Source organism: Cornus florida, unplaced genomic scaffold, assembly GCF_030987335.1.
Source record: "Cornus florida cultivar Cherokee Brave unplaced genomic scaffold, ASM3098733v1 CherokeeBrave_3.0.0_Hap2_Chr10, whole genome shotgun sequence".
In the NCBI taxonomy this organism is placed as follows: Eukaryota; Viridiplantae; Streptophyta; class Magnoliopsida; order Cornales; family Cornaceae; genus Cornus; species Cornus florida.
This window is the reverse complement of record NW_026775580.1, coordinates 77,230,174-77,358,963: the sequence shown is the minus strand read 5'-3', so window position 1 is coordinate 77,358,963 and position 128,790 is coordinate 77,230,174. Positions and strand designations below refer to the sequence as shown.

General features: G+C 32.8%; 6 protein-coding genes across 12 annotated transcripts; 3 read left to right on the top strand and 3 right to left on the bottom strand.

Annotated features, from left to right (window-relative positions):
- Positions 1-2,652: 2,652 nt before the first annotated feature.
- LOC132276962 (probable serine/threonine-protein kinase PBL21) lies at positions 2,653-8,933 on the top strand. 2 transcript variants are annotated; one of them, XR_009470964.1, is made up of 6 exons: positions 2,653-3,438; positions 3,673-3,857; positions 4,055-4,244; positions 6,901-7,292; positions 7,864-8,306; positions 8,677-8,933. XR_009470964.1 is itself a non-coding variant. In XM_059778629.1 (5 exons), exons 1-5 carry the CDS (start codon positions 3,360-3,362, stop codon positions 8,137-8,139), a joined length of 1,122 nt encoding a protein of 373 aa, XP_059634612.1. In that variant the 5' UTR covers positions 2,653-3,359; the 3' UTR covers positions 8,140-8,604. The 2 variants fall into 2 exon arrangements, 1 of the variants encoding a protein (XP_059634612.1); XM_059778629.1 differs by lacking the exon at positions 8,677-8,933 and having other exon boundaries at positions 7,864-8,604.
- Positions 8,934-23,021: 14,088 nt separating this feature from the next.
- Positions 23,022-27,260, top strand: LOC132278942 (probable serine/threonine-protein kinase PIX13). Its single transcript, XM_059780847.1, has 6 exons — positions 23,022-23,312; positions 23,491-23,873; positions 24,977-25,112; positions 25,324-25,460; positions 25,777-25,900; positions 26,403-27,260. Exons 1-6 carry the CDS (start codon positions 23,240-23,242, stop codon positions 26,900-26,902), a joined length of 1,353 nt encoding a protein of 450 aa, XP_059636830.1. The 5' UTR covers positions 23,022-23,239; the 3' UTR covers positions 26,903-27,260.
- A 14,266-nt stretch (positions 27,261-41,526) lies between these two features.
- On the top strand, positions 41,527-76,096 carry LOC132276909 (uncharacterized). The gene is made up of 39 exons (XM_059778550.1): positions 41,527-41,764; positions 42,596-42,672; positions 43,298-43,397; positions 43,749-43,856; positions 46,343-46,459; positions 47,553-47,703; positions 48,255-48,502; positions 48,715-48,900; positions 50,144-50,220; positions 50,300-50,417; positions 51,362-51,445; positions 53,104-53,199; positions 53,427-53,528; positions 55,076-55,144; positions 55,984-56,079; positions 56,153-56,260; positions 57,176-57,289; positions 57,498-57,581; positions 58,403-58,531; positions 61,074-61,272; positions 61,430-61,573; positions 61,669-61,712; positions 63,194-63,277; positions 63,408-63,476; positions 63,573-63,649; positions 64,765-64,834; positions 69,451-69,600; positions 70,128-70,193; positions 70,431-70,575; positions 70,706-70,770; positions 70,866-70,931; positions 71,895-71,988; positions 72,950-72,986; positions 73,103-73,160; positions 73,298-73,408; positions 74,042-74,109; positions 75,010-75,076; positions 75,159-75,227; positions 75,840-76,096. The coding sequence occupies exons 1-39, from the start codon at positions 41,696-41,698 to the stop codon at positions 75,924-75,926; spliced, it is 3,903 nt and encodes a 1,300-aa protein (XP_059634533.1). The 5' UTR covers positions 41,527-41,695; the 3' UTR covers positions 75,927-76,096.
- A 661-nt stretch (positions 76,097-76,757) lies between these two features.
- Positions 76,758-87,408, bottom strand: LOC132276910 (protein NLP4-like). Of its 2 annotated transcripts, none has more exons than XM_059778552.1 (5): positions 87,157-87,408; positions 83,704-84,727; positions 79,874-79,921; positions 78,782-79,754; positions 76,758-78,442 (listed from the first exon to the last, which is right to left on the bottom strand). In XM_059778552.1, exons 2-5 carry the CDS (start codon positions 84,616-84,618, stop codon positions 77,550-77,552), a joined length of 2,829 nt encoding a protein of 942 aa, XP_059634535.1. In that variant the 5' UTR covers positions 84,619-84,727; positions 87,157-87,408; the 3' UTR covers positions 76,758-77,549. The 2 variants fall into 2 exon arrangements, with proteins under 2 accessions (XP_059634535.1, XP_059634534.1); XM_059778551.1 differs by lacking the exon at positions 87,157-87,408 and adding an exon at positions 85,135-85,625.
- A 1,755-nt stretch (positions 87,409-89,163) lies between these two features.
- Positions 89,164-94,519, bottom strand: LOC132276862 (catalase isozyme 3-like). Its single transcript, XM_059778488.1, has 8 exons — positions 94,368-94,519; positions 93,584-93,680; positions 92,435-92,712; positions 90,767-91,543; positions 90,478-90,567; positions 89,745-89,812; positions 89,543-89,636; positions 89,164-89,430 (listed from the first exon to the last, which is right to left on the bottom strand). The coding sequence occupies exons 1-8, from the start codon at positions 94,509-94,511 to the stop codon at positions 89,371-89,373; spliced, it is 1,608 nt and encodes a 535-aa protein (XP_059634471.1). The 5' UTR covers positions 94,512-94,519; the 3' UTR covers positions 89,164-89,370.
- A 5,901-nt stretch (positions 94,520-100,420) lies between these two features.
- On the bottom strand, positions 100,421-106,630 carry LOC132278901 (uncharacterized). Of its 5 annotated transcripts, none has more exons than XM_059780802.1 (5): positions 106,524-106,630; positions 105,837-105,897; positions 103,864-105,003; positions 103,686-103,769; positions 100,421-102,084 (listed from the first exon to the last, which is right to left on the bottom strand). In XM_059780802.1, the coding sequence occupies exons 3-5, from the start codon at positions 104,561-104,563 to the stop codon at positions 101,984-101,986; spliced, it is 885 nt and encodes a 294-aa protein (XP_059636785.1). In that variant the 5' UTR covers positions 104,564-105,003; positions 105,837-105,897; positions 106,524-106,630; the 3' UTR covers positions 100,421-101,983. The 5 variants fall into 5 exon arrangements, with proteins under 5 accessions (XP_059636785.1, XP_059636789.1, XP_059636786.1 ...); XM_059780806.1 differs by having other exon boundaries at positions 103,864-104,601; XM_059780803.1 differs by lacking the exon at positions 105,837-105,897.
- Positions 106,631-128,790: the final 22,160 nt, after the last annotated feature.

Genomic DNA, 128,790 nt, shown 5'->3' with positions numbered 1-128,790 from the left:
GGAAAGACTGTTTCGATAGTGAATCCTTGACATTCAGATCATAATGAAACAACTTTACAATTTCATTCCTCCAAGGCCCTCGTTTAATGATACGTCCATTTCTCTCATAGAAAGATTAAGGGTTCAAGTGTTCAACTCTAGTAAAATGGAAATATGGATACGTAAGTAAATATTTCTCCGGAAAAGAGAAAGAAGGGTTTGAAAGGAATTTTTTTTTTCCTTTCAAAAAACACATCTGCCACGTAACGTCCAGAGTTGGGCTCAAATTTATTTCTTAAATTGATGTTTCTGGGGGTAAATTTAGAAAAAGAAAAGAGTATTAGGGCATTAAAATCAAATGGAATAAATGTGTGGTGTACGTTTGTTTGTTTTGCAGTACAGTAATTATAAGAATCGATTACAATGAATGAAGAAATGAGATTTTGTTTTTACTGTGAATGTATTAAATGCATCCAGTTATGTATATACGCGTTTGTTTGTTTGTTTGTTTGAGTGATTGAAGAAAAGACTGTGCAGAGAAGAATAGCCCTAGAAAAATTAGTTGAGATAGAGAGAAAAATTAGAAGCGAGATTGTCGTTCTTCTATGGAGTGAGTGGAATACATTTGGTAATCATTTGACATGTGTAATCCTCTAATTTTGAAATAAAAAAATTAAGAAATAAATCTTGTTTTTATTTATTCATATTTCTAATAAATATATTTATTTTGAATTTAGCTTATGACAAATAAAATAAAATAAAATCAGAAGCTAGGCAATCTGTTTCAGATTTGAGTATGAATGCTATTGCTTCATGCATATATATATATATATATGTGTGTGTGTGTGTGTGTGTGTGTCGACCTTTTCTCCTACAGGACAGCGTCTCATGTTTTGTAGCCGTCAAACGAGTTGTTTCCATCCAAAAGTCGGTCATTTGCATGAGACCTATTTTCAAACTGCCAACATTTCAGCACAGTTAAAAGTCATACGTATGTGAAGTACCAAAAACTCAATTGACTTTTCTCATAGATTTAAGAACATAACCAGCTTTTCACAACTTCTCATTACATGTCTTTTCACCAGATTGACTATTTTTTATTTTTATTTTTATTTTTTGGTCTTAATAATAATATTTAAAGTTTTAGACAGATACTCCTAATTCTGACTTATTTGCCGAGTCTCATATTACTGGTTTGCATTATTATTATTATTATTATTTTTTGAGGTCCCAAATTAGTTGTTGCATTTAAAAAGTCAAACCAAATAAATACGGTCCTTAAAATGACAACTTAGTGATATTAAGTGAGAATAATATATTTTTTTAAAGAATTATATTATAAAATTGAACAATTAAAATAGAATATACAGTGAGTATTTGTTTAATCTGAGAGGTTATTCTATTCATTTGATGTAGTCTAAGGAGTACGGATGCTTCTCTGTAGGTGCTGTGGCGGTATCGGATACTCGAACATTTTTCCGGATACGTGGATTTAGCTCGGATAAGTGTCAAATATGATTAGAAGTATTTTGAAAAATCAATATTTTATTTTCTAGTCGGATACGGCCGGGACAAAACAATAATATGTTTTGTACACTTCTGGAATAAAGCGGAGTGATTTTGTAATTATTTTAAAAATAATAATAGAATTCAATACAATTTAAAATATATTATGAGTTAATTAAAAAATAATATAGAATTTTACTGAATATTTTATGATTATATGAATAAAATGGCAAAAATACATTATATATATATATATAAATATATAAAATAATAATAATAATAATAATAATAATATTTATTACATTATTATTATTTTTATATATCCAGGCCGTAGTCATATCTTATATTATTTTTTTTTTAGATTTGTCGTCAATGAGCCCAATTATGTGGGTTTCATTCACCACATTAAATAAATAGAACCTTTAAATCTGACAAATAAATTTGAAAAATTGGTTTAAGAATCAATTTTTTTTTATTTCTTTTTTTCAATCACATAGTGATATAATGACTAACAACATGAGAGTTCCCTCAGGGATGGTTGAAATAATTTTTAAAATCTGTAAAAGTGAAAAAAAAAAAATTTAGTAATTTTTTTAATTCAATAATTAATAAGAAGATATAATAGATATGTATTAGGTCGAAGTAAATTCAATTCGATATTCATATTTTATTATTTGAGTCTATTCAGAATTAAAACCTATAAAATAAATAAAGAATATAAAATTCAGATCCAATATCCAAACCAAACATTAAATAGAATATCTAGTTTAACTCCATTCCTTTTTCTTTTTTTTTTGCTTACATAGATCTATGACCAATCAGATTTTGTAAAGAATATTCGTATCTATATTCTAAAGTCTAAATCGTATTTAATTCATATTTAAAATTCTAATCCAGACCATACGTAACACTAACGTAAAATAATGCAAAAAAATTTGGATGTCACGTGAACGCGTTTCGCCGACCGGAGCAAATTTAACGTTACATTTGTCGCCATTCATGTCGGTGGAAGTGAAGGAGTTGGAAAAGTCGAAACTGTCCACGACAAACACCGTCTAATCAATCCGAGGGGCAACAAAGTAATTTCAAACCACCACCCCCTGACCGAAACGTTTAAATGCAGAGAGAGGAGAGAAAGCAAATGGTTGTGGGGGAGAGTTAGAGGGACGGAGAGCGACCTGCACAATCATCAAAACGTCCCTTTAATGCAAATGCCATTTCTAGAGAGAGAAACAATTACAGCAAGCACACAGCCAGGCCCACATCACAAACGCCATTTCTAGAGAGAGAAAGTGAGGATGAGTTTTCTAGAGTGAGAAAAATAAAAAATAAAAATATTATAGTGTGTTACCCGCGCCATAAGCGGAGGGCTAAAAAGTTCAGCTAAATTTAGCTGAAACCCCGTAATTTGTTGTTTTCTCCTCCAATGTACACCGCTAACCAAACCCAACCCCATCATAAAAATCCAGCGATTTAGGGCTTGTTTCTTTTTAATTCTTTCAAATTTATATCTGGGTTTGGGTTTATATACGTATTGATAAATTTATTGTACTATTGTTTCTATTTGGTTGGCTTTTTTTGTTTTTTTGTTTTTATATTTTGGGGCAATTTGTTGTTCATATAGATCTATGTTAGAGTTAGATTTCCCTAGGGTTTGTGTTTCTCGAACTCTCCGTTTTGGAGAGGAGAGAGCTGAGCTTTCATGTCACATTAGGGTTTGTGTTTCAATTTGATGTGTTCTTTTGTAAAATATCAGATTGTTATGAAATTGATTTGCAGAAATTAACGCGGTCTATGGTTTCTCTCTCTCTATCTCTCTAAATTTCTTCCTCTGTGTTACTCTCTGCCTTTGCGAGTTTTCTGTGCATATACAGATGAGTTGCTTTCCTTGCATCCGAAAGGATGTTAGGAATTATGACGAAGATATGGCGGATCAATCAGTTCAGTCTTCAGGTTTGTCTATCTTCAAACCCATTTTCTTATATATAACCATTTAGCATTTGGGTACAATTTGCTCTCTTTTTTTTTTGGTTAATTAATTGGTTGGATTTGCAGTTGTAAGTTCATTAAATTCTGATGCATGAAATAGATGCTCTGCTACAGCTCTTAAATTTGATGATTTATTTATTTTTTTACTTTTCTTTTTTGGGTTTTCAATTTCATGTTGAATTATGTATTAACGAGCAGAAAATGGGAGCCGAATTGGATCTTCGAATGGGAAAGGGAAGGTAGTCTCTGGTGTAAAGGGCAATGTGGCACGCAGCTTCACATTCCGTGACCTTGCAACCGCAACAAAAAACTTTAGGGAAGTTAATTTGATTGGAGAAGGGGGTTTTGGAAGGGTTTACAAGGGTCGCTTGGAATCAGGGGAGGCAAGTTATGCAATTCCAACCTTTCTGGAATCTCTAAATTTTAATTTTGTAATACATTTGGAACTTAAAAGCAATAGATTGTGCATGTTATCTTGCTAGCTTATCATAAAATAGCAATTTCTTTTATTGGGCATGCTTGGACTACATGTTCTTTGTTGATCCTTCCTAGTTACTGATCATTTGATTTTTATGAGCAGATTGTTGCAATCAAACAACTTAATCTCGAAGGCCTTCAAGGAAACCAGGAATTTATTGTAGAGGTTCTTATGTTAAGTTTGCTGCACCATCCCAACCTTGTCACATTGATCGGTTATTGCACTGATGGAGATCAGAGACTATTGGTTTACGAGTATATGCCGAGGGGTAGCTTAGAAGATCACCTTTTTGGTAATTATTGACCATTAGATGCAATCATATATCTATCATTTGCTTGAATTCCAATGCATTCATTTTTCTATCAATTTGCCATTCATGTTTCTCTGAATATACGTATTAGTATTTAGATTTTAAATGACAAATGGAATCATATATCTATTGTCATCTTATGAAAGTCAACTGATTTCATTTTTAAATCACATCTGTTCTCTATTTTTCTTTTAAAAATAAAGTTCTCCTTTGAAGTTTCAAGATGCCTTAGTCGTCTAGAGGTCTCCATACTGCGTAATGCATTTGATTAATTGCTTTCATGTTTGATTCTTGGCATCAGTCTGTTTGACTTCAATTTTACGCTGGATATCATTTGAGGTTCAGTATGGGCGTTTCTAGGCCTCTTATTTCTAATGTAATAAAAAAATAATAATAATAAAAAATAAAAAAAAAAGATATCATTACAAATTGTAACTACTTATTTGATATATAATTTGTTAAGTAATAACTTAGGGAAGAAACACATTGATACTGTCCAGTAACCCTGATGGCCACCCAGACATCACCTAGTTGCTGTTGCCAAGGTGGCTGTCCAGGCATCTATAAACCTGGGTGGCTGCTTGCATCATGCCCATATAAGCCAGGGTCATCTTTGCATTTTAAACAACTTCCATGATCTGTGCATTCACCCTGCCCAGCAAATCACCCATAACAGCTATTGGTTGCACAACATCTTGTGCAACTTTTGCAATTTTGAGATACTGTGGTTTAAGTGCATATACAAGAGTTGTAACGCTGATTGTCAAGCAGCGCTTTCAGCAAGTGATATTCTTTCCATAGTCTGTTGAAGCCATAATGTGTGTGCCAACAATAAAATAGAAGTTACATGCATCACAAGTAAGTTTTTCCATTTTCTTCTTAATATCATGTATGAGAGCTGAATTCCATTGTAACAAGGTGCAATGTCTTCTGGTAGTCTGTGCAGATATAAGATTATATGAACTAAAAAATAATAATAATAATAATTTGGTTACCATTAATTTGTTTGCAGATTTTTTTTTTAATTTTTATAGTTATTTACTGTTTTTCATGTTTAAAATGCTTTAATTGTACTGCACTTTCGTTGTTTTGTTCATGAATCAGTCGATCTGAAAATATTTTTTTTTGGATATATAACTCCTTCAAGAATTTAAAAATATTGTAAAGAAAGACTTTTTGACTGTTACCCTTAAAAAAATATGTGCCTGGCCCATGACGGATTAAATTTAATAAATACCAAATTTATCCTTTATTGATTCTGAACAAAATCATCAAATTCCAGACAGTTTCACAATTCCCACTTAGTTAGGAAACCAGTTTAAACAAAATCATTAAATTCCATGAATAACTTCTAGGAAGAAAAAGGCAAATATAATGAGCACTATATGAAAATCGAATTCAAAATTTTCCCTGAAAAATCCTCTACTTTCCTTCTGACCAAAAGGACAACATAATATTAACGAACCTGAAGCAGAATTAAAAACTGATTGAATCCGAACATGACTAGATTTTTTTTCAATCAAAAAAAGGAACTTCAGATCGACTGATTCGTGAACAAAAGACTAACGAAAGTGCACTACAATTAAAGCATTTTAAACATGAAAAACAGTAAATAACTATAAAAAAAAAAAAAAAATTCTGCAAACAAATTAATGGTAACCAAATAAAATATCTGCAAGGTACTTTAAGAGACAAAAGCATGCAGATTGATTAGAAGTTGCACATGAAATTTTATAATTAAAATAATTTACTTATTTTCCTGCTTTAAAAATCTTCCTCGGAAATGCTCCTTGCTTTCAGTGGTAAGCATGTAATCATTCTATCCGCAACATCCCATAGCACTAAGGGTATAAAGTGTAGGCAATCCAACAAAATAATCAAATTGTTGTAAATAATAGTCATGTTACTTAAAATCCCATCATCGATGTAATAGCAACTCTTTTAGCATATTGTTCTCTTCATTACAATAAGAACGTTGTTCTCCCGTTATAATTGAATCTTGCAAATTATGTGAAACCATAGGCTTTCAATATCTGGATTGTTTCAGCGGATGTGAAACTTTTTTGACAATTTTTATGAATTGACTTTGTGGTTCATTGGTTTTAAAGGATCGTAAATTGAGCAATATATTGTACTGTAACTTCCTATATTTGAAACACGGGGGAAATTTGCCTCCAATATAGCTTATTTATTAGGATAGAAAATACAATGACAATGAAGATGTTTGGATGGCTTTTTAATTTTCTTCAATTATTCCAAGAGCCATTTGTTTGCTGTTGGAGTGCTGACGTAGTGCAATTGTAGGTATACTGCTAAATACATTTATAATCCTGTGACATTAATCACTTGTTTCTTTCCTTTTCTTTTAAAAGAAATTTTTTTGAAGGATTGGTTCAAATAGTTCTTCATGGAAACTAAATATAAGTGTTATTTTGAGTGGTAACTTTGGGGCTGAGGCTTGCTTTAAGAACCCATTGAGAGAAAAAGGGAAAAGGAATATGTTTACATGCATTATGTACTGTTATCCACTCGGATTCTGTTTTGCTATTAAGCAAAAAAAAATTCCTTTTTTTTTTTTGGCAACAATTTTGTCACTCATCATTGTTAACTGGACACATATGGTACTCCCTGTTCTCAGATATTGACACTGATAAAGAGCCATTGGGTTGGAGTACACGAATAAAGATTGCTGTTGGTGCAGCTCGAGGCCTTGAGTATCTCCATTGTAAAGCAAATCCACCTGTCATTTACCGTGACTTGAAATCGGCAAATATATTGTTGGACAATGACTTCAATGCCAAGCTCTCAGATTTTGGACTTGCTAAACTGGGACCTGTTGGTGACAATACTCATGTTTCGACAAGAGTAATGGGAACGTATGGGTACTGCGCCCCAGAGTATGCCATGACTGGCAAACTAAATCTAAAATCTGACATCTATAGCTTTGGTGTGGTTCTGTTGGAGCTTATCACCGGGCGCAAGGCAATTGACGGTACTAAAAAGCCGGGAGAGCAAAACTTGGTTGCTTGGGTGAGTTATATTGTGCTTTGATATATTTTCTAAAAACAATGAAGGTTTGGCCAGATTCTTGTCCATATTTGAATTTAATAGCTGTATTTGTAAGTAGTACTGGTCCCCTTCTTACCTGGATTTATGTTCTCATGGAAATTGAATATATTCTTACAGGCATTCAAACTCTTTTGATCTACTCTTCTTTGATGTAAAAGAATTTCATTGGTTAGATAGATTTGAACTGGTAGCTCCTACTATTTCTTGGATGCTTTTGACCTGCATTTTTATTATCATGGAAATTGAATGTATTCCTACTGGCATTAGTACTCTTTTGATCTACTCTTTGGTTTATATAGAATTTCAATGGTTAAATAGATTTGATCTGGCAGCTCTTACTATTTCTTGGATTCTTTTAGTTAATTCTTGGACTTTCTTATACACGAGATTATTTTCTTCCCTAGTAAAGTGATGCACTTCTAAACCATTACTTCCATCAAAGAGCAACTTTTTGGCATCTAGGCATGATAAAAGTCTGCTTCTAAATTTGGCTAAAACTTTTTTTGTTTCCTCTTCTTTATCTTCATTGCAGTCTCGCCCTTTTCTAAGTGACCGAAAGAAGTTTGTCCAGTTGGTTGATCCAGTGCTGAAAGGACGTTTCCCACTCCGCTCTTTGCACCATGCAGTTGCCATTACAGCAATGTGTCTTCAGGAGCAAGCAAATTTCCGCCCCCTCATTGGTGACATTGTTGTGGCACTTGAGTATTTATCCTCTAAAACAGAGAGCTCAGAATCCCGTAGGGGTGCGCCCCGCTCTCCCCCACCACCATCATCACCTTCACAAAAGGACAGAAACATTTATTCCTGAGATCGAGATTTGCAGAACATTTCTGCTTCAGTTTGATGGATGTTGGGCTTAAGCTTCTGGAACACTGATAAATATACGACGCCAACCTAGATTCGGTTTCAGAAGGCTTAGTACAATAAGAGGGAATCAAAGAAAAGTCGATTTTCTTGCTTTTGTAGAAGCATGAGGTAAGTTCTCCCGGATTCATCTTGCTTACACAGTTTCCAATTGACATTTAAGAGAAGATGGCAATAGGTGCAACCATGGTCACATTAATTTCTAATATCACGAATGTCGATTCCCCAAGTGCTGGTTGTTATGCTCTGTATAGAATGGCTGTGTTATGTTGCAACCGCTGTAATTTATTCCTTCATCATTTTTTTTTTTACCCCTTCTGTACAGTGGGAAGTAATATATAATTCAACAGATGTTCTGATATTCTTCTTCCAAAAAGAAAAAGAAAAGAGAGAATGTTTTTGTGTTCTAGATAGGATTTCTGTTAAAATCTGGAAGAAAATTGGAGCAGTACGTACACTAACTGTTTGTGCTTGATCCCAGTGTCTTCGCAGGTTTTTTGCTTCATCGGAGAAGATAGCAGAACACTGATTATTTCATATATCTGTATAATGAATGTGCATCCAAAGATTGTGTGTGTGTGTGTGTGTGTGAGTATTTATGAGTTTGGAGGTATGGCATTTCTTTGTGAAACTATGAGTAAGCTTCCTGTTGGCTGGACTCTCCTACCATGAGTGGACCAGAACTGTGCATTATAATACCCAATTGTTACTAAAGTTTAAACTGTTAATAGTTAACGATATACGAATGTGTCTGGTCAAATATTTTGGACTTTTTATTTTGAAAGGTAAGAAAGTATCATTAAACTATATGTTGGTGCAACATTTATAATTATCAAATGATATTATTGAAATTCTGAGTGTACAACCTTTCAGCCCCCAGCATTTTAACACTCTTTGGTTATCATAGAGAAATTATTGTTGAATTGGGAAGCAAGTGATTAACCGTTAGAAGGCATTCTACTCTTGGGTACACTTGTTTGGTTGCAATGTTGCATCTAGGGTTCATGTGAAATGGAAAACAATCTAGTTTTTAGTTTTGGAGCATTGAGACAATACCAAATTCTAGAGGAATTTTTTTTTTACATGAATAGTCAATTTTTGCAGTTACTGTTCTTTTTTCTGATTTTTTGCAGTTGCCAAAATTTTGAATTTTCATATCATTGTTACGTAGGACATGTTTGGTTCGCATTTTGTTTTTGTTTTAACTTGAAACAAAATAAGTATTTTGTTGTATGGTGTTTTGAATAGTAATGGAAAACATGTTTGTTAGCAAAATTTTTGGAAGTAAAAACATGTGGTAAAAATGTTTTGTAAGTTTTAAAAATATAATGGCTAGGTTAAAAAGGTTATTTTAGAGTTTTTATTTTTTATTTTTTATTATTAAAAAAATTGGGTATTGTTCTTTGCTACAGTACGAAAATGTGTAAAAATACCAAATTAATGATGTTAGGATTCTAAACCTAAAGTGATCTGTTGATTGGAGATCACCCACCAATAATATTTTGAATTGGAGATTCCAAAGTTCTAAACCTTTCTTTATTCAGTACCCTAATTTTATTACAATAGCATGCTTATATAAGAAAAATAAGGAAATAAATAAAGAAATAAATTAACTAAATAATAATAACCTAATATACTTGTAATACTAATTGGTATTGATTTCCTAACTTTCCACGCCCCTTGAATCACGGCTTGTGGACTCCACAATCTTCAGAAGTAGGGAAGCGATTCTTAACATAACTTTATTGAGTGCGCGAATCAACCCAATTATGCCATCAACCTTCTGTCATGGTCATCGTCGGTGGCATGGGCTCCATCAACTTCATTCAGATTTGGGTCTTCTGCATCAACTACCACAACTCTTGGTTCATTGCTGTTTGGAACGCCTTTGGCTAGTGCATTTTCATCTTTGTTTGTTAATGCTACTCTCGTTGAATCTGCTTCTTCTTTCTGATCATCGTCATTGTCACGGTGTAAAGGGCAATTAAGATTGACGCCAATTAGGAGAACACAATCTTCACGTTGAGGAAGATCAAGAATAGGTTATGGCTTTTGTCTATATTGCGACATCTGTTGAATTTGTGAAGAATGACATTGATGGTTTGTCTATCACACATGAACTCTTCGAAATTGCCAGACAACACGTACCCTAGTAATAAGAGCGTCAACCCTAGTAGTTAGAGTGGCCGTTATATTGAGAACACTAATAGAATCAAAGATAAAAAAGAAGAATAATGGAGGGAAAAAAAAAAATTAAGGGTATAAAATCCAATCACGAAACACTTTTGGTATTGTACAAAACAAAATATTTTTTATCAAGAGCGTGGTTTTACTATTCACAACTACAATAGCTGACAAAAACCAAACAGGCTCTTAGGTAATTGCTCAAATTTGGTCAGTGTTTTCAATCCAACAACTATGGGTAAGGATCAATTTATTATTATTTGTTTGGAAGCAATTTTTATATAAGCCAAATTTGCTATCATTCTTCTGTTTTCCAATAGCCAAAAAATATGAAGAAAACTATTGGTCCTGTACAATTATATTATGTAAAAACAAAAGAAAGAAAGAAAAAAAGAAAAAAGAAGGAAAGGTTAAGAGAAAATGTATCTTTCTAACTTGAGTTTTATTTGAGAAAAAAAAAAAAAAAAAAAAAAAAAAAAACAATTTAATTAAACTTTTTTTTTTTTTAATTATACAAAGTGGGAGTACAAAAATAATAAAATTTAAATCTTAGCAACACCCATTTAAAAGAATTATTGTTCGACTCCGCTATCTTTAACCTTCCCTTGGTTTTTCCATTTCTATGACCTTTTCAATTTCTATACAGCTGCCTAACCTAATTGACTTGCGTGAATGTCTGTCTGGCATCGCGTATATGAAAAGGAGTGTTCATATCTGAGAAAACTACTGTAGAATGTAGTCAATTGATTTCATTTTTAACACAAAAAAAAGTCTTGTATTGGACTCAATCAAATACCAATTCTTATTTCAAGCTCAATACCTATTCAAAGCTTTTTTAATACACGGCTCTAGAACTTTTACAATTATCATCCATGAAAAATGTCTCAAATTTTTAACTTGATGACCTATTCAGAGCTTTTTATACAAGGCACTATAGCTTATCATCATCCATGAAAAATGATATATAGTAATATGTATAACTTTGATGACATATCATTATTCTCTGTGAAACTCAAAAGGTAAAAAAATTTCTACATCCACTTTTCTTACTCTGTGACTTTTCTAACGCCATCTTCAACCGAAAAAGAGCAGTCTCAATACTTTTGACTATCAAATGCTTTCCTTTGACATATAATGTACCATCAAATCTGTTATCAATATTTTCTCAAGGATAAATGATTACAAATTCATACATAGTACATATGGTTTCAATCAATTGCCCATTTAGTATATTTACCCCTAATGTATCTCTGTCGTTTTTTACTAACAATTAAAGGTAAAATGAATTTGAATTGATCTTAAACGGGTTTGAATTGTAAATGGATCGACACGATTAACTTATTTAATTCATCGTGTCGTATTTGAATTGAGGTGATTCAACCCGTATAACCTGAATATACTCGTTTAACTATATGCGTCATAAACAAATATATATTTGAGTTCCAAAATAACTAGAAATTATTTAGTAATTTGGTTGAAATGAATATAATATTTTATTATTATTTATTATTTGATTGAGTATTATTAATAATTAGCATAATATAATTTTTTTTGTTTTAGTAGATATGTCATTAAACATGTTTCATATGTAACCCGCTTAATAAACAGGTCGGATTAGTGTTGTGGCTTCCTCACACGAATATTAAACGGATTATGTTCGAGTGGATCGACCTATTTAATAAAATACCTTTTAAGTCGACGCGACACGATTATAACCCACTAACACAAATTATCATCCCTATTTTAACTTAGAATTTCTCTTAGTTTCATAATTGCATTTACTTTCTATAAGGTTGTGGTTTACATAACATATTTCCTCCGTCGTTAAGGTACTTCATGAAAACAAACAGAATCGGCTAATGTCAGAAACAGAAAATAGATAGAATGTCAATTTTGCCCTTTTAATCTCTGAAATGACACAAACATTTCATGCGTAACCAAATTGGACGTCCGACATGGATGGTATGTGAAATTAATAAATTAAAAAAAGATTTCTGCAGGATATTGACAAACTTCAAAGGAGGTATGTAAAATTTATTTCAAAAAAATCTTCTAGAAAGTAAATATATTAGATTAAAAATGGAGAAGAACTTGTCAAAAGTAAAATTTAGCATTTCGTAAATAAATACAAACATAGATAAAGATGATGTTAAATATATATATATATCTACACCGACCAGCTGGAGCAAATTCTGAGTTACACAAGTCAACTTCACTAGGCAAAACGTGATCACCTCCCCTAAGCGCGGACTTAAGTAGGGCTTTTGAAATGTTCTTTATTTTTTCTTTTTTAGATAATATTAATTTATGGACTTTTTGTTCGAATTGTTCACTACAAGTAATGGGACCCTTGTGCATTTCCATGTTTTTTCCATCTTACCATGTTTAATGGACAATGCTTCCGTTATGGCTGGTCAGGATGAATCATAATGATGTAAATCGATAATTTATGTACACGTCCTCTTTAATAAAATGGTGTATATATTTTTATTGGCGAAATTATGCTTCAATTTGACAAAGGACGTTTTGTATTCAAGCTAAACTCCAAGAAAATATATATATATATCTATATATATGAGTTTTTTTTTTTTAATCTAATAGTAATGTAATTAATATTTTGGATTCCTTTTTAATGTTCTTCTTTAGTGTAAGATCGAAGTTGAGTGTTTGAATCTTAACGGAGACATAATATATATGGCAAGTATATATATTTGCTTAAACTTTGGAAATATATATATTATAGTTTGAATTGGACAACAAGATTAGATGGGTATGATTGAGTTAATTTTATTGAGTAATGATATTATGAGGTCTCTCCACACTTTTTACAAACTCTTTTTTAAATTTGCATAAAATAATGCACAAATTATATCATCATATTGCCAATATTGGAGTAATTTCAATGTAAAAAAAAAAAAAAAAAAAAGTCAAAATACCGAAATTATATAATACAGTCAAAGTTAATATTGTAATTTGGTGAAAAGAAAATGCGTAAAATTTTAACAGATTTGTGTGATCTAATGTAAGTAAATTTTGGTACAAAATTTTGACTATATAATCATAATACAATGTAAAAAAAAAAAAAAAGTCAAAATACCGAAATTATATAATACAGTCATAGTTAATATTGTAATTTGGTGAAAAGAAAATGTGTAAAATGTTAACAGATTTGTGTGATCTAATGTAAATAAATTTTGGTACAAAATTTTGACTATATAATCATAATACGATCTTTTTTTTAACGACTAGCCTCAAAATTTGTAAATATCATATAACAAAAAAACAGAGTATGGTGAGGTTTAAGTCTCATGTAGCATTACTTTGTTTAAGAGTTTTTTTGTTTATTCTAATAAATACGGAGTAATTATTGTTCGAGTTGTACTTGTAGGCTCGAACTTAAAGAGAATTGTTCTGCATGGCCTAAATGGGGTAAAGTGAAAGAAATAAAAAACTTGAATTATGTTTGAATTTGTAAATATCTCCCTTAAAGTATATTTTGTATATAATATTTTTTGAACTATCACGTTTTGTTGAAAATACCCCAATGCCTAAACTTCATTTCATTAAAATATCATAATGTCCTTTCTTATTGAATTACACTTAATCTATTTTTCTTATTAAAATAAATTATTAAAAAAATTATACTAATTTGATAACATATTCCTCATTAAATTTGCATAAATTTACCTTTAATTTTTAAAATTAATTGTTTAAATAAAAATCTTAAGTAGAAAATTTTAAAATAATTTAATTAATTTCTTAATTTTTCATGAATATATTATTTTTCATGGAAAGGAAGGTATTTTTTTATTCAAATAATTTATTATTTTTCATCAATATATTGTATGAAAAAAAAAATGTATTTTTTCATGGTAAAAAAGTTTAAATCGAGTATTATAAGTTTAATTATGAATAATAAAGTTTTTTAATAATAAGTTAATCATCATAGAATATGATTGTTACAAATCTTTTTATTTTCTTTCATTTTTATGATAAATTGATACTAATAATAAAATTAAGATAAATAGTATAATTAATATTTAGATAAGAGAAAAGATAATAAAAATAATTTAATGAGAAATAAAAATTTTAATGAGAAATGGTAAAATGGTTTTTTGCAATGAGTTTGTTTTTAATTGCAACAAATCAATTATTCAAAGAAACAATTTTATAAAATATATATATATATAAAAGGGCAATAATTTAAGAGATTTTTTTTACACTTTAAAAGAAGACATAATACTCGTTATGAACCAATAAATAAAGTTCCATTTTCCACATCTATGAATATAAATATTTATTTAAGATTCTATATATGTATAGTAGCATAAAAGAGGAAGTGGGGTTGATAAAAAAGGGTCCATCAGTCATTATCACATTTATCTTCACATTAGCTCTCAATTAGAGCTAGCACTCTTTATACGTTTGAATCCACTTGCCGTGGGTGGACTCTTGGGCTTGTGAAAGCTCAAGTTCTTAGCTGCCCCCTCTATTCCATTTAATAAATTGACCATTAAATCAAACTCGTCACATTCACACACACATATGATCGACGGACCCTCTTGACCATTAAATCAACTCGTCACATTCACACACACATATGGTTGACGGACCCTCTGGTTTTGCAGTGACTTGGTAAAAAAAACCAAACCTTTCATGCTCCAGAAATATCAATGTACATCATTTTTCTATCCCTTACTTGACGTTTCACACTCTTTCGGGGAAAAGTTTGATGACACTCATGCACTACGCATGTATGAATATTTTCTAATGGTGTACATGTATTTAAAGAAAAATCGTGAGTGCGAAGATGAGTGTTTGTAGAGCGGATAATATGTGTGTGAGTATGAAATCAAAACCATCTCTTGATCGAAAATGAAGAACATGCACAAGCCGCGATTTTCATACTTTGTTTCAGTTTTTGGTTGCATATCATGAACAAGAATCACACGCTCAAGTATCACGCATAACCAGTTGGGATTGACATTTTCTCGTTTCTTTGGAAGTTGACCTGAAATTGGGCTCTGTTTCTATACTTGTAGACAATAGACTCAACTCGTTTATTTTTTGGGTTAGCTAAATTTGAATAAAACCACTTTCAATATTGATGGTGTGTCTATCATGTGACTCATGTTATTCGAATGAGCTTGTTCCAACAAAAATTCTTCTATAACCAGACACTTGTATTGTTTCAACAGTGCGTGCGAGTATATATATATATATATATATATTACAGCGTCTTAAAATTTTGTTGATATCCACCTACCCAGTCGCAAGTCAAGTGTTATTGTCTTGTTTCTTTTTTCTTTTGTTCTTTTTCTCTTGCCTTTTATTTTCTTGTTTAGTAAATAAATTAAAATGGAAGTCAATGTCTTACTTCCTAAGAAAAAATAAAAATAAAAAATTATGTTTTTTAAAAATATCTTCGTGTTCCAAGTTCAAAAATCACTAGCACCGCCAAACGGCTACCGTTCACCACCACAGCTGACTCCATCTATCTTCCACTACCTTCTGCATTTCCTACACCAATATTTCCTTCCACCATTGCCACCACCGTATAACCTTCCATTACCCCCACCGTGGCCTTCCACAAGCGCCACCACCTACGCTACTACCATTTTTTTTTTAAGAAATGTTATTTTGTGTAACAACAAATACAACGAACTAAGAATAAATTACAAATCACGGCAAAAAAATAAACACGCCACACATAAAGAACAAAAAGATTTGTGTGGTTCGACACAAGTTGTGCCTACATCCATATATAGTGAAGATCCGGCAAAAGATTTTACTAATAAAAAATTAGGAGAATACAAATTTCAACCCCGAAACCCTCGCTCTTACTCTCACACACCTTTTTTTTTTTTTTGGTGGCTTCCCGTGCCTGCATGTCATTGTCCCACCCTAATTAAACACCCTTAGATATATAAATATCAACTTATAAGAGAGTACTAAATAAGGTATATAAATTACTTTTTGGATCGCAACGGACACAACCCAAAACAAAATTCAGACCATAATATCGCATTTTGTTAATTTAGTATATTAATTTGTCACTAAAATGAATATTTCAGAAAATTCAATTTGAAATTCATTATGTTTTAGGTTTTCAATTGGTTCAATTTAATATTAGAAAGTTGATGATCATTTCATATTTGTAACCAAAGTGACTAAAAGTATTAAATTAAATTGTTAATTTTTTTATTTTAATATAGTGACTAAAAGTGTTAAATCAAATTGTGAATAAGTTTACTTAAATTGTAGCCTCATTTTTCAACAAGTTATACACACTTTCTTTTAATCGTCTCGTATATTTTTTTATGACAACGTAATAATATAATTTGTGCATAATATTTTTTACTCAAGTATACTAATTTAAAAGAGAATTTATAAGAAGTAGCTACTACTCGCAATAAAGAACCTGCCTATATATCATTATTTTTTAGAGAAAAAAAAGAAAAAAAAAGAAAAAGAAAAAAGAAACGCAAATAGTTTACTTATCCGAATCTTTTCCTCATCTCCGACAAACTAAGTAAACTTTTGATGTTAACGACCTCATGTTAGATGATTGCAGCCGTCATTACAATATTATATATATATATATATTGATATTTCTCCAACTTCTAGAACAGATTTTGTTTTTTTCCACCTATAGAATATATTTGGGCATCTCTCTTCTTTGCAAATGATCTGTTCATGCTGACTAAGGCAAACATATACTTATAAGTGAAGTATTTCAGTGTTTCAATATTTTAGTATTTATTTATTTATATGAAAAAATATTTATTAATTGATATAAAAATAGTTTTTGTAAAAATAGTTACTATAAAACTGTAAATTTATCTAATAAAATCAATCACATCCTATATAAAACTCTTATTTTTAGTTATTTTTTATGGATAATTATAGTTTCTATAAAACTCTAAAAATTACCTAATAAAATCAATCACAATATATATAAAACTCTTATTTTTAGTTATTTTTTATGAATAACTATCCTAATATAACCGGCCCGGCCCAATTATGATTATGTCATTATCAGAAAAGGACACATGTCATCATCCTATTCATCCAAGAAGTTTATAAATAGAGGCGTGGATCAAAGAGGAAGGGGTACAGAAATTGAGAATTCTAGAAATCTAGAATTTCAGAATAAAATACAGAAGCTTTGCCAAAGAGTTTCAGTATTTATTTATTTATATAAAAAAATATTTATTAATTGATATAAAAAGAGTTGAATTCCAGAGTAAAATACAGAAGCTCGAAGCATATTTTGGTTCTTTAACCCTTTATCAACGGAGGAGCCGCTTGTAGCACCAAGATTTTGATTTTGGTCAAACTATATGCTACCTCTTTGGTGTACCAGAAACAGAAAGAAATTGGTGGGACAGGTGGTGAACTTAAATTAGATGTTAAAATTTTTTATTTATTTTATAAGTTATAATTTTATAAGTTATAAAATATTTTATTATTAGATGTGCAAATTAAATTTTAAATTTTATTTTTTTATTTTGTATTTTTTTATATAAAAAAATATTTATTAATTGATATAAATCTATACTATTATTAGATATGTAAAGAGTTTCATTATTTATTTATATAAAAAAAACTATTTATTAAATGATATGAAAAAAGTTTTTACAAAAAACTCTATAAAACAGTAAAATCAATATAATAAAATTTAAATTAACCTATTTATCTATTTATTATTATCCATTTTTAATTAAATAAAATCTAATTAGACAAGATTTATTAATATAAAAAATAATTATTAATTGATATATAAAATAAAATAATTTTTATAAAACTCTACCACAAATTAGCTTTTATTATGAATATCTTAATAAAATTAAATTTAATTAGACAAGTATATATTTAAAGAAAATAAAATAATTTCAAGAAAACTCTATTACAAATTACCTATTTTATTACCAATAAAACTCTATCAATAAAGATATATTTAAAGAGTTTCTATAAAACTCTAACACAAATTATTAATTTATCAATTTATTATGAGTTTTTTAATAAAAGGAAACCTAATTAGACAAGTATTATTAATATAAAAAATTATTTATTAACTGATACAAAAAGAGGTTTTTTAAGAGTTTTTAAAACACAAATTACCTATTTCTCTATTTATTTTGAGTTTTTTAATAAAAGTAAATCTAATTAGACAAGAATTATTAAAATAAAAAATATTTCTTAATTAATATAAAAAGAGTTTTTAAAAGAGTTTATATTAAACTCTAACACAAATTACCTATTTATTTATTTATTACAAATTTTTTAATAAAAGAAAATCTAATTTACCTAATAAAACCAATCACGTTTTATATAAAAACTCTTATTTTTTGTTATTTTTTTATAGATAATTATAGTTTTTATAAAAATCTAAAAATTACCTAATAAAATCACTCATATTATATATAAAACTCTTATTTTTAGTTATTTTTTATGCATAATTATCACAATATAACCGGCTCAGCCTAGTTATGATTATGTCATTATCAGAAAAGGACATATGTAATCATCATATTCATCCAAGAAACCTATAAATAGAGATATGGAGGAAGGAAGAAGGGATACAGAAATTGAGAATTCTAGGAATCTAGAATTCCAAAGTAAAATACAAAAGCTCAGCCAAACAGTTTCAGTGTTTATTTATTTATATAAGAAAAATATTTATTAATTGATATAAAAAGAGTTGAATTCCAGAGTAAAATACAGAAACTTTGTCAAAAAGTTTTAGTATTTCAATATTTATTTATTTATATAAAAAAATATTTATTAATTGATATAAAAAGAGTTGAATTCCTCTCTCAAAGAGTTTTAGTATTTCAATATTTATTTATTTATATAAAAAAATATTTATTAATTGATATAAAATGAGTTTTATCTATACTATTATTAGATATGTAAAGAGTTTCAGTATTTATTTATTTATGTAAAAAAATATTTATTAAATGATATCATAAAACACTAAAATCTATATAATAATATTTTAATTAACCTATTTATCTATTTATTATTATCAATTTTTTAATAAAATAAATCTAATTAGGCAAGAATTATTAATACAAAAAATATTTATTAATTGATATATAAAATAAATTAATTTTTATATAACTCTACTATGAGTTTCTTAATAAAATTAAATCTCATTAGACAAGTATATATTTAAAGACAGTAAAATAATTTCTATAAAACTCTATTACAAATTACCTATTTTATTTTCAATAAAACTCTATCAACAAAGTTTGATAAAATTCTAACACAAATTATCTATTTATTATGAATTTTTTAATAAAAAGAAACCTAATTAGACAAGCATTATTAATATAAAAAATAAATTATTAACTCCTACAAACAGAGGTTTTAAAAGAGTTTTTAAAAAACTCTATCAAAAATTACCTATTTATCTATTTATTATGAGTTTTTTTAATGACACTAAATCTAATTAGACAATAATTATTAAAATAAGAAATATTTATTAATTGATATAATAAGAGTTTTAAAAGAGTTTATATTAAACTCTAACACAAATTACCTATTTATTTATTATAAGTTTAAAAAAAAAAAAAAAATCTAAGTAGACAAGAATTATTAATATAAAAAATATTTTTAATTGATATAAAAAATAAAATAATTTTTCTAAAATTTTATCACAAATTACCTTTTATTATGAGTTTTTTTTTTTTAATAAAAGCTAATCTAATTAGATAGGAATTATTAAAATATAAAAATACTTATTAATTCATATAAAAAGAGTTTAAAAATATTTTCTATAATATTTTAACACGTATTACATATTACAATTTTTTAATAAAAGAAAATCTAATTTTCAAAATAAAATAAAGAAGCTTTACCAAACTGTTTCAGTATTTATTTAATTATATAAAAAAAATATTTATTAATTGATATAAAAAAGTTTTATCTATACTACTATTAAATGTGCAAAGAGTTTCAGTATTTAAAAATCTATTTATATAAAAATATATTTATTAATTGATATGAAAAGTGTTTTTTTTTTTAAAAAAAAAAAAAAGAAAAAATAAAACTTCTATCAAACTCCAAAATCTATCTAATGAAATTTAAATTAACCTATTTATCTATTTATTAGTATGAATTTTTTAATAAATGAAAATTGAATTAGACAAGAATTATTATTATAAAAAACATGTATTAATTCATATATAAAATAAAATTATTTTTCTAAAACTTTATCACAAATTAACTTTTATTATGAGTTTCTTAATAAAATTAAATTTAATTAGACAATGATATATTTAAAAAAAAATAAAATATTAAATGTGCAAAGAGTTTCAGAATTTCAGTATTTATTTATTTATATAAAAAAATATTTATTAATTGATACGAAAAGAGTTTTTTTTTTAAATAAAAAAATAAAAGAAAAAAAACTCTATAAAACTCTAAAATCTATCTAAGAAAAATCAAATTAACTTATTTATCTATTTATTGTAATGAATTTTTTAATAAAATTAAATCTAAAGTTTCAGTATTTATTTATTTATTTAAAAAATATTTATTTAATGTGGAAAGAGTTTCAGTATTTCAATATTTATTAATTTATATATAAAAATATTTATTAATTAATATGAAAAGAGTTTTTATAGAAAAAAAGAACTTCTATAAAACTCTAAAATTTACCTAATAAAATTCAAATTAACCTATTTATTATTATGAATTTTTTAATAAAAGAAAATCTAATTTTCAGAGTAAAATACAGAAGCTCTGCCAAGGTGTTTAAGTATTTATTTATTTATATAAAATAATATTTATTTTAAAATATATATATATATATATATATTTTATAACTTATAAAAAAATATTAACACAAAAAACTGAAAAATTCACCACCTGAAATTTTTTATAAAGAGTTTGACTATTTCAATATTTATTTATTTATATAAAAAAATATTTATTAATTGATATAAAAAGTGTTTTTATCAATACTATTATTAGATGTGTAAAGAGTTTTAGTATTTATTTATTTATGTAAAAAAATATTTATTAAATAATATGATAAAACACTAAAATCTACATAATAAAATTTAAATTTACCTATTTATCAATTTATTAATAAAATAAATCTAATTGGATAAGAATTATTAATATAAAAAATATTTATTAATTGATATATAAAGGAAAATAATTTTTATATAACTCTAGTATGAGTTTCTTAATAAAATTAAATCTAATTAGATGAGTATATATTTAAAGAAAATAAAATAATTTCTATAAAACTATATTACAAATTACTTATTTTATTTTCCATAAAACTCTATCAACAGAGTTTCAATAAAACTCTAACACAAATTACCTGTTTATCTATTTATTATGAGTTTTTTTAAAAAAAAAAGAAACCTAATTAAACAAGTATTATTAATATAAAAAATTATTTATTAACTAATACAAAAAGAGGTTTTAAAAGAGTTTTTAAAAAACTCTAACACAAATTACCTATTTATCTATTTACTATTAGTTTTTTAACGAAACTAAAAGTAATGAGACAATAATTATTAAAATAAAAAATATTTATTAATTGATATAAATAGAGTTTTTAAAAGAGTTTATATTAAACTCTAACACAAATTACCTATTTATTTATTATAATTTTTTTAATAAAAGAAAATCTAAGTAGACAAGAATTATTAATATAAAAAATATTTTTACTTGATATAACAAATAAAATAATTTTTCTAAAATTCTACCACAAATTACCTTTTATTATGAGTTTTTTTTTTTTAATAAAAGCTAATATATTTAGATAGGAATTATTAAAATATAAAAATATTTATTAATTCATATAAAAAGAGTTTAAAAATATTTTTTATAATACTCTAACACGTATTACAAATTATAATTTTTTAATAAAAGAATATCTAAATTTCAGTGTAAAATACAGAAGTTCTACCAAAGTGTTTCAGTATTTATTTAATTATATAAGAAAATAATTATTAATTAATATAAAAAAGATTTTATCTTTACGACTATTAAATGTGCAAAGAGTTTCAGTATTTAATTATCTATTTATAAAAAAATATATTTATTAAATATCCTTAGATCAAATAAGGTTAAATGGGTTAGGGGTACAACGTACCCATATGAGAAATCCAATTTTTATCTCAAACCATCATACACCCAGACCGGCTCCAAAGATCTGGCCGGCCACAACATTCACCACCTAGATATATATATATATATATATATATATATATATATATATATATATATATATAAAGGTGTAATGAGTGTATAAGAGTAAAAGCCTCATTTAAGAGTTTTAATATTTTATAATTTAAATTAATAAAACATTAAAGGATAGTATTGACTTTTTATAATTTTTAAGGGGTTGTCTAGATTTAATTTTTGATAAGGGGTGCTATTGTTCAAAAATAAATCAACTTATGTCTACTTGTCCTTATATCAAACTTTGGGAATGTCATTATACTTTACCCTCTATTTATTTATAAAAATTCTTTCATATTTCTCAATATATTTCTTTCTTTCTTTTTGTATTACTAGGAATTTAAATTAAAAAGGGGTTGTCAGTATTGAAGGCATGATAGTAATAGTCAATGCCCGAGACCTTTTAGAGAGAGAGAGAGAGAGAGCATTTACAAGAAAGAAAAAGTCCAAGAAAGAAAAAGAGAGAAGCCAATCAAGCCCTACTATTTATCATCTGCACTTGCTCACCTCTTTCCTCTGGTCCTTCTTCTCTCCTTCCTGGAACCAGCCACGCCAATATCTCCATCTAAATATAGACCTACCCAACAACATAAACACATATAGAGAGCTAGAGAGAGAAAATCTAGAGAGAGAGAGAGTGAGAACTAAAGATGGGGAACTGCTGGCCAACTCCACCGGTAGATCATAGTTCTAGCCCAGACACCTCCAAAGATTCAAGCCCATGTACGTCTATATACCCACACAAACCCATGCATCTAATCAGTTTCCCATATCCAAAAATCAGTTTTTTCAATCATTTCATATCTATATATATATATATATATATATATATATATATATATATATATTGATCATATTTAGGACTTGTCTAACAACTCTTTGTTTACTTTTTGTGTTTCAGCAACTACTAATGGAGACAAGTCAAAGAGGACAAAACCCAACACTCACAGCGGCGAAACCAGCTTGTCCATGGTGTCTGCCCGAAGCACAAACGGAAGTGTGTCCACGACGACGTCTGCCGGAAGTAAAAGTTCTGCGGTCCAGGAGGTGCCTGCCAGTGGCCAAATCATGACACCCAACTTGAAAATGTTCCGGTTCGCCGAACTCAAGAGCGCAACTAGGAATTTTAGACCGGACACGGTGCTGGGGGAGGGAGGCTTTGGAAGGGTTTTCAAAGGCTGGATCGACCACAAAACCTATGCACCGTCCAAAGTCGGAGTCGGAATCGCCGTCGCCGTCAAAAAGTCCAGTCCAGACAGCGAGCAAGGCCTCAAAGAGTGGCAGGTTAGTTCTACTAGCATTCATTGTTAAATTAGTTTAAGAAGTTACAATATTAGGTTTGATTAATATAATATCTTTAGATTCTTTACTATGTTCACTACTATAATGTTTTCTCATCAATTATTCACTATATAGGGCACAGTTATATGTATATATGTATACATATATGCATACATGTGGACTAATATGGATTCCTCCAAAGAGACCATTCACACCATTTTCTCACATTTATATATCCTAACATGAAAATGGCTTCAACAATCATTTAACTAAGAAGTTATAATACATATATATATTTTTTTGAAAGTTCAAACAGATATATATACGCATTACAATATTACTTCTACTACGATTTGAACACTCAATTTGCTTATATAGATACATTCAGAAAACCTACGTTTAAACAATGTTAAGTAGGGTTCAAACACTCAACTCGCTTATATAGATACATTCGTATTAAGACGAGAGAGCAAGGTTTAGAGCTATTTTTACTTGTATCAAATAATGTTGTAACAAATTAAATACATAATTTTTTGTTTGTGTAATTCAATGTCTATTTATTGGTGCCGGCCATATATGTTTCTGGGAAGTGAGAATGAATCAACTTAGTCCATTGGTTTTGAAAAGTCAAACAGTACTCCATATATATATATATATATATATATATATATATATCTATGTATGTATGTGTGAAAGCCCTTTTACTTTATGAGTTTACTAGTATGAACACAAGAATAATTTGTTCCAGCGCTTTGACCGGCGTTTATAATATCTTTTCAATTCCTCAATTAAATATTATATATATATATATATTTATATATATGTATGTATATATTGAATTAATTATCACATGGAAGACTTATTCTGTAAGTGCAGAAGCATCCACTACTTTTCTTTTCTTAACTTTATTAAATATTGTTTCACTCGCCAATGTTAATTTTGTTATTATTCGGACTTTAATCTTGTGGTAGTCCATCCAAGTTATCCAACCCATTATATGTCACATTTAAAAGCAATATATACGTAGTCTTGATCCCTTTTGATTATATTTAATTATAATTGATTAAATATACTTATTTATGCATATATGTATATTTTTAATGCAGGCGGAAGTGAAATTCTTGGGAAAATTTAGCCATCCCAATCTTGTTAGGCTGTTGGGGTACTGTTGGGAAGACAGAGAATTCCTCCTCGTCTACGAATACATGCAGAGGGGGAGCTTAGAGAGCCACCTTTTTAAAAGTATGAATGTTTTCTAATATGGATACTCCTTTCGTTCTAATAATAAGTGTCACGTATTAAGAATCGTAACTCGCAACTTATTGTAGGACGGAGGGAGAAATTAACATTTAATTACAGATTGTTTTAATTTTTTTTTTTTATAAAAGAAATTAAATAAAAGTGAAAGGTAGCATTAATTAATTATTATTTTATTGTGCATGAATATGTGCAGAGGCTGCAGAACCTCTTACATGGGAAACAAGGCTTAAGATAGCCATAGGAGCAGCGAAAGGACTTGATTTTTTGCACACAACTGAGAAGTGCGTCATATATCGAGACTTCAAGGCATCTAACATATTGCTGGATTGGGTAAATTAAATCAACCTGTTTGTTTGTTTGTTGTTTTTTTTTTTTTTTTTTTTTTTTTTTTTGTATAATTAGAAAATTCAAAACTTTGCGGGTGTCTCACCTAGCTAGTGGGGGCCCACTTGCTATGATGGGAATCTTTCACACTATGTGAGATACCCGATTGCAATGTCTTTCGTATAAACTCTCAACACTACGACTCTTTGACATCAGATTGGAGTCGTCGTTTGTATGAGGGTTATATATACAATATCTGTGTGTATATATAGTTAGTTCGTACTAATTAATTTTGTTAAATGATTTTCAATTTTATATATAGGATTTCAACGCAAAGCTTTCGGATTTTGGGCTAGCAAAGTTAGGTCCATCAAATGGCGACTCTCACGTAACAACGGGAATTGTGGGCACTTATGGTTATGCGGCTCCCGAGTACATAGCCACCGGTAATACTTACACACACTCTAAAATCTCTATATATATTATATAATAACACTTGACTACATGTTTATATGGTCTATATATTAATAATACCATAATTTTCGATGTAATTAAATCAAGGATGCAACAATACACAACAATAACAAATCGAGAATGCAACACTATTAAACCAATGGCGCAACAATTATGTAAAGTTGTTGCAATTCTTGATTTAATGGGGTTGCCATTTTGAATCATTAAAGTAAGTAAATGTGTTGCATGAACATTTACATTGTCGTTGCACCTTCAAAGTGTAGCATGTTTTCGATTTAAAATGCCTAGAAAGGCTTTGATACTATTTTAATAAATGGTACATGGTTATTTTGGAAAAAGTATTAAATATGAGAAAGTATTAAATATTCCGAAATATGATCCTCAATACTTTCTCGTTATTTTGGGCTTCTTTATGCCTCATTATAAAGCTGAATTGAATATGGCAATACTTAATTAGGCCCTTGAATTTGTCAGGTCATTTATACGTGAAGAGTGATGTGTACGGTTTTGGAGTGGTGCTTCTCGAAATTATAACAGGAGAACGGGTGCTGGATCTTGATCGGCCCAATGGGCGGCACAATTTGGTGGAGTGGACCAGGCCTTTCCTAGTTGATAAAAAGAGGGTTAGGAGAATAATGGACCCAAATTTGGAGAACCAGTACCCTCCGAAAGCCGCAATCCAAGCAGCTGAACTTATTCTAAATTGTCTCGAATCAGACCCAAAGAACCGGCCCTCCATGGAAGAAGTTCTACAGAGTTTGGAGGAGATCAATGCCATCAAGATGAAACCAAAAGACTCCAAGTCCAATGCTAGACATCCTTCGGCCCAACGACGTGAACAGCCCGTGAATTACCGACATCACGATCACCACCGGTCTCCGCTTCAACACCACCATGGTGGCACCGGGGCTGGGGCTGGGGCTGGAGCCGGAGTTCGGGCCCATCAACGCTCACCCATGACTAGGCCTCACTGAAACAATTTCCCACTTTTTACTGAGATGGAATGATACAAGTCCAATGTGATGGTGCTGAAAAACCCAATTCAACAGCCCAATTAGGTGGATCCACAATCCGCGTCTTTTTGTCCAACGAGTTGCTGCTGATCTGGTCAAGATATCACTTTTTCTCTCTCTAGGAAAGAAGTCAAACCCTTGTAATATTGACTTTGGGCGATGGTTTTTTTTAGTGTTCAATTGCTGCGAGACCCGTCAACGTGTCTTTTAGATATGTTTAATTATTTGAAAATAGAGTACCATAAATAATCACATTTCTTCCTAGTTCATGTAAAATACCAAATTAAAACTTATAACTAAGAAAAATTATTCATTACAATAGTTGTAACCAATGACTATAAATATTTTATCAAAGCACATATATCAATTTTTTTATTTTATTTTAAGATTATTTTGAAGTTTTTATATCCTTATACCACAGAATCGTTACAACGGTTACAATGAATAATTTCTCTACAATTATAAGGTACAAAAGGATGTAATGTACTCATTTACCATAAGTAGAAGGTACAAATAGGTGTGATTCTATAATTAGAAGTTTGAATAATAAGTATATTTTAATTTTGATTGTTGAATTGAACCTACTAATTAAAGTTGGCATTCCTAAAAATTCATTTTTGATAAGAAAATTCTATATATCATATATTAATAGAATTATGTATTCACATTTATCAGAGCTCCTTTGTATTAATATAAGAAGTAAGAAATAGGATAACCAACCAAGAAAGCCAAGCAATTTAAACATTACTGAATTGTTTGAAAATTTTAGATGTAGATGTCATTGGCAACTATGCACAAGTTCATTGAATTGTTTGAAAATTTAGACTTAATTGGAGGGAAGAGTTTTACAGAAATTATATGCATCTATATCTCACCTGTATGTACAACTAAATTGTTAATATTTCTGTTACAATGTTCGATTAGTTGTTTTTGTAGCAATTTTAATATATGTCAGTAATAAATATAATGACATGAATAGAATGAAATTCTAGACTCTTCCAAAAATTTTGTGGAGGTTATCCACTATCGAGTGTGGTAGAGATAGAAAAAATTCTAAAATATTGGAGTGGAAGAGTTGTGTAGAATGTAGATACGTAGGACATTTATGTTGAGAGTTTTAGAGGGCATGTATGATGCATATAAATAAGTGGGAGGTCCTTTGTTGTAATTTAACAATTTTCAAGTAAAAGTAACATACTCCAAATATGAATGATAATAAATATGTCAATAAAAAGAAATATATGCATTTACACTCTTGAATAATAATTTGTTAATTTACAAAGTATTCCATTACTATTGAAAAGAGAAAAAAATATAATTTCTATCAACAATTGAGAGTTTTGTATGGAGAAAAAAATCCCACATCAAAATGGTAATAAAACCCTTAATAATTTCAAAAACACCCATCCTAACAAATGAAAAGAAAATTTCTCAATAGAATCAGTCATATTCAAGCATTCATTGAGTCAAAAGCAAACAAATGCGTGAATATATGTATTCTGTGTATAGATGAACAAATTTTGATAGACAAATTTTTAAAAAAACTTTAATTCACATTCAATTGATTGCAATTATGACGCTTAAAATTGGATGCTAGATATATATTTTTTTTTGATACCTAGCTTTAGCTCATCTTCTAGCATACTAATCCAATAAATCAGTCACTCAATTAGAAATAGACCTATGTTTGTGAGACGAACCTACCAAATGTGATCATGCTCAAGATAACTATATGGGGCTCCCTAGCTTAATTCCATTTTTGACCCTAATGTTCTGAATATTTTCCACCAAGTGTATGGAAGATTATTCTATAGCCCCCAACTATATGATTCGGATCACATAAGTTTTTTTTTTTTTTTTTTTTTTTGTAACTTTTTACTTATAAGATCGCATGTGATTGAGTGAGATCGTATAGTCCCGAACCATGGGCTTCTATGGTGATACTTTTGGTAGCTGTGAATATTTTTCTGTTTTTTAGCTAACTTTTGGATTTCTTAGGGTTTAGGCCTTTTTAGGCCCGGTTCTGGCCCAATTTTTTTTTAGAAAAATTATATATAAATGGAGTCAAAGTTTTATATTTACTTAGAGACTGAGTCAAAGTTCCATATTTCTCTAAAATGGATTGATGAGGTCGCACATGGTTTTTTACTGTTTAAAAAATTGTGGTGCCTAAAATGCCCTTCCCTAATAAAAAAGTAATACCTTCAGTTCAAAAAAGTAGTACCTTCGGAGAAAAAGTAGTACCTTCGCGAGTGTTTAAAAAACATGGTACCTGGACGCCAAAAAGTAGTATCTTCAGTTCAAAAAAGTAGTACCTTCGAAGAAAAAGTAGTACCTTCGCGGAAGGGTATTTTAGGCATCACAATTTCTAAACAGTAAAAAACCATGTGCCACCTCAGCAATCCATTTTAGAGAAATATGGAACTTTAACTCAGCCTCTAAGTAAATATGAAACTTTAACTTCATTTATATGTAATTTTCCTTTTTTTTTTTCCATCTCCCCCTTGTACGGTTTTTCATTTTATTTCAAATTTACTTGCATTACCCAAGGAGAGAGAGAGAGAGAGAGAGAGAGAGAGAGAGAGAGAGAGAGAGAGAGTTGAAGAGATATTAAATAATTAAGAATTATAATACCAAACATGATATACCACCATGTGAATAATATTATCATAATCTAAATTTGATTTTATTAATTTGATCAATTATCATATTAAAAATTCTAATTCATTTTCAAGTTCTCGGAATATATTTAAATCAAGTTCCATCCTTAACATGCCTAAACAGGTTTGCAAGTGACCTGCTTACAATTTTAACCGAAAAAAAAAAAAAATTGATCTGCTAACAACACAATGACAAAATTCACATGCAATCACTTCAATCATAAGTATGTTTTAGCATTTCCTTGGCCAAAAAAGTGTGGACAATGGACTTAATTTGTGTGTTTTACCAAAGGGCACACCAATTTCCACATATTAATTTCACCATCCCATTATTAAGTTGGACGCATGCATTAACATGGAATAACAAAAGTCACACACACACACACACACATATATATGTATGTATATGATATATTCGCCTTTGATAATACCAATGAATCTTTGCACCACATTTGCATGTAATGAGAGCATGATTAAGCCCCAAATCCCTATGTGGTGTCACAATAATTATGGGCGCAGACACGCAATGTGGTCCAGAAACTAAACCCTAATTTAAAGAGAATTAGGCCTGCATATAGGCTGGTATTATTTTTGTTAAAAGTTTGCATAGTTGATTCACTTTTGAACCATCTAATCCTTAATTAAATTACATAATCCTTATTTTATTTCATTAAGAAAACATCTGGCACCTAAGTAAAGTATGTATTAGCATCGCTTAGCATAGAATGAAGCCCATGCTCGTGCATGTGAAAGCTCAAATTGCCAGTATATATATAACATAACATGTAGTACGTACATTAATATATATATATATATGTATGTATCTATCTATCTATCTATCGGTTGGTAAAATTAATTAAGATCTAATAATCACGATTTAAGAATATGATTTCACATGCTGCACGCTTTCCACTGCTGACCATACTTTATATGATGCCTATTTCAATTTAATTAAATTTAGTATGTTATGATGGATTCTATAGTACTGAGGTGGCTGATTTCCATTGTCGTCGAGCGTGAACGGAAAACTGCCAATCTGCATTAATTTCGAATTAATCATGGTGTGATGATGATTATGATTGATGATGAATCGAGGGTTTGATGCTCTTTGAATTCATGTATTATATCTTTCTCAGCCTTCTGGCTAAGATTAGCATAGAAGTTGAGCTTAATATTCATGCAATAATGTAAAAACAATGTGTTATAAAACGTTGGAACAAAGTTTGTTTTCGTAGTTGTATATTACTTTGGTAAATTGCTAATACATACATACATATATATATATATATATATATATACCTTGAATATGTAAAGAACTGTCCATCTCAAGTGAATGATTCAACTTGTACTTGATTGTAGGTGCATGCTTATACACAATCATAGTGTTTCTGGTAATGGAAAAGAACAAACCAATACAGTATATATAATTATATATGGTAACATTTAAACTGAAAAATATAGCATCTATTGAGCATTTCTGACATAAAAAGTATATCGCAGTCTTGTCACACACATTTGTTATTGTCCTTTGTTCACTTAGTTTAGCAATGTCCTTTCCATATTTTGAAAAATACGAACTAATTAAACTAGTAAATTATTAACGTTAATCAGCTGAAAAATAAGAATACTTGGGATCTCAAAATCATTGATGTTGTGCATGCTGCAGTGAACCTCATCAGACTATTGAGAGCTGACAATTGAAATACAGAACCGACTAGGCAATGTGACTATTAAGTGAATTCTACGAAAATATATTTATTAGTTAGTTCGAATTTGCATCGTTTAAATATAATGTGTATAACATGCTCGAGTATAGTACAATTACGATTGTAACACATTAAAAATTCATTAATTATATACGCGACCATGCTTAGCACATCTCCTCGAAACAACTAGCTTTGAGGTTCGATAGGCTCGTGATCCTAGACTTATTGGTCGTTGGTTCAATGTGAAGTGCACACAGAATCAGACCTTGCAAAATTAGGACCACAAAATTGTAAAGCAGCATGGTTACAGAGGGAACTAGTCTTAAGTCTAAAAGAATGCTGCTTATAATAATTGCCAACTATGTGTATGTACTGTGTGTCAGAGTGAAGGAAGAAAAGGTCTTTGGTTGAGCCCAGCACTAACTGATCAACGAAAACTACTTGTTCGAGTACTCTGACTCAATTTTTATTCATCATTTGCTTTTGGTCAAACTTTGCCTTAAATTATTCCATAAATGATCTATGGACCCCCTCCTCCTTTAGCCTCTCAATTACTTCAAGTCCAGTCACATATACATACATATATATATATATATACATACATATATCGCCTCAGTCTTTCTAGTAGAGTCACTTCTAAAACTGTAAAGAATAAAGTCGTTTACCTTCAAAAAAAGTGTTACACTCCATGTTCTTAAAACTTGCAACATTTCTGGACTGGGAGAAAAAAAATAGTAGGGTTCCTATTTTGAAGTCCGAATTTGAAAAGTGAGAAATTATTATATGGTTTTGGTCCCTTTGACATTTGGTAGTCCAATTCAATTCAGATTGTTGTTAAATTTTTTTTATAATATATTAATACTTTTTTGAGGATCATTTTTTTAATCGAAGAGTCTGAATTGAATTAGTTCATCAAATATCAATACATCAAAACAATTTAATAATTTCTCGGCAGTGGTGGTACCACCTCCCTCTCTCATATTCTGAATTTGGAATTTGAAGAAACAAACCTATTCCCCTGATTTACAAATAAATCATACTAAATAAAAAAAATCTGGTAACTGGATTAAATAATTGGGGATTGTGAGTTTATTATGTTGTGACAAGCATCCTTGTCGGCTAAGAATTAATGGGCCCATTTGTTCATATAAAGGGATTTTTGCATTTGATTTTGTGGGCTGGAACACATCGAAATGAGGCATCAAAATCTGGAAATGCTTATTCATAATCATTGGCGAAGATTAATTTTTTCTATTATGCATTGACTCTTTCTTATCACAAATAGTTGTTCAACGCATTGTCAAGTCCTTCAAATCATCACTATTTTCATATAAATGGTTTTGGTTATGGAATGATTGCATACAGTAGAGACTCATTTAAATTTATTAAATTTAATCATGTAAATTAGCTTTAAAAATATTTCAAATTTGGCAGACTCTAAAGTGTTTTTCGATTCTTTTATATGAATACATTTTCATAAATAAAAAATAAAAATAAAAAAAAAAAGAAAAGAGAGAGAGAACAACTTTTTATTATTTTCCAAAAAAAAAAACCAATTAAACAAATTTTATTAGTTTTTGTTAGTTTTTTGTCGGAATCCATAGGTTTTGTTTGGTTTAGTTTCTGCGAACAACTTTTTTTTTCAAAGATCTGAAAATTAAAAAAGTAATAATACAGGAATTTGTTTGTTTAATAGCTTTCTGATATTTATTTAATGAAAAAGGTTTATTTTCAGAGAATCACATTTAATAAATTTTTGTCATTTTTTAGTTCTTAGGAAATTGTTTTCATTAAATTGGGCCAGACCAGCCCATGGTTTTTGGCTAGTAAATTGTTTGCTGGTTTTTGGCTAGTAAATTGTTCTTTAACAAACGTGATAAAATCAATAAGTGCCAATAAAATTTTGCAGTTTTTGGGAGAACGTTTTGTATTTATTAGTAATGTGCAAAAACATAATCGAATAAAGAGAGGGAAGTAGGTCCATAATATAATCTTGCACTTTCTCGGGAAAATTTTAACCTTTTTCCACGATCCAAAGACCAGAAAAGGTGTAACGTAACAGAATGGAAGCTTATGTAACGTGCTCGTTTTTTTCTTTGCGTTCGCATTTCATGTGAACTCCAGTTGGCGTCATAGCCGCTCACATAATCAACGTGGACTCATTTAGCTGCAGAATAAATACACATAGAAAGCATGAGAGAGAGTGTGTGTATATATATATGCATATATATATATATATATATATATAAAGGCCCACCTGGCAAAGCTCCACTTTTAACTTTAGATAACAGTGTGAAAGCTTTTGAGTAGTTAAAACTTTTCTTTCCAAGACCGTAGAAATCATGAGAGAGAGTGTGTAATATTCCGGGAAAAAAAAAAAGAAAAAAAGTGTGTATTACATATTATATAAATATAAAGTACAAAAACACATGAGTTATAAGCATCATGGTTTAGGGCATGTTTGGTCCGTGTATGTTTGGTATTATGGTACTAGAGCCCGCCGCCCGGATCCTCTGTACAGCGCTTGGCTGCTGCAGTGTTTTTCAAGGCACTTGCATCTATTTTTTATCAATGCATTTCATCTATATTTTAACACTTTTTTTTTTATTTTGATAATTGAGGTGTCCGAAATTTTGTCACGACTAATTCACAAGATCTGTATACGACATATTTCAACACATTTTCAACATAGTTAAACACAATATAATATGTTTAAAGTGGATATAATTTTATTGAATCAATAAACTTTCAACGCTTTTTACAATTATTTCGTGTTTTCACTGCATTGAAATGTGTTGAAAAGATATGTAAGCGCGTTAGAAAATGCGGAGGACCATGGCGCTACAACAAAGAATTCGAGTTCTATAGTCTAAATCATAGTCAGAATCCTTTGCTACAACGGATCTCTACTAAGAAGTGTTATATATCGAGTTTTTTAATATACTTGAATCGTATTTCAACACATTTATTTTAGATTTTGACATCTAGTTAAAATTAATGTGTTATCACAAAGTAATGCATTGAAACTAAAAACAATGATGTTGAAAAAAAAAAATCAACACAATCATTTATAATCCGTTTGATAGGAAAGAAATAAGGAAGATCGGTGAAGGAAATATGAAAAGAAAAAAATAAAATTCCTTTGTTTAGTAAAGGAAAAGCAACTAGGTAAGGAAAAAGTGATCTCCTCTTTTTTTTTCACAAATTTTCATTATACCAAATATGGACATAAAAGAGAGAGTAAGAGAAGAAAGTCTTTTATAAAAAATTTAAATTATAATATTACTATTCAATTTCTTTTTTTTTTTTTTTATCTTCTAACAAAAGTATAACGTTCTATTACCTCCGTACCAAAATAATTGTTCATATTAGAAATTGTGACTCACAAATGCAGACAATTATTTTGAGATGAACCCAACAAAATGAGAAAAGACATGCAAAATCTCTTCAAATGTCCTATTCATTTATTATTCTCTTTTAACACATTAAATTTTTTTCTATTCAAATATAGAATAAATATTTTACAACACAATTTAAAATTTTCTATAACACGCTACACAGGAGCTAAATTTAAGTCACAAATTTTATAAATATCGTCTCTCACATTCAATGTGGCTCAAATTTTACAGTGCACACACTCTCTCTTCTCTGTGTAAGGAGAATTTTTTTTTTAATTTTTTTTTCCCGTCACATTCAATCGTTTATTATTACATGTACAAATACGTATTATTTCCGTCCCATTTATCCACCTCAAAAACTTTGACTTATAATTTTTTGAATTAAAGTTACCGAATTAGATATTTAATATAAAATATATATAAAAGAAATAGGATTAAAAATAATCTCAAATAACTCAAAAATAAAAAATAATAATGAATTAATGTGAGACAGAAATAATGATAATTAATATGAGACAGAAGTAATAGACACAAATTAAATACGTTAACACGATAAAAAAAGTACAAAGACGGAGGTAGAAATAGAGACGGAGACACGTAGAAGTATGGGGGTAGAGTTTGAATTTGGATAAAATCGAGGCGTGGCGCGAGGAGTGATGATAACATGAGATGATGAGTGGCAATGATGAGTGTGAATGGGGGGAGTCTTCAAATCCCGCGGGTGTGTTGCTCTCTCTCTCTCTCTCATCAGTGGGGAGTGTTTGGGTTGGCCCCCACATCTAGAATCTTTCTCCAATGCTCCCAATGACCGACTTGGTCCCACCATCGCAACCATCATCATTACTCCCACTTATTACACCACCATTTTTAATACTACTATTTTCTTATGGACAAATTCCCTTCTTTTTCCGTGTATTTTTTACCATGTTTATAAAAAAATAAAAAAAAAACTATATTATATGGAGAAAAAAAAAAAAAAAAAACTATATAAGAATATCATGTTAGTAAAGTAGTATTGTTGTTGTTTTAGATAGGATAACAAAACAGTCTTGTAATTCTTTAAATTGGTTTAAGTAAGGTGGGTGTACGTGGATGAGAAAGTAGAGTCTTGGTATCTTGTTTAAGGAAGAACGAACGATTGGGTCACCAATCACCATCTTTTGACAAGAGATAAATATTTGTAACATTTTTTATACACTCAACTTCAATTTTCATATCACTGTAATTTAAAGACATCAATACTACATTTGGGTAGTTTTTCCTTAAATCTGTGTATAGAATCACACCTTTTTGAATTCATCATCATCGTTGGTTGTTAACTTGTTATAAGAGATATTTGTTCGACGTCGAATTTAGATAAAAAGTGAAAGAGGTATAAATAAGTAGATATGAAGAACTATCCAATAATTTAAATTTTTAAGTCAATAGACAAACGTTCGTCCGTTATACTAGTCCACTGCCCACACCTAATTTGTACACATAGAGCTTAGCTTGTGTGATATTCCTGTACCATAGTGAATAATTTAATTTTATTTCTTTTTAATTTTCTGTTTTTAAGATGTTGCTCTGAACAAAACGTTCGCCCGTTATACTAGTCCACTGCCCACACCTAATTTGTACACATAGAGCTTAGCTTGAGTGATATTCCTGTACCAAAGTGAATAATTTAATTTTATTTCTTTTTAATTTTCCGTTTTTAAGATGTTGCTATGAACAAAGAGTAACATCTTAAATGGGATGCCCACTTGGTAAGAAAAAACAGTCTGTTGATTAAAGTCAACAAAACGGATGTGAACACAAGTGAGTGTAAGTGACAAAGACTGGTCAAGCTTGGTTCTCAACTACCGCAATAAACCGCCATTTTCATTTTCTATCTCTTTAATGGGAATATCCCATTTGGAATTAGTAGATGTTAAATTTAGGTATTTGTTTAATTGTTTCTCAACCACCCATCACGACCAAGAGATTACCAATCCCCTGCACAAGGCCAACCTCGTGAGGATTTAAATGAAACACACAGAAAATTCAATGCGCCAACCTCTATTATTATTGCCTAATTTAAAAAGAATATATTCAGTCAAGTGAAAAAATTAATCAAACTAAATAATTTTTTCAAAATGGAGGACTCAAAAAAAAATTTATTATCTTTTTTCTTAGAATATATATATTTACTCTACAATATATACATTATTTAAGTCAAAAATACTATTTAAAAATGATTTTAAGAACTTACGTTCCAAAATCTTTACCAACGCCTCACTACCTTAAAAGCATCCTATTATCATTACTCATGGAGTAATCATCCTAAGCATCGTAAAAAAAACTTAGTGGTGAGTGGAAATTTGTGTTTGTCCATTAATAACAAACAGCCAACAATAGAACTTTCCAAGTGCTATATATTCTAATAATTTGTAACCACGCGTATGGTGGTGATTAGCAGCCGAAAAAGGAGCACTCATCACCCTGCATGCTGTATAAACACCTCTCTCTCTCATATGTAATCCATTCTTTTGCTAATCATTTTTTTAGAGATAAACCCCAATTTGAGAATTGGACACCGAAGTCATAATGTGGAAAAAGATTGCATATTGTATTTCTATCACAATCTCTCTATTCCATTTGGGTCCCATTTGATATGAGGATATTTTTATTTATTCTTAAAATAAGTTACCATTAATTATAATTATTATTATTATTATTATTTTGTAAAATTAATTATAAAGGATAAAACAAGTAATGTGTAAAGGTATTTTCATTCTCACGTCACCTATGTGTACGCACATGAATATATTAACATCAAAATTTTAACTTCCTCCCCATCAATGCTGTAAGGAACTATTCGACATGTCTTGTTTTTTGGTTGTGGAAATATTTTAGGAAAAAAATTGGAATCATGTTTTAGACGTTTTCCTTTTGACTCGTGTTGCGCTACTGTTATGATTTTGGGTCACAAATAGTTATTAAAATAAGAAAAAATAACTTTTAGGTATTTTAATTTTGGACCACTGTTCACAAAGTGTTTTAATACTGTATAAAACAAAATAAAGTCTCACCAAATATACTTTTGTTACTAAAATCGACACTGTAATAATCCAAAAATAAAAACAGCATAGACAAAACGCATGTCAAACAATGCCAAATAACCAATTTAACACGACAGTTCAATCACTTTAACAACATAATTCAAACTTCCACCAAGAGAGTAATTTGTAAGTTTTGACTATTTGAGAGTGGTTGTTGCTAAAAAAAGAAATAAATAGTAGAAGGGGTATTTTGTTTTTTTTATTTTTTATTTTATTTATTGTGCAGGGAGTTTAGTGTAGTTTGGCTTTTTAAATATATATATATATATATAAATAAAATTTGAACAAAATATTTTGTCAACGAGTGTGTTTAATGTACAGTTTGTTGGAAATTAAGTCCGGGGACTTCCTAAGAATATATTATGTCAGTTAGTTTTTTTTCTTTTTTAAGTTCTTTCAAGTATGTCCTTTAATGAGCTAATATTTCACAAGGCTCTTTGGTCGTGGTATCTCTAACAGTGATGGTGAGAATTTGATTTTCTAAATGAGTAAAGTGAGTGTATAAATTTTTTTGTCAATGATAAAAAAAGATTAAAAATTAAAAGTGCTAATATTTCAAAATTATTATAAAGCCTTGCCCTAACATTTAAAGCTCCAATTTACACTATAGATTTAAATACCGCAAAAACGTGTCATAAAAGCTTATAAAGTATAATATTTTCTTTGTCTCAAAAGAAGTGTCTCTCTTTGAGAAACTGTGACTCTTATTGTGAGTACAATGAGACCACTAATACACTTGTTGAGAAAAATAAATATTATTTTCACTCTATATTTTCTTTTTTTTTTTAAATAAAAAACACAATTGTCCTCCAAAAAGCACTTTCATGCTCCAAAAATATTTTTTAAAATTACCCTTTCACTAGACTTTTGATAAATAAATGTGTCATTTCTCTTTATTAAATGAAAAAATCAAATGAAGTATCACATCATAAACCATATATTTATTACGACCCTTGTACGAGTAGTTTAAATAATTTAAATCAATTAATGAACTCTTACATAGTTTAAATATAATAGTAAAAAGAAAAAATATATATATAGTTACATTAGCAGGGTCGGTTATGAGATTTTTAAAATTTTAAGAGGGCTGAGGCAAAATTTCAAATGCAAGGCCCTTTATAAGGTTTCATACGCAAAAAAATAAATAAATAAATAAAAATTATATACAAGTGCAAATATTTCATTAAAATACAATCATAAACACATAAAATATATTAATGTTGAAAACACATAAAACACCCGATCTTGATGCTTTATAAAGAGCACGATACAGTTTATATTAAAAAATTAAAATAAATATTCAATACAACTTAGTCACAAAAATAAAAATTCAATTTCGTATCAAATTAAATGTGATTGTCTTACATTTTGAGTTGCAAATTTATAAATTTCTCCAACATATCTTTTTTAATAGGTTTCATAACCAATCAATTCAATATATCTTATGACAGAGTCAACCGTAGGTAAAATTTGATCAAATTTAACTTTGAAAAACTTCTCTTGGGATTTTACAAAATCAAATACTTCATTTGTCTCTTTTGTTCCTCTTGGTAAAGTTTCTCTTAAAAACTTGTACCTGAAAATAACCATATCCCATCAATATCAGAAACCATATCATATTTTAAGAGATTTTAAAATTTTGGTTGCTTAGACGGGGCTTAATGGAGCTGGTCATGCATGCACATAAGCCTAAAAATAATATAATAATAAAATAAACAAATTTATGAGTTTAAATATTAAAAAAAAAAAAAATTTATTTTGAAGGAGGGTATAGAAACAAATAATTGTATAATATATATGCATTGATATTATAAGTATATGTGTTTATTGTCACACACATATATATTTATAATTACTTATTGTCAAAAATTTACATGATATATATATATATATATATATATATATATATATATATATGTATATATTGTCTTTTAATTATTAAAATTATGACTTGAATGTCAGACCCTTCCAAATGGGAGGCCCTAGGCCCTTGTCGCCTTGCTCAAGCCCTGTACATTAGTCTTAATTAAATGGTAAAAAATGAAATTTATTAAGCTGTTTTAATTATGGCTTATCAAATGTCACCGCGACATTCTTTAGCATAAACTGGTGTATTGTTCTGTTGGCAATGGCTTATGAGATATTATAAAAAATATATATACAGTTAAAAATACCTTAGTTTCCGAATTTTATTCTGCTTGAAAACTATATATATATATATAATTTAAAAGTTAATGAAAACTGTTTTAATAGACTTCAATGAACAAGTCCTAAGACATTATTATAGTCCTAATTATAAAGTTGACCTTATTGGCAAATTTCTTTTACAATTTTTATAATGCTTTGGACAATTATAATGTTTCTCAAACCTGTCATTTTTACTTCTGATGTAGGTTTTCATTTTTTTTTTTTTTACTTCTAAAAATTAAAATAAATATTGGGTGTTGAGAATGAACTTTGACCAAAGGCACAATCTTGGCTCAATTTACATTAGGGCATGAGATTAGAAGACTATAATAAATCTAATTTCTGACTTTATTGTATAATAAAGATTACAACAAGGTATGCTTAAACACTCAACTTTTTAAACTTCGTCATTTCAAATTTAAAATTCAATACACATACATAATTCATAAACTAGAATAATCCGAAAATTACACTGTCAAAATTTCATATCAAAATTCATTTAGAGGGGATCACATGTTCCAAAGTAATTTTATATTACTATTATTCTTATTATTATTTTTAATTTGGCCAAACTAAAGCTTCTTTATCAATTACTTTTTAACAACACCATTTTAATACAAGAAACATGATCACTCAAAGTCAATGTAACAATTATGAAATGTATCTCATAACGACTTTATTGTTACTTGCAAGCAGTATGAATGCTCTCTTCTCAAATTTATATAATCCTAAATTTTGCAATATTACAACTTTTATTACACAAACACCTAAACAAATATTCAATCTATCTCAAAAGGAAAGAAAACAAGTCTTTTTGAACCCTAATTTTTTTTTTAAAGAGAAGATATAGAGTACATTGTCAATATTGGTTTTTTTTTATTTAAAAAAAACCCTAACAATAATTTGAGAAAGTTATGACATTATAAAATAAAAAATAGAAAACTGTAAAAAAAAAATTCTGCTTAATTCAATTTTTTGAAAACTCAGCTATAAAAAGGTTGTTTTGAGATAACTGTCTTTTATTATTATCTTAAAACTGTTTTATATTTTTTAAATTATTGAAACCTATTTTTAGAGTTACAAAATCAAACAAGTTCTATAATTTTTACCTATTATTTTCTAGAAGCAACGTTTAATTTAATTAGAAAATTTATTTTTTTCCTAATTAAATTAAAAAAATTAGAACAATCAATTCATAGGGACTGAAGATTGCGTGTTTGTTGTGATTTTCCCGATACCATCGCCAATCACTTCCGTGTCTATATTATCCGAGGAAAGTTCTCAAATCACATTCTCACATTACTTACCATACCATATACTAAACCATCATTCGTCAAAATTACTGAAACATCCTCATTCCCCCACGCGCACACGACAACCTAGAAGCGGTGATTTGCTGCTCCGCTTTTGAGAATTTATCTACCCGACAAAGTAACCGAAAGTAAGGGTATTCTTGTAAATTTACAAGACAAGCTTTTTACTTATCTAGGTTGATTCATTTTGCCCCTCTTAAAAATCGTGATGTTACTAGCAGAGTGACAGAGTCTACAGCGTAGTGTGACTAGTGACTACTTGCCGAGAAATAACTACTACCATACAGTATACAGTACTATAAATACCTACGTCTCTCCCACTCTCTCTCTCTATATCTATATCTCTATATATATACACAGAACCACTATCAGCGTCTTGCTTCTCTCTCTGTATCGTGGACGGAGAAATGGAGTTCTCACACAGAAGAAGAATGGGGCCTCACCTAGGGTTTCGAGCGGCGGTTTATTTGTTTCAGGCAAGACTCATTTCCGTGCGGTCTTTGTTTGATCTCCAGCTTTTGTGTTTTGGTACAGATACAGAGGCATTCTTGTGAACATGGCAGCGACGTCGTATCTGGAACTTCGCTTTCTTTTTCATATTTCAATCCTTTTTTTTTTCTTGTTCACTTCCAATCCAATGTGTTCTTTTTTATTTTTTATTTTTTATTTTTAATCTGAATGGTTAACCATTTAGAGTGATTTAAGTGATTCTTATGAATTTCAAGTTTTCAACTACTTTTATAAATCTTGAAATTCTTCTGAATTTTGATGGTTTTTGGTGAAGTGAATTTGCGGGGACTGTTTCGCAATTTGCAGAGTAATGGACGGCGGAGTCTCAGCAAAATCAATTTCCTTTATTTTCTTGTTTTTTCTACTGGAAAATTATTGTTTCACAAAATTTATAATGTGTAACTTTTGATCCGGTTTAACTGAATTTATGATTGTGAATGGGTGTTTATGATGATTTGCTTTTGAAATTTCATTCTGATATACTAAAAACACAGAATTTCTCTGTAGTCTTGTAGTTATTTATTTCTGTTTGGCTCAAGAATTGTCTGTTTCGGGATTGATTAATTTAGAGAATTTTGGGCTGACTTAAAATTTAATTGAGCTCTAAACTACATCTTATTTGAATATCGTTTCATTAAGATACAAAGTAGACCGCCGAGACAAACACCAATCTCTCTTGTTCTTGGTCACATGGCATGCTAAGTGTTGTGTCACATCTTTGAGTAGGCCTTTGTATTTCAAGTCACAGGTGGCGAATTTAGTGATTTTTTTCACTTAATTGCGAATTGCAATTGCAGGTGTTATTTCTTGTATCTGTAGCCAGCGCAGAAAGGTCAAATACAAGATATCTTTTGACGTCAAACACCTCATGGGGGTAAGTTCTCACCCTACAGGCAAAATGCAGTTCTTCTTTTGTTGGTTACAAACACAGTTTTTATTTTTTTAAATATATATTTTTATTTATTTTAACAATTCATCATACCATACTATTAATTACATGTAAAGAATCATGTTTGGTAAACAGTTTGTGTGTTGAAATATTATCCATTAGCTTTTACTTGTATGGACATAAGAATGTCTTTCCGGGTTATTTTCTTCTTTTATTTTATTTTATTTTATTTATTTATTTTGGGTATGTTGTTAGGCAGCGCTTGTCCTTTTCCTGAAATTTTTATTCAAGTTTTTGTATTGTGGGGAAGTGCTATTGTTTTTTTATTGGGTGTTGTCTGTGCTAATATAGCATTTGGTTTTATCAATCTCAAATTCAGATAATGGATTACATCATGCATGTTAGTGTTTTTAATTTACAAATAGGTATTCAACCCTTGTTCTTGGATGTCCATGTTTTTATTTTTTTGTCAAGCCAGAAATAGCTGCAATAATATAGTTATTCTTGTATATCTCTTATTTCCACATGGATGCAATATTTTACAAAGTTGAATTTATTATATTATTCTATAAAGTTGAGGTATCACTATAATTATTTTTCTGCTGGTTAGGCAAAGACATTCTGAAGAGTATTGTGCTATGTATGAAATTTGTGGAGGGCGCACTGATAAGAAAGTACTGAACTGTCCTTTTGGTTCCCCATCTGTGAAGGTAATTCTCATATGTAAGGATAATGCAATAGTGGAATTTAAAGTAGAACATGACGTTTTGTATGGTTTATATGTCTTGAAATTTGACTTATGATACTCTCCACTCGATTTTCTCTTTTTTTATTATTTTATTATTTTTTATTTTTTAAAAATGGGTTCACCCCAATTTATCTTTTCCACTCAGTTGAGTATTTATCAGAAGTTATATTTTTGGTTCTGGGTTTGGGCTCTGTTTTAGTAAGTAGGACTAATAGAACCTGTATTGCTTTTGGCTTCTGATACTAATTGCATTGCACTGCTTATTAGATTGTTATTATCTAGTTATGGAAATGTTATTTTTTGTGTTTTCCAGCCAGATTATTTGTTGTCATCAAAGATCCAGAGTTTGTGTCCAACAATCACTGGCAATGTCTGTTGTACAGAGGCTCAATTTGATACTTTGAGGACGCAAGTCCAGCAAGTAAGATATTTCATTTTATCTATTAATGATACCGTGTGTCATTATTTTAAAGCAATTTTACTGTTTTTTTATGATCTACCAACTTCTGCCATTGTCAATGCAGTATATACTTTTAGTATCATCAACTTATTACTTGAAATGGGTCATACTGTTACTCTCATAAGTCATCAACTTACTACTTGAAATGGATCATACTGTTTCTTACTTATTGGGATATGAAAGCCCTTTCAGTTGTTTTCCTTTATACAATGCACCATCTGAGGAATGAGACATAATTGAAGAGACACCCAAATTCATTTTCCTCACAAATGTTGTCTTGTAGAAGTGCTCACGTGTGTAGGTTTCGGCCATTGAAATTACCAAGACGGCTGGCATCAGTTTCCAACTTTATGATTTCTTCTTCTTCTACTGGTAATTATGCTAAAAATGCATTTAAATAAAAAATATACTATATACCATGGAAATAAAATCTTCCTTCATTAATTATATAGGAAGTAATCGTATTTTTGTTGGAATTGCTTCCAAATAGTGGTAGTATACGGCCAATTTGAGCAGATAAGAGGATTCACGTCTTTGTTGGAACATGAATGGCGTTTTTCATCAGGATATAGGAATCCAACCTTACCTTGTTGTACTCTTCCTCCACCTGCATGTTTGGAATTTATTTCTCTTGTTTTTTTGAGGGAACAACCACAATGTAACACCTAAGGCTGCAATTGAACCGAGCTGAGCCGAGCTTTAGGGTGTTCGGGCTCGGCTTGCTAAATTAAGAGGGGTGTTCAAGCTAGGCTCGTGTTTGGGCGAGCTTGGATTAGAGGACCTGAATATTCTAAAATGTATAATGGGCTGTTAATATTAATATAAAACTTATTGTGGACCTTAAAATTATAAATATACTATATAAATAAAAGTAAATGAGCCTGTTCACAAGCCGAGCTCAACGGTGTTCAAGCTCGGTTCGTTTATCAAACGAGCCTAATAAATGTGCTCAAGCTCGGCTTGTTTACTTAATGTATGATCCTGAGCCGATCCCGAGCTGTTCATGAACAACTCGAACAGCTCGATTCATTTGCAGCCCTAGTAACACCTCAAATAATAACTATTTTATGAATGAACGACTCTTCAAATGCAGAAGATAGGCACCGTTTATTGAGATTGATCCAATCATTGTTCTGAGAACATGTGTAGAAAAAACAGAATTCAGTGGGAGAGGATTTGCTACTTACGAATGGTTTTTGTTAACACACTTTTCCAGCCCATATCTTCCCACATCAGGTCAAATGAGATTCTAAGGGCAGCCTTGTTAGCCTTTAGCTCTACCAGTTGGCACCTATTGCTCCTGCTGGTCCAATTCCCTCTAGTTGCCCTCTTGGTTGACCTCAGCAGCTTATATATCAAATAATAGAGAAAAAGTCATTTCATTGGTTATTTTATTTCTCTCATTGTTTCAATGGAGAAGCCAGCAGCTCCACGCAATACCTCTCGTTGCCTAAATACATTAAAATATGATATAAGGGTTATAATATGTATGAATAAAAATGCCACATGTAGTCATCTTGACTAGTGAAGATGTTGCATGGGAAATGGGCCAAAAGTCTTCTATTTACTGGTGAATATGGGTGTCCATTATATAGTGATTGAGGTCCCGAAATAAATATTAGAACTTTTAACATCCAATTGAAATGCAACATATTCTCTGCTTATAAAGTTTCATTCACTATTCACCTGCGTGGTGATTATTAACATGATTTTGCAGCTTGTCACACGAGCTTCTAAAAATGGCCTTGTTAGCTTAGCGCCTTCCGTTACCACAAGTTGTTCCTGCTACTCGAACTACCTCCACTCATACTATTTGTTCATCTCGGCAAGCTGATTACTAACTATATTTTTGTAACAAAAAGAAGTTTAACCTTCGTGATTTATATAATTACTGCATTCTATCCTTGATCACATGATTTTTCTATCTCAGTTAACATTTTAGGTCTCACGTGTTCATGGAAGCAAATAAAGCAATAATGGGATAATTAGATCACGAATTCTTACATATGTTGTCAAGGAATTCAGTTTGATGCTTGTTATAGATATACTATCTGTCAAGATAGTAGTTTCTTTTTCACTTGTCCGTATTTTTGAGGTTCATTCCTTGGATGATGGATCAGCTCATTCAAGTGGTAATGCCTATCATTTTCCCATTAAACTCTATTCCGGAGGATAAGAGACGTGCACACAAATAAATCATTTTTTATATTTCTCAGTACTCTAGTGGTCTGACGTCAAACTTTGCTGTTTTCTGGTCAACGTTCTGGGGGAAATTCTCCTTTTTGTATTTGCTGTTATTATTTTTACATGTCATAGGTGTAGGTGCAAATATATATTTACTGTTTCTATCTAAGGGTTAACTGAAGTATGGCTGTCTTCCGTGCTAGTAAGTTGTGCTACGTCCCATAAAATAATGTCACTTTTCTACTTCTATGTTCTTCTTGCAGGCAATTCCTTTTCTTGTAGGCTGTCCAGCATGCTTGAGAAATTTTTTGAATCTTTTCTGTGAGCTAACCTGCTCCCCAAACCAGAGCCTCTTTATCAATGTGACTTCTGTTTCCAAGGTCAGAAACTCCTATTAATGATTTCCAGTGCCACTATAAATAAATATTTGTATAGAACTATTGGTTTTCTGACTCTTTGGGATATCTCTTTTATTCTCATGCCTTCCTCTTTATTTTGACTAACCAATCTTGTTCTCTTTAAACTCTAAGGAGACTAACCTGTATTTGAAATTTCATTTAAAAGATTGGTTGGCAACAAATCCATTTATTTTCTTTTGAATTTGAGTGGTGACAGTGACATATATATTTGTTTGTAAAATCATTTGGATTTAGAATGCACTTTCCTTGACACCGTCATATAGCTTATGGTTACTGTTCTCCTTGTACAGTCACATATGTATATTTATTTATAAATCAGGTGGAACTCATAAATGTTAGTAACATATTTGGCCATATTCTAGCCCATAGTTTCCCTTTTTATCCTATTTGAGAAAATGAGCGTGCGAGAGAGGAAATAGAAAGGGACAAGCAAGCATCATTCTATGCATTAATTCATCCAAAATGTCCCGGGAACATTTAACCAAGATAGGGTACAACTGAATTTGATTAAACAAAACCCTGATTAAAATTAAATCTTGGCCCTTGGATCAACTCAAATGTAAAACTTCCATACTGAAATAATAAAAGACAAATTTTCTCATCAATGACTGATATGGTGGCATGAACAATGGCAGTATAGCAAATGCTACAGCAGTATGAACTGCTATGGTGCGGTAATGAATTACATCATAATAATGTGAACAGCTGTACTAATAAATTAATAAAAGAATAAAACTCCAAAAAAGACTCCTTGCTCCCTGTTGGTCCGATTTTCCATAAATTGAAGTGCTATGCATATAAGGCCTGCATCAAATTTTTTCTTTGCATTTTTGAGTTTATTGGTCAATTGAAAATTTTAAATTGCTGAAGCCAATAATATAATCTCTTTGCATGTTTGAATTTATCTACAAAACATCAGTCATTTTTCATAACAGTGGTCTGTCAATAGATCTTTTTCATAACAGTAACAGTGGTCCGTCAATAGTATGTTTATGTAGGAGTGTGTAATTTTGGACAATGTATCTCATTCTTCTTTTGTATATACTTCTTCCAGGTTAATAGCAATTTGACTGTGGATGGGATTGAATATTATATAACTGACACTTTTGGGGAAGGGTTATTTGAATCTTGCAAGGATGTAAAGTTTGGTACCATGAATACTCGAGCCATAGAATTTATTGGTGCTGGGGCTAAAAATTTTAAAGGTAAGCTCTCTTTCTCTTTCTATTATACACACATATGCATGATCATATAGAAGTGGGGAACAATAATAAGACAGCTGGATGAAAATAAGGCTCAGAAAAGAAGGGGCCAAAAACCAGGTGACGATTTTGGTGGCAAATAAGATATCTGCACTGCAATAGAGTAGTGTGCCTAACCTAAGCATGCTCAATTCTCATCTGTTAAATTTTTTTTTTTTTTTTGGTTTTGTTTTGTTTTGTTTTGTGTTGTGTTCGTGTTTTTTTCCCCCTTCTGTTTTAATATCCCTATCAAGCACAAGGCTTTTGTGTGGCTTAGCGGAAATTTTGAGATTGAGGTAAAACAGAATTCTTCATTTATTCTTGACTATTATTAGATCTTTTTGAGCAATTTGGTCATCTTAAATTACATTCTTTTGCATTTAAGTTTCACTGATAAGGATTATGGTAGTGTTCATCATTTGAGTTACTGAATTCTCTTCAAGAAGATGTTGATGATTATGCTTCTAAGCTTCTCTGACTTTTAGTGCTTATTGGAACTTGGTGTTTTTTGGCAGAGTGGTTTGCTTTTATTGGTAGACGAGCAGGCCTTGGTGTGCCAGGTTCACCATATGCAATTACTTTCAAGCCTACTGCTCCTGAGTCATCTGGAATGAAACCTATGAACGTATCTACTTATTCATGTGGTGATACTTCGCTAGGCTGTTCCTGTGGCGATTGCCCTCTGTCTGCTGTCTGCTCTAATACAGCTTCTCCTCCACCTCACAAAAAGGGTTCCTGCTCAGTACGAATTGGGTCTCTTAAGGTGAGAGAGGACTCAATACGGTATTGATCCAATTTATGTCTGGTGCATCGATTAATTTCATGGAACAGACTTTTAGGCCCATAAATGCATTTTACTCTTAAGGCTCATGACGAAGTAGTGTTATGAAAGATTTTGTTCTGCTGCATGGCATTACCTGATTTTATAATTTATATACCATTTGCCGACTTGATTTTTCTTTTTGATGACTGCAGGCAAGATGTATTGAATTTGTTGTAGCAATTCTGTATATCATATTGGTTTCTGTTTTTCTTGGATGGGGCTTGTTTCATCGAACAAGGGAAAGGATCCCAGCTTCTAGAACGAAACCGTTTCTAAATGTCATGGATGGCCGTGAAATCGATTCCATCAAGCAAAAAGAGGAGAACTTCCCCATACAGGTGCGTGCCCATCTGCCATATAGCACCAATGATTTGTTTGTTTCAGCATGCTATTATAAATCCATTTTTTGATGCATATTTATCTTACATTCATGAATTTCCGTTCTTCACCAAATGAAGAGTGCCTATGGTTTCTACCTTTCTAATTTTCATTCTTCACCAAATGATTTATTGTCATGATGGAAATAGTCGCCAAATTTCCAAATATATATTTGATGGCAAATCCTCTATTGTTCCTGTCATTTTGAATAACTTGAAAATTTCCCAGATCATATTTTGTCCTTATTCTGGTTGCTTGAATGACTTCCAAAATAATTCTTTTTTGTTCCTAACTAAAAGATGTATCTATATTTGAAAGCTAAAACCATCCAGTGTTTATGCCTTAGTATAATTCAGACTGAGAAGTGCTTGAACTAGATAATATTTATTTCCTTTTTTTTTTAGTATCAGAAGCACTTCAAAGGATTTCATTTGTAGAGGTGGTTTTGATACTTCCTTACTCTAAGCCTTACTTGATAGTAGGTGGGTGGCACAACCAGTTGTCGTTGAGTGTAGCTAAGAGAGCCGATGGTAGAGGTGTTACTCAAGTTGGGTGGTTGATTTAGAGGATGGCCAAATTCAGATTGGTCCCACTAATATGGGGTGCTGGGAAGGGGACAGTACATGCTAACCTAATATTTGGCACCATTTACACAAAACTGCCCTTAGAATTGACTGCCCTTGTAATGGTCCTTGCAGTTGGGTTAGAGGATGGTCTGTAATTTTCTCTTTTCTACTATAAGTAAAATTGAGACGATTGTTTTTGTTGGATATGTAGATTACACGCTTATTTTCATACCTAGGGTCCTGTATGCCAATGCTTATCTATCAGATTCTCATTGTATATGCATTACTTTTTAGTTCCTATGTTTAAATAATATTTGCCTAATTCATCAACTATAGAAAGAAAAAAGACATGCATTAGAAGAATGAATTGTCTTTGCACCTTGATATCCTTCATATGGGGGCTTTGCTCTCCAGAAAATTATTTCTTCTTCTATTGGTGGCTCTTATCTTTTTGCCATTAATTTCTTTAGGTGCATTTTCACTATTTAAATGTTTTGAATTTGATTTCAACATTAACGTTCTTTACTCCAAGTCAATTCAATTATCATCTCTTTCTTGTTTTTTTGTTTTTTAATATTTTTTCTTCCGGATGAGACTACCATATAATGCATTTCTTTACTGCATTGTTGATTATCAGATGCGTGAGGATGTTCCCCAAACTGCGAAAGGGGTTCAACTTTCAATCGTGCAAGGATATATGTTGAAATTTTACAGGTTACTGTCAATGCCATTAATTCTTATATCAGTCTACAGAGAATGATTTTTAATCATGAAGTCACTTTATCTTGTTCAGGAGATATGGAACTTGGGTTGCCAGAAATCCAATCCTTGTGTTATGTTCGTCACTGTCTGTTGTTCTTCTACTTTGTCTAGGCTTAATCCGTTTTAAGGTGGAGACAAGGCCTGAGAAGGTATGATATGGCGTCTAAGTCTCTTTTACTATGCTATAGGGATAAAACTTTTTTCAGTTTCCAAATCAGTGCATTCTTATAAATACCTTTTGTTGCCTGTGGTGCACATCATTGTCAAATGTGCCTGATTTTGCTTCCGTGGGTAGTTCCTTTTGGGTCTGCGATTTTCTTATGTAGTTGAATTCTGATTTTGATCCTCACTCTGACTGAAGATGTACCTAACTAATGGAATTTGTGCTGTGTGGTGAGCTGTGCTTGTTTTAAATGGTTCATATATCCACAAATGCTATTGGAAATCCCATTTGTCCTATTGTGGTAAAACTGCTTTGCTACTTGGCAGTACAGAAAAGAAGGGTTCATTCATGACATGCTCAAATCATTTTTTTTGGTGGAAGCTTGACTAAATTGACTACTGTAGTGCAGTATTCATATTTTTTCCTTAAAACACATGATAAGAGTGGTCCTAGTTCTTGTGTATACTGTGTCCTATATTCATTTGTTGATTAAATGGGAAGTATTTCAGCTTCAAAAATACATTTTCTGTTCTTGTTGATGATTAACTTCTTGGACAATTGTTCAGATGAAGGGGTTTTATACTCATTAAAGGGCAACAACATTGTCATTGTCTAGTTATCACAACTTCCTAAATAAAGGAATAATTTTTGCGCTTTTGAGGAACCTGAAACCCTGCATAGCATTCCACACACTGAATTTCTTATTGGATGGAAACAAGGCTTCTAATGCTTTGTTGATGAGATTTTATGTGCTTGTGTGTTTTGAGGGGTGAGTGGTTGCGGGGAGTGTAGGTTTTCTTGGATCCTGTAAGCAGTGTATCTAAATAGGCTTCTAGTTTTAACAAGTTTATTTTCATCACAATATTATTTTTATTCTTATGCCGATATACTCCTAATATCTATCAAATTTTAACATCTGTATAATTTCAGCTATGGGTGGGACCCGGGAGTGAAGCTGCAGTAGAGAAACAATTTTTTGACAGCCACCTTGCCCCTTTTTACAGAATTGAGCAGGTTTTGTATCATTATATAGTGTACGCATCTTTGTTATTGCATGTTTTCTTGTACTTATATCTGGAAATTTAGTCAGTATTACATACTATTCAATATCTCCTCTTGTCATTTTTTTGTGCAGACAGTATGGTGAAATCCTATATGCAGCTTTTTTGGTTGTTTCTCTTTCTATGCATCTACAGGAGAAATTCTAATTTTATGAAACGATCTTTTGTAGTAGAGTTTTATATTTAATCATGCTTTTATGTTTACAGTTTGCTGATACAGTTTAGTTAGATACAGTTGACTCTTCTTCTTCTTTTTTAGTAAAACTCAACTGTCAATGCCTCTTACCACCCATTTGGGCCAGCTACCTGTTGATTACAGTATGTCTCCTTTCAGTGCCTGAACTAATCATCCTTAGAGTTTCCTTTTTGTCCTTGGAAGCCTTTAACTCGAAGTTTATCTTCCTTTGTTTGGTTGCATAGTTGGTCTTCATTGTGTATGGCCAAACTATCTTAACTGTTTTTCTAATGTCATTCCTATTTTGTTCTACCAACACATTGGGGCAAATGCATTTATTTCTTGTTCTAACTGTCTTTTAGTTGTTTCTACGAATATAATTTTTTCTATTTTAATTATTAGGATTGGGACTACCAAGATCTGATTATCAAGCTCATCAAAGACCTCTCAGAAATTCTTTTTCTATGTTGTAGTCATGATTATAGGCGGAGAACATTATTCCTTGCTATCACTAAGCCTAAACTTTTCACCTCTCATTGTTTTACTTCAGATACTTATCTTAGGGACGACTGCACCCCAGTCCTCTAATTTCTCACGTCACCTGAAACTTATTCATTGTACCTTTTCCTCTTGGTCTTTTTCTTCTTCCTCTCATAGTATTATAGAATTGCTTTCTTCCTTCAACTCAACTTGTGGCTTTCCTTTTCTCAGCTCAAGAACCTTTCAAATGTTACTAACAGGCCTGTGGTCTAGCGGTACAAGACTCCTACTTCCCAAAGGGAGGTCAGGGGTTAGAACCTCAGTGGAGGCAGTGTGTGTGAGTCCCAACTAGGAAAAAAAAAAAAACTTTTCAAATGTTGTTTGGTTCTTATTGTTTCCTGCAAATATACAGCAGGTGGAGTCTATGGAGGAATCCTCTATGATTGCATACAAAAGGATTTTGTATCTTTTTTTATGTTTACAACTGATTAACCATTATTTATAGAGGTTAACAATTTTTTTTTTATCAGGATATATGTTTCTGGAGATGGTATTATATAAGTTCATAATTAGGCTAGAAATTTTATTTCTTGGTTTTGAAATGAACGTTAATTCTTTCCAATCTAATTCATACTTGGTTTCAATAATTATCGGTCTGTAATTTTGGATCAAACTTTGATGTGGTGCATAAAATAATTCAATATATATATATGATCTGCACCAGATGTGAACAGTTTAGAACCTTAATTGGAATGTAATTTGGTTGATCTTTTCAGACCTGAATATCCACTCAAGTGGACTGGACTTGGTATCATTTGATTCACTAGGAAATTATCACTTGTTTCTTTCACTTGTTAATCCATTTCTAATGTCCTATTTATTTAATTTAGCATTTTTTTTTTCTTTCTAATTCTGCTACAACCTTGCAAGAAAATAACGTCACCTCGCATTTGCAGCTCCTAATAGCAACAGTTCCAGATGCAATGCATGGCAAGTCGCCAAGTATTGTCACAGAGAACAATATCAAGTTACTTTTTGACATACAAAATAAGGTATCTTTTTGCACTGTTACTTTCCACAAGTAAATTAGATATGTAAACTGTGATTCATGTACAAAAATTATTATGGATATCGACAAAAAAATCTTTTAGTGTTTACTTCACTATTGCTGGATATGATATGGTTGAGTGCTGTTAAGTATCTGATCTTCTTCTTCTTCTTCGTTTTTTTTTTTTTTTTTTCCTTCTCCTTTTGAATCAAGTTTACTTCATTTTGACAGGTGGATGGAATTCGGGCAAATTATTCTGGCTCATTGGTATCTCTGAGCGACATTTGCATGAAGCCACTTGGTCAGGACTGTGCCACTCAAAGTGTTCTACAGGTATCATTCTTGAATGATCTTACGCATATTTCTGTGAAGCCTTCATTTCCAAAATGTACATTATCAAACGTTATTAGGTTATGAAATGTTGAAATTCTGTCTGTCTGAATCCATTCAGAAACTAGGGCTGATAAGAAACACATGGTTTAATCTTTCTGCACACTATCTTAGCAGCTATATCCATTAAACAATATTTTGGCCTCTTCTTTTTCATGGAAATACCAATTAATAGGATTGGAACATTGCTCTGCTGAATTTTACCTTGTTTTCCAAAAGCATTAGAATATGGTGAACTGTAAGCACTTGAGTTTTCGGCGAGGACCAATATATACTAAAGTCTAATGTGACTTAACGAGATTTGGAGCATAGATTCAGAAGGATATAAACCACTTTACATAAGCTCTTTTGCTTATTTGGTTTTCAATTTTCATGATTAGGATCTTGTTGAGAGAAAACGAACATTACTGTCAAAAGTTCGGTGTGCCTGATATAAGTTCAATTGATACAAAGATTTACCAAAATTACATCAAATTTTATAGAAATACAAAGCAAAAATGTGCTGAAATATTTGCATGTTCTTACAAATTGCAGAGATTATATAAATGGCAACAACATGATCAATCCTTGATCAGCAAGTCTTATTCAAGTTCATCCAATTGATAGCCTCATTATGGCAATTTTACTCCCACAATTTCATGGTTACATTGTGGTTCATTTGTTGGGATCTTTATTGGAACAGATCAGTTGACTCAATTAATCTCTTTCCCTTTAAATACATGATTACTTTCAGTTGATTTCTTTAGTATTGGACACTGAAGGTCAAAGGGTATTTTTGCAAGCATCTATGAAAGTGGATTTAAAATCTCATTTTAACTGGAAGCTACATTGTAGACTAAGATACAGGTTCAAGGTTCTTGTCTTTTCACCACACCAATTAGTAGAGATACAACCCCATGATGAACTTAATATTCTCTTCTAACTTTTGTAGGACTTATTGTCCTGAATTCTTCATTACTTTCTATATACTCCTAACAAACTTTGAACCCAATTTACACGATCCAGGATTTCTCTTGTTAAATATTGAAGATAGTCATCTGATTAAAATGAAAAATAGATCTTGTGATTTGTTCTTTTAGTGGCATCATACATCATCATTCACTACCAGTGGTTACTATAGTTCTTGGAATGCGATGCATATACTTATTTATTCTTCTGCGTGGGGAACTATTTTGTGAATATATCAGAAGCTTGGCACTGACACATGCTTCTTTCTCATGTCAAATTTATTTTGGTCTAAGCAGACCTGTTTTTATGTGTTCTTTCGATGATTATTTTACAATTCATTTTTATTTCTCGTGGAGCCCGTCGCCATTGTTGTCTGCTTCTTTCTTGTTTGATCTATGTTTAATACAGAAGTTCCTTCTGTGTCATTTTAAAATTGTTATATATATTTCATATACTGTTATCTTTACTATCAATTGTTGTAACTTGGTTCCTTCTCTATCATTTTACTTTTATTGTGTCTAACACATTATATTTTGTGATAGTATTTCAAGATGGATGCTGGAAATTATGGTGACTATGGGGGTGTCGAACATGTTGAGTATTGTTTTCAGGTACATTCTGGTGATCTCTATTTTCATGTTGTAAATCAGTTGTTTGTAAGTCACATATTAGAAATGTTTGTATAACTTTTCATGTATTTGGTGTTCTATGAGGACCTTATTTTTTAAAGAGTAGTGCTAGAAACAGTTAAAATGAATATAACCAACAACTTTATTATTATAATCTCAATCAGGGGAAAAAAACTTGGATTTTGTTGTCAGTGAAGTTTCATTGCATAGCACTAAAAGTTTCTATACTCATCAATCAAAAAGGAAGAAAAATAGATGTGACAATTGAAACAAATGTACGAATATTTTTGATGCTATTCTCATGATGAATATCAATTCAAAACACAACATTGACATAATATATCTCTCTCTCGAAGGTTTGATCTAATGGAGCAGTACTTGTTTAAACTAAACAATTATATAATAGGATGGGATATCCATTAGGTGGATGTTGCTATATCTGTATTTCATTTGCTTTGCACAGTATGGTTTTTGCATTTGAGAATGAAAGTTGTCTTGGAGGCATACCTGTATAACTTTTAAAAAGTATCTATTTTGAAAGAAGAAGCACTTAAAATATTATAGAATCATTCACCCTCAGCCTAATACGTAGCTTTTCCCCTCCTAATATCTGAGTATGCTTAGAGTTGTCTCTTTTGTTGTTTACCTTTCTCTTGAACTTAAATTGTGGAAAAGAATTTCAAAGCTAATATTTAAATTTGTGGCTTTGTGTGTGTGTTTTGAGATGTCGTGTTTATTCTTTTAATGAACATGGTGATAATGTTTTTCTCAATGATAAACTGAATGCCTGTTGACAATCATATACCATATGCTTCTTTAAGCATTATACCTCAGCGGACACATGTATGAGTGCATTTAAAGCCCCCCTTGATCCAAGCACTGCATTAGGAGGTTTCTCCGGGAATAATTATTCTGAGGTAATTTTCTGCCCCCTTGTTAGTTGCAAATTTGATTAAGATTTGTAGTAAACCTATGATGATTCCATGACAGGCTTCTGCATTTATTATAACCTATCCTGTAAACAACGCAATTGATAAAGAAGGCAATGATTCTAGGAAGGCAGTGGCCTGGGAGAAGGCCTTCATTCAGTTAGTGAAGGTCTGTATTTTGCCCTTATGTTTCTCTGGTTTTTAGTGTGACCTAATGCATGTGAGGTTTTGCATGGATTGCCAATTAAAGGGATACTGTGTTGATATATGATTATGGCAGGCGTTTAAGCCTCAGGTCTCAAATACAGATACAATTTTTTTACAAAGTAAAGCTTTTGTTGAGTTTGGGTGGAGGAAGAAGATACTTTAAGTTATCATAGAAATAGAAAAAATCAGTATTAAATGGAAAGAGATTTTATCATAAACTTGCCATTGAGGAAGGCGCCAGACAAGTAATAGCACTTTAAAGGGACTTTCAGTCTAGTGGAGGGTGGAAAAATGGTCATGCATGTCTTTAATTGGTAATGGAAACAGATTGGTCAAATGGGATTGCTCTCCCTCTCTTTCATAATCATTTGAACATTCTTGTAAGGATATGAATTTAAGCTCTGATGGAAATCAGAGTGATGATTAAACTACTCAAAAAGCAGGGTTTGTATGTGTGTTGTCAAGTTCTGCAATTCTTTTGTAGATTTTCTAACTTATTGTTTTATTACAAAGAGTAGCAATGGTCTGAAAATCCATGGCAGCTTACAAACTAACATTGTATATTATTGAGCAAATAGCAAATTTATAACTTTATGTAGACGCCAAAATTCATTGGATAAATCGTTACTGTCTTGAGATTCTCTATTAGGAACCTAGATTTATCTTACTAATATGTTATATTGTTATTTAACTGTTTAATATGTTTGCATTTGTATACTCATCAATTCACATAATTAATTTGTTGGTATGCATGCGTTAGTTTTTGTTTCACTTTGATTTAACTCTCTCTCTCTCTCTCTCTCTCTCTCTCCCCTTCTCCCTCCTATGTTCGTGACAACATTTGCTTGTGCTGAACCATCTTTTTTGTTTTGGACAGGATGAGCTCTTGCCAATGGTACAATCTAAAAACTTAACACTTTCCTTTTCATCTGAAAGCTCCATTGAGGAAGAACTAAAAAGAGAAAGTACTGCAGATGCTATAACTATATTGGTGAGACTTGAATCTCTCTCTCTCCCACATTTGCATATTCCTCACGGACATGTCTGGAAGTCTGTTTCCTTCTTGTGATCAAAGAAACACTTGATCATGATTTTAACCATATTTGTTCCACTGAATGTTTCAATTTGCTTTGATTTTAATGAGTGAATCTCTGTTAATCTCTTGGTTTTGTTTCCTTTGCTGCCTAATTTTGTTTCAGATAAGCTATCTTGTGATGTTTGCTTACATATCTTTGACTTTGGGCGATACACCTCGTTTTACCTCCTTTTATATTTCATCCAAGGTATGGTCCCATTCATGTTTTCAAGCTTATGTTTTCGAAGATCTATATTTTATCTTGGGCTTCATATGCTAGATTATGGCCCACAAATTATTTCTATTAATATTTGAAAATTGAAAGGTTTATAGTTATAATTTGTTCAAGACAATAAGATCTGAACTTGTAAAAGCTTCTTAATTGTGGTTAGCAAGCCTATACCTTTTTTTCCATTTTCTGCTTTTTTTAAAGGATTTTATTTATTTATTTTGTTTTATTTTATTTTAAAGTATGCACCTTGATGACTGCGTGAAATATGAATTGACATTTTTAAAATAAAATGTATCTTTTAGTTGTTTCTTTGTTGAGAGAATGAACCTTCAGTTTTGGGGTCAAAGTCTTCCCTCTTTCTCTTTTATGGCAGTGAGATTGATATTTCTATGATGAGCCCTTGGACATATAATCCAGAGATCGTTTTGTTTGTGCATTGCTTCACAGAAAATGATTCTTTCAACGTCATCTATTCCACGAGAAAGACTTCCCTGCACCTTTAATACTTTGTTATATGTGCCATCAACCAATTATATCATGTCACATAAGTAAAATGCTTTATTTTAGTGGGTCCTATCACTACATGGTAGTATTTAATAAGCTGGTGATACCATGTCATCACTACAACCGGCTCAATTAAGTTTTTTTCCTATTCCATAGGATCTTTTCAAGATTTTGGCCAATGTATAATTGTTTTTTGATTTTTTTTTTTGCATCTATAAAGTTGACCTTATTATATTATATTTTATATTTATTTATTTTATCATGTCTAAATTGTATCACTGATTGGGATACAGGTATTGCTCGGTCTTTCAGGAGTTATGCTTGTCATGCTCTCTGTTCTAGGATCAGTTGGTTTTTTCAGTGCAATCGGAATAAAATCTACGCTCATCATAATGGAAGTCATACCTTTTCTGGTTTTGGCTGTAAGTTCAATTTGTTTTTTTGTTTTAATTTTTGGGTAGACTTTAGGTATGGTCTTACTGATGCAACATATATGTTTTAGACTTGGAGCATTTGTTTTGTTTTGGTTAAAATTTAATTTCTGCAATATCTATATTAAGAAAAATATCAGATATTCTGCTGTAATTATTTGAGCGATTTTATATATAACCTTATAATGCTAATAATAAAAATATAATGCTAACTTAGTTTGAAGTGTCATTTCAGGAGTGAGTTCCCATTTGCTAAAAAGGAAGAGTAAACAGATTTGTCTAAAGATGCAACATTTATAATGTAAAATTGTTGGTAGAAGGTTGGAAACACGTACAACTAAAACAAAATCTTTTCAGATACAATACGCTCAAAATTTCAAATTTATTGTTCTAGAGCTATTATTACCATTCACATGACAAGCCACCAACTAAAAATCAAAGTGCCTTGGAATTCTCCTAAAATTCTGTAATCATTAGTTTAAATTTTATACATTTGTTTCTAAGAAATGTAAACATGATAAAAAGCGTAGAATTCATGGAATGAAATAGATCTGTACTACTTAAATCTAAGCTTCTTCACTTGTATTGTTGTGGAAGTCTTTCAACATGTCACACGACTAAAAGTCATTACCCATTGGTTTTGGATAGGATAGACCTAAAGCAGACCTAACCTCCAATTTTTATTTGCGGAAAGTGACTACCCTTAGATTTGGACTCGCATGGCACTAAACAGGGCCATGTGTTTCTAATTCAGATTATTAAGGTGATCATGTAGTTCAATTAGATGCCAGTTCTGGGAGGAAAAAGAAAAAAAACCAAGTGCTCATGAACTTAGTATGATGTTCACTTATATAAGTGGTTGGTGACGGATCTGGTTGTTGGTAACCTGCAACTCTGGTAGATGTGGGGTGACAACCTACTGTGAGTGGATACTGAATGGTTATAGTTTTCAAATATGCAATAGGAGGAATGAGCAATAGTTAATTCCAAAATGTTGACTTGAGTGGTGACAAACTAATGACACCTACTGGAGCAAAGTACTGATAACCATTCTTGGTAGCCAAACAAGCGGGGAATAATTAAGTTAACACAGTCTATTATGATACAAGTTCAAACATGATGACTCCTGAAAGGCAATAATGAACGCTAGCAATATACATAGACAAACACGGTGAGTGGCTGATGACTCAACATTATGGTCTGATGATGACATGATGATCATGAGAGTGTTGACAAGGCCTTTGTGTTGGTGGGTGAGGCTACTAATCATTAGCACAACTTAATGCATGGATAATCAATCCAAGGCAACATCATGTAACTCCATTTTCACTGCTACAACCTGTTCCAATGCATAAAACTTGGTATGTATCACTGAGTTCACTGAAGGTGACTAAGGATCCTATTCATCAACTGAGTTGGCTAGCGTAAACAAACAATGGCCGAGGACCCTAAATGTTATCATTATTCTTACATTGAAACAAAATCTTGTTGGTATCAATGGAGGGAAGGAGGAGGAGGCTAAGAAGCGTGGACATTTTCTCAAACAAATTCTTAATTTTGGACACATGGATGACACCTCAGGACACTTGTCAGTATGTGATCGAGGAGCTTAGGAAGTTGGATATGACTTTTTTGTAGCATTGAGAAAAGTAGAATTACATGAAAAATAAAATTGAAGGTCTATATAAAATATGTATAAAGTTCAACCATGGTTAAAAAAGCCAGAAAGTAGCAGATATAGAAATTTTATCATTAAAGTGGGAATGTGAGTAGGAGAGGAGTCAGTATTGTATGTACATATAATATGCAGATACATATACATACAAAAAAAAATATTTTATTCTTTTGGCTCATTGCTAATGCGATAAGGAGATCATTGACTAAAAAATATGATTTGTTAATTACAAATTCAGTAGTCAGAATGTTGGATTTTACATATCATAAAGTAATGTTGCATATAATATTATTTTTATTCTTCAAAACGAAAAACTAAATTGTTGTTGTGTTTCATTGTGACTGTCTTACCTTTTTAAGATTTACTGTGTTGGAGTGAGACTGTCCCATTTTATGTCCATGCTTCATAGGATGGAGGTAATTGTATTGTTTGTAAAGACAATACAATTGATTTTAAAGCGTGTCTCAGTTGCAGCATTCTTATTTGATTTTCAAATATTTTAGAATATACATTTGCTTTTAAAAGAGTTTGGGCATTGGTGCAACGGTAATGTTGCTCCACTGTGACCTGGAGGTCACGGGTTCAAAATGTGAAACAGCCTAGCATGCGGGGGTAAGGCCGCGTTTATCTTACCCTCCCAAGACCCCGCAATGGCGGGAGACTTGTGCACTGGACTAGCCCTTTCTTAGATTTGCTTTTAAAGGTTTACATCTTTTATTGGGTGGACTGCCACTGAATATGTCCCTTAGATTGTACTTTATTGGAAAATGGTGGTTCTTTGCATCAATGTTTTTAGATAACGTTGTTCCTAGTTTCCATGTAGCTCAGAGTTTTCTGAATTTTTCTGTTTCGTATCAGGTTGGCGTGGACAACATGTGTATACTGGTACATGCTGTTAAGCGGCAGCCATTGGAGCTGCCAATAGAAGGACGTGTAAGTAATGCACTTGTAGAGGTAGGACCATCAATAACACTAGCCAGTCTATCCGAGTTTTTAGCGTTTGCTGTAGGAAGTTTTATTCCTATGCCAGCATGTCGTGTGTTCTCCTTGTTTGCAGGTAAGGAAATTGCTCTCTATCTTAACCAAGTGACCTTCCGATAGTAGCATAAGTTATATTGATAATAATGATACTTTTGTTGTATTATTATTATTCTAATTCTTATCATGTTCATTATAGCCTTATCAGTTGACCTCCACTGCACATTGTCTTGCAGCATTGGCTGTTCTCTTGGACTTTCTTCTGCAAATCACTGCTTTTGTTGCGTTGATAGTATTTGATTTTATGAGAGCCGAAGATAAGAGGGTTGATTGTTTTCCTTGTCTAAGAATATCTGGATCATACCCTGACCCTGATCAAGGTACCTACGTTGCTGGATACTTCCATTTTTATCTTTCATTTCATTTTGTAATCTATACATGGAAGCTGACTGAAGAATTTTTCTTTAATGTGTAGGCATCGGCCAGAGAAAACCTGGATTACTGTCTCGATACATGAAGGTAATAATATTTTGTTCAACCTAAAGCACTTAGAAAACTGCCTGGTAAAACTTAAGAAGAATGTACGGAGTTAGAAATGAAGTGTTGACGTCTTATTCTAATAGGAGTTATTAGCGGAAGTGAGAGAGAAGTGCCTCTCTTGATATTTAGGAGTGAAGTACAAATATGGACAAGCAATTAGTTATAATTGGAAATTTGGTGATGCTTTTAAATTTGTTAATTATCTAGTTCACAAAATATAACACAGTAAATTGGATTACAGACTTACCAAACGGTGGATTTTCCTTTACTTGTCTTACCACCTAATCTGCAGCATGCAAGAAATAGCAATCTGTTGGACAAATTACTTAGACAATAAACACTGGTGAGGATGACTACTAAACTTCGTATACTAGTACCTAGATATATATATTTTTTTAGCTTAAAAAAAACGAGAAACCTGTGCATATTTTTTGAAACATACATCTTAGTACTTTGAACATGGTAATTGCATATCTTGGTAATTTGAACAAGTGTAATGTGAAGCAAAGGAGTGGTATGGTTTTTTTTCTACTTTATATGTCTAGCATCATGCCTCTGAATTATAATTTAGATCTTTCATACACAAGTGATCACATGATGTACATTTTGTCATCTGATTAAGTGTTATCATATTATTGTTAAATTTTCCAACATTTATGTATTTCAGGGGAAGTTTTTGTGTTAAAAAAACATAGCCGGAAAAGTTCGGAACAAGAATACAATTTTCAATTAGCATGAACATGTGCCATATACGAGCCTCACACTAAAAGTTTTAGCCTTTAGAGTTCTGTTTATAATATTGTGCATCTTGGCTTGAAATTTTGAGGACAATTGTTACCGTTGAAATTTATTTATTGACTAGACAATAAATAAAATCTGGCTAGTTGAACTAGTAAAGTTTGGTGCATTGTACAACAAAAAATTAATTATTTGCTGATCTAATATGCAGGGATTGTGTTACCTAGCTAACCTGCACATTTTCTGTCATGTCATCATATTTTTGTTGATAAGCATGCTTGGTATTGACATTTTCCAAAGTCTTTACAAATCCTTAAATCTTAATTTCTTTTGGTTGGCTAGACAATATCTTCTATATTTCCATGGAAAAAGGAAAAATAAAAAATATCAACCACAGCCATTGAATTTGCTGGCCAAGTTACTTCTATTGCTTGTACGGTACTGAGTTTTGAGGTGTGTCGTGTGAAAAAATTTCTTTTCACTTTTCTTCTTATTTTTGATGGGGGATCATTTATAAGTGTCCCTCCAATGTATACTTTCCCTTGTGAATAATTAAAGACTCACCTACCTCTGAGGCTAATGGTTTCCATTAAACTCATCGGTAACTTGTTTTACAATCTTTATGTTTATGCTTGCTTAAGACTATTTCATCGAACTCCTGCAAGTGTGTATTTGCTTACCTTCATTTTCTTAACCGATTGGTTTTCATTTTGTTTCTACAGGAGATTCATGCACCCATTTTGGGTATTTGGGGAGTTAAAGTCGCTGTCCTTTCTGTCTTTGCTGGTTTTACGATGGCTAGCATAGTAAGTTGCTTTAGTTATGTTCCTATTTTCTTGTTATTATGTTAGGTGCTGACTGAATTTATTTTCCTTGATATGCTTCTTTCATCTTCTCTCTCTCTCTCTCTCTCTCTCTCTCCTTTGTTCCTCACAGGCATTATGTACGAGGATTCAACCTGGTTTAGAACAAAAAATTGTTCTTCCTCGAGACTCCTATCTTCAGGTTTTACATCGTGCTCTCTGTTGTTTTCATGTAATAGACATATGATGTAGTGTTCTCATAACATGGTATTTACCCCCAGCATTCATTTTCCTGCAGGGTTATTTCAATAATGTTTCGGAATATCTCAGAATTGGGCCGCCACTATACTTTGTTGTGAAAAACTATAATTATAGGTACCATGGTGTCATTTTATTTCCCTTCTTGCTTATTGACACCAAATTTCTGTGTTCATGAATGTTTCTGTTCATGCACATGTATGTTATATTATACATGCTGATTTTCCCCTTGCTGTACTAAAGTATGGTTTTGCCTGCCGCTAGTGAGCACTGATAAGATATTTAACTGCATGTGATGCAGTTCACAATACAAACTTGACTGCTCAATTTATTTATTTATTTTTTAAATATATCTAGGAGTATAATTGGAGGATATTTGACAATAATATTAAAAAATTCAAAATATACATGGACATCCAACAAGAATTTAAGAAATTGCATGTAAATGTTAAGCTAAAATTGTATCCTACTGGTGGTTGGTTTTAATCTGCTTAGTGCTCACTAGACAGCTCTCATATCCACTTGCTGCTATATGTTACACATTTTTATGAACCACAATTTGGCATTTTAAGACAATACTAATTTTTATCGAACTTCTAAAGTTTTATCTCAAATTCATGTTAACTTCTACAATGATGTGAACACTAATGCATGAGCAGAACTTCAATAAAATATCGAAGATTGACCTTCTTCATTTTCTTTTTAGGGTCCAATTTCTCTATATATTTAAGTGCAATATTACTTATTTTACATGTTCATAAATTTTGTATCCCCACAGATCTTTAATATTTTTTAGAAGGAAAAGGGAACTGTCACTTGTACATGCCAGGGACCTAAATTAATCAGTTAAACGAATCAGTGATGTCTCAATAAGTACTTAATGTTTTTAATTCTTATCTAATGTTCTGAATGACAACTATGGTTTGCTACAAAATGATATTAATACAGTAATTATGCTCTTATTAAATGTTGCTTATCTGTTTCTTGAGTCAACATACCTCGGTTTGCATACTAATAAGTGGACAAGAAAACATTACTAGCCTATGCTACATGTTCAAGAGCCTAATGCCATGATATACCAGCGGGTAACACTGCCTCTCTGAAGTATCAGAGGTTTATTTTGTGACAGCTATATTAGAACTGTCCATCATTATTGAAGTCTGTCTTCAACTTAATGTACCAAGTTTAAAGGATTTCATGTTCTCCATGCTGATTTTTCTCTACTTCCTCAGCTCAGAATCAAGACACACCAATCAGTTGTGCTCCATTAGCCAATGTGATTCAAACTCTCTTTTAAATGAGGTACAAAATTATTTTCCCTTTTGGTAAAGATTTAAGAGTACTAGTTCCCTTTTGTTACACCCTAAAACAAGGCCTTTTGTAAAATGTTACATGTATGTTGTATTTTGAGGCTACATCACTGTAAAATAGTTTGTTGAACTTGGTTATTATATAAAACCTGGCTGCTTATTGTAATTAGAGTTCTTGAACTTGAGTGTACTTTTTTTATTTTCGAAAAGAAAGGGGAATTAGGGAGCTTGAACTTGAGTTTGTGCGAGCTCACTTTTCCCAATTCTGAGCGTGTCTGAATTATTGATTTTAGGCCTCGTTCCTCCCACTACCTATTCCAACCCAAGGTTATTGTCAGCTATGTGATAAATTCCAAAGCATGTGGTAGAAATCATTGAGAAGATGATGCCAAATATTAATTGTTACTTTAAAATCAAAAGGATTGAGAATTGGTCGAACTAAAACGGAATATATGGAAGGTAAATTTAATAAAGACTCAGACTCCTGATAATATACTGATAAGACTAGATAACCAGAAGACTACTCAAAATAATCACTTCCAGTATTTAGGATCAATAATTCAAAAGGATGGAGATATAGATAGTGATATAATTAAAAGAATAATACATAGGTTAAAAGAAATTTCTATAGGACCGTTATTTGGCCAACTATGCTTTATGGAACAAAGTGTTGGGCTTTAAAAAAGAAACAAGAACGTCTTCATGTAGTAAAAATGACAATGTTAAGGTGGATGGTTGGAGTGACTAGAAGAGATAGGGTCACAAATGAAAGTGTAAGAGAAAAATTAGTTGTGGCACCCATCAACGAGAAAATAAGAATTGTTACTTTAAAATCAACGGGATTGAGAATTGGTTGAACTAAAACGGAATATATGGAAGGTAAATTTAATAAAGACTATAATTGATGGAATTACGAATGGGGTTGGTTCACCAGAGTTGTCACGGAGGTCTTCCTTAAGTTCAAGTTCAGACTCTTGATAATATACTGATAAGACTAGATAACCAGAAGACTACTCAAAATAATCACTTCAGCTATTTAGGATCAATAATACAAAAGGATGGAGAGATAGATAGTGATATAATTAAAAGAATAACACATAGGTTAAAAGAAAATTTCTATAGGACCGTTATTTGGCCAACTATGCTTTATGGAGCAAAGTATTGGGCTTTAAAAAAGAAATAAGAATGTCTTCATGTAGCGAAAACGAGACTGTTAAGGTGGATGGTTGGAGTGACTAGAAGAGATAGGGTCACAAATGGAAGTGTAAGAGAAAAATTAGTTGTGGCACCCATCAACGAGAAAATAAGAGAGTAGACTTAGGTGGTTTGGGCACATACACCGGAGACGTATAGATGGGTGAGAAGAGGAAATTTAATTTCCATAGAAGGAAAGAGTCAGAGAGGGAGACCAAAAATAACGTGGGATGAAGTTATTAGAAATGACTTTAAAAGTTAAATATATATGTGATATGGCAGGTAATAGAAGGGAATAGAGACAGATAATTCGTGTGGCCGATCTTATTCATATGGGAATAAGGCAAGGATGATGACGACAACAACGATGATGTAGATATAAAACAAATAAGTTGTGAATTTTTATTTCATGATTTGAATCCTGATCGAGAGCTTCTAAATTCAATCATGTTCATGATCAATGTGACTGAGCTTCATCAGAATGAACACACACATGAGGAACAGATAATTGAGGGTTTTTGAGGACACGAAAGTGTTCTTGTAGGGTTTTGGAATAGAAAGTGTGTCTTGCACCGGTCCAAGAGCATGAATGCCCGAATGCGAGTGTTTTTAGTCTGGAAGATTTGGAGGCAATGCATCGTTACATTATTTTGACATGCACTGGTCCATGTGTACCAGACGATACATGCACCTGTACATATTTTGATGTGCACCGTGCAAGTTTTCCTAGAAGGAATTGTGTTTCTCATTCTAAACTTGCGCATTTCAAAACTCTTTATGAAAAGTTTTCTAAATCTTTTTAAAGGGTTTTGCAATACAAACTTTAGGGTTTTTGCTCACAATCTTAGCACCTAAATGTAAAATTTGAGATTTTGAGCATTTTGAGAACTTTATTTTCTTGTAGAGCTTGCTTTTGATTCTCTGCAAGTTATAGTTTACATGAGGGTCAACTTGTGGTGTGATTCCCCTATTGTGAGTTTAGAGTGCCTTGAGCCATAAAACATTGTCAGAGCAACTGGATCGACATCAATTCTTCGCATCAATTTGTGGAGAGTATCAATGATCGATCACCACTCGAAGCGGATCATCGTGAGCTGATTGTGAAGCAGATTGGTGTTGCTGGGGATTTCAAAGGCACTGGAGTCTGGACTGCAAATTAGAGAGTACTGAGCATTTTCCTCAAAGCACTAGCATTTGGACTCATGGAAATTATGTTATTCTTTCTCATTATACTGGATTAGTTTCCCTGCGATGGCTAACTTCTACTTGGGGGTCTAATCTACAACAAGAATAACAAATTAAGCCTTTTCCCCAAACTAATTGGGGTCGGCTACATGAATCCTACTTTTCCATTCCATTCGATTTAAGGCCATAATCTCAGTTAAATCATGTATTATCACATCCTTCCTTCCTTACTAACTCTACCTACGTTAACTTTGGTCTTCCCCTTCCCCTAGCATCTTTATTAATTGGTGCACTTAAAGGTCTTCTTTGCACATGTCAAATCATCTTAACCGATTCTCATTTTATCTCCAATTGGTGCTACCTCAACCATCTCATGAATGTGTTCATTTCTAATATTATCGTTTCTTATCTTGTCACATATCCATCTCAACATTCACATGTTTCATAGTATCCCAACAGCCAACATTCTGTCCCATATAGTATGGCTGGTCTAATAGTTGGTCTGTAGAACTTCTCTTTAATTTTAATGGAATACACTGATCACACAATATACTAGATGCACTCCTCCATTTAACCCATCCTGCCTTGGTTCTATTAGTAATATCATCTCTAATTTCACTTTCATTATGGATAATTCAGCCTAAATAACGAAAATGTTCAGTTTTTTGGACCTTTTGATCCTCAATCTTCACTACATCCTCATTTGTATTTCTAGATTTATTAAAACTGCATTCCACATATTCAGTTTTATTTCTACTTGTCTTAAACTCTTTTAATTCTAGAACTTATCTCCACACCTCCAATTTGGCATTAACTCCTTTTCAAGTCTCATCAATCAAAACAATAACATCAACAAATAACACTTGATGGTTCGGATCAATATTATGAAAATAATATTTAATAAATTATAAACTATATGTTTTTTAACAATAAAATTCTTAGAGAGTGTATCTAAGATCATTGAGTACAAAAATATTTCATAACCCACTAAGTGCATAAAATGAGAAGATCAGAAGAATGAGGATGAGTGTTATATATGGAAATTTTTTCACATTTCCTTTAAAGGAAATTGTGTCTTCCATATACAAGACATAGAAGGGCTCAAATTGAGGTTATTTGTTAGTTTTGGTGGAATTCATGTTAAATCTTTTTAGCATTTTGAAGCCTACCCCCTATTATTTTAGGAATTTTGAAAAAAATTTGGAGGGCCATGTCTCCAAGTAGTTTCACCCCCCGGATCCATGGTTTTTCATGTCTGGGTTTTCCACGTAAAAAATCAGTGTATTAGCTTCTTTTTTATTTTGGATTTTCTTATTTCACTGTTTTAAATATTGTTTTACTTGCTTAATTGTGTGGTTGTGGACTTAAAAATTGATCTAAGTTTAAATTAAGTGAAAATAGTGAACTAGACCTATTTGTTACCCTTCTACATCTGAGAGTCAAGCACACCATTTCCACACTCTTAACTCTTAGAAACTTAGATATTCCTTAGGAGAATACATTTTTTTAATGTCAGTATGGTAATAGTTGATCCAACACATTTCCCGATGCTTATGTGATGTTTCAGGATCTTTGAGATACATTCTTTATCCTACACACACAAATATATTTGGGAAAATTAATCTGGAAAGTACAAAATTTTATAACATATTTCCATTTACATTTTCTAGAAATCAAATGTGAAATAGCACTGAATTTCATTACGTTTTTCTTGAAGTATTGTGTTAAACTATTATATAGTGGGCTTATTTTCTTTTCTTATATTTCGTTAATCAAATTTATTGAAGTCACTACTGGATATATGTAATGATTAGCATGTGAAGTCTTATAAAATGTCACATCATTGAGAAGTAATTAAATTGAATATGCCTGATAATTAAATTGAATATGTCTTATAAAAGGTTACATCATTATGTGTGGATATGACTGATAATTTCAAATGTTGGAGAATTCATTACCTTCATATTCTGTGACCGATCAAGTAGAATGAATTTTTATATCCATGAAGATTGTTTGCATAAGGTTAAGATCATTGAGAAGGTTGGTTTACAAGGATTGCTTTGTTCTTTCATCAACAGCCTTAAATCTTAAGTGTTCATTAAGCAATTAGCATATACTCCACTTTATAAGATTTTCCCTCTTTTGTCTCAGGTTGCTCCAATAGTTGATTTCTCTTTTATCTCTCTCTGCCTTTTTTCTTCCTTGACTTGTGAGTTCTCTCTTCTGCAGATTGCAAGAGCATCTCTCATTCCAGAGTCTAGTTACATTGCTAAACCTGCTGCTTCATGGCTTGATGATTTTCTTGTGTGGATTTCTCCAGAAGCTTTTGGTTGTTGTAGGAAGTTCACGAATGAGAGTTATTGTCCACCTGATGATCAGGTCAAACGAATTGTCTTTGTCACATTGAATTTCTTTTGACATGTGAAAAAAAAAAAAAAAAAAATCTGTTTAGTAATATGTTCTTTCCCATTTATGTTTAACTTTTCAATAAAAAATTATGTATTCCTTGTTTGCATGATTTACTCGTCACTGGAATATCCTGGTTTCAAATTTATTAGTTCATTTTAAACTCCTAAAATTTTGATATTGGAAAGTTACTTATACTAGAAGTTTCATGTAGAGTAGCGTTAACATTGCAATTACTTTAACTTTTTATAACCATCAATTCAATTCATTTTCTTTCTTTTTTCCCTGAAACATTATGTCTTGGTCATTTACCATTGTTTTTCTTCTTCTTCTTCTTCTTCTTCATTTTTATTTATTTATTTATTATTTTTTTTTTGTGATGACTTACAATAACAATACTCAATTCTAAAGATATAGTAGAAAATTTTAACATTTAACTTTATTCTTATTATTTTCTCTAATTTTATATCATTACTGAAGCACATAGAATTTCATTTCAGCCTCCTTGTTGTTCATCTAATGATGGTTCTTGTGGCCTTGGTGGAGTATGCAAAGATTGTACCACGGTAATTAACCTTTCTTAAATTTGCAGCATGAAATTTTTCTGCAGAATTAAAAATTATTTGGGTCTTTTTTTGGTAATACAGTTAATATTTTCTGAATTGTGAAGGGAAGGGTGTCCATCAGTTCCAATTAGTGTGCGGGTTTTTGTGTAGATCCTTCTCCCCCCCACCCCCAATTTACATCAATTAGGAAGTCAAAAGTAGTGGGAATTTACAACTATCACTTTTGGAATTTTTCAGTGTTTCCGTCACTCAGATTTGCATAATGATCGTCCATCTACAGCACAATTTAGGGAGAAACTTCCATGGTTCCTCGATGCTCTACCCTCTGCCGATTGTGCAAAAGGTGGTCATGGGGCTTACACTGGCAGTGTGGAGCTTAAAGGTCAGTAAGAGTTTATACTTATTTGTTTGCATGCATAATTTGAGTATGGCAAGTAATTGTGTAGCTCCTTTCCCTTAATTTGTTGCTTGCAATTCAAAGTTGGGAGTAATTGCTTGCATTTTGTTATCAGGGTATGAGGATGGTTTTATTCAAGCATCATCATTCCGTACATATCACACGCCTCTCAACAAGCAAGTAAGACAGTGCATCTATAGTCGTAACTATTAGTTATGGTGACCTTTTTATCTTGTATAAAAAATGCCTAATTTTTTATGCTGCTATGATTTCAGGTTGACTATGTCAACTCCATGAGGGCTGCTCGAGAATTCACTTCTAGGATTTCTGATTCTTTGAAGGTATCTACAGACACGAAAACAAATAATTATTGGAATGCTTTTCTTTTGTTTACAAGCTTTGATATATTCTAAATAACCATAATAGTAATATTAAAGGAATAATCAATATTAAGATCTTATGTTTATTATTATTTTGTTCAAAAGTTTTTTTATCTTGTTGTTCTTCAATGTAACCAACCCCCCTCCCTCCTCTCCTCCTCCTCAAGTGAATTCCTGGCTTTGACCATACCATTTGGTATACCAAAAGATGGAGGGTGACTATTTTTTGTAGAAAAGAATGCTTCCTTGAGTACGTCTTATAGAACTGCATGGCAATATGGCCTATGACAACCTCCCCACTATCAACTTACTGCTTCTGTCCATAAGTCATAGTCATTGGTCATCTCTCTCTCTCTCTCTCTCACACACACACACACACTTTGAAAAGGAAAAAATAGAACTTTGTTTGTACCACCGAACTCATTTTTTTGGGTCTGAATAAAAGGGAACCTCTGAAAGTTTAATGAGATGACTTTCTCAATTGCACCAAGCATCATAGCACCTTCCTTAAGTGAAGTAAGAACGTAACTTGAGCCATATTGTAATTACGGAGTATTCACTTCATTTTTAGAATTTGTAGTTATACATTGAAAGAGAATAATTTTTCTTTTTAAACCCACTAACTGGATGACCATAATGTCAAGTTATGTTCCCTTTAAATTAATTCATAGCCAAAGGTGTCGAGTTTGATTCTGTACAAGAGTCTCTTATCCATTGGTTGAGTATAAGCAAATGGTGCTTCCTATTGTGCAACATAACCTTTGAATCAAGGAATTTCTTTTTATGCTCTTTACATTATATTGACCTATGATAAACAATAATAACTCGAACCTTTCCTTGTAATGTTTTTTGAGCAAAATTACTGCAGAAAGCTGTGTAATTTTCATGCTGTGTCAGCTGCTTGACATTTCTTTTTCAATGCAGATTGAAATCTTCCCATATTCAGTGTTTTATATGTTCTTTGAGCAATACCTTGACATATGGAGGACAGCGTTGATCAACCTTGCCATAGCTATTGGTTAGTAATTTTTGTGAATCCTTTAATGCCCAAATGTTGACACGCATAGGTGCACTTTCTTATAGACATTTGTTCCGAGATTATCAGAATTGATGAAGCTTAATTTGTAATTATTTGAAATTGGGTTAGGAAAAAATTTATTTGAAATTGTTCTCTTACTTAAGGCTTAAAACTCAGATCTCTTTTTCTTTATCTTTCTCTGGGATTATTGTTCGTTATACGTTTTATTTTACGCATGCTATTGGTTTTTCAGATGCTGTGCATTAGTTTCTTGATGGGCTTGATGCCAATTTATAGGATCCCTTTTTCAACAGGATCTACTCTATCGCATAGGCATAAACTAGGGATCCCTATATTTCATATTTATGTGGAACTATACATTAGTGGGCTTAAAATATTTCATGTTTATACAAGTATTCCCGTAGGATTAGCTCTCTGTTAAGGTGGTGCTACAGCTTATAATTCTCTCTTTCAAACACCATATAATACTTCATTTTCTTGGAACATTGTTCAAAGGTCTGTATTACAATTATGTAGCTGCAGACCTCAAAAATAAATCCAAGTAAAAAACCAAATGAATCCCAGTGCCGAGCCTTGAATCTATGGATTTCAACTATATCATAGATTCATGGCTCCACATTACTCAAAGAGACAGGTTTAAACTCCAGCCCGTAACTATCCCTCTTTAAAATGGTTTAATTTCTACTTTCTAGTAATACTAAGCCACCTTTGAACTTACTGGGCGGGTCATTGGCCCCAGCTGGTATGAGTTTTCATCCCCCAAAGGGGAGGTGAGTGGTTTGAGTTCCACATGGGGCAACTTGTGAGTGTGTTACTTACCTATCCAAAATAATAATAACAATAATAACTAAAAGATAATCTTTGAAAATACCAGTATAGATGTGCATTTTATGTTCACAGCTTTAAAAGCACTGATAAGATCTCTTTGATGATTTAACAGGTGCTGTATTTGTTGTTTGCTTAGTTATTACATGTAGGTCAGTATCTCCTTTTTCCCTCGTTTGTGATTTTTATCTTGATACTAAATGAAGTAGTGTTCCTTTTCAAATTAGAAAATGTTAAATTTTTTTTTTCTTTGCATTTTCAAATGCAGTTTATGGAGTTCAGCAATCATTTTACTTGTGTTGGTGATGATTGTTGTGGATCTACTGGTATGTTTTCTTCCACAATGGTAATTATGAAATCTTTAACATTTGAAGTGATAATTTTACCTCATGCTCTATGGTTGATAATATATTATGCTTGCCAATTTGCTTGTTGTTTCTGCTTATAAGACGAAAATCTGCAGGGTGTAATGGCGATTCTGAATATCCAGCTGAATGCAGTGTCCGTTGTTAACCTTGTAATGGCAGTGGGCATTGCTGTTGAGTTTTGTGTGCATATTACCCATACTTTCTCGGTCAGTATTCTATGTTTTCACATCTTTTGTCTCATAATTGATCTTCAGACTATCCTGAAGAAGACATTTCCAAATTCCAACGGCTAATTGACAAGATTACACAATTTTTGCTACAATTCTGAAAATCTAAAACTAGACAACGTTGTATCATTTTCTTTTCTTTTCTTTTTTGATGAATTTATTAAAAATAAATTAAATGTGCAAACTTCAACTAAAAGAGATGTACTCTGTGTGTGTGCGGTCCATTACCGTTTATTAACCAATGATCTTTCCTGGTGCATCACAAATGGATCCAGAACCGCCATCTAGTAAAAAGTTGTGCATAAATAGGGAAGGTGGATAATTATTCTCACCATGCAAGGAAAAAAGAAATAAAAATAAAGTACTCTGAACCGCACAAACAATATTGATGCACCAGGCAATTTTATGGTAATCAAGTAAATGCAGCATTCCAAAGGGAGTACAAATTAAAATTCAGGTTTCCGGTATGTTCCCTCTTGAGAAAAAGTATTTACGTTCATCATTGGTAAATTTATGATTGTTTGGTTGTTCCAGATCTCTTTCAAATGTGAGGATCTTGGTTCACTATTTAATTTTTACGTTTAGATGAGTTCTTATGCATTTCTCATGCAGGTAACCGGTGGTGATAGAAACCAGCGCACAAAGGAGGCTCTGGCTACAATGGGGGCTTCTGTTTTCAGGTTCTTTTTCTTCTCTGGCAAACACATATATGTTTGCCATGATGAGACCCTTGCAGCATTTAGTTTTATTTTTACGTGTGTTTGGACCCCATATGTATGTATAGTGAGCAATGGATGACTACTTAGAAACAACAAACAGAATTTGACCATTGTACCAACAGGCCAGTGGCCTAGCGGTACCAGATCCCTACTTCCCAAAGGGAGGTCAGGATTCGAACCTCCATGGAGGCATGTGTTTGTGAGTACCAACTAAGCAAAAAAAAAAAATGACCATTGTCATGTTCAATGTTGAACATTTAGGAAGTACACCATTCTTAGAAGATGCAAATACAGTCCATGTACTTACAGAATTCTTATTTTCACCCAAAATTGCCCCTCATGGAGACTTGAACCATCAACCTTCCACTTGAAAAGACTAGGAAAATTCACTAGAGCTACGCTCTTAGAGGCTCTTAGAGGCACTTATTTAATTCATTATATAAGCACATGATAAGAAAATCATAGCTTAGTTCTACCAATTGACTGAATAGAGTTAATGCCTTCACTCTTCTATATGAGGTTCCCACTCTTTCTTTTCTCTTTTACTTTTATCATTTTAGTTTCCATCATATTTTCATATACATGTGATCATCAGTGGATTCATGTGTTCCTTGCTGATTATACCTTGTAATATATTTTGTAAACGAGGTAATGTTGTGATGGACTGAAATTTAATGCATCAAGCATATGGCCGAAATTCTTCTAGCAACTAGCATATAGAGTTCAATGCCTTGGGCAATAATCAGAGTCACCTGCAAATATATGTCATCTTTGTCCTTACTTCATATGTGTGTAAATTTCTTTTTCTGTCAACATGAAAAGTTTAAGTAACAAACTCATTTGTCTGATGTACTTTTGCAGTGGAATAACTCTCACAAAGCTAGTTGGAGTGCTTGTTCTTTGCTTCTCACGGACAGAAGTTTTTGTGGTCTCTGATCTTACCCAAAAAAATAATTCGTCTTATAGGCCAGTTTGCCATGGTATTCTAAATCATGCCCTTTGTTTTGCAGGTTTATTACTTCCAGATGTACCTGGCATTAGTTCTTCTAGGTTTCTTGCATGGACTAGTTTTTTTACCCGTAAGTTAACTTGAACATACGCCTCCTTGATACTCGCACTGCATCAGTTTGTGTTTCTCTTAAGAACTGGGAGCTCACATAGAATCTCATAACCAAATAAGTACATAAGCAACAGAAAAGAGATGGGCTACTTTTTTGTCCACCCCTCTAAAGACGAGGTTTAGTTAATATCAACATTTATGTGGAAGTCAAAATATAGACGCACAACCAAGTCGCTGCAGTCTTTTGAGCTGTTAATTTACCAACACTATTGACAAAGTTGACATTTTAAGGGGACTTGCAACATATATAGAAGTGTATCTCTCTATTTATTCACACCGTTATAGATAACCACACAATGCTTTCATGATGTGACTTCGTTTTATAGGTTTCCTTTTCATTATTTCCTCAAATTTAGTATCGAGTTCTCTCTGTTTTCATCAGTAAACCAGAGACTAAAAACAACAATAACAAGAATAAGAATGGTGATGTTACTTCGTATAAAAAATGATGGTGGTGATGGTAACTTTATCATGCAAATGAAGCCAATGTTGGCTTCTTATAATGTGCCACATTTGACGGGGTTGGTTGTGGAATAAATCGTGTTAGTAATCGTGGTTTTGGTGCCTGCAGGTACTATTAAGCATGTTTGGTCCACCTTCAAGATGCTTGCTCATTGAGAAGCAAGAACATCGGCCATCTACTTCATCACAGCTATAAGCTATTTGGTGCATCATAAGAGCTGTTTCTTGTAGGGTTAAATTTTGTCTGTTCAAATGCCTCAATTCCATGTATCATCAGTGAAAAACACGTTGAAATAGTATTCCATTTTGTAAAATATGAATATACATTCTATGAAAAAAAAAAAAAAAAAAAAAAAAAATGAAGAATGTATAGGTATATCGACAAAGTCAAGCCTGGAATTTCTCACAATCATAAGTATGCATAGAAATATAGAATCAGGAGTTGGTTCTTTACCGCTGTTGGTTTTTTACATTACCATTTACGGGTTCATCTCCATGAATGTTCCATCCATTACAGCTCATTTTAGGCTTATAATTGCTGGGATCCCTACTCATAAACAAGTTCATGGTTTACACTAGAGTTGAACTCATTTTAATGATTGAATACTAATCGAGCCTCACGAGCTGAGTCTGAAATGATTTTAAGCAGTTAGATTCATTTGTAATGGTCAATATTAGCTAGTAGCGTGTTCGCTGGAATTGCATTGATAATCAACAAATTCAACTCTGCAATGTTAACAAAATTCCAGCAATGTCCTTATTGTTCCGAAGAAGAGAAGAAGTTACAATTTTCCAATCGAGCATTTTCAAGGGAGAAGCCCATCAAAACTACGAAAAGCAAAAAAAGATTAGCTCTGCAAAACTGTAATAACTGCATTACTTTGCCCTCTGCGAGCTGTTGTACAAATGTAGCTTGAAAATTGGGAAATTTTCCTGTGAATGCATTTTAGAGGGCCTCTGGGATTGCAAGAGCATTATGGAAACCCTAACACATGCTCTTACCAGAGATACTTGGGAACACTGAAGATGGAGAAATCAAATGAAACAGTTACAAAAACCTAAACAATGGTCAATCAAGAAATGCAAACCCATCATCATCCATCAGATACCTACGGTTTATGGCACTACAACCATTATCAACTTCAAAATGGTCAAAGAAAAAAATTTACATTCATTTCATTCATGAATTGGGTTTCCTGCACCAAGTGAAGCAGTTCATGATCAACTTGTATAGTCAAGCCAAGTCACGAAACAAATCACAGTAACAGAGACACCACAGCATATTCTGAAGTTCTTTCACCAAAGCTATACAGTATAATATAGAGTTTTACCCACAGAACCCGACTGGTAATGTGACGTAGGAACTTCATTCTCAGCCTTGTTCTCTTTACAGTCCACGGGATGTGCTGGTATCTTGTACCCCATTAATCAGGATACTAAACTGGTCTCCATCCAAGTTCCCCCTCGACTAACTGCACCCGCGCATTCGATGTTTTGACCTTCATAGCTGATTAATAGTTGGTGCCCCTCTTTTCAAATCTGCCAATATGTTGGTATCCAGTGTAGATATGGATGATTGATGGAAGAAACACCGAACACACCGCACAAAAATAACCCGAGAGAATTTCTGATAGTCCAAGGAAAAGATCAACTTGCAAGCATCAGGGTGTGTTTCCTTTTGTTAAATTCCATTCAGCCATTGTATCTTTTATCTACAATGCAAGGCACCACATTTCTCCCATTAAGGGTTCAACACTGAGAGCTGAAGTAATGGAAGGATGTCAATTTCCATTTCCAAGCTACAGACTTTCTGCAGAAATCACAACAGACCGTTGCTGCCCAAAGAACTTCCTGAAAGTTGCTGAGAAACTTGGAGAGAGAGCTTAATAGTATGGCCCTGAGATGATTGGCATAAATCAATACACTCCTCCAGATCAGTATCACATGTTAATAAGACCCACTCAGACTCATCATCCAAGTATTTGAGATGACACCCACTTGTGTCATCTATATTAAAACGTCTCGCAATTTCCTGGAGCAAGTCTTTGTGTCCCCAATCATTTTGAATTCGGAAACGGATTTTTTCTTCTCCATATGTAACTTTTACCCTGTGAAAATCCGTTTCTTGAGATTTCCCACCACTATTTTTTTGTAAAGGCAGAAGACTTTCAGATTTAGGGTGCTCACTAAGAGAAATCTGGCTCTGACGTCTTGGTAGGAGCTTTGGTCCTCCTTCAATTGAATTATGCAGTTCTGCACAACTTCTGACACCTTTTAGTACATTACCAGATTTTTTCTCGACAATTCGGTCTTCACTAACAGCAAGTTCTGATGTGTAAGCATGTTGTCGCGTCCCACTGGAACAACATTGACTTGAACTGGAACTCTGACTGCAGGAAGGGGAAGGGGAAGGTGATTTAGATGCAGCAGCTTGGGGGGTAAAATTGCCACTCTCAGGCAGCATGTTTAAAGACTGTGTTTGACCAGATGGCTTTGAATTCGAGAATGGATGGTTTCCAGATAAATTTGGAGATGCCAATTCTGGAAAATTCGAATAGAAGGATTCGATTTGAAAAGCACCAGAGGCTCGTTGAACTGTGTTAATCACATGTTGGAGTTTTTGTAAGGAATGGCCGACCTTCTTGATCTTCCGAGAAGGCCAACGTTGTATTCCTTGTTCCCTACATATCCTTTTCAAAGTAGTGGGGCAAACTGAAAACAAATAATAATAATACCAATAGATCAATAAATAAGCAAATCAGAAAAGAGAGAAAACAAACAGGCTGAAGAATTATGCAAATGTTTTTTCGCTCACAAGTCCATATGCAATCAAAATATTGTACTTGGAAAATATACTTGCAGAGGATCACTTTTCTGAACAAGCAAAACTGGACAAACCCCACAATCATGTGTTCCGACCAATTATATACTCTTTCAATAAACGTGTGTGTTTATTAAGACAACTGATACAATGTTTTTTCCTGTTCAAAGGTTCATGAATTTTATACGAGAGGAATAGATTAACCATTAATTGCAATAAGCAGTTCTTACCACCAATACTCTTTGCAGCATCTTTGAGATTGCCGGCAAAATATTGCTGAAGCATTTGCAAGTTGATACTTTCCCCCACTTTTGTACTTCTTTTCCTTCCTCTTTTACCAATACTTGAGAATCCACCCTCATCAGGAGTTGAATAATCTCCACCAAAGGCAATACTCGCTCTTAAACTAGAATCATGTTCACTTTGCCTATATTCCGATGATTCCTTTATCAACACTTCCCTTCTTTCTTCCTTCCCAAATAAGTGGTCAACTTTAACACTCCCTTGGACCTCCATGTGACTGGCATTCCAGGATGACGCGACTTGAGAAGACCTTTCTGAATGAAAGTGTTGTGGGGTTGGGGTTGGGGTTGGTTTAGTACTGGATCTACCATCTGACGCGAATTTAACTTGGCTACTCGGCAAAACAGTTTCCTCCTCCAACTCCTTGTCAGTGACAACCCTTAAACTGTAGCAAAACTTCTGTATAATAAGGGACAACGAAGTGAGCATCTTCTTCTGTTCTTCAGGGTCCTTGCAATCCATGGGCAAGAAGAACTCCAAGACAAAGTCAGCTGTATAGGTGTCGATGCTCCGGAGGCGAATAGCAACAGCAGCATGCAACCCGAACATCCTTGCATGGTGAGAAAGGGGATACTCTGTCTTGCTAAAAGATGTTATGTCAGGTGAGAAGCATGGTTGGTTAGTTGTGAATGCTTTCCCAGCAACACCTTGACCTTTCAGCAGATGGTGCTCAGAGCAAGCCTCGTGAAAACCCTGGATACAGGGATTGGCTACATAGCAAGCAGAATCCACAGTGGAAACACAAAAAACATAGTTCTCATCTGAGTGCCGGTGCCCCACTTTACATTGTTGGATGCATGGAACCCACGTCTGAGCCAAGGGCAATTGATGTGTCCCACATGCAGATCTCAACACCTCTAGAATTTCAGGTAGCGCAGCTTGGTAGGACCCATTGCATGCCTGATAAAAAAAAAAAAAAAAAAAAAAAAAAAAAAAAAGAGTACTATACATTATCCCCAAGAAGAGAAGTCTTGACCGTTTATGGACTAATTTTTTGTTGCAGATGTTATTATCCATACCTTGACTTTTTGAGTGTTTGAAACTTCAGAACTCCTCAGATCAAATGCCTATAAGCAAACAAGTTTTTTTAAATCAGAAAATAGGGAGAAATATGAGTTCTCATTGTCTTTCATGTTTCGATTAGATCCCTCCATGAACCAGAAAAAACCCAAATGTTGAAAAAGAAAAAAATATAAAGCAGCTTAATCACTAAAGAAGTAGAAAGCAAAACCTCAGTTTAGAAGGAAGCATTTAAAAAGTGAACCAAGCAAAAATATTGATGGGAAGAAAAGAACAAAAGATGGATGAATTTTTTAAATAAATGAGGATATAAAATAGAGATAACTCAAATACACATTACTGCCATAGAAGAGAAAGTATGGAGTAATTAAAACTAATTTTTACCTCTTACAAGAAGTTAAGTGCGTTTGGGATGGTCCTTATAAAAGACTTTTTGTCAATTGTCGTCGAATATTTTCCTCATCTTGAACTTTCTCAGAAGCAATATAGGTTAATTTTGCATTTTCAATAAAGTAAGTTCTACTTGCTTTTGCTCTTAAGTTGAAGACACAAATTTACTTATAAATGCAAATCATTGGCTGTCAGATCCTTACCCTCTTCAATCACTTTCTCGAAGATATAATGACTTGCTTGGTTTGTCACTTGGAAAACAGTTCTCTGATTTTCAGGCCTCTTTTTAACTGAGTTTTCAGAAAACAATTCTCAAAAACTGTCAACCAAGCAGATTTTTATACAGTTTTCTGGTTTTCAGTTCTCAAAAAACAGAAAAGTATTCTCATAAACTGAACCAAGCAGACCCTAACTGATCAAGATTCAAAAAAGAGTACGCATGTAAAAGGTTCCCTAAAGAAAGCTTGAAGTTCTAAACCATAAATTATAACAGATAATTTACCTCCAACAGAGCAGCTCTGCCACTTCCCTTGATAGATTTAAGTACAAGGAATGCCTTCCAATTTAACGTTGGAAAAGGTAGCATACTTTATTCCCTATTTTGAGTGAAAACTCCTTCCCATTCTTTAGTAAAATAGCTCCTACGAATGCACAATAAAACTCTTCTACGTATAACATGAAAGTGTGAGATCTTTATCTTTTGTTTCTTTTATAAGCCTTAAAGGACCCCCTACTAACACCTCCTATGGTAGCACCACAACTGCACAACATGGAGTGATGAAGATCACGATCAGGTTGCATTTTGATATTAAGATGCATTCTCTTGCTTTTCTCCCCCATTTAAATATCCACCTCTATGGATGCCACATAATGATACATGGCAAAATATTCCAAAACTTAATAATTTACCACCAAGGGCTTAGCAGGAGTGGTATCTCCTCCTTCCAAATGGAAGGTTTAAGGTTCAAGTTTCCAATGGGACAATAATGGGTGTGTGTGAGTGACTAACCCGAAAAAAAGAGAAAGAGTGGGGGAAAATAGTTAAAGAATTTTCAGGAAGATCCTCCCTGATCCCATGAGGTAGAGCTAGCATACATCTATGGAAAGTAAGGCTGCAAACGAGCCGAGCCGAGTCGTTCGCAAACGGCTGGTGCTCGGCTCGTTAATTACTCGGCTCGAGCTTGTTTATTTAATACGTGAACCGAGCTCGAGCCGAATTATGAGGCTCGATTTATAAATGAGCCGAGTCTGAACATCAGTACACTCGACTCTTTTGTTCATGAACTGTTAACGAACTGGGCTCGATAATGCGTTCACTAATATACCCAATTATAATATATATAGTGTATGTATATATATATATATATTTATTTATATACAAAAGTATTCAACTTTTTCTAACTTCTGCCTATGTGATTCAAAGTCTTGTTTGCATCAACCAATAAATTTATATACAAAAGTATTCAAGTTTTTTGAAATCTGCCACTAGTACCTATGCGCATATGTGATCCACATAGCCCTTTTCTCATCAGCTGACAGCCATCCTAGACTTCCTAGTCTAAAACTTGGAGAATTCAACTTTTTCAAACCTGCTGCCAGCCTGCCACCAGTACCCATGTGATCCGCACACCCTTTTCTCATCAGCCGATAGCCATCATAGTCTAGAACTTAGGCTGTCTGACTATCCACGTGACATGCACCGGTACACAACAAAATTAAAACCCACTCCTCACTCTTCAATTCTCATTTATAGATCCCATATTCATGATTCATCTTACTTTCTCAGTTTCTCTACTCACACAACTGGTTGGGTTGCTTTGCCCCACGACAACGCCGATCATCTTTTTTGTAAGTCGATTTTTTTACTTCCTCACTTCTTTTATCTTCTCTCTCAAATATCTTTACATAAATTGGGTGTTTTTGCTTTTGAAAAGTTAGGATTTTGTTCGTTTTGAAAACACATCTTATTCTTACTGATTTGCTGATTTTTTTTGTTTTATCTCTTCATCTATTAAACCTTTATGTATAACTTTAGGAGTTTTGTTTTTTTCTTTGAAAGAGTTAGGGTTTTTACTTTTTGAACGTGCAGGTTGAAGGATTTTTGCTAGAAGACTTTTTGGTACTTCTGAATGAAGGGAAATTATTATTTTTGCAAAGTTAATCAGTTATGATGTAGAGGGGGATGCCAATACTTGTAATGTTCCTTTTCTAATATGTAAGGAAATGCTAGGGGTGTATGCTCTGGGCTATAATTGTGCTGAATTGTTTCTTGGTATGATTTTGTTTTACGTAGTATTTAGTTTTGCTTAATATTTTTATTTTAGATATTTACATCAATTAGATTTGATGTTATTACCAACGGGTTAGTGGCCTAGCGGTATCAATCTCTTACCTCCCAAAGGGAGGTCAGGGGTTCAAGTCTCAGAAAAGACATGTATGTGTGCGTACCAACTAGGAAAGAAAAAAAATAGATTTGATGTTATTCATTGTTTTGCAAATGGAAATATGAAACTTTTATTTGTACTATATTTACATTTTATAATAAACTTATATTACCCACCAAAATAAAATAAAACAGAATGAAAGAAAAAAGGTTGCTTGAATTGATTTTTAAAGGCCATTTTGAAAATAACCAATCTCAAGCCGAGCTTGAACGAGCCATCAAGCCGAGCTCGAACTTCATTAATAATGGACGAGCCGGGCTTGAGCACTACCAAATGAGCTCGAGTCGAGCTCGAGCCGAGTTCGAGCACTATAGTTTCATGATCAAGCTGAGCTCGAACAAGACCTTACTCGGCTTGGCTCGGCTCGGCTCACTTGCAGCCCTAATGGAAAGTGGAAACTACAATTAGGATACTGTCTTGTTACAAATGGCAGGAATATCCCATAGCATTATACCTGACAAACTAATAATTTATATACGTCAGCTCCATTTGGAGAATAATTATGACTGAATTTAAACAACAGGATAAAAGGGTAAGTTGTTTCTCCTCTTTCCATGATTCAATCCTAAAGTTGGACTAAGCATCAAGTCAAGGAAATTCTGGAGCACCTTGTGTATGTTCTCATGTAGGCACTATGAAGATTAGAGCAAGTCAAGAATTTCTTAATTTTTAGATTGAATGACCCCAAATTTGCTTCATCAAATCAGAGGTTCTTTTGAATTAAGCTTGTTCATTGATTACAATATAATTGTTACCACATGTATTGATTGTATGCCCTCATGTCCAAGACTCTAGAGTTCCACTTATAAAATATACAGGATATTTGCAAAGTCATGATGGCTCAATTCCAACCTCTTACACATCTTCATCAATGGCCATATTAAAATTAGGTTATAATGGAAAGGCTTTACCAATCTTAACAACTGAGATTTAACTATAAAAAAAGAGAGCAACCAATTAAAAAAAAATGGAAAACTTAAATATAGAGAACTCACTTCAAGCGCTTTGCAAATGCTTTCAAGCTCAGGATGATACTTGATCTTCTCAATAGTCATGGCAACCTCGATAACTCCCAAGCAATTGCGGCTACCTTGTTCGAATACAGGAACGGCAAGGGTTCCACGGATATCAAACTTTTGAGCATGACCAACTCGCGGGAATTCATTACTTCTAAAGAATCGCACATCAGGAGTCCACTCCGGAACCTTACCCATGAAAACCCGGCCTGGCAATCCGACCATCTCCTTGGAATCCTTCTCAGCAGAGAACTGGTAATTGACAGAGATGTCTCTATAACTAGCAAGCCTTGGGCAGTTAAGATCAAGCGAGAAAGGTTGACCATTAGTGGTAAGAACACGTCTACCCCCAGTATATACTGGCAACCATATTTGAATAAGCACATCTCTGTCTCTTGCAGACTCTTTTATGTAACCAATTGCCCGAATCAGTCTTTCCATTACAGAAGATGATGGACCTGGATTAGCTCGGGGTCCAATCCACCACCTTCTGCTAAGCTCAGAACCTTCAACCATATAATTTTCAGATCGACTTAAATACCCTGCAACATTACTCATATTCTGGCTATGAAGCTGAGTTTTAGTAGGGTTTTCTCCTAGGAATTCACTAATAGATTGATTCTCTAACAAAGCTGATCTTTGCCTCTCCTCTTGACTGGCACTTTGCAATGAGCTCGTGCTCAAAACACCATTATTAGCTTCAGAAGTATGCCACAACAATGAAGGGTCAAAAAGAGCACCGGAAGTAGAGGGACTGTGATGTAAAAACTCGGAACCATCAGTTGCCCCCAACCAACATCCTTCTAAAAAAAGTTCATCTATGAAATCGAAATCCATAGCGGAATCCGGTAGATAGCCGGAAACAGTATTGGGTGGGATATTTTCACCTTCCATTTCTTATATTTCTTTAAAACTGAATATTGGAAGTGTTTAGGTTCCCAAACAATCAAATATGAAGTAAAACCCTAATCTCTCCAGATTCCCAAGCATCTTCAATAAAAATCTAAATAAAAAGCAATCAAAGAACCAATTCAGACCCAAATAAACTTCAAAGAAATCTAAAAGGAACACACGTCTATTATATATATATATGCTTAAAACTATGAAAAGAAGAATTGATAGATTCTACCAAGATGTTTTTCTCTTTTTCTCCCACAGAATCTAAAATCAACAATAAATAACACAAAGATTAACAACCCAATTCATTTCATCCACAATAGATTGAAGAAGGCCATTCCACTCCCAAGTTCCAAATCAAAATAGCACTTTTTTAACCCTTATTTAAGATTCTAGTTTCAGCAACAATTAAATTTTAAAAAAATAATAATAATAATAATAGATTCTAGAAAACTAAAAATTGAAAATGACCCAAGAACAAAAACAAATGAAACAGGAGCATGAGTGACTTACTATGTAAAGATTATTGGGTATTCCAAAGTGGGTATATAATTTTTAAATGTATATATTTTCTCAAAACCCCAAAACTTCTTCTTGTTGTCTGTGATGCAGGAACAACATCAACAGATGATTCATGAGCTTCAAAGCCGACGGTACCTGTTAAATCCCCTCTTTCTCTCTTTGTTATCATCAAAATTCGGTAGGACACCACCACAAACGCTTTGGAATTCCCGCCGTAGGAAAGTCAACTCTAGATTCGAGAGAGAGAACAAATATAGTACAGTATTTTTGATATACGTAGAGGAACTCAACTGATCTTTCCTAATTGATTTTGACTTTTTTTTTATTATTTATTTTTATTATTATTTTTTTTTCACGCGCATTTGGGCAGATTCTTTACTTTTTAAGAATATAATTTTTAATATTTGTTTATATTCTCTCCATCCCTAGAAATCGAATTACACATTTGCTTATACTCTCTGTATCCCTAAAACAAAATGTTCGTATTCTAAACCTAACTTTTTAAGAATATAAATTTTAATATATTTTTTTTACTCTCAAATTAACTTTCAGTAAAAATTGCTGTAACACACTAACACCCCATAAAAAAAATGTTTTAAATATACTTTTTTATGATGGGTTCACAATTTCACAAATTTAAATTATTTTTAGGGTAAAGTGCAAAACCCCAGATGTTTACTCTCTCCTTAGGAAAAAAACCCCTAAACTTCTATTTTTAAAGTACACCCCCTGAACTATTCTTCTTTCAGCAAAAAAGTCCAGCGGCACTGTTCCGGTTGATTATCTCCCTTAAACAGGCATGTGATTAGGGATGACAACGGGGGCGGGTTTGGGCGGGTGTACCCTCCCCCGTCCCGCAATCGTTTAAAAACTTCACCCTCGTTCTCGTCCAAAAATGCAAAAACGGGAAAATTTTTCACCTCATTCCCGTAACCGTTTAATATTTTTACCCCTGCGAGTACCCGCCCCGCCCTGTTTAAGACAATAATTTAATTATTGTTTAAATGGATTTACTCTTCTTTTTTTTTTTCCCCAAAATTCATTTGTTACTTTAATATTATTATATAGGGTACTTAATATATAGTGGGAAATATATATACTAATGAAATAATGGTACATAAGTAATATGCCTATCTAAACGGGACGGTGCGGGGCAACCTCCCCCGTCCCTGCACCAAAACCGGCCGAGTTTTTATTGCATCAAACCATTCCCATCCAAATAAGTAAAACGGTCCCCCAAAATCATCAAAAAACGGAGCGGGATGGGACGGGTCAAATTGCCATCGCTACATGTGATTAGGCTGTAATTTTAAAATGACAAAACTATCCTTATTAAAGTTAGAATGCTAAATTAATTGCAACCCCAAATTGAAACTCTCACCCCCTCTTTAGTCTTGCTTCATCATCTTCAATCCAAATCAATATCTCAATACAAACCATACCAAGCAAACCACATGCTTCATCATCTTCAGCCTTTATTACCTTGCAACCCATTGAAGAACTCCCACCAAAGCTCCAAGAAATTATTAAACTCTTCCAAGCTGTACAAGAACCCAAGGCAAAGTATTAACAACTCTCACTCTATGGCCACAACTTGGCTCCACCAGATGGTTTACTCCTTCAAGGACTCTCTGGGCCGTTTAGATCAAAGAGATTTTGAGAGTTCTCTCTGGATTTGGCGGTGAACTGGACATCGAGTGATCGTCATCAACTACAAGCGGTGCAAGCCGGTTGAAAACTCGAATTCAGGCTTAAAAATTGATGTTGCCGTTTCAGACTCAAAGATCGAATGAATTATGAATTAGGCACTTTTGCAATCCTTGCGTCAATGGTAGTCTCTATTCAAGTTTGTCTGATTTTTTATTTTTATTTATTTTTAATGTACAGATTGCTAAGGAACATAGTTTCTACACAAGAAGCTTGAGAACCAAAAATTGTACGTGAATAATCTAGAATCAAGAAAGAATTGCAGGATAGGAACTCAATATTAGAGGAGCAGATTTCGACTCTTACAGTTGCTATGTTGCAATGGAACAAGCTAGGGTTTCAACAAGTGAATTTCTTCTTTCCTTCAATTTCTTTTCTACACCCGAGTTAGAGGTTGATTGGGGAGAAAGAAAAAAATAAAAGAAAATAAAAGAGAAAGGTGGTGATGGCTGCCATGGACGATGGGGGTTGTTGTAAGGTTTAGAGGGAGAGCTGTGAGTGTGATTACAGAGGCTTTGAGTGGGTGGTGATCGATTAGCGCGTGGTGTGGTGTGGGTGGTGATGAGGTGGCGATGTGTTGGCGCAATATTATTAACCATTTAGATTGCACCTGCCACGTCAGTAATAGTAGCTTTTAAGATGTCATTTTATTAAAAGGGCAATTCGGTAATCTAACACCTCCGGTGACCTCCAAAAGTGATAGTTTTGTCCTTAAATTTCATTTTTTTCAATTGTTTTGGAGGCATTACTTAGTTTTGGATGATAGTTAAGGGGGGGTTTATTGTACTTCACCTTTATTTTTATAACTTTAAATTAATAAAGGTAAATTAAAAATATTAAAAAAAATAGTGCATTGAAAGAAGAAGTGTGACAATTATTTTAGACCAAAATGAAAAGTTAGATATTTTTTTTTTGTGGGACAAAGGGAGTATTGGTTAAGCACGGCTCCAAGTTTTAAAAACTATCATTTTATTTTGAATACAAATATAAGTTATTCAAGTTTATTTGACTTTGCATTGACATGTTTAGTTAATTTAGAATTCCAGTATGAACTTGAATTTGAGATCATAGGAGAAAATTTGATTAGAAATCAAATAAATTTTAATAAACTAAAGTTATGTGGTATGAAATTGGAATTGAATTGGAGAAAAGTAACTTCGAAAATTGAACCAATTTTTTTTTTTTTATTTAATTTTTACAAATTTTAATTTCAAGACTCTAATTCTACCAAACAACCTAATTTTATTCATAAATTTTAATGGGTCTTATTAAGTCGAGGTATAAATGAATGGTCCGGTCTCCTGGTTGCGCACTCAACTTTTATATGGGCCTTCCCTAGTTTGGTTCCTTCTGTTTAGGCGAATATACCCCTTCGGGTCACTAATAGCCTTTGGGCTTTCTTCGTGTAAGTAGCATTCACATATATAAAAATAGTTTTTCACCTTTTGAGAAAAATAAATAAATAAATGTAGAATCAATAAATAATTATGAAAGGTTTTGTGGTTTAGTGGTATTTCCTTTAAGTGAATGGTGAAGATTGAAGTATCCAAATAAGCAAAATGGGTGTGTGAGTGGTATGGTATGTGTGAGTTTCTTGCCCATGATAAAAAAATATATATTTCAATAAATAATTTTGTTAAGTGCACTTATGCAACGTATAATTTTGAAAGAATAAGCAATTATCCCAATTAAGTGTGTAATTTAAATATCATTAAAAATAATAAATATTATTTAAAATGAGATAAAATTTTAAGTGAGAGAGACACACTTTTGAAAATTCAAAAAAAATTTAAAAAAAAAAAATTAATTACTACTTGAAAACTTTAACACTTAAAATTCAGCTCATAAAAGAACTTAATTTTTAATTTTATCGAACAGCGTTCCCACTTTAACAAATATGCCACTTTTCAAACCACCAAAACACATCACTCTTCTCATCATATTCACCTTTAATCTGACCCTAACTTTCATTTTTATTAAAGTGGATTCTTCTAGAATTAAATTAAAGGCTGATTATTTCAAGTTAATAGTGGAAATTTAATTTTTTTTCCTCTCAATACCCCTTTTGCTCCTTTTCATTTTAGTCCTATTCAATCAAACAACACAAAACAAGTGTTGAACTGTCGAGTGATCCAATTTACTATGAATCACAAAACTGACACCATGCCTTCATATTTTGGAGAAAATATGTGAGGGCTTCCACAACACACACATGTAACTCCAGAATTTAATCCATAAGAGTACGATTCCAACCATATTAATTTTTACACTAGTAAAACTTGCATCAAGAAGGGACATAAACTAACTACTATATATTGGAAGCATAACCATGATTTATTAAGATAGGCAAGCACATGACATACAAGCGCGTTTAGTGTTTAGATTAATAATTACAACTTCAAGCATCATAAAAGGATTAACAAGGACTTCATACTTCCAGACCACACTTAAGATCTTCTCTACATACTTTTTCTCACTCAGCAACTCAAAGCTCTAGGTTCGGTTCGGATCGGGTCGGCTTCAAAAGCTTGGCCTCACATTGAGACGAGATGCTACTTTCTGACCCAAAGACTTGTCAGCCTGTAAACCCCCCACAAATTATAGCATTAGTATTAATATGACCCAACTTTTTCCACTTTTAACTTCACAACAAGCCACATTATAATTTACAAAGAAAGCAAGGAATCCGTACCTGAGACAAGTATGAAATCCAAATACTTCGGATTTCATGGGTGACACGTGGCTCAGATAAAGCCTCAACCCATCTGCAGATGAATCGCTCTTGCCTAGAAAGAAAGAAAGAAAAAAAATGCCAACCGAGGAAATCCACATTATTATGAAAAAAGAAAAATAAAAAATAATCACTTGAAGTGCAATTGTGGGATAAATAGTACCTGTCTGGTGCAAATGATCGGTATCTCTCCCCGGGCTGCTTAAAGTTGTTCTCTTTCGCAATCACGCACTGCATTGACCAACAGATTCAATAGATCTATGTAAATACCTGATTTTATGTCTTGATTATTATTGAACACGACCATACTTCACATTAAGTAGGTCACGGGACTGGTCATGCACCTAACCCTTGACATCAGAACGAAATACATGCATGTATATCCAAATGTAGAGAAAAGAATCCCTTCAATTTGGTTATAGCATCACCAACTCACCAATACCACCACCACCATTACACCTATCAAATGCTCACTGCTCACTGGTGCTATCAGCACCACAAAGCATAATTTTCAAGTACATTAATCAACCAAACATGCTTCTGAATTTAAGTTTGCAAAAGGAGGTCAAGAAAATGAAAATGAAAATGAAAATACAACAAAATGAAAGTAAAGAAGCCGAAAATCAAATAAAAAGAAAAAAGAAAAGAAAAAAATAAAGTACTATGGATTCTCGTATTAAATAAAATAAAATAAAATAGCTGCATATGATCTTCCAATATTAGTTAAAAGGAATCCAACAACAAAAGACCATCATGCCAAAACAGATTTTGAACTGGTAAATCTATTGAAGTTACATAACTAAAGAAGTTTAAACCCAATGTCATTCAACTAATTTGATGATCCCAGATAAAAGTCGATCGTCAACACTACAAAGAAGATAATATCATAAACTGACCTTCTCACGCCTTCCGGTCAAGATAACAGGGGGAATAGGGTATCTCTCAGCATGACGAACAGGATCGAACCTCGAAGGGAAGTAATTTACCTAGAAAAGCATCACAGAATCAATCAAAACCAAGCAGCAGATGCAGAAAAAAGTAATACCACCTTAGCATATTGTATTTTATTCTATCAACTCAAATCTCCAAATGAAAATCTAAGATAACTTTTGGAAAAGCAAGTCATCAGATAAATAACATTCAAACACAACATTTTCCCAGAAAAGAGAATAAAAAACACCATACCTCCTCATCCCTATGCATGAAATTCATGAACCCATCATGATGATTGTTGTGATGAGCACACTTAGGAGCATTAACTGGGAGCTGCAGATAGTTTGGTCCAAGACGGTGCCTCTGAGTATCACCATAAGCGAATAGCCGAGCTTGGAGCATCTTATCATCAGAATAGTAGATACCAGGCACCACAGTAGCAGGATTAAATGCAAGCTGCTCATTCTCCGCAAAAAAGTTATCAATGTTCTTATTCAAGACCAAGCGGCCCACCGGCTGCAGGGGAAAAATATCCTCAGGCCAGATCTTGGTATCATCAAGTGGATCAAAATCAAATCTGTCCTCATGATCAGGATCCATTATCTGGATGAAAAGCTTCCACTCAGGATAGTTACCAGCCGCAATTGAATCATAGAGATCCTTGGTGGCATGACTGTGATTGGACCCTCCAACCCTAATGGCCTCTTCCTCCAACAAACACTTCACTCCACAAGTAGGTTTCCAGTGAAACTTCACATAGTTTGCTTTCCCAGCTTTGTTGAGAAGAGTAAAGGAGTGAACACCAAAACCTTCCATATGTCTGTAATCTTGAGGAACACCCACATCATCAAAAAAGAAGCCAAACGTGCTCAAACTCTCCGGACGGTGAGACAAGAAGTCGAGGATTCTCCAGTATTCCTGAATGTGGGACTTAGGGTTGGGTTTAAAAGCATGGATCACGTCTGGGAATTGCATTCCATCACGGATGAAGAAGACAGGGAAATTGTTGCCCACCAGATCAAAGTTACCCTGTTCTCAAGAAAAATGTCACAATATGAAGACGGACAGGAAGCAGAGGAGCTCAACTCAAATAAAATTAAGAAGATGAATAAAACTTGAAGTGACAACCATGATATAGGATGCAGAACCAAGAAGGGAACATCATTCATGAGCATCAATCAAATGATAGTACTGCATAAACAACTAATATATATTCAACTGACATTTTTGTTTGTCTAAAAATAAAGTGGGTCATGGAGAAGAGGGGCTCAACTAAACATAAGAAAACTAAAAAGTTGAAGAAAACTACTATTAGTGAGAGCTATATTAACCTTGATATGGGGATGCAAAACCAAGAAAGGTACACCATAGACGTGCAGCAGATCAATAGTTCTCTCTCTAGAAAAAAACTACTGTACGTTCAACTGACATTTTTTTACATTGATTGATCTTATATATATAGAATATATACAGACCAAAGCACTATTTATGTCTCATCCCCTACGATTACATAGATTGATCCATGCATAAATGTTATGCCTATAATATCCACAAAGACCAAAACAATGTAAAATCTGCAAAGCATGCTTTTGCAACCACTTTCTGCTAGCGACCACAGTAGCAAAGCTATAACAATAAACCTTCAAAATCATTCTCCCTCCCACCCCCTCCCTCTCTCCCTGTGTGTGCGCGCGCGCGCACGCGCGCAGATGCAGGACCTACCTAACTTGCTGCCACAGACGAACATAATCAACAAGTTAGACTGGCGGCAGACAATCAAGACAGCTCCGCACGTATAAAGCTTCACAGCAAATTAAAGCTCTTAACATATAAAGTTTGCATTGATCGAATATTTCATAAAATGTCAACACATAACCAGAGATTGTTTGTAAAACAGAACAAGTATCACACAAGACTCACCTCTCTGGTGTAGAACTTGACAGCAAAACCTCGAGGATCCCTCAGGGTTTCAGGGCTACCCCGCTCATGGATAACAGTGGAGAAACGAACAATGACGGGAGTCTGAACACCTGGGGCTCGAAGGAAATCTGCGCAAGTAAGGTTAGTAATATCATGAGTGACCTCGAAAAACCCCTTGGCACTGGCCCCTCTTGCATGGACAACGCGTTCTGGAATGCGCTCTCGATCAAAATTGGCAATTTTCTCCACCAAATGGTAGTCCTCGAGGAGAATTGGACCTGCCAAATGGAAGCAAAGTCCAAATCACAATTTAATTTAAAGAGAAATAAAATAAAATAACTGGAAGAAGTTCAAGCGAACAAAATCTCCAGCTCAGAATTATTCAACTATTTTCAACTGTTTAACATTTCGTACAATGTTGCCACATGTTCCTTAAGAAGTATCTACGTTTCACAAGTAACAGTCTTACATGGCAGAACTTGTTCGAATGTTTTCTACTCTCCTATTTCAAACAAAAACCTGTCGAACATTCCACTATATGATTTTAAAAGGAAGCCTCCCCAAATCTGAATTTCTTGTGAATTTTCTATAATATAAATTAGTGAATCAATTCAAGCAGCTGAATTTAGACATATAGTGGAAAATGATTACCGTCGGTAATAGATATATAACACAAGCAACTGCATTTAGGCATGCCTAAATACATGAATCGTCTCAAAAATAATAATTGGTCCAGGCAAACAGCTAATTCACAACTCAATATCATTCTTTAATATTCTGTGACCCCATCATATTAGGGAAAGAAAACCAGGAGAAGGACATACAACACCCAAATTATTATTATATAATCATAATGCTACAGTGCTTCAAAACACCTATATAGTTTTAAGAGGTCGATTAAACAATGGTTGAACAAACACAAGTGCACTATATCCAAAAATAGAGATAAAAAGGATGTCCCAACATCTCGACAAACAGCAGCACCTTTTTAAAAAAAAAAATTGCTCGATAGAGGTACAATTACTGAGCCGTATCTCTAGAGAACATAACAATCATTAGTTTGAAAGCCCCAATATCAAACATACAATTTTTTGACTAGTAAAAACGATGCAAGGCACACAAAAATTAGAACAACTTGAAATAAAATACCTCTAGTTCCAACAGTCAGTACTGAGTCATTGTTCCACACTGGAGCACCGGCGTTTGTTGTCCAGTAGGGAGAGTCATAAGCACTTGAAGGGCGGTACTGCATCAAACAAATTATATGAATATATATAGAGACAGCCAAAAAAAAAAAAAAATTCAATGCTAGGAAATGAAGATGGAAACTCAAGTAGAAAAAGAACAATAACACATGTAAAGCAGTAAAAATAATTTGTTTGGCTTATAAGAAAGAAGGGGATAAAAAAAACAAACAAATATATATATATATATATATATATAGAAGTCCAAAAGTGGAATTTTCATTGTTTATAGACCAATTGAGCTTAAAATAACAATTAGAGAGCGAATCTTCAGCTTTTAGGAAACCATGAGATAAAGATTTAACATTTTCTTGAATTTTCTTTTCATTTCTGTTGTCATTAACCAACATGATGGTACCAAACACACACACACATACAAATATATGCATGTATATAAAAGAATGTGATCACAATATAGAAAGATAACGCATTAAAATCACAAATTTGAAAGAAAAACTAACACTTAAACAATATATCACAAAATTGAATTCACAAAAGCCATTTTGGAAAGTGATTCTCAATTCAAATAGAAGCAAACGGATCTGATAAACATACTGAAAGAAAATCGAACGATGAACAACGAATAGATGAGAGATTAAACGAGGTAATACTAACCGATTGATTAATTGAATTTCCAATGAAAAGAAACAATAAACTTAAAAATTAAAACAGGAATTAAACAACCATACCTTGTATGGATCCATGGATTCAGGCAGCAGAGAGAAACGAAAAGATTCTAGAGAGTGAGAGAGAGAGAGAGAGGGGAAATCCCTGTTCTTAGTTGTGGGAGTGTGGTGGTCACAGTCTCTGTTCTCTTTAAATAAGAAATCCATTTATAAGCGGTGGGGACACTATTTATACAGTAAATATAAATAGCTACTTATTGATCGAAAGAAGAGTGAAAAATTCAGAGTTAAATTTGTTTAAGAAGTTTCCATTACAACCCTCCATAGCTACTTAGTCTTTAATACTCTGTTTGTTTCAATAGAAATTGCAAGAAAAGAAAGAAAAAAAAAAATTTAAACACGAAAATTTTGATTCTTCACAAAGTTTTATGAACTTACTTTTATGGTAAGTTTCATTTTATTTAAATCATAAAAATGTAAATTTTGATAATTATCTTTTAAAAAAATTCATGTTAAACAAATACATGATGAAAAATTTAGATTCTTTTTATGCATTCCACTTTTTCTCTTTTTTTTTTTTATTTGTTATTATTATTTTTTATTTAACCAAACTAAACATAAGGTGTCATTTTCGCGTTATGCCCTTAAAATATCGCATGGGATTAAACACCACTGAAAAATTGGGGCCCACAAGCGATTTTATAAAAGAAAAATATGTGGTGAACTTTTAATGCAGGAAATCTGAGTTGCGTTTAGGGGTCAACATACTTTCTTTTTCAATAACTAATTACTATTTTTTTACTATTTTTTTTTTTTTTTGGATCTTTCATTATATATAATTATCATACTAGCCTCTTAACTGAAAAATTTCATAAACTTCAACGATCCATCTTACTTTAAAATTTTATTTTTTACAAAATTTTATATTTAAATGTTTGAAATTCCAATACTAAAATTTTCTTTTTTACAAAAATACATATATAAATGTTTGAAGTTCAAATCTGAATTTTTTGTGTATTCTTTGTATTCGAAGTATTGCTTTAATTTTTCAGATTAAAAAAATTAAAAAAATTATCATAAAATAAAAAGAAAAAAGTATTATAATTTTTTTTTTTTTTTTTTTTCAGATTATAGCTTTTTTTATCTGATTTTATTTTTTTTATTTGAAAAACAATCGAATACTTCGAAACAAAGAATAGGGATCTGATAGTACTTTTTTTACTAATTGTTTTATTTTTTTAATCTGAAACCTCCACGGTTCCATCTCGCTTTAAAATTTTATTTTTTACAAAATTCCAATAATTAATTACTATTTTTATACTAACTTCCTTTTGGGTCTCTCATTATATATAATTACTATATTAGCCTCCTAATCTAGTTCTTTCTCTAAAATTATCTGATTTTTTCAGATCCATATTCTCTATTTTGAAGTATTCAGTTGTTTTTCAAATAAAATAAAATAAAATCAGATGAAAAAAAAAGTATAATCTGAAAAAAAATTATAGTAATTTTTTCTTTTTATTTTATGATTTTTTTATTTTTTAAGTGAGATGGAATCGTGGAGGTTTTTGTAAATTTTTTTTTTTTTTTTTACAAAATTCCATAAATTAATTACTATTTTTATGCTAACTTCCTTTTGGGTCTCTCATTATATATAATTACTATACTGGACTCCTAATTGAGAAACAACTGAAAAAGTACTATAATCTGATTCTCTCTCTAAAATTATCTGATTTTTTCAGATCCATATTCTCTGTTTGGAAGTATTCGGTTGTTTTTCAAATAAAAAAAATAAAATCAGATGAAAAAAAAAATATAATCTGAAAAAAATTTATACTACTTTTTTTTTTTTTATGATAAATTTTTTTTTTTTTAATCTGAAAAATCAAAGCAATACTTCGGATACAAAGAATATCTGAAAAAATTCAAACATTAATATATGAACTTTTGTATAAAGAAAATTTTAGAGTTGGAACTTCAAACATTTATATATGGAATTTTGTAAAAAATAAAATTTTAAAGTGAGATGGAACCATGGAGGTTTCAGATTAAAAAAATAAAAAAAAAATCAGTGAAAAAAGTATTATCAGATCCCTATTCTCTGTTTCAAAGTATTTGGTTGTTTTTCAAATAAAAAAAAAAGTAAAATCAGATAAAAAAATAAAAAAAATAAAAAGGTATAATCTGAAGAAAAAAAATTATAGTACTTTTTTCTTTTTATTTTATGATAAATTTTTTATTTTTATTTTTTTAATATGAAAAATCAGAGCAATACTTCGAATACAAATAATACAGATATGAAAAAATTCAGATTTGAACTTCAAACATTTAGATATGTACTTTTGTAAAAAAAGAAAATGAAAATTTTAATGTTGGAATTTCAAACATTTAGATATGGAATTTTGTAAAAAATATTCGGAAGTTTCTCAATTAGGAGGCTAGTATAGTAATAATATATAATGAGAGACCCTTAGCAAAAAAATAGTAATTAATTATTGAAAAAGAAAGTATACGCGTCAGCCCCTAAACTAACCACTGAGATTCTACAGTCGCGGGTGACTGTGATTAGCAACCCTGAGGAAGTTAGCAACCCTGAGGAAGAGGTAACGAGGCCGTCATGCTTTTATGGTTCCTTATCCAATTTTTGGAGTTTATGTTAAGGTGCTTCGCAACCACTTTTGGCTGATGACTTGGACCGCTCACAACGAAACATGTGTCATTATCCAATATTTGATGAATGTATGCTGCTTACCGTTTAGTAGGGCTACAAATGAACCGAACTGTTCATAAATAGCTCGTGCTCGGTTCGCCGAGAGTTCGGCGAATCGGCTTGGACTCGTTCATTAAGGTAAACTAGCTGAGTTAAAGTCCATTTTCTAGACTCGTTTAGTAAACAAGTCAAGCCTGCATAACGTTGGACTCAGCTCATATAAGCTCGTGAACACGAGCTAATTTAAACTTGTTAATATTCGTGAATAAAACTCGGCTCGATATATAAATACATATATTAGATATTATATATATATATATATATATATATATATATATATATATATATACATATTATAATCAAGTGAGCCAGATCTTTAATTTTAAGGATAATTTCACTGACACCCCCACTAGTTTGGCCAAGTATCAGTCTAAAATATATTTCGAAAATAACTATCACTTAGGTCCATTTTCGCTTTTCCGTTACAGCCTCCGTTAAAAACACGGGAAAAGACATGTTTGTCCCTAATTTTTTAATCATATTTATTCCAAAATATTAGATAATGGAAATGACTTCTGTACCCCTACACACACTGTTTCTCTCTCCTCTATCTCTATATGGCTACAAGTCGCAGACCCAAATTTCCCCTTCTTCCCCTTCACTCACCGGTGGGCGAAGTACCGACTGTCCAAGCCGCCGGCAACCAAAATTCGCTTATTCTTTAATGTTGATTTTGCTGGTACTATTTGATTGCCAGAAGAAGAAACGCTCGCTTCACCTGAAGCTGTGGAATCATTCATGGCGGATAAGTTATTGAAGTTTGGTTATGTTGGGAAAACCAGAAGATAATATTTTGAGATTGTTGTGGGAGAGGTTATGAACAAAGAGGCTTCGAAAACTAGAAAGATGAGCCAAGTTAGTGAACCTGTTTGTAGAAAGATTGAGGACTTGAATCGATGAAAATGAAGCTATATCTGAAGTGGGTTCGAACCCAATGGTCCCTCCGAATTGATTCTTGGAGAGATTAACTTTGGTGAGAGATGGGCTGGACCAGAACCAACCTGGAACAGAGCCTTTGAGAGAATTGTTGGAGAGGTCGATGGTTTGAAGGTGAGACATGTTTCTGAGGAACCACCATGAGAGAATACCAGTGAGGTTTCTGGAGGAGAGGACCGGAGTTGAATCTATGGTCTTCGGGATCGCTGCAATTTATGGCGGAGAAGTGGTTGGTGCAGAGAAGAGGTAGTGGAAGGAATTGGGCATAATTTCCTGAGTGATCTACCGCACAATTTCAAATTTCCGAAAAATGATTTCGTTTCGTGGTTGAAGAAAACAGGTGATTCCAGAATCTCTCCGGTGAAATTGTTGAATGACAGATCAAGAGTGGAGTTCGCTGGAATTTTGTCTGCGAAATAATGTTTGGACAGAAAATGAAATTAAGAATACGAATGTAGTTGGTGGTATTAAGTACCGAAATATATTGTTTTACAGGTATGCGAGTACCGTTTTAGTAATACATATTGTTAGTATGAAATAGAGTACATGGAATGTTTGGTTTTCCAGTTTCTACCATTACTTCTGACAAAAAATTGGAATAATTTTTATTTTCTTCTGAGAGTAACGAAATGTGTTTTTTGACAAATAATCAGTATTCGGTACTCTGAGCAATAAAGGAACTGGGAATTTCCTGCAACAACTTCCATTTTCTGTTTCCCTCTATATAAACATATTCAATTTCTTAAAATGTACGATAACCCTTAAAATTTCATTAATTTCCTTAAAAATATATATATGAATGGATGATTTTTCTTATTTTAATTTTTAAATTTTTCTTATTTTTCTCTTTCTCTTTTTAAATTTCATTAATTTCCTTACAAAAATAAAATTTTCTTATTTAATATTTCATTAATTTCCTTAAAAAAATATATGAATGGTTGCTTTTTCTTATTTTATTTTATATTTTAGTTTTTAAAATTTTTCTTATTTTTCTCTTTCTCTTTTTAAATTTAATTAATTTTCTTAAAAAATAAAATTTTCTTATTTAAAATTTCATTAATTTATTTAAAAAAATATAGAACTGAACACTTGTATGGCGTATAATAGCCTTTAATACCAAACTGTATGATTTTGATCACCTACTTTATTTATTCTTGTATATGGAAAAGGAAATGTAAGCATGTCATTTGAATAGTCAACCTAAAGTCAAATGAGGGTAAACATGTAATTTTAATCATTTAAAAAATAATTTATTGGGTCAAACTAAAGTCAAAGGGTAAGAATGTCTTTTTACATATAAAAGTGGTCTGACACACCTGTCAACTAATTTTTCGAGCGTGAGTGAAAAACGGAACAAACGTTTATAATGTGAGTGATAGTTATTTTCGAAAGATATTTTAAATTGATATTTGACTAAACTAGTGGGGTGTCAGTAAAATTATTCCTTAATTTTATTATAGGTTAAGTACTAAAATAAATAAAATAATATAAATATTATCTCTTCACAGTGTCTAAGTATTGACAGGTACACCTTATCTCTAAACATTATATCTTCGCAATCTCTTTAATTCTCTAAGTATTGACACGTGCACCTTATCTCTAAAATGGTTATGTACACCCATACTGAGACTCCTGCATCAAATCTGAGAGACCTTGATTTGACACGGCTGGAATCCACCACCACAGCCTTATCATGAAACGCTTCCGTCCAAGCTGAAAGTTTCAAGAATGGGCCCTACAAAGACTTTAAAGTATGGTCCTCAAGTCATATATATATATATATATATATATGCAATAATTGTCTTGGATAATTCTAACGGGCCTAATGGAAGGCACTGCCTGTTGAACCAGGGCTGTCAGCCATGACCACCTGCAAAGACTTTAAAGTGTGGTCCTCAAGTCATATATATATATGCAATAATTGTCTTTGATAATTCTAATGGGCCCTACAAAGACTTTAAAGTATTGTCTTCATTATATATATGTGCAATAATTGTCTTTAATAATTCTAATGGGTTTGGTAAGCTGTGAAATGGAACGCAACCTTAAGTTCAAAGATATCCAAACCGTAGCCCACAGTAAACTTCTCATCAAAAGAGCTATTCTGGTATGTCAAGTGTTCTACCATGTTTTTACCTAAAAAAAGAAAAAAAGTGTTCTACCATGTTGCACACTCTTTTTACAGCGGGAGAGCACGGCATCAGATGACAACTGTATTAACACGTACACCTTATCAACCCTAAACATTTTCTCTTCACAATCTCTTTCATAAAATCATGTAAACATTATCTCTTCACAATCTCTTTCATAAAATAATGTAAACATTATCTGGTCACAGTCTCCTTCATTCTCTAAGTCAATCACGTGCACCTTATCTCTTGCAAGTTGCAATTTCCATCACGTTTTTACCTTCTTTTTTTTTTTTTTTTTTGTATTCTTTTCGTTTCTTTTGTATTCTCTAGGTAGTCAGTCACTTCATTGTCTATACCAATAATTGATGAATTTGTCAAGAGCAGAGACCAATGAAAAACCAGACGTACACCATATCTCTTGCAAGTTGCAATTTCCATTCTCTAGGTAGTCAGTCACTGTTACTTCATTGTTTATACCAACAATGATGAAATTGTGAAGAGCAGAGAGTCAGAGACCAACGAAAAACACCTCTCTTGCAAGTCGCAATTTCATCACTTTTTACCCTTTTTTTTTTTTTTTAGGTATTGTTTTCAGTCACTTCATTGTTTATACCAATAATGATGAAATTGTGAAGAGCAGAGACCAACGAAAAACCAGAGGGCAAACATTAAAAAAAATGATTTAATCTATACATTCTTCCTCTCTTTTTAAGAGTCCAATGAAGATCAAAGTCCAGTGGAAGGTGAAATCTTTGCCTTCAGTAAGAAACCCTATTTTGTTTTGGTGTTTTCATGTTTATTAGGTATTACGTATCATACTTTTAACTGTGAAATTGTATTATAAGTATTGTAAGTTCAGATTTCTCTTATAAAAACAAGTAGCTTTGATTTGATAATAGGCTGGAGGTCGAGCTATTTTTCCATGAGAGTGCATAGTTTGTGTTGTGGCATGTGGATTATAATTAATTTTGAGTTTGATTTTTATTTATTTTTGTTAAACAAGCCGCGCCGAGCTTTTAAGACAAGCCCGAGACAGAAAATTGAGCTCGTCATGAACCGAGCTGGTAGTCAGACCCAAGCTCGGCCTCGGTTCATTGATCGAGCATTTAATTTCAAGGACTATAGCTAAATTTTGGTATTTAACAATGGAATCACTTTGTTGATATAAGAAACACAAACATGCTCCTATAACTAAGAGAACTAAAATAGAACATACAGCATATTGAAATAATTTGGATCTATAAATATGAATATTGAATAATAAAACAACATTAAGAGACAATACTTTATTTGTTAAAGAAATGATATGTTTTCCGGCTTTAATTACCGACTCATCTTACGAATATAACGTGGTTGGATCCCGTTAGAACTCTTAAAACAAAATTCCGAAAACAAAATCCCGTAAACATTTCTTTCTTTTCGACTCATTCCCAATCCCGTTAGAACTTTTAAAACAAAATTTCATAAACATCTTTTTCTTTTCGACTCATTCACAACCACGTTGTATTCAAAGAATGAGTCGACAATCGAGGTCGGAAGACCTATCACTTCTCTATTTTTTATTGATATGAAATGCCTACAGAATGTAAAAGAAACAAGCACCGTATTTGGATCTGAAAAGCAAGCCTATAGGTGCTAACAAGACTGCATTTCCCCCAATAAATATATTAGGGTTTGATCAAACACCTACATGCTTTTTATTAAAGACGGAAATTAAGGAGTTTCTGGAAAGCAAATTCACCCAAAAAGTTGCCGGATGGTTCAAAGGGTCCGCAGCAACAACATCAAACTTGTTTCAATGAAACCCGATCACCCGGTTTAATTATTACCGTCATTAGTTCTCATTTCTCAGACTGGCGGTGTTGAGTCGTGGGCAATGGATTGTTTGTCCGGCCAGATTTCCCGAATATATTAAGAGCCTTCATTCTTTGCATTTCTTTTCCTGCAACAGGGGGAAGAGAAACATAATGACAAAACCATTTTATCATCCTGTTACTATTATAGTATTATTACAACTAATTAAAACATGAATATCGTCTAATTTATGGGAATGCACAATATGGGAGACGAAAGTTTAAACATTACACTGCAGCATAAAAAAAGTATACTAAAAAATAAGAGCTACAAGTTCAGAAAAAAAAAAGCAGGCAAAGTTGTAAAGACGGTCAAACTACAGAGAGTTTGTAGGGAGTATAAGGAAAATAGTGCCTCCACAAGACGATGAAACACAATCGAAATTGAGCATGCATCTGCACCACATTCAAACTCAGACCAACAAACATCAGATAATGTTAGCAAACTTTTAAATTGATTTCTACTTAATTTTTCACGACGTGTAAGAGCAAGTGAATTAACTTCACTCATCGTAGTATAGATTTATGAGCAGATTGCTCGTCAAGAAAAATGAGGTGGATGAATTACAAGAACAATTCTTGGCATCGCTAACATACACCATTGTTTCAAACAGCAAAAAAAATTAATAATAATAATAAACAAATAAATAAAAAATACCTTTTACTAACCAGGTTGGATATTTTAATTCTAACATTCCATCGATGTTCCAAAAGAGACCTTTCTTCTCTTCACGTTATTTCATAGAGTCAGCAGTTAATTAACAAATACTTAGTTCACAATAGAGTGCTTCTTTTCTTCAACTTAGGTGTGTCTCATGTTTGAACTATAGCAAAATTCTCATTACACAATGTAATTGTACATTTAGTGAATTAGTAATTAGGATGATACCAACCACTATATGGGACTCAAGACAAAATATTGTCAATGCAGAAATCATCAAGAGTACATTCATTATTTTATAGGAGGCAAAACCATAGTAGTGATTGCTTTAATCTTTAATACTCCAAATAATGACAGTTTATATCAGGAGAATTAAGGACAGGACATTGATCTTCATTCTTAGTATAACACAAAAGCGACCAGAAACAGAATCTATCAATAAATCCAAATAGGGAAAACTCCAAGAAAATTAGTGGACATGCTGATCTTGAACGTTATATCCTTGATAGCATTGAGATTAAGTATACTGCTTGAACAAATGAAGTTGATGGCATATGCTTTTCTAAACTTCCATTCTATAATGCTGACACTCATGATGCAAACAATATCTAGGAGGAAAACAGAAAGTAACTCTAAAGTCCAGATTGTACTTTTCCTTCATTCAGGCAGTTCTAGATGAGGGAATACTAGATATCTCACATGACTACTCAACTGTAGGTGCTCAGCAGGGCACTATCTACTTCCTACCCTACATATATATATATATAGAAGACTTTCTTCCGGTCATATGCCAGAGAATACTTTCTCAGAATTGGGAATTATTATTTCCATTGAAATATGAACTCAAATATCCTTAAAATGTTCTACAAACAGAAAGTAATATTGAATTTAGTAAAACTCAAGTTCCATGCTGATAAACGATATCATTCTCATTTTTCTAACTTTGTATTTGAACCATGCACACATTTCCCTTTCCTGTGGAAAGAATGTAATAATCCAGTAAAAAACGAAAACAACTATTTCCCTTACCTTCTTCTACAGTTAGCTGTATTGCTCTTTTCTCCAACTCAATCGCATGTCTGCTAAGTTCAGTTGGGGTTATGTGCAGAAGCACTAACAAGGTGACAAAACAAAAGTCAAAACTGTCAGGACAATCGAGACATGACAGAATATTATTAAGGAGCTCTACAAAATTTCAAGGACTTACCCTGGATGTAATCTCTTTGATAAGACTCATCACAGTGCTTTAAGAACCTTTGCAGACGAAGGAACCTTTCTTTCCGTTGTTGATCATCATTTGCCTTAGAATCGATGGAATGATGAACTTCTGAGGTAAGCTTAAGGCATTTAGATTCAGGACCTGGCAGTGGCAGCCTATTACCAGGCTTCCCATGAGAAATGGAAAATGAAGGTGCACCATACGAGAAGGTCATTGTTGAAGCCATATGATTTGGTGTAACTACAGGAAAACAATGCATATTCCTCTTTCTCATCTCAGTTTGTTGCTGGGGTATTTCCTGCTGCTTGTGGCAAAAATTCATTGAACTCGATGGGAGAAAATCAGCATTTTTGTCCGACGTGTCCTGAATTCTTCCTTTGCCTACTTCTGATTCAAATTTTCTACGGGCACATACAAGATGCTCACTGGCACCATTATTGCTCAGTGATGGCAGAAAGGGAGGGATTGAAGTATACTCAGGTGTAAGTCTCTTAGTCCCAGAAATCTTGGTTGCATCTGCAATGGGTCTTCCCTCCAGCAGAGGTGAACTTTCTGGATGGTCATGTATCAAGCTCAAGTTATTGTTCTGCACATCCCTCAGTGCAATCTTTTTTATTGTTACAGGTGGCTGCTTATGGTAAGCGGGCATGCCACTCCCACTTTTGCCCAGCCCATTGCTATTAATCATTTCCGGAACAAATAGAACTAACTCAACTCAGAGAAGGCCTTCAAAGGAAAGGCAACAACACAAGATGAGAAATAAAATAAACAAAACCCTCCATGCAACCAGTACATTTCCAAAAGCAGATGACGGAAAACACCTAAGTATGCATATATACAGGTTTTACAAACAGATTTTCTAGATACAGGTAACTTTAGCCAACAATGCCATTAAATTTGTAAAGAGAATGAAACATGGAAAGAGAATGAAGGCAAAATCAAGATACCCATATTCCTGTTGATGATCAATGATCAATCAAATACTGTGGATGTACTTTTCTGCAAGCCGGTTTTTTCCGATAAGCAAGATTACACCCACTCAGCAACCCAAGACATCCCAACGAGAGGGCTTGAAATTTGCATCTCCCCTTTTGTGAGTTGCAGGAGATACAACTCTAATAGCTAGTTCTGCAAATCAATTTTTTTTCTTTTTCTTCAAGACCGATCCCTTAAATCTATTTCAATCATGTAAATTTGGGTGATAGCTAACTTAAAACTAATGTTTCATGATTCCAAAAGCATAACTGATAAATAGCAGTAAGGAGACATGTTAGAGCAGAGAAGCATAGGTATGGATGTAAGATACGGACACAACTGAGCACCAGACAGTTTCACCAAATCACAATGACATCCTGAAGAGTAAACACATACACGATGAGAACACAACAACATATAGACATACATTTTTTTTCCTAGTTGGTACTCACACATACTACCTCCACTGAGGTTCGAACCCCTGACTTTCCTTTGGGAAGTGGGAGCCTTATACCGCTAGGCCACAGGCCTGTTGGTCATATAGACGTACATATGTTATGAATATGTATATTTTATGAGAAAATATATAACATTTATTAGTTTTTTAAGTTTCTATATGTGGAATTGGAAACTCAACAAAATTTGATATACATTATAGATAATGGATTTTTCTACCCTAAGAGGCACACACACATTTACAGAGGTGACGTATCAAACACGTGTTGGACACCAACATTTCGTGGACAATCTTGACATCTTGTACACGTGTATGACGCCTTACGAACATGTTCCTCATTTCAACATATATTTCATTGCACAAGCACATTAATGAGATGAACACAAGCCCAAAGTGTTAAACCTTCTTCTTTTTGAAAAAATCTGACAACCACAACTCAAGCATTTAAAGAACAGTTTTTACTATAGGAGACAGAATATAATTGTAATGGCAAAATTTAGATCGTTATGATAATTGCTTAGCATCATACCATACTGTATTATTCCTAGAATAGGAATTGAAAAATAATGTTATCCAATGGACCATCTTTCCTGAAAAGGGCAAAAAAAACTCTTAAATGATTATAAGTTAGTTAGCCAATACTTCACCTAAAAGATACCCAACGGGCCAACACTGAAATGGTCATAAAAATACAAAAGCACAAAGAGCTATAGTTTTCCAACTCTTGATATTGCCCTAAAATGTCATTTAAATTACCTATATAAAGACTTGCCCACAAAGATAAAGAATTGTACCAATCAAACACATCAAATGGTCAAAGCAAACAACATCTGCAAGCACAATATAGAAGAAAACAATAATGACCCAATTGAACCATCTAAGTGTTCAAGTGGTTCAACTTGAATTACCAGGAAATTGAGCTCCCAACAGGAACAATTATACAATCCCCATCTTGATACTAAATTCTAAATTCAAATAGAAAGATGCTAGCTTTCTAATGCACAATAATACCTTAACTAAAGTGAGCTAAAGAATAAGATATATATATATATATATATATATATATATATATATATATATAATAATTCTATATAGAGAGAGAGAGGGGTAGAGAGAGAAGCTTCAGATATGGGTCAGAAAATGAATCTAAGAAGAATAAAACATCCAACTAAAGCAGGAAATATATATATTATGAAGATTGCCGAAAAAGGGTTACCGTTGTATGACCGCAAAATCGCAACCGATGAGAGAGAGAGAGAGAGACGGCGCGAGAGAGAGAGGTTTTTCAAAAGAGAGGGCTTTGGCTCCAAAGGGAAGCGAGGAGTGACACTAAAAAAACAATAAGGAACAAGATGAGAGGAACAAGTCATTTTCAATAGTTTCTAAAGTTCATTTAATTAATTTAATTTGATATTCAAAAATGTTTGAGACATATTACAGTGAGGTAGACCTCATATAGTTTTCATGAACTTTCTATTTCTGTAAGTCAGATTATTCCCATCCGACATATGATCGTACAAGGATAAACCGTCGAGATTAAATTTATTTTGAATATTTTTCCAACAGTCAAACTTTTTTCTCACTTTTTCATTTACTAAAACTGATTAAATTTTGGAAATTTTGATATTATTTTTATATAATTGGACTTTTCCAGTGTATCAATTCACAAAATTGCCCATAATGAATATCATAAAATTATCATCAAAGAGGTTTAGTCCTTGTAAAAATAAGTGAGTTTCTTTTGACAAAGATATATATATATATATATATATATATATATATATATATATATATATATATAAAGAGTAATGATAGAGGAACTGAAAAGTAGGGATGGCAATTTCCTCCAACCCGCTGGGTTTCCGCCCTCCTTCGTTCCTAATGGGGCGGATTTGGTAGCTTCATAAATGGGTTTGTGACAGATATGGTAAAAGAATTGAAAACCCGAAGCGGGTTTGGGGCGGGAGCGGATTTAGTGATGTCCCCACCCCACCCCCGCCCCGACCCGATTATATATATATATATATATATATATATATATATATATTTAATATAAGTGTCTATTAATATATTTTGACTAAATATTCGCTAGAATCACTACTTACTAAAATTCTACAATTGTGCACGTGATTCAATTTTCAAAGATTCAAGATCTTAGTATTCTATCCCAAGTCCAGGAATTAATTCAACAGTTTCAATTTTGCAGCAATTAAACGGAGTATGGGGGGCGGAGTTGGAAATTTGTCAACCGGAGTAGGGGCGGGGATGGTATACCAATTATAAACCCGTCTCGCAGTTGGAGCGGAGTTGGTATGACTAATTTTTTAATGGGGCGGAGTAGGGTTTAGCTAACTTCATCCCAACTCCGCCCCGTTGCCATCCTTACCGGAAAGGAATTATCGAATTAGTATCGAATTTGATGTGGTTGGTCATTCTTATCACGTGTTAAACAATTATTTTTAGAAACTGTTTAAGTAGATGAGGTGGACAAAAACACTTCAGATTCGATACTTATTCAGGATTAATTCATTGGTCTCCCTATCATTATTCATATATAAATCATAAAATTGATTTCTAACATAGACTTACTTTAACTTAATGAGAGCCAAGTTAATGTAATTAATGTGTACTAACTTAGAAAAAAAATAATGAATTGCTCTCAAATGCATTCTCAATTACTCCGTGTCACTTATTTTATTAGAAGAGAGAGCACCTATAAACATTATTAATTCTAAGAAAAGCAACATTAATTATATTATACTTACCCAAAAAATAAAAAATTGTATTATATTATAAGCATGTTCTATTAAATATTCATGATTAGGTTAATTGCATGTTACCTTCAACAATCCATTTAGAACTTAAATACTGTCGTTTAAGAGTGATTTTTATTCTCTCCTTAAATTATCATGTTACTGTTAAAAAAAATTATTATTTTTGGATAGTTTAAACTTTTATTCAAAATAAAGGGACCCTAAATACATAAAGTACAATCTCCTTACATTCTCAATAAGGGGTTAGGTGCATCATTATCCGTGCAACCCTAAGTTCAACCAACTAAAAAGTTTAAATTAACGTGAATAAATAAAGGAGGGTAATATTTGCAAACTTTTTTTTTTTTTTTTTTTTTTTTTTTTTTTTTGATAAATACACTTTTTTTTGTCTCTTTTTTACAATTTAAATGACAAAATGTTGAAACAAATACACGGGATTAAAAAAGGAAGAATGATTTGTGGCTTTGAGGTGTGTAGTTACTTTTGTTAAGGTGTTATTTGCCCCCACTCTAATTGAGTTTGCTATCAGGTTTCATAGCAAAACACCTTCAGGATACAACAAAGCCAGAATCCGCCGTTAGCAATACAGAAGAATTCTCTTAATCACTCTGTTGAAATTGTTGTAAGAATGACTGAATATAGAGTAGGAGAGAATATATTTAGGATTACATTCTTATATCAAATCTGAATTAGCCACCCTATTTATAAAGTACGTAGGGGTGTATACAACAGACATGACTCTTGGTGCAGAGGTTGTGACTTTTAGTTCCAATTCAAAAGTTATGTCTTTTCGTAGAAATCCAACATGCATAACTGTTGGTACAAACTCAAGAGACATGACTTTTGGTACATTCACTCAAGAGACATGACTTTTGGTACATTCACTTGACTGCCTTTATCTCACTCCATATATTCATCCATATATATATTACAATATATTCAACAATCTCTCTACTAGTCAAAATTACAGTAATATCATCACATATACAATAAGGTATCTCTCGATTTAAACCTTCAATTAGTGTAAGTACTTTAAAGTTTTAACGAAGAACAATGGTGGCCGCATCTTAAACCAAGTCTCCTTAATGTTAAAATCGAAAATACCAGATGCATGATCATATCCAGTTTCTATAAAATGTTCATAATTTATTTAGCACTATTATGGCCCTGTGCTCATCCTGGTTTCATAGATATTTATAAGAGTAAACCCAAATAACCTTTGCTAGAAGCGGCACCACTTCTTATGTTCATATAAAAAAAGTTCCAATATGTGTCCCTGCTACTTTAGACACTTCACATTAGTTTGAACTTCTTTAAGAGTATACCACTCATCCTCAAAAAACGTAGCACTCTGCATTGAACATCTTGGAAGGGGCATTGTAAAAATGTTTTTCAGTGCATGTACAATCACTTATCAGTAATTTGTTATTACCCATTAAACTTTGGACCAGTGGTATTCTAATACAAAGTCGGATTACCATTATTGGTGATTTCAAGAAAAGGGTTTCAGCCCTCATTCCACTAGATTTTGATATTATTAAAATCTACCAAGTTATGATTTACAAAATATATTCTTTAATGTAACCGATTGACATACTTACTTGTCAAGCCAATATGTTTAGACATTTCATTATACTTTAAATAGAACTAGCATAAACAAAGAAATAGATGGCTTCAGTTGTGGCCACAACTTTATTATTATTTTTTAATCATAATTCTCAGCCATTCAATCTTATTTGTGTACCATTGCTAGTAACTCAAATAATATAACATATACTTCTTTTTCTTAGAAGTCCTAGAGATATTCCTTTTCAATAGTATACTTCTTTTTCTTAGAAGTCAAAGAGACATTCCTTCTCAATTTTTTTATTGTCTCGTACTTTGCACAAGCATTCTCAAGCTTTGCAATTTGCATGCTCTAAGTTAGAGTACTAGTACTTCGCACAAATAATTAGACCTTCAATGTTTTACAAGCATGATAAATCTTGTAACTTTAAGAAGCTACACTTACACCCACATTACAAAGTATTCATGTATCAATTATTCATCATACATGACAAAACAATTTCATGCTTCTTAAGTAAATAAATCAACGAATAAATATATCATTCATGTATAGCAGTGAGTAAAAGAACTAGTAAACAATTTCACTAATAGATGACTATCACACATATCCATTAATTAATTATTAACGGTTCATCAAACTCAACATAATATCATATGCACACATTTTTTGCATAAATAAAATGCATGGAGTGAAGCATAAATTCAAATTTGTGAGATACCCAAAATATAAAACAACGTACATAGTCACTGCAACCAGATTTTCTTATTGTAAAGTCATGTATGGAATATTGGATCTCACTTAACCTTTAAAACTCCGTCTGAACATAGAAATTTAATTAAAAATCAAATTCTAAAGATATTTGAAACGTCACTTACCCTTACACGCAAATTTGCAAAGAATATATGTCCCCGCCACAAATTTCCTTCTTACAAATAACACCTTAAGATTGTTGAAACAAATACATGGGATTAAAGAAGGAAGAATGATTTGTGATTTTGAGGCGTGTAGTCACCTTCTTTAAGGTGTTATTTGCCCCAATTCTAATTGAGTTTGCTATCAGGTTCCATAGCAAAACACCTCCAGGATACAACAAAGCCGGAATCCGCCATTAGCAATACAGAAGAATTCCCTTAAACACTCTGTTGAAACTGTTGTAAGAATGACTGAATATAGAGTAGGAGAGAATATATTAAGGATTATATTCTTATATCAAATCTGAATTAGCCACCCCTATTTATAAAGTACGCAGGGGAGTATACAACAAACATAACTCTTGGTGCAGAGGTTGTGACTTTTAGTTCCAATTCAAAAGTTATGTCTCTTCGTAGAAATTCAACAGGCATAACTGTTGGTACAAACTCAAGAGACATGACTTTTGATACATTCACTTAACTGCCTTTCTCTCACTCCATATATATATTACAATATATTCAACACAAAAAATCTCAATACTTGATTTTATCATCTATTAGTTAGGGATTTAATAGTATTTTACTTTAAAAGTAGAGTACACTTAATGAAAATAAAGAGAAAAAAAGAAAAAGAAGAGTGTCGACAATATCACCTTTCAAAACTTATATTCTCTCTGTTTAAAATAAGTGTTATTTTTTGGGAATTTAACTTTTTAAGTGACTAAATAAGGAGAGTTTATACATTTTGTCATGAGAGGGCTCCAAATTCCCTCATGTGGTGGAAATCACATGACCTATCATGTGTCCTAAAACGTTGAAGGAATAGTTGGGTGTCACTTAAAACTAATTAAGGCGGTATTTGTCCATTCCTTTAAATAACTTATTTTGTTATTGGAATATTAATTAGCTCTCAAAATAAATCAACGTGATGAAAACTAACTGAAAAAAATTAACGGATTCTTAACAGAGAAGAACAATATGTGATTATATATATATATGTTTTGATTCACGAGTGTATTTGCATCGATATATTGGTTCTTGTTTAAATTAAATTTATACATATGGGTTTAGGTGTACGGTCTTACTAAGGTATATGCGTCTATAAATATGGTAGTTGGTGGAGAGGGAGGTGGTGGTAGGAGGTTGAGAGGGGAGAGGTGATGGCTATTATTAGAGGGTGGAGGTGCAAGAGGTAGAGATGTCCATGGTTAACGGGGGGGACTGTGAGAGAGTAAGAGGCGTAGAAAATAGAGTGATAGAGATATAGAAGGAGAGAGATGAGAAAGAGAATAAATATAATAATGGTACGTTTTTTGTTTTTTAAAAGGTTATAAATAAGAGTGAGTTGTTATGTCTCAAAACGCTGTACAACACCTCCTTAATAGAAGGGGATCCAAGTCCCTCATCATAGTATTACTAGAATATTTTTGTATTAGAATAATGAAAGAATTATCAAATTTATCTCTAGTGAAATATATACTGATGAGATGATTTACTTTTTATAGACTCAATTCAAAAAGATTAACTTGATAATATTTTTTTAAAAATTAGTACATTAAAATTTCAAAATGAATGAAATGAGTAAAAATAGAAAGGTGGTGATCAAAAGAGAGGGAGAGAGAGAGAGAGAGTATCAAGCAAAAACAATCTCGACAAAATTTAAACTTTATTGGATTATCATCCTTATTTATTTTTATGTAATCCAAACATTGAATAAAGTGCATGTATATCAATAAGACAACAATTGGCTTAATTGCTTAGTGGAATATGACTAGTGTATGAGGCTTATTATGACCATTTTTAATTGACACTGTAAAGTTTTGAATCTAGCTGGACCAATTTTTTTGTTTTTTATGTTATTATTATTTTTTAGTAAGTCAGTAAATGCATTAATTAAAAGATATGTACAGAAAACTTGGGCATACCCCAGCCCAAAAGGGCAACAGATCCAAAACAAAAGAGGCCAATTGGGAAAAACATAAACATAAATAACCAAAACCTGGAGGTCCACACCTCAGCCCATATCACTGTAACTGACATCTAATCACTAAAAATTAGGTGGGAACAATCCTTCTCAACCGGTGTCGCTCTCACGTTTCGAGAGCGTGCTTCCGCTTTTGTGCTCCACATGTGCTCTCGCTCTTGTTTACACTATTTATGACTTAGTTTTGCCGCTTTCACGCTCCTGCTCTCGAATTCGCTCACGCTTTATGTGACTTAACGTCAGCATTTACATAACTTGTATCAAGCAAAACAACCTAAGGGGAAGAAGGATGGACGGAGGTTCCAGTCGTTGGCTATAGTTTAGGCATGTTGACACTCATAATTTTTTTTTTTAATGGAGAAGAGCCAAAGTCTTACAGCATCAATGATCATATTCACAGTCTTTAATGGTGGAGCTGATTTGTTTCTGAAAATCAAATTATTTCTTTCCTTTCAGACATGACATACAGAGAGTTTATATAAGGAAAATAGTGCATCCTCAAGAAAAACGAAACACAATTGAATTTGAGCATGAACTCATCAGGCCAACGCACATCCAATCTCCATTCATAAGCTATTGGTAATTATGAAACTAGATGAAAACTCTCTCATTACTGGTAATTATGAAATATAAACTCGATTATCCTTAAAATGTTATATAAATAGAATGTGTAATATTCAATTTGATACAGCTTAAGTTCCATGCATGGTGATAAACCATATCATTCTCATTTTTCAAACTTTATATTTTGAACCACATAAACATTTCTCTTTCGTGGAAAGAAAGTAATAATCCAGGAAAAAATCGATAACCACTATTTCCCTTACCTTCTTCTATTGTTAGTTGTACTGCTCTTTTCTCTAACTCAGTCAGATGTATGGGAGCTGTGTTTTTTTTTTTTTTCCCCTAGATTACACCCACTCACCAACCCATGGCATCCCCTAAATCACACAATCTTTCTCAACGGGTGTCACTCTAGGCTCAAATTATCACTATTTATGATTGTTGGGTTTGTGGCTCAAAATTTGTGTGCAGAAAATTAGTTTCCTTTTTTGTTTTGGAAGCTGCGAGAAATAGTTTCCTGATTGGTTTTGGAATCCAGAAGACTTGGGGAAAAAGGCTAAAGATTTGGGAAAGAAGTTATACCTACTATTTTAGAGTTGAAGATGGATATGGTAACTCCTTGTAGGTAAGTTGATCCTTGTCCAACAAGAAATTGTCCAACAAAGAATTGAGTTTTGAAGACTCTATAAATAGAGATGAGTATGAGGGGTTTAGAGAGAGAGAGAAGAGAGAAAAGATGTTAGGGGTTTAAGGGTGAGTGTTGTGAGGATAGGGGAGAGTATATGTAATTCCGAGTGTATACATGTAGCCTTAAAATAGATGATGAGTGAGTGAGTGGGGTTTTGACATGTGGTTGTATATTCTCTCCCTTGATTCATAATAGTGAAATTTCTCTCTCCCATGGACGTAACCCTAGAGTTGGGTGAACCATGTAAAATATTATGTTGTGCGTTGATGTGTATGATTGTTATCTCCATATATGCTTGTGTTGATGTGATGTAATGATGCTTCCACTGTGTGTGATGAATGATGGATTTAACTCTCAACAACAGTCGATCGTTGAGTGGGTTAGAGGGAGTTAATTATCCTCAACAACTGGTATCAAAGTCGATGGTGGGTCAGAGCCTGTGATTGGTCCTGAAGATCAGTAGAAGAAGATTGCTGCGAAATTTGTCAAAGCAGATGATGATAGTGAGTTGCTATGGAGATTCAATCAAAGTTGATGATGACACGAATGTATGAAGAAGGTGATGGCGTGAAGCCCATGAGGAACAAATCTTGTGACAAGTCAGAGGGTGCTAGTTCTCAAGATGGGGTAAGGGGTATGAAGAATGAAGGGGTTTGCTCTAAGCTCGATAAAGAGCAAAAGGGAGTATGAAGAGTAAAGAGGAGAGGTTTGTTACTTTGGCTAGAAAAACAATTGATGAAGATGAGTTGAGGATTGGTGGGTTGCCATGCCTGAGCAATTGAACACCAATGGGGTGGATAGAGAAAATAGAAGAAAAAATGAAGAATGATGAATTTGAGAAAAGGTGAAGATTATTAAAGTGTTTCTCAAGTTCATCATAGTGCTTTATTTGAGGTGGAGAAGTTTTCAGTTGAGGTGGAGCTATGAAGAGCTTGAGGTGGAGCTATGAAGAGATCCTTGTTCAAGGTGGAGTTATGGAGAAGCACGTGAAAATTGAATTTTGAGTCAAAGTGGAGATTGTTGGGTTTGTGGCTCAAAATTTGTGTGCAGAAAATTAGTTTCCTTTTTTGTTTTGGAAGCTGCGAGAAATAGTGTCCTAATTGGTTTTGGAATCCAGAAGACTTAAGGAAAAAGGTTAAAGATTTGGGAAAGAAGTTATACCTACTATTTTAGAGTTGAAGATGGATATGGTAACTTCTTCTAGGTAAGTTGATCCTTATCCAACAAGAAATTGGATTTGAGGAATACTTGTCCAACAAGGAATTGAGTTTTGAAGACTCTATAAATAGAGATGGGTATGAGGGGTTTAGAGAGAGAGAGAGAAGAGAGAAAAGATGTAAGGGGTTTAAGAGTGAGTGTTGTGAGGAGAGGTCCCGAGTGTATACATGTAGCCTAAAAATAGATGATGAGTGAGTGAGTGGGGTTTTGACATGTAGTTGTATATTCTCTTCCTTGATTCATAATAGTGAAATCTCTCTCTCTCATGGACGTAACCCTAGAGTTGGGTGAACCATATAAAATATTGTGTTGTGCGTTGATGTGTATGATTGTTATCTCTATATATGCTTGTATTGATGTGATGTAATGATGCTTCCGCTGTGTGTGATGAAGGAGAGATTTAACTCTCAACAACAGCCGATCGTTGAGTGGGTTAGAGGGAGTTAATTATCCCCAACAATGACTTGATTCTACTACTCTTATGCTCCCACTCTCTAATTTGCTCTCACTCTCGCTCCCGCTCCCGCTTTATGTGACTTAGCCGCATCCCAACAAAAAGGCTTGAAATTTGCGTATCCCCTTTTCGGGATTACAGGAGATACGACTCTAATAGTTAGTTCTGCATCTCTTAAATCTATCTCAACCATGTAAATTTGGGTGATAGCCAACTTAAAACTAATGTTTCCATTATTCCCAAAAAAAAAAAAAAAAAAAAAAACGTAACTGATATATAGCAGTAAGTTAGACATGTTAGAGCAAAGAAACATAGATATGGATGCAAGGTACAGACACAACTGACCTCCATGTGCAAAGGTTGAAAGGCTGAATTGAGGTGATGGCTGCTGACACTACTGACCTCCATGTGCTCTGATAATAGAGCTGTAGCTTGCCATGCGTGGTTAAAGTGGTCTTGGATTCCTTTATTGAAATAATTTATGAAACTCTTGTCTGTCATGAGCGTCAAAAGGTACTAGAAGGCTGAAAATAGAGAACAGTTGAATAACTCTTTTTAACTGTGGATTTCGCCTTCTTTTTTTTTTTTTGTCGCTATGCAGCAGCATTGAATGACCGATGTCTGAAACTTTTTTGAAGGGTATTAGAGATTTTTTTGAAAATTTTGTCACTAGAATTGTTGGGTGAAAATACCAAAGCAGTCACCTTCATTAGCCTAGGCCTCATCATTGGTTTGGGCCAGATCTGTTTGGGAGCCATGGAATGAATATGAACCTTCACTTCTGTTGGAACCCATCCTTGATAAGGCTATGGGATTGACTTAGGCTAAAACTATCATAAAGAAGGCTTCATACTCATCTTTGGATTTTGCTGAAGAAAGCCTTGCTTGGGTCTGGCTTTTGGATAGGAGGAAGGCTGAGGATTCTCCTAAGCCAGAACATGAGATTGCAGGATGCTTTGAAAACCATTCTAAAATTGCTTCTGGAGTAACATCTTTGATGGAGAATTGGTTCCACTATTTAACTTTGAAAATTCTTCCTAGAAGAGGAAGATTGGAAGGAGAATTGATGATTTGGAATTGTCATAGAATTATCCATGACAATGTGAAATTTGTAAAAAATAAAAATGATTTGGGAAATTCCGAAAGCTCAGGAGGAGCTTGGAATTTTTCTAGGAAGATTGAAAATCCCTTGGACATAGAATCAGGGATAATTTCTTTGCAGGGACCAAACATATGCCACCAATCAATAAACCACCTGTGGACATTCAGATTGAAATTCTTTTGGAAAAGGATAAGCCGGGAATAATTATAATCCTGATTTTGGAAATAAAAGGTATTGTACCAAGCATCTTGATGTCCCAGTAATTGAAAGTTTGAGGATTGCGAGGATGAGAAAATTACCTCGGAGCATTGATGTTTTCACCCCAGGCTGTTGGAGTAAGGACTTTTTGAATTGTACAATTGGTGTGAGAAATGAAAGACTCATCACTCGGTTTTAAATGAGTTCGAATCTTGATGGAATCAGTGTCCACTAAAATAAACTCATAAAAATTTTGTATTTTTCGAAAATCTGATATAGGATATTGAAAACCTTTGACAAAATGATTTTGAGAAAGTAAAATTGGGTTTTGGTTAAAAAGATCTTTTTTAACCACACAAATGGTTGATGAATTTAGTTTTTGAAAATAACGAGATGTTTTGGGAGTGGGATTACTAACCACCAAGGGCGGAGCCAGCATAGGCCGGGGGGGGGGGGGGGGGGGCATGCTGGCCCATTAGTTTTAATTATAAAATGGCCTATAGTTTACAAAAGTTTTCAAAATGCCCCCCCTAAAATAATTTTTTTTCTAAAAAATGGCCATTAATTTTTATTACACATAGGCCAATAATTTATAAAAAAGTGAAAAATGCCCCACTGAAATAATTATTTACACTTGGGCTAATTAATTTTTATTGCAAATAGGCTTATAATTTGTAAAATTTTACAAAAATGCCCACTAAAATAATTATTTTTTCCTTTCTTTTTATTCTTACTCCTCCTCCTTCTCTTCTTCTTCTTCTTTTTCTTCTTTATATTCTCTTTAAAAAAAAAAAAAAAACTTCTTTATATTCTCTTAAAAAAAAAAAAATTGCATTCCTTTATTCAAACTATTTTTTTTTTCTCTTCAAAATTTGGTAATTAAATTTGTTGCTAACAGGACTCTTAAGGTGTATTTTATGTTTTTATTTTTTTAAAATAATTATTTTTTAAATTATTAAATGCTATTATTCCACCATTATTATAGTTCTATTTTTTGACTTATTGTCTTGCATCACTATTCGCTTGAAAAAAATATAATTTATCATTTTTAATAAGGCGCCCCCCCCGGAAACAAATTCCTGGCTCCGCCCCTGCTAACCACCACTTACTGGTTAACAGTTCTTGAGGAAATTTGTTTGTCTGATGCTGAAGAAATTTCAGCATAAGATTTTTGCAGAGGAGGGAAAACTGGTTGTTGGGATTGTAAATATGCTTGGATGGGGGTCGTATTGGATTGGGGACATATCTATGACATGTTGGGGAATTTTGGTTAGGGCTGAAAATTGGTTTGTATTCAATGGAGTTTGACTAGCACACATTGTTGCTTCATCTTCCTGGACTTTATCATACCAGCTTAATTTGAGAGGGGTTTGGGAAGAGGACGATTGTGCATAGGCATCTTTTGTTTTGTGGGGTTTTATGCTTGCAACTGAGGCACCTCTACCTGTCTTGGGAGGCATGGTAACCGCCTTTAAGCTCCTACTTTTCCAACTTTGATCTTTTGTTTGGTTCTGCAATCACGTTTGTAGTGACCCACCTTGCCACACTTGAAGCATTTTATTACTACTTTTGAAGTGGCAGGCTTCTTTTGAAAACTTTGATTGAAACTTGGAACTTACAACTTTGATCTTTGGAAATACAACACTTTGTTCTGAGCCGAACTCCTTGAATAAAGTAAAACAAAAAACTTAAATATTACAATTTGAACTGAGAATTTTGAAAATGAAACTAAGAACTGAACTCTGTTCTAGCCTACTTTCAATGTCTTGAGGAACTGCTATTTATAGGGCCTCAAATGAGCTTTGGGGAGCCTTGGATTCCTTGGGGATAAGGATGCTGCTGGAGGCCATGTGCAAAGGCTGAAAGGCTGAATTGAGGTGATGGCTGCTGACGCTACTGACCTCCATGTGCTCTGATAATAGAGTTGTAGTTTGCCATGCGTAGTTAAAGTGGTCTTGGATTCTTTTATTGAAATAATTTCTGAAACTCTTGTCTGTCATGAGCGCCAAAAAGTGCTAGAAGGATGAAAATAGAGAATTGTTGAATAACCTTTTTAACTGTGGATTTTGCTTTCTTTTTTTTTTCTTTTTTTTTTTTTTTTTTTGTCGCTATGCAGCGGCATTGAATGACCGATGTTTGAAACTTTTTTGAAGGGTATTGAAGATTCTTTTAAAAATTTTGTCATTAGAGCTATTGGGTGAAAATACCAAAACAGTCATCTTCATTGGCCTGGGCTTCATCATTGGTTTGGCCAGATCTATTTGGGAGCCATGGAATGAACATGAATCTTCACTTCTGTTGGAGCCCATCCTTGAGAAGGATATGGGATTGACTTGGGCTAAAGCTTCCATAAGGAAGGCTTCATACTCATCTTTGGATTTTACTGAAGAAAGCCTTACTTGGGTCTGGCTTTTGGATAGGAAGAAGGCTGAGGATTCTCCTAAGCCAGAACATGAGATTGTAGGATGTTTTGAAAACCATTCTAAAATTGCTTCTGGAGTAACATCTTTGATGAAAATTGGTCCCACCATTTAACTTTGAAAATTCTTCCTAGAAGAGGAAGGTTGGAAGGAGAATCGAGGATTTGGAATTGCCATAGAATTATCCATGACAATGCGAAATTTGCAAAAAATAAGAATGATTTAGGAAATTCCGAAAGCTCAGGAGGAGCTTGGAATTTTTCTAGGAAGATTGAAAATCCCTTGGACACAGAATCAGGGATAATTTCTTCACAGGGACCAAACATATGCCACCAGTCAATAAACCACCTGGGGACATTCAAATTGAAATTCTTTTGGAAAAGGATAAACCAGGAATGACTGTAATCCGGATTTTGGAAATAAAAGGTATTGTACCAGGCATCTTGATAGTCACAATAATTAAAAGTTTGAGGATTGTAAGGCTGAGAAAATTACCTCGGAGCATTGATGTTTTTACCCCAAGCTGCTGGAGTAAGGACTTTTTGAATTGTACAAGTGGTGTAAGAAATGAAAGACTCATCACCCAGTTTTGAATGAGTTCGAATCTTGATGGAATCAGTGTCCACTAAAATAAACTCATAAAATTTTTGTATTTTTCGAAAATCTGATATAGGATATTGAAAAATTTTGACAAAATGATTTTGAGAAAGTAAAATTGGGTTTTGGTTAAAAAGATCTTTTTCAACCACACAAATGGTTGATGAATTTGGTTTTTAAAAATAACGAGATTTTTTGGGAGTGGGATTACTAACCACCACTTGCTAGTTAACAGTTCTTGAGGAAATTTGTTTGCCTGATGCTGAAAAAATTTCAGCATAAGATTTTTGCAGATGAGGGAAAACTTGATGGGGTGTCATTGTCCAAAAATGGGATAAGTTTCATCTGTGTGTCCTTTTAGCAAACCTCAGGGGGTGTTAGTGTACTTTACCCTAAATTGAAATAGTTAAAATGCCTATTCTATTATATTATCTATATCTATATTTATATTCTATATACTACTCCGTATTATTAAAAGTACAAATAATTTGAATACATGTTTTTGAATTTAAGTACATTTCTTATTTATACTAATTCATTTTAATAATATAAATTTATCTTTTTCTATTCTATTCTATTATCTTACTAACTCTTTCTTAAATATAAATTTTCTTATTTTCTATTTTTTTCCCCTAATTCTATAATACTCTTTCCATTATAATAATAATTTAAGTTTTTCAATACAATGTCTATTTTTATAATGCATTTTTATAAGTTATGTTTCTGTTTAAAGTCTCTAAATTGCATTCCAACATTGAGAGAGAATAATTAAAATAGAATTCTAATTATATTTTTTATTATAAATTGTTGCTCTATTTTTTTATTATAAATTAATGTATAAAAATTTAAAATAAGGATCTAAAAAATATCATATGTCCATTCCAATTAATCTTCCTGTAAGTAAGCTATATATCTATTAGTATTAGGTTTTATACCTCACTTGTGGGCCAAATATGTGAAGTATCCTATTCAATAGATTAGCCGAATAGGAATTGAATAAAAAATTCAAGAACCCGTTTATGATCTGATTTTAATAACTTGTTAGCTTAACAAATTGGATATATATTTTATCAATCTGATAATAATTCGATCCGAATTAAAATTATATATATATAAAAGAGTTCAGTCCAAAAAACAGCCCACTTCTTATTCCTAAACCCATTCCTCCTTTAATCTATCTAAACCCCAACTCATAACAACATTGTATCATCTGTTCTCTCTCTCACAGAGTCGCGCTACCCTTTGCCGTAAAAATAACCATTTCCCCCAAACAGTACTCCCACGTAGTAGAGCTTTAACACAAATCAGGAAAACGAACCCATCGATCGGCGACTGCTGAAAAATATTACTCCTCTCATGTTAGTGTTCTTCCTTTCTCTCTCATCCGATCTCACTTCTCTCCTCTTCATATTGGCATTATTGAAATTGGGAGGTATTTTTAGTTTTTTTTCATAGTGTGGGATTTAACTCTAAAATTTATATGAAAGTGAAGATCAGTGCGTACACATTCATAGATTCACATATGCAGATTTTTCTTTTAATCTTTTTTATTGATATATATTTTACCCTAATTTGTGTTCGTTCTTTTTTTCTTTTTTCTTTCATAAAAACTTTTAGTTATTTTATTTTGTTTTCCTTCCATTATCATTTTCTCTCTCAATTTGATTTTTATTACATTTTCTGGTGTGAATTTTTTCATAATTTTATCTCTAGAAACTTTCTCTCAAATTTTATTTTATTTTATTTTATTTTTTTTCACGTTTCCTACCTAATTTATTTGTGCAAATACGTAGGTACATTATATCGGATCGGACATCCGATAATCAAACAAATCCAATACGATCGGACCGAATCGGATCACTCATTATGCTTATCCAATTCCGATCGGATTGACCATGATCCGGTCCGAATCCGATCTGTTCACAGGTCTATTAATTAGTTTTTCTGGTTTAGCATTTTTTGGTAGACAATATAAAGTTACTTATTGTTAATTAAAAGGAGCTCAACTAATCCTACTCCTAAGTTTTAACCCCTAAACGAGGCAAAAGCTTTATTTTAATATAAGGAAGGTAGCTACAGAATTAATGCACAATAAAAGTTATTTATGGCTTTAGCATTGCATTGAATCAATCTATGGTCATTTGTATTCCATTCTTTCTCTTCTTTAGGAACCATTGTCTTTTCTACTTCTTTCATAGGAATGAATTGTCCATTAACTATGGCAAGCCAAATTCTATAGTCTATGGATTGAAGAAAGTCTATCATTATACTTTTCCAATAGCTATAGTTGGTTCCATAAAAAATTGGAGGTCTATTGATACATTGCCCTTCTAGGTGTGTGAATATGCCATTGTTGGCCATGATCGTACTCTAAGACCTCCAATTTTTGAAATGATACAAATTCCTCTTCATTCTGTTGTGCTCAGCGAAGGAACTGCCGAAGCATACTTTTTCGGATCCAAACTTCTTTGTTCTTTCTAAGTCTTCGGGGTCTGACTCAATTTCATTCTAAGGGGTTATTAAAACACAACACAGACTTGTATGTTCATATCTTATTCTGGCCACACTAATATAATGTTGAGATTTTACCTATTGTACAGCTGTCGAATTGAATTATTTTCTCCTTAATTTAGGGCTAATTGGTAGGTAATTAGTTTCCCGATTATTGTATATTTAGTTACCTATTTTAGCTAGATAATACTCTATAAATTGAATGTAACACCATCGTGAATATGATTAAATTGAGTTTTGATTCTCATATTCTTTCTCTGAATTTGAAGATGGTATCAGAGCCATTTTTGAACCGTAACTTTGAATCTCTTTAAATTTATCTTTGAAATTTAAAACCCCATACATACATACCCATACACAATCCAAAGACCCATCCCATACATATACAGTCATCCATACCCATCATCCCTTTCACCAATCTGCCAACACAGAATCATCTTCCCTTTCACCAATCTACTTTCGTTGCCATCACAAGTTACTGCCGTCACAAGCCGCAGCCGTCACAAAACACAGCCATCATAAGCCGCATCGCCGTTGCTTGATCAAAATCACCGTCCATCGCTCACGCCGGATCTGCTTCGCTGTCAGCCGTCGCTGAATCAGCATCGCCATCGCCGGATCAGCATCGCTGTCAGCCGTCGCCAGAGCCTACCGAACTGCTGTCCATAGCTTTGCCGGTTCTTCTTCTCCATCATTGCCGCCGGATCTACCTCAGTTGAACCAACCGCCTCTCTGCTGCTGAACTGAACCAGCCGCCTTCTCCGTCATCAGATCGCCGGCTCCGGCTGCTATCCACAGCCATCGTTTTCCTTTGCCGAATCTGCCAAAGTTTTTTTTTTTCTTTTGTTCTTGCTGTTTCTGTCTCTTAACAGAGACGAATAGTTCTTGAAATTTGTTTTTTTGTTTTATTTTTTAATATCTATATATATATATATATAAAAAAAAAAAAAAAGAAAAAAAAAAAAAACGAAAATGACTGAAAAATCTATTGAATCCTCTGGGACGAAATCAGTTCCTATTTTTGTTCAATCTGAAGGTGTTTTTAATGCAGGGATTAGTCTTACTGAATCTAATTATGACGTTTGGTCCCAACTGATGGAGATGCATATTGCTGAAAGGGAGAAACTATCCTATATTCGTGGCAAGACTAAGCCACCTGCTGAATCAGAAGATGGTTATGATAAATGGTATGCCGAAAATCAGAAAGTGAAGCGGTGGCTATTAATGTCCATGACTCCGGAAATTATGAAGCGTTATTTACGCTTACCTACTGCCCGCGAAATCTGGAGTTCTCTATCAAAGGCTTTTTATGATGGGAATGATGAGTTGCAAGTTTTCGCCTTGAACCAAAAGGGCTTCACCGCCAAACAAAAGGGAAAATCTCTCTCTGAATATTATGGAGAGCTCACTAAAGTTTTCCGAGAAATGGACCATCGAGATAAAGTGGTCATGAAAGATCCAGATGACATTGAAGCATATCGGAAGTCTATCGAGTGACTAAGGGTTCACATTTTTCTTGCTGGATTAGATGGTGATTTTGAACAAGTTCGTGGAGAAATTCTACGCAACGATCCAGTTCCAGACTTGGAAGGCTGCTACTCGTTGGTTTGACGAGAAACGGTACGTCGTGCAACTCTGAAAGGGGAATCCGAAAACTCTGAAGCTTCAGTCATGATGGCTCGAAACAGGTCTAAGCAAAACTAGCAGGATCGTTTTAAACCTAATCAATCTAAAGCCATCAACGGTGCAGACAAGTCTACCTACAAATACACCCATTGCAATCAGACTGGTCATACCAAAAGTCGTTGTTTCGAACTTGTGGGATATCCGGAATGATGGGATTATAGTCGTTGGAAGAAGAATTCAACGAAGACCTCCACTGCCGCAGTTGTTAAGACAGATAATGATGTTGCTGACAAGGTCTTGGGGTTGGTAGTAACTGGAGATCATGGTGGTAAGGTTTTAAATATTTCTACACCTGTTGTTAATAGTGCATGGATAATTGATTCTGGTGCTACAGATCATATGACATTTGATTCTAGACAGGTTTCCCCGCTTAATTCCTCCCCACAACAATTTGTTTCTATTACTAATGGAACTTCGACCCAAGTTATTGGGGAAGGATCTTTGACACTCACTGATAATCTAAATTTAGATTCTGTTTTGGTTGTTCTATCTTTATCTTATAATCTTTTGTCAGTTTCCCAAATAACCACAGTTTTATCTTGTGTTGTAATTTTTTGGCCTGATTTTGTGTGTTTAAGGACATCCAAACAAAACAGACGATTGGTTGTGGTATTAGGCGAGGGAAGCTGTATTACTTGGACTTGCTGTCAAAAAGTTCCGACAAGTTACGACAAGCATTGACAGTAGATGGTTCTAAAGGAAAGAAAAAGAAATCTGAAATCTGGCTGTGGCATCGACGTCTGGGGCATGCTTCCTTTGGTTATCTGAAAAAATTAGTTTCTAGTTTATTTAAAAATTTTGATGGTTCTAGTTTACACTGTGATGTTTGTGAACTAGCAAAGAGCCACCGTGCTTTGTTTCCATTATGTTTGAATAAAAGTCCACTTTCTTTTATGGTTATACATTTTGATGTTTGGGGTCCTTCCAAAGTTCCTACTTTAAGTGGATCACGTTGGTTTGTTACTTTTATTGATGACTGTACCAGGATGACCTGGTTGTGCTTGATGAAATCCAAAAGTGAAGTGAACTTATTATTTCAAAAGTTTCATAAAATGGTTGCAACTCACTACAATGCACATGTTTAGGTTCTCCGTAATGACAATGGTGGAGAATATCAGAGTTTTGACCATCAACAATATTTGGAAGCACATGGAACTTTTCATCAAACCACTTGTTCCAATACACCCCAGCAGAACGGGGTTGCAAAGCGAAAAAATTGCCACTTATTAGAAGTTGTTCGTGCTTCCTTGATAGATGCTCATATGCCGTTATCGTATTGGGGAGAAGTACTTGTCTTTGCAGCATATTTAATCAATAGAGTACCTTCTAGCTCTGTTGACTTCCAGACACCATTGCAGGCTCTCACTGACGCCATTGTTGCCCCAACCGTCCCAAATCTACCTCCTCATATCTTTGGTTGTGTAGCATTTGTACACCTCCATAAACATCAACGCAATAAGCTAACTCCTCGAGCATTGCGATGTGTTTTTCTCGTATATGCTACTCATCAAAAGGGGTATCGCTGTTATCACCCTCCAACTCGACGAATGTTTATCACCATGGATGTTGTCTTCCACGAAGACTCGATGTATTTTTTCTCTGTGTCTGAACTTCAGGGGGAGTACCAGAAAGAAATTCAGACTCTAGATTATGATTATCACATTTTTGAGGACGGCGATTCTGGTGGTAATGACTCACAAGTTGGACCAGCCAATCAGGAATCGAGCGAATTGGATTCAAGTGGTATAAGTTTGGATCAAAGTGGTGATGACCGCCCCGAAATGGAAAGTTTGGCACCAACTCCACCGTTGTCCGAGTTTGAGTCCCTCGCAACTGATATATCAAACCAATCGCTTGCTGAGGATGTTCCTAATTTAGTGCCTGAATCACTCAGAAACCAATAACCACAGCGTCACACTAGAGGTATTCCTAAACCCACATATGAACTCGAACTTTCTAGTAAAGTTAAGTATCCCATGAGTCATTATGTGTCGAACCATCGTTTGTCAGAATCAAATTTGTCAGTTGTAAATCATTTATCTACTGTTTCTATTCCTAACAGTGTGCAGGAAGCTTTAGCTGACCCTAGGTGGAAAACAGCTATGAACGAGGAGATGAAATCCTTACAGAAAAATAAAACTTGGGAACTCATTGATCCTCCATTAGGAAAGAAACCAGTAGGATGTCGATGGATTTACATTGTGAAGTATAAAGCCGATGGCACAGTTGGACGCTTTAAAGCAAGATTGGTGGTAAAAGGTTACACTCAAACCTATGGAATTGATTATACAGAGACGTTTGCACCTGTAGGCAAAATCAACACAGTTCGTGTCTTGTTGTCTTTAGCTGCAAACTTGGATTGGCCATTACAACAATTCGATGTGAAGAATGCCTTTCTACATGGTGAATTATCTGAAGAAGTCTACATGGATCTCCCACCAGGATGCATGATACCTGAAAAGTATAGTCGGAAAGTCTGCAAGTTAAAGAAATCATTATATGGGTTGAAACAATCTCCGAGAGCATGGTTTAGAAGATTCACAAAGTCGATGATAGCCTTTGGCTACCGTCAGAGCAATTCAGACCACACATTATTCCTAAAGAAACAACAGGGTAAGATCACTGCACTTATTGTATATGTAGATGACATGGTGGTTATAGGGAATGATCTTGAAGAAATGAAGGCTCTCAAGAAGTACTTGTCCAGAGAATTCGAAATGAAAGATCTAGGTCCTTTGAGATATTTTCTTGGGATCGAAGTATCTCGGTCTAATAAAGGAATCTTTCTATCTCAAAGAAAATATGTCTTAGTTCTATTATAAGAGACTCGCATGACAGCATGTCAACTAGCTGAGACACCAGTGGAAGAAGGACTGAAGTTATGTGTTGAGTCCAACCAAGTACCTGCTAATAAAGGAAGATACCAAAGACTTGTAGGGAGATTGATGTACTTAGCACACACAAGACTGGATCTGGCTTATGCATTGAGCATTGTTAGCCAGTTTATGCATGATCCTGGAGAGCAACATATGACTGCAGTTATGCGCATTTTGAGGTATCTGAAATCTGCTCCTAGAAAAGGAATTTTGTTCACTAAAAATACTGGTTATCAAAACATAGATGCATATACTAATGCTGACTGGGCTGGAGCTATAGATGATAGGCGATCTACTTCTGGTTACTTCACTTTTGTAAGAGGTAATCTTGTTACATGGAGAAGTAAGAAACAAAATGTTGTTGCTCGCTCGAGTGCAGAAGCTGAATTCAGAGGTATGGCACTTGGACTTTGTGAAACTATGTGGTTAAGACTTCTCTTGCGAGATTTGGGTTATTTATCTGGGCAACCGATTCGACTATATTGCGACAATAAAGCAGCATGTGATATTGCCCATAATTCAGTTCAACATGATCGTACAAAGCATGTCGAAATAGACAGATTCTTCATTAAGGAAAAGTTGGATGGAAAAATTGTGGAGTTGTTAATATTCGATCTGAGGATCAACTAGCCGACATTCTCACCAAAGCAGTCTCAAATCAAGTGTTTTCAAAAATTTTAGACAAATTGGGCATGTGTGACATCTATGCACCAACTTGAGGGGGAGTGTTGAGATTTTACCTATTGTACCTGTAGAATTGAATTATTTTCTCCTTAATTTAGGGCTAATTGGTAGGTAATTAGTTTCCCGATTATTGTATATTTAGTTACCTATTTTAGCTAGATAATACTCTATAAACTGAATGTAACCCCATCGTGAATATGATTGAATTGAGTTTTGATTCTCATATTCTTTCTCTGAATTTGAAGATATAAAAACTAAAATAGCAAAAAAAAAAAAAAAAAAAAAAATACTGGATCTCAATAGAGTCCAAAAAATCCCCTGATGCATTGTTAATTGTGAACATAGAAGACAAATGTAAAGAATTTTCTAATAATGTTTATAGACCTAAGTTTTTAGTTTTTATAAGGTTTGATCAATTTCATAAGTCCTAATATATTTAAATTTGTGAATTAATCCGGATTGAAATTATATATTTGTATATGTTATCCTAATATAGCTAAATTAGTAAATGAGTGAATTAATATGTTATGCAACTTTCCTATTCATTTAAAGTGTAATGTGTTGGAAAAGATGGATTGAGGGATGTATGTTTGCTTGTGTCCAGAGAGAGATGTTGAGCCCTATAAATTTCCTTAATATCCAAAGACACATCATATGTTTTTGAGATATATTTTTGACTCCAAACTATGTTCTGGCAGATTTCCATAATAGGCTTACATAAACTAAGGAGCAGAAATAAGTGTGTGATTGTCATGATGTGAAATCTAGAATTATATAGAGCCTGTCTAAATTTTCCCATATTACTTTTTTATTTTTTATGCCGGTGATCAGGCTTAATTACTTTCTCCTTTGCAGGATTTTAAAATGCATTTTTAACTATTCATGAAAAAAAATAATAATAATAATAATTAACTAATAGCCTGCTTTTATGTAAGATAAAGCCAAGTAAGAGTACCAGTCTTTAAAATTATCATCAGCCAATATTTCATATTCAGCCCATTCTTCAGCTTCAATATTTTTTTTGCGGTCGAGCTCATATTGTGGAATTTCCAATTGATAACACAAGACATCTTTTTCATAACTTCTGTCGCCGATGGAAAAACTGTCCCTCATATCGTGGAATTCCCAATTGATAACACAAGACATCTGTTTCATAACCTCTGTTGCCGATAGAAAAACTGTCCTTCAGTCAGATGCGAAGCGAAGCTACATGCGCAACTCTTGTAGCTAGGGTGTTTTCAGTTAAAAA

Coding starts and splice junctions, on each gene's coding strand:
- LOC132276910 (XM_059778552.1), bottom strand. CDS start 84,618: ATGGAAGGTGAAAATATCCCACCCAATACTGTTTCCGGCTATCTACCG. Junction 79,755..79,873: donor CAAACACTCAAAAAGTCAAG/GTATGGATAATA, acceptor TTTTTTTATCAG/GCATGCAATGGGTCCTACCA. Junction 78,443..78,781: donor TGCTGCAAAGAGTATTGGTG/GTAAGAACTGCT, acceptor ATTTGTTTTCAG/TTTGCCCCACTACTTTGAAA.
- LOC132278942 (XM_059780847.1), top strand. CDS start 23,240: ATGGGGAACTGCTGGCCAACTCCACCGGTAGATCATAGTTCTAGCCCA. Junction 23,874..24,976: donor AAGGCCTCAAAGAGTGGCAG/GTTAGTTCTACT, acceptor TTTTTAATGCAG/GCGGAAGTGAAATTCTTGGG. Junction 25,901..26,402: donor TCCCGAGTACATAGCCACCG/GTAATACTTACA, acceptor TGAATTTGTCAG/GTCATTTATACGTGAAGAGT.
- LOC132278901 (XM_059780802.1), bottom strand. CDS start 104,563: ATGATTAATAGCAATGGGCTGGGCAAAAGTGGGAGTGGCATGCCCGCT. Junction 103,770..103,863: donor TCAAAGAGATTACATCCAGG/GTAAGTCCTTGA, acceptor TCACCTTGTTAG/TGCTTCTGCACATAACCCCA. Junction 102,085..103,685: donor ACAGCTAACTGTAGAAGAAG/GTAAGGGAAATA, acceptor CCCCTGTTGCAG/GAAAAGAAATGCAAAGAATG.
- LOC132276909 (XM_059778550.1), top strand. CDS start 41,696: ATGGAGTTCTCACACAGAAGAAGAATGGGGCCTCACCTAGGGTTTCGA. Junction 57,582..58,402: donor CCTTTTATATTTCATCCAAG/GTATGGTCCCAT, acceptor ATTGGGATACAG/GTATTGCTCGGTCTTTCAGG. Junction 58,532..61,073: donor TACCTTTTCTGGTTTTGGCT/GTAAGTTCAATT, acceptor GTTTCGTATCAG/GTTGGCGTGGACAACATGTG.
- LOC132276862 (XM_059778488.1), bottom strand. CDS start 94,511: ATGGATTTCTTATTTAAAGAGAACAGAGACTGTGACCACCACACTCCC. Junction 92,713..93,583: donor ACTGACTGTTGGAACTAGAG/GTATTTTATTTC, acceptor TCCATTTGGCAG/GTCCAATTCTCCTCGAGGAC. Junction 89,813..90,477: donor TGACCGGAAGGCGTGAGAAG/GTCAGTTTATGA, acceptor TGGTCAATGCAG/TGCGTGATTGCGAAAGAGAA.
- LOC132276962 (XM_059778629.1), top strand. CDS start 3,360: ATGAGTTGCTTTCCTTGCATCCGAAAGGATGTTAGGAATTATGACGAA. Junction 3,858..4,054: donor GTCGCTTGGAATCAGGGGAG/GCAAGTTATGCA, acceptor TTTTATGAGCAG/ATTGTTGCAATCAAACAACT. Junction 4,245..6,900: donor CTTAGAAGATCACCTTTTTG/GTAATTATTGAC, acceptor CCCTGTTCTCAG/ATATTGACACTGATAAAGAG.